Below are 134,203 nucleotides of genomic sequence, written 5' to 3'. Positions count from 1 at the left end.
ATTCTGTGTGCTATGATTCTAATAAGATAAAGTTCTCCAACACTCATGCAGACATGTAACAGTTAGTTAGTGCTAGTGGCTGATGGATTAAGGGTGGAGACATGATCTAAGTATGGCTTCTAGGAGGTGGGCCCAGTTGAGAAGTGTTTAGGTCATTGGGGGTATAGTTCTTGAGAAGACACTGGTTATATAAACCATATTTGGCCTAACTAATCCCTCTCCACCACCTGGCTTACCATGTGATTGCTCGTCCAATATCCTATAGCCTCACCACACACCTAAACAAATGAAATGCCCAGTTTTGAGCCATGAATCTCCAAAACTGAACCAAAATAAAACTCCTTCTTTCCTAGGTAACTCCTCTTAGATATTTTGATTGTGCTAACAAAACAACTGACTAAACACTGTGCTATCAGTAAGAAAAATGTTATTTAGATCTCTACCTATTCTTGCTTTTATTCTTCAATTTCTTCAGAATCTAGGATGGAATAGGAAAATTCCTTATTAGGAGCCTCCTGAGGGACCCCAATAGCTTTGATAAATCTGGGTGTCATGATTTGCTCCTAAACACAATAGACATTTCTTTGTTGATAAATATATACAGCTGTGTACAGCCCTCTGATAATAAAACCAACACTCTTCTAAACAGGTCTTTCTATGGACATGTGGAAAGTTTCTCTGGAGTATACACCAGAAGTGGGATGGTTGCATTATAGTTATGTGAATTTTAATTTCAATAAATACTGCCAAATTACCACCCAAACTGACTGCATCATCTGGCTACCACCAATGGTTGGTATAATGAATAACTGATCATCTGAGACTAATTTTTGCCAGTCTGATAAAGTATCTCTTGATTGTTTAAATCAGTAAAATTTGCTCATATAGTTATTAACCATTTATTCCTACTTCAGCATTTTTTGAATTATTCATACAGTTCATTCATGTTTTATTGGGTTTACAGACCTTGTTTATCTGACAGAAACAAGTATGAATATCTTCTTTCTTTTCTTTTTTTTTTTTAATTTTGTTTTGAACAGGCAGAGTGGACAGTGAGAGAGAGAGAGAGAGAGAGAGAGAGAGAAAGGTCTTCCTTTGCTGTTGGTTCACCCCCCAATGGCCACTGTGGCCGGCATGCTTCGGCCGGCGCACTGCGCTGATCCGAAGTCAGGAGCCAGGTGCCTCTCCTGCTCTCCCATGCGGGTGCAGGGCCCAAGCACTTGGGCCATCCTCCACTGCACTCCCGGGCCACAGCAGAGACCTGGCCTGGAAGAGGAGTGACTGGGACAGAATCCGGCGCCCCGACCGGGACTAGAACCCCGTGTGCCGGCGCCGCAAGGTGGAGGATTAGCCTAGTGAGCCGCAGCGCCAGCCTGAATATCTTCTTTAAATCTGTACCTACTTGTACTTTTCTTGTGTCCTCATTAAACTGAAGATTTATATTTGGATATTACCAAATACATCAAATTTTCCTCTTCTAATTTGTGCTTTTGGGATATTGTTGTGGATTCTACCCAATGGGATCACAAAGATAAAATCTTGTATTTCATTCCATGAAGGCTTGAGACTTTTGTCTTTCAAATTTAGGCCTTTAATCCAACTGAAATGAATTTTTTTATTACTCTTCTTTTTACATGATATGAAGTATGAATTTCAAATTTAGCTTTCTTCATATGATGGCATAATTTTTCTACTCCTTATATCAAGGATTCTGTCCTTTCTTTGCTGATTTATGTTATCATCTCAGTAATATATATATTTTAAATTAACCTTTTTATTTTTTATTTATTCCTTTTAAATTTTCTTTAAAAGTTATTTATTTGAGAGCAGACAGAGAGAAAGCAAGTGAGCAAGAGAGATCTCCCATTGGCTGATTCACTCCCCAAGTGCCTAAGGTTGGAACGGGCTGAAATTGGTAGCTGGGAACTCAATCCAGGTCTTCCACATGGGTGGCAGGGACCTAGGTACTTGAGCCATCACTTGCTGTCTCCCAAGGTACACATTAGTAGGAAGTAGAACCTGGAGCAGAGCTTTAACTCAAACTCAGGCACTCTGGTATGGGATGCAAGTTTCCTAAACAGAGTCTTAACAGCTGTGCCAAGTGCCTGCTCAATCACATATATTCTTTTCTCTATTTGTTGTACTGAATTTCATTCCATTATCTATATGTTCCCATATCAGTACTATGTTTTTAGCACTATTTTTGTAATATGTCATAATTTATGTTTGAACAAGTCTTCTCCTGACTTTTTAAAAAATTACTTTTAGGGGCCAGTGCTGTGACATAATGGGTAAAACTGCTGCCTGCAGTGCTGGCATCCCCTGTGGGTGCCAGTTCAAGTCTGGACTGCTCCACTTCCAATCCAGCTCTCTGCTGTGGCCTGGGAAAGCAGTGGAAGATCGTCCAAATCCTTGGGCCGCTGCACTCGCGTGGGAGACCTGGAAGAAGCTCCTAGCTTCAGATCAGCGCAGCTCCAGTCATTGTGAGCCATTTGAGGAGTGAACCAGCAGATGGAAGACCTCTCTCTCTCTCTCTCTCTCTCTGCCTCTGCCTCTCTCTGTAACTCTTTCAAATAAAAAATAAATAAATCTTAAAAATTATTTTAACTATTCATGGACCTTTAACTTCCTATACTAATTTTAGAATTAATTTTTACAGTTGCTCAAAAACCTTGCTTGGATTTTGATTGGATTCAGTGAAACTTATAAATTATGCTCTGAAATTTTAAATATATGCATACATTCAATACTAAAAATATCTTTTGATCTTTATACATTTTATTTTGGTATTTTTATGTTAATAGCTTATTAACTCATTTTAATTTACTGCTACATGTCAATAAAAATATTTCTGTCTCTCTCCTTCTATTACTTGTTATTTCTTTTCCCTTATCTTATTAGCTAGAAAACGTCTTGTCATCGAGTTTGAAAGTGGACACTCTTGTCTATAAATAGATGTGGGTCTGGAACTCCTCCACTAAGGCTAATACTTGCTGTAGGTTTTTGTCACATAGCTTTATCAAACCTGTTATTTCTTGTAAGTTGAAGTGGTGCAAATTATATGGTGACACTTTAAAAGCAAAAAAGTCTTCCACTTTCAAGTAGGCCATTACAAAAGAAGTGAATGAACTAATCTCAGAATGCAGGCAGTCGGGAAAGCTCAAGCCTCCAGTCACCTTGTTGACAGCACTTTTTTAGATAGGAATCCTCTATCTTATCAGTGACATTTCTATCTGTTACTTTCAGTTGCTTCTCACTTGAAATTATATATATAAGTTTCAGAACACAAAGGCATTTGCTGTCTTCTGATCCTACACCAAAAGAGCTAACACATCTCACCTCAGCTTGCTCTGATGTGGACTTTCTGATTCTAGTTTTCTACTTAGAGCACCAGGATTGACCTACTTATATACCAGTGTTCTCATGTTTGTTCCACCACCTTACAGCTTTCAAAACCATAACACTGTGTTCAAATCTCTATTCCTTAGCTCCTCTATCTTTATCACTTATCTTTACCTTTCCCAAAAGTTGGACATCTTCTCATAAATTTGGGTTTATATTTCATATATTCCCTTACCTTAGGGAGTATGTATACACCAAGTGATTTTATTCCTTTCTTTGAAGGCTCAGCTCCTTCCTTAATAATAAAGAAGTAAGGTGTACCACATTACCATGGATCTTCTAGATGGGAGAATGAAAAGACAGCATAAAAGTGCTATGAACAAGTAATTGTTGCATTTAAATGTGTCACATCAGGCAATGGTCTGTTGTGTTCTCTTTATCAGTTGGCATGGTTAGTTAATAAATACAAGAACAATTCAGAACAGCTCCATTTTCAATACACATGTAGGTTTTATGCTGAGAAATGTGTAGTTCAGTGATTCTTAAATATGAGCATGTATCAAAAACACCTGCAGGTTTATTAAAACTGATTTCTGAATTCCCTGCTTGATGTCTGATTCAGTGAGTCTGAGCAGGGCTCTAGAATCTGCATTTCCAAGAAGTTCCCAAATGATAATGATGTTGCTGGTCCCTGGAGATGCTTTGAGAACCATTGATATAGTAATTTTCATTTAATATTGATCTTCTCACAGGCAGTTTAGTTTTTTATTCCAGACTCAAGTTGCATGTTGTGGTTTGGGCCAATAAGCCTTTATAACTTAAGTGTATTTCAATATCTCAATGTATCTCATTGCTCTCTATCAATTTTTGAGCCCTAAAAGTACAATTTTGTATGGTTTGACCTCATGTTAAACTTTTTAAAATAATTTTTCAAAAATATTTATTTCAATTTAAGCACAAAGACTCATGATTATAACTCTCAGGTAAGTTTCAATAGTCCGTTTTTCATACTAAAGCATTTGATTGTCTTTCCAAGTTCAAGTTACATAGCTCTATAGAAAAAGGTAACAGAAGGAAAAGGTTTTTGGCTTAAAATGATGGTATTTAAGGCAGAACACAGTTCCTGAAATGTGTTTGAAATACAAAACTTTAGGGAGGCAAAACAGGAAAGCATTATACTAGAAAAAAAGTTTAAAATGTCCAGACTAATTTGCATGGCATATGAAGCTAATTAGAATTTTTTAGAAATTAACTCATTCCACAAATACATACTTTGGGTATCTGTCAAGCTTGTGATCTGGCTTGCCCATGCAGATTCAGATCAGAGTTCAGAGCTGCCTGTGGGAGCAATTCATAGGATGGGTCCCCAAGGCAACATAACTGCCAGGCTCTCCACTAGGCATTTTGCTAGAATCCACAAAATATGACTTTAGGGTAGATTCCTTGGCCTCTTTCCCCAAGGCCTGCACTCTATTACAACATCATGCTGTGAAAAAGAAGGCTGACTTTCACTCCTTGGCAGAGAAGAACTTTCTGGTATTTCATCAAATCCGGGATATCATATCTTGTAAAACACATCATTATTTTACATACCTCTAAGAAAGATTAAAAAGCTGCCAATTAAATTATGACACACTTTTTTTGCCTGTCAAAGGAAAGATACTAAAAGACACTATTTAGATTGATTTGGGATGGTCTATCACTCTTACTCATATAAAAAGGAAAACATAAGCAAAATGATTAGGTTAAAGAATTTGCAAATATTTCTGATTTAACTCTACTATGTCAGGTTATATATAAGAATTGTTGATGTTTACGTTTTCCCACACAACAGCTATATCAGTGGTATTGAGACCATTGGTAATATTGCATTTCTTACATGACAACTTTATTATTGTGTCCAGAATTTCCTCTAAGCCACCAATACTAATTCTGCAGGTTCTTATGTGAGAGCATAGCATCCACAAAGTGAATGCCACTTCACCTACAGCAATAGTCAAGCATTCAGCTTTGGATATATAAAAATATGAAAACATATTCGTGGCTAGAATTTGTGAAGTGTGGTACTTATTGCATAAGCTATACCATGTGAGGTAGAATTATTTTATTGCTTCCTTGAAGTTGAAACCAGTTTTAGAAGATAATTGAAACTTTGTTTAAGTTGATTGATCTTTTTGCTTTTTTTAAAGATTAATTTATTTATTTGAAAATCAGAGTTACAGAGAGAGGGAGAGACACAGAGAGAGGTATCTTCCATCCTCTGGTCCATTCCTCAAGTAGTTGCAATGGCCATGGCTGGGCCAGGCAGAAGTAAGGGGCCAGGAGATTCACCTGTCTCCCACATGTGAGGCAGGGCCCCACACACTTGAGCCATCCTCCGCTTCTTTTCTAGGCCATTAGAAGGAAGTTTGATAGGAAGTGGAGTAGCCAGGACAGGATCCCAATATAACACAAATGCCAGCCCCATCTTTCTGCTTTTTACCCTTCATTTTTCTTTCTGTAGAATTCTTGTTTTGTCCTTGACATCTCAAATTCCATGAAACAGAAACCTGAGCACAGTAGCCAAGCTAACAGATGTTTCTCTTATGACAAGGAAGCATTGAAATGGGAGAGCTACAGCAAGGATCATGGTGCCAGAATGCCATGAAAAATCCCTACCGCTGTCACTCTGCTGTAGCTTGAATGCCATCACACCCTGGCAGCCGCACTATGACCACCTCCTCCAGGAGGACATTGTCTCCACAACCATGGAACTCTACCTGGTTTTAATTAGGAGATGCTATATAGGCTACTCCACTGGCATCTGCTTTGTACTAATTCATGGGCTCATTCCCAGAAAAAGCAGGGAATGAACAAAAGGCATCACGGAAGAGCCAATCCTTTTGACAACAGATCTCTTCTTACATCTCTCTGGTAAACACTGTTATATAACCAACCACAAATGTTAAAGGAATCTAGGGAGAGTAACATTTTTTAAACTGGAAATAATGGGTTTTGACTATACTGGGATTCTCCAATAAAAAGCAAATAAGGAAAGGAAAAAGGAAAAGGGGAAGAAGGAGGGTGATGAGGAGGAGGAGGAAGAAAGCAGAAGGAACCAGCTCAACCTTCTCCCATTCTCTGGTCCCAACAGTTTAAAAATACAGGGGGGCCGGCGCCGCGGCTCACTAGGCTAATCCTCCGCCTAGCGGCGCCGGCACACGGGGTTCTAGTCCCGGTCGGGGCGCCGGATTCTGTCCCGGTTGCCCCTCTTCCAGGCCAGCCCTCTGCTGTGGCCAGGGAGTGCAGTGGAGGATGGCCCAGGTGCTTGGGCCCTGCACCCCATGGGAGACCAGGAAAAGCACCTGGCTCCTGGCTCCTGCCATCGGATCAGCGCGGTGCGCCGGCCGCAGCGCGCCAGCCGCGGCGGCCATTAGAGGGTGAACCAACGGCAAAGGAAGACCTTTCTCTCTGTCTCTCTCTCTCTCACTGTCCACTCTGCCTGTCAAAAAATAAAAAAAAAATAAATAAATAAAAATAAAAATAAAAATAAAAATACAGGGTAGTATGATTGCCACAGGCACATGGAAGACCACAATCTTTGTTTTATCTAATGCAATTGAATGAGACTTCAGTGTGAACTGTAGATCCTTGTCTTCATAAGAAAGTATGAACTTTATAGGAAAAATACTGAAAATACTTAAGACAAATTAAAGTAACCTAACATTATAGTGGTTTTCTAATTCCAAATAATGTTTTAGACATATGTAAACATGTAATGAATGTGTATAGAATCAATAAATATTTTCCTCGCTTTTCAAAAGCCTAATTTTGTTTTTTATTTGTTTTTGTTTTTGTCTTTGTATTCCAAGTTGGGAAGAAACCCCTTTATGCAAAGAATTTAATGAAATGTCTTACATGTGAATTACATGTACTTCCTGTCACATTCCAATTTTATCTTCCAAAGATTAAATTATAAATATATTTATTTGCATGTTAGTCATAGGTGGGTGTAAACATTCTACTTAGAAGAGCAAACAACATGCCCACCTATGCTAAGGTCAAACTCATGTGAAATGTTTGCTAATATTTGCTGCATTTTGTTCTGCCTACCAGTCCTCTCTTGATTCTTCCACATGGGTATGTGTTTGAAATCCTTACTACAGTACCATGATTCCTCACTCTTCCTTATACCTATAAGGATAAGCTAATAAAAACTCTTCCTCTGTAACAATAGGCAACTCACTGTTCCTCCTCTCATCAAATCCAATTGCTTTTTTTTTTTTTTCTGGATCCTGTTTCAGTAAGAGGTATTGACAAAATAGATTTTGCTATGATCCCTCTTACCTGCACCCTTTTCTGAGAGGATATTTTCTCAATAAATGTAAAACTCTACCTAGTTTTATTCAGGAGCTACATAGGCTGGCCCACTGGCATCTGTTTTATACTAATTCTTAGATATCATTCAGCCAGTTGCCAGTCATCATAATTCTCTAACTTTTAATCTCATAAATTTTGTTTCATAATTACTAACTGGGTTTAATAAAAATCAGTTTTGATCTTCTTATGATAAATTCTTGTGGTTTTATTTTTTAATTTTAATTTTTTTTTGCTATTTTGTAGTCTCTTAATGTCCTTTATTTTTACATTAACCAACACAAGCTATATTTCTTTTTGTCTCTACTATATACAAGGCTATTAGGAATGAGGATATGTCTAAATATTCATTTTATTCCTAAGAAATGCACAATTGTTCATTGGATGATTGAGTGATTCTTCTAATAAATCTTTCTATAGTTTTCCCTTCCTGTTTCCAAAACAAAAAGAAAAAAAAACATTCTGTTAAAGTCATGTACCCATTTCACTAGTCACTGGACATGAGCAGGCCAAGTCCAAGGAGCGTTCTTTTATTTGTTCATGTGTTTAGAGTTCTAAAGTAAACACACACATCAAACTTGAAAGACATCCAAGTTGATGTGCCTAGAATTTCCTTCTCCCTTAGCAAACAGTTTTAACTCTTTTCCTATCTACAATGTTGTTTCATTAGGTCATGGAGGTGGGCGTCATCAGAATGTTGGTTCAGTCCATTAGTGGAATTATGCTTAACCATCTTTAAAAAAAAAATTGGCAAAAAGAATCATTTGCTCAATGTTATTCTGTTTTCCAAAAGTTGGTTTGTTTACTTTTGTACATCCTATGTTTTCATTTCTCTGTTTTCTTTCACAGATTCTTCCCATCATAGTATATTCTAAGAATACTCACTGGCCCTAAATCAATTTATTCAACAAATGTTTGTTGAGACACTGCACTCTCTGCATTTTATCCCAACTTTTCTATGTCCCAAATTTGTCTGTATCTTGTACCTAAGCTTAACACACTTGACTTGTTAGAGCTAAGATTCACTAAAAAAAGAGAATGATCCCTTTGCTAATTGTTCAGAAATGATGTATAATCATTTATATAATCATAAGACTGAAAGTTACGACTTCAAAGGTAGAATTTAGACAGTGAATAATCTGGATTTCTTTCTCCTTCTGCAACTATATTCTCTTGAGCTTAGAATCCAGATATTCTTGAAAATATTAAAGAATTGTAGGAGAAAGATGGCCACTGCCATAATGAAATTAGAATGAGAGTTAAGCAAAATAACAAACATTAATTTTCCTGGTGATACTGAGAGCAAAATAAGCAGTCAGTAAGTTATTTTCTGAATAATAGTCCATATCTATTGCTATCCACATATATTTAAGGAAGTTTTATTAAAGGCTACTGCCTGACTTCAGTCACACTGTGTACTATGATTCAAAGACTCGAGTCTACTCTTTCAGACAGCATTAAGGAGAGCAGAATGCTGCCGGAGGCCAGAATGGAGACTGCAATCATGCTTAAGGGTGCGCTAAAGGAAAGGACCAGCGTCATAGACTATGCTGGTGTTGTACATGCCAGCAACCCCTCCATGCCCAAGACCATTCTCTCCTGTCAAACTTGCAGCTTAAATAGTTGCTTTCATTAACAGAGCCAGGGAATATCCTATAGAACATTTTGTGTGCTAATCGTTTTACTAGGATGCAGAGATTGAAAAATTAACAACTCTGTTGAGGAGGAAGTCACGTTCTAGGAGGGCATGCAGCCAAAGAAACAGCAATGATATTACTGTATAATCTGTGACAAGATAATGATATACACAAGATAAGAGGCTATCATTCATTGATACCTTCACGATGATGACAGATTTTATTTTGTCTTTCATTTTTAAGACGCTCCACTTTATTTTCTGCTGTTGTATTACAACAATCACAGAATTTTTAAACTTTAAATCCTGCCTTCTGTTACAAGATGCCTGTGTTTACAATGTAAGTACTCTCTGTGATTTGCTAGGGAGTTTTCAAAGCTGTAAGATTAAATGATTCATCTACCTAGAACTTTAGTTCCACTAGATATTTTGGGTAATGATTTTATTTTAATGTAAAAATACTCACTGAAAAAATTATGAAATAGAATGCAAAATTGTACCCAAGTTTGTGAATGTCACTAAAGAATTCAGAGACAATCTGTGCTTACAGCAGGGGTTTTGACAATATCTCCAGACCATCAGGAGTGTGAGATGCTTAGTAGAATATTTTGAGAAGACCTAATTAAAAATGATAACTGCTATCAGCCTACATACCACTTTCTCCTTTCTTAAAATTATGAAATATACACACATAACCAAGAATGCATACTTATATAAAACACAAGTAAGATATGAAAAATAATAATGAATAATAAATAATAATAAGTGAAATACCATGTTACTATTGACACTCTCATGTATGCAATGGCTGCCCCCACTCCATCATTCTGAATTCTGGTTTTTGCTTGATATTTTTATGACAGATATACGTACTCTAAGCAATGTGCTATGTTATCATGAGTTGAGGATTTGAATATTTTTCATAAAGGTATTCATACTATATTCTACTGAAATATGGTTTTTTACTTACATTGATATTAATACCTATTGTTAATTAAGCTGTCTAATTGGTATTGTATGAAAAGAATAAACAAAATGTTTTTCTTTTTTTATTTTTTATTTGACAGGTAGAGTTATAGACAGTGAGAGAGAGAGACAGAGAGAAAGGTCTTCCTTCCGTTGGTTCACTCCCCTAATGGCTGCTATGGCCGGCGCTGCAATGATCCAAAGCCAGGAGCTGGGTGCTTCCTCCCTGTCTCCCATGCGAATGCAGGGACTCAAGCACCTAGGCCATCCTCCGCTGCCCTCCCGGGCCACAGCAGAGAGCTGGACTGCAAGAAGAGCAACCAAGACTAGTACCTGGCACCCCAACCGGGACTAGAACCCAGGGTGCTGGCGCCGCAGGTGGAGGATTAGCCAAGTGAGCCACGGTGCCGGCCCAACAAAACGTTTTTCATTATTCTCACATCAATGAATGCTTTTTTACATACACTGCTGCTATGAACATGACTGTTCACGTTTCTTAGTATACACAGATAGAAATTAGAATATTTGTCTAGCATCAGTTTTCTGGGTTATAGTACAACCACATTTCAGTTCTATAAAATAATACCAACCCATTTCTCAAACTACATATAACAACTTATCTTTCCACCCAAAATACACATGTTATTATTTCATATCTTTGCAACATTCATTATTGTCTAGCTTTTTGATTTTTGCCAATATTTTGAGTAAAAATTGGTATCTTTTCCAATTTCCACTTGGATTTCCTTAATGCCTAAGCTGGTTGAACTTTTTGAATGTGTCTATTGGCCTCTGAGTTTTCCCTTTCTTAAAAAGCCTTAGTAATTTTCCCCCCATTTTTCTGTTGGGTTACTCATATTTTTCTTATTGATTTTCAGAAGGTTTGGGGTTTTTTTTTAATCTTCTTTTCTTTTCTTTTCTTTTCTTATTACAGACAGAGAGTGGACAGTGAGAGAGACAGAGAGAAAAGTCTTCCTTTTCCGTTGGTTCACCCTCCAATGGCCACTGCGGCCAGCGTACCACGCTGATCCGAAGCCAGGAGCCAGGTGCTTCTCCTGGTCTCCCATGTGGGTGCAGGACCCAAGCACTTGGGCCATTCTCCACTGCACTCCCAGGTCACAGCAGAGAGCTGGCCTGGAAGAGGGGCAACCGGGACAGAGTGCAGCGCCCCGACCGGGACTAGAACTCGGAGTGCTGGAGCCGCAGGCAGAGGATTAGCCTAGTGAGCCGCGGCGCCGGCCAGAAGGTTTGGATTTTTACAAAAGATATAGTCTGAATACTGAACCTGTTTTGGTAATATATGCTGCGTAACAATCAGTCTTTCATTGGCTTCTTATGCATTTTTGTCTTCTAATGAAATAGTTTGAACTTAAGCCATTCAATTCATTCAACTTTTATTGTGCTTTATACTTTCTAAGAACTCTTGTTTAGAAAGAAGTCCTTCTTGTCAGAATAAGCAACATTCCCCACTTTCTCTATAGAAAATTGGACCCTCAAGTTAAGAGTTTACTTCTCAGTGTGGTAGATTTCAAAAACAACCACAAGTTCCCCTCTTCCCTTTCTGTACTCTTGCAATGTGATATTGATGCATCTACCATCATGAAGCGGTTCCACTCCGTGAGTCTGAGGATGAGTTTGTGACAAGCCTTAACCAAGAGGAATTTAGAAAATATTTGCAAGCAGAGCCTGCAAAAGTGCTTATGCATTTGATGCTCATACTCCTGCTGCTTTATGGAGCTCTGAGATACCATGAAAAGAAGCCTGTGCTAGCAGTGTATTAGGAGGTGGGCAATTATGTGTAGCAAAAATGAGACATCTTAGTAGGAATTCGCAGATCATGCAGACCTGGGGAAGCCAGTCAGGCAAGAAGAACATCTCAACTAACTGCAGAATCAAGACACCGGAGTGTGTGTGGGTGTGTGTGTGCACGCGCACGCGTCTATATGTGTGTGTGTGTGTGAGAGAGAGACAGAGAGAGAGAGAGAGAGAGAGATGTGGTGTGATCTGAAATTTTCTTGGCTTTAAATGTCCACAGTTGCAGTACAGCCTGCCAGCCGTCTAGCAAAGTACATTCTCCACTTTCTTTTTTAAAAAAGATTTATTTATTTACTTGAAAGGCAGAGAGAGAGGGAGAGAGAGAGAAAGATTTTCTATCCACTGCTTCACTCTTCAAATGGTCACAAAGGCCAGGGCTGGACCAGTCTGAAGCTAGGAGACAGGAACTTCTGTGTCTCACAGGAGGGTTCAGGGCCCCAAGCACTTGCACCATCCTCTGCTGCTTTCCCAGGTGCCTTAGCAAGGAACTGGAGCAGCTGGGACCCAAACCAATGTCCGTATGAGATGCCCACGCTGCAGGCCAGTGTTTTAACCCTCTGCGTCACAGCATCTGCCCCATTCTCCACTTCTTTAGAACTCATTTCCCAATTTATTCCACATTTAGCTGGGGCCACATGACTAGATTCTAGCCAATGGCAATTACACAAATATGATTGATTTGTTCTATTTCCAGGCCCGGAGTATAAAACCTCAGGTGCTCTCTTGTCCTTTTTACTGCCTGAAACACTGATGATCAGATTATCTATTTGTGGCACAGATTGCAAATGATAGCATTGTCATCATCCCAGACTCCTGAAAGATTGCAAGAAGAGAGAGCCCCTCCACCTTGGCATTTTCAATGATTATAAAAGTTTAGCCTTCTTCAAACAGTACTTTATACTTTGTGTGTCTGTGTAGGTGCAAACTGTTGAAATCTGTACTTAGTATAAAGTTGGTCTTCTGTATATAAGGAGAATTAACAGTGAATCTTAATGAAAAATGGGATGGGAGAGGGAGTATGAGATGGGACGGGAGTGGGGCTGGGAGGGCAGGTATGGGGGGAAGAACCATTATAATCCAAAAGCTATACCTATTAAATTTATATTTATTAAATAAAAGTTTTCTTAAAAAACTTAGCTTACTACCAAATTCAGCTACCAACATCAACAGAACATGTGATTCAGGTAAGGAATGAGTTCCCAGAGCCTGTGTCTCAAAGTCCACCTCTGAGATCTTTTCATTTTCATTTCCTCACTTACATAATGCAAGGATTTTTCACTGTTTTTCTTTTTCCTGAAGCTCACTCTTTCCATATGCTTCTCTGAAGGAAAAAAAAATACCTTCTCTATTCTTTTCTTCTTCTTCTTTTTAAAGATTTGTTTATTTATTTGAAAGTCTGATACAGAGAGAGAGAGAGAGAGAGAGAGAGAGAGAGAGGTCTTCCATCCTCTGGTTCACTCCCCAGTTGGTGGCATTGGCCAGAGTTGGCCAATCCAAAGCCAGGATCCAGGAGCTTCCTCCAGGTCTCTCCATGTGAGTGCAAGGGCCCAAGGACTGGGGCCATCTTTGCTTCTGCAGGCGGCGGCTTTACCCTCTATGTCACAGCGCCACCCCTTTGTTTTTCTTCTTTTATTTTTTCCCTACTGTTACTGTTTCCTACTGTTCAGCTTTTCTTTTTAGCTTTTCTTTTAGCTTCCCCTCTGAGTAGGTATAAAAATATGGGTATGTAACCAAAATCATTATTATAGCCATATCCCCACAGTGTTTTTATTGCTCTTCCATTTTTGTTTGATTTTTGTTTTTATTTTATTTTCATGACTTATACCAATATCCTGGCCTTGTAGTCCTCAATATCAAAAGATATTTTTAAATCAGGGGACCTGGGAATGAAAGTTTTCCTGCCATGATGGGGATGAGGATCAGAGCAATGCTCGGGGGACCAAGGGGTACCAGGATTCATATGTTGACAATTATATATCTCTTCACCTTCCTTTTTTTCTCTCTCCCCTTTTGCCTGATTTCCTCACATATTACCTTGCATTGCTAGAAACTTTTCCCTGACAAATAATCAAAGCACAATGATATTGCTAAAAGTAGACTGCCCAGTGTAATTCTTTCTAAAAGATACCAGGCTTTCTTAATAGGGCCAATTGTCAGAACACTAATGGTAGTACTTGCTAGGGAACAGGCACTGTTCTAAATGCATATATGTAACTCTATCAGAAACAAATGACAAATGTATGAGGTTGATGCTATTTCTGTTCCATTAACAGAAGAAAAACTGCCATGCACGGTGTTAGGTCAGTTGCAGAAGGTCATACAACCAGTGAGATGGGTAGCTGAGATGGAAGTCCTGGCAGTTTGCCTCCAGTCTGACTCCAAAGCCCTCTTCAGTCACAACACTGCAGTAAGGTTTGGAGAAACAAGAGAAGTCGCACCACTCACTTGTAGAGGACCCAAGGATTGGTGAGTCACAGTACAAGGTTTCTTCCAATAAGCCAAATATTTTCTTTGTACATCCAACTGCCTTCTTATGTCCAGCACCCATGTCTTACAAAAACTTTCACACATACCTAATTGGAATCTTCCACAGAGGCTGCCCTCCTAAGACGCCCTCATTTTTGGCGAGCTGTTCCTACAAAACAAACATATTGAGCTTCCAGCCTGACATTTCAGTGTCCAAACTACAATAGTTCTAAATTCCTGAATATTTTTAAATATCTCATGTTTGATATTCTGCAGACACAATATCCAAATATTTGATGGTGTTTCAATTTTCCCCTGAAAATTAAGCTTCTGTGTAGATATGCTTAGATGATTTAATTTGGAAAAAACCTATATTGACTTCTACTTAATATTTAATATAGCTGGCTGTTTTCCTTTGTTTTGTTTTGTTTTTTCGTTTGGAGTATTGTGATGAAATTTGTAAAACATAGAGATGAAGATCTCCAAATCTTCCTATCACCTAGCAAATTCTTGGCTCCTCAGAGAAATGTAAACAGCTTAGTCCCTAAGGAAATGTTTTGAAAGTACTAGTCATCTTTTGTTTTAAAGTTCAGCACAAAATAGTATGTATCTGGATTATGGGGATTACATCACCCCCTTCTCAAATAGTGTATAACAAACAGTAAAAAGAGGGATAAGGTAACTCCATGGATGGAATTGGATGTTAGATCAATGATGTGCGAAAACTCACAAAGTGAATGATTTAATAATAAAATTTAGTCAGGGGGCCGGCGCTGTGGCTTAGCGGATAAAGCCACCGCCTGCCTTGCCGGCATCCCATATGGGTGTCAATTCAAGACCTGGCTGCTCCACTTCCAATCCAGCTCTCTGCTATGGCCTGGGAAAGCAGTAGAAGATGACCCAAGTCCTTGGGCCCCTGCACCTGCATGGAAGACCCAGAGGAAGCTTCTGGCTCCTGGCTTCAGATCAGAGCAGCTCCAGCTGTTGTGGCCATTTGGGGGGTGAACCAGCAAATAGAAGACCTCTCTCTCTCTCCTCTCTCTGTGTAACTATGACTTTCAAGTAAAATAAATAAATCTTTAAAAATATTAACCAGAATAATTCCCCTCACATTTCTCTAATACTCAAGTTATATATTTGTACACAAAATAGAACAAAAATGAGGTAATTATCAAAATAGTTTAAACCATGGACCATTTTCATTGATAATAATACACACAATTACCATCTCTATATGGCTTGGTCAGAATTATTCGGGCAGCTGCCTCACTTTTCACCTTCACTCTTCATCTACAGAGATAATCCACATCCACAGTGATAGGAAAAACCATAGCTGAAATTTTGAATGAACAGCTCTACGTTTTGTTCAAAACATGAAATTTCCTAGCCTGGAGAAGTCATCTCAAAGGAGAGATCATTCTATAATAACCAAAACCCATCCATTCACACCTCTGGTTATAAGAATGACTCAGTTGAATTCTAGTTAGCAATTACAATGCTGTGTTTTAATTTAACTTTCAAAAAATTTAGCAAAGAAGAATAATTATTCAACATCTTCTATGTCGGGACTATGGCTGTGTCTTTATTAAAGTTTATTTCACTTCATTTTCTTAAATCTTCAATGTGGCAGACAACATTCTATCTATTTTGAAGACAAAAGAAACAGGCAAAGCCAAGACTTAAAAAACAAATAAGAAATTTTCCCAACAGCATGCTTTTAATATTAGAACAATCAGAGCATTCCTCTGATATTAAGCCCAATAGTTTATTCACTATAGAAATAGAGATGATAGAAAATGCCAAACAGGAAACTGAAAAACAGAACCACTTGGTGACTTTACTGATTTTAGTGTAACATTATCTTAAAAAAATGGGAACTCTCACCTAAATTAGTAATATTAAAAACATTTGGAAATATTTTGTGTTAAGTTCTGCCCCTCAATATCTTTATAGTAAATTACAAGTCTTATTTACTTCTGAAAGAGAATTAGTTTGACTCAGCAGGATTGGTGGGTAAAAATAAAGGGTAATAAAAACATGTTTGAGAATACTTATATTCATAAAATCAATTTCACTCAATAGATTATATTTGTTGTTTTTCCCACTTTTCACTGTACACAATTAAATAACACCATCACATAATAGAATGAGCCTAGTTTAGTCACTTCATCTTCTTGGGTTATCAGATCATTTGTCATAGTTGTCTCAGGGTTTGTGTTCAACTAAGATGGTCAGTAGTGTGACACTACATCACAACAGCTACATCATGCAACTCAACTCACTTCATCTCATCACATAGACATTGTACCATCTGACATCATTACAGGAAGAATGAACACAATACGATAAGATGTTTAAAGAGAAAGAAACAGAATATTAATATAGCTTTTATTACAGTATGTTGTTATAATTACATATAATCATATATATTATATTTAATTATTGTTAATTTCTTACCATTATTAACTTATAAATTAGATTTTATCATATGTATACATGTACAGTATGTATATACAGGATGTAAAAAACAGTACTATCCACTGCTTCATGCATCCAATGGAAGTCTTAAAATGTATCCCGGTGGATAAGGACAGACCATTGTCCACTGCAATATATAATTGTCTAGACAGTTAAATTCAGCAAGATTGTAGTCAAAGTGAATTCCAACCAGCATGGAGATAAGACTCTAAAATGGTTCTGACATTTACAACTAGGAGTCAGTCTCTCACCAGAAGTTAATCGTATGATCTTTAATCGGAGAGGCAGACCAGGACAATTTGGGAAACTTGACTCAATTACATTAATCCTATAGTTCCAGTTCCTCATAGATAAGTCCCACACATACATATTTTGAAAATTTGCCATTCTTCTTCCATTTTGTTCACTATGATGACCAAGAAGTACTCCAAATAGTAATTAACCTTGATATTTGTATTACTACTAAAATTAAACCATTGTTTTGAGCAGCTAAACCCCAAAACTCTTTTGGTTCTGCCTATAGCCATGGAAGGCAAGATGTTCTCTGACAATGCAATGACAATTTTGTTACAGCAATAGAGACAATCATTGCCCACCATTCTTTGAGATTTTTATAGATAAACAGCATTGTAGTTCTGCTTTGCAGTGAAAACTTTGGGTTGTTGGACTTCCAGTTATTCACATCTTTGATGATGTTAGAACTGGGAGTTTGCTTTATTTTGTTTCATTGGAAAATGTTACCATACCCCACTAACTGTGTATTATTTCACCTATAGACAGAGGAAATGTGTCTTTAATTTTTACATTTCCACAAAAAGACATCAATCATATCCTGAACTCTGTTAGGCAGAACATTCAGACTGACCCTTACTCAACTACAGGGGATATCTGTACTTCTTATTGTTTCCAGAGTGTAACTTCAGATACCCTGCTCATTGATTGTTAATGAACAGCCTATTTAGAAATCATAGCAATAACATTTGCCTATGATTTCTTAAAGGACATGCAGTCCCACCACTGCATATTTATTGCAAATTTTATATTGGATGAAGTTGAACCTTCGGAGGTTGCATAGCTGCACTGCATGGCACCTTTGTAGGAATTCTCTGAGTTATATTAGCTACTTCTAACAATGACAAAAGACAGTAATTCTCAGGTTAGTTCCAGTATAAGCACAAACCTATGTCTTGCAGGAAGAATTGCAGAATTACCAATCAGAGCAGAGTCAGACTCCAGGAAAACCTGCTTTGTCATTCAGCAACTCCCACAGCTGGTGACCAGTTCTCTTAAACCCCAGCTCAGCAGTAGGGGCTCGGTGATTACACCAGTTCTGTCCCCAAGAAATCATCACCTCATCCTTGGCTCTGTGTCTCTTTTTCACTCCGTGCCTATTTATTGTCTCAGCTGCCTCTTGGCCTTTGTAACCTGACTTTTCTTTCTGTGCACTTCAGTTCCAAATAATTGCCTCCCTCTGTGTAACTCTTATCTTTAAAACTCCCAAAGAAAACATCCAATTGTTTCCTCAACTTCAGTCATCCTTCCTAAGCAAAGCTTTTGTGTCAGATGGCCTTATAGGCCACTAGCCAGTCTGTAAACATTAGTTACTCTTGAGTCAAGTGTCCCTCCTCTCCACAGGCCAATTAGCTGTGGCCATAGTGTTTGTTAATGGGAGAATTTGGGTTATCTGAGTGTGTGTGTGTGTGTTTGTGTGCAAAGCACAGCTCTCTATCGGTGAGCAAGTCAACCATGGCCACTCTCCTTTCCTTACAGGACATCTGTGCATTTTATAAGCGTTTTTAATTTTTACCTGTCCTGTTTCATGCAGAATAGGCACAAAATTATGAGACTTGATACTGCATGTATTTTAAGAATGATGCTGAGAATGTACTACTATGTAACTTTCTCATGGATTCATGAGAGAATTTCTCTTAGATCTAAAAACCAGTGAAATTTTGATTATTATCAACTTCTGGTTGGTGTTGCTGGTTTGGACACAATGGATTTTGTGAACAATCATCTTTAGGGTATATTAGAATTAAATTTGTGGTCTACCTCTGGCAACAACACAAGATTTTATGCTCTGTGTCTAGAGCTTGCCCTATCCCTGCTTCCTCCTATTTTCTTTTCCTGTTTTGGTTTTTCACCTACTTACCCTCATTTATTTTAATCATATATATATACACACACATACACATACACACACATATCTACAAAACCATCAAACCCTAATTTCTAAAGAGAAGAGAGGTTAAAAAATGACAAAAGCTGTAATTATTTATTGACATAATTATCCATTTGCTAAACCATGGATTTTTCAAGAAAAGTGTTCAAATCATTGTTTTATCTATAGGCTTCAACCTAGTTCTGGCTCAAAATAACTATTAAAAGCCTGTTGAATGGATGATTGGTTCTTTGATCTTTACTAAAATATTGGATGAGAACAAATTTTTCAGTAAATATTTAGTAAAATATGCATTTGAAAATAACATTATTTTGGGGAAACCAACAATTTTTTATATAATTTTGGTTCTAATATTCTCAGATCTCAAATTCTGATTCATCATAGCTACAATATCTCTTTTCTTTCCATCAAACAACAACTACAGCTAGTCACAAATAGCATGAAAGTGAAATTCATGTAAGTTCATAAAGTTTATGAGAAAAAAACATGAATTACATTTTATAATCCCTAATGAGAAGACCAAAGCCAAGGCTCTAAAAGCAAATTACAAATTCTTTTAGTAATCATTGTGGCATTACTATTCATCATTGTAACCTGACTCAGAATGAAGTTGTATTTTTATGTTAGTGTCCTTTGAAATATGTAATTCCATAAGCATTCCATTGTGATGAAAGCTCTTGTGTCTGTCCAAACAGAGAAAACACTGTATCACAAAGTTACTCATGGCAAATTTTTGGCAACTATTTAAAGGGGGCAAAAAAGAGGAGTTTAATATAATTCAATCAAAGACTGGGTAACACACATGAGAGAAAAACAGGGCTGGACAGAAAATTAGTAAAGTCAGCATTACTACTGAATGCAGCACTTTAGATCAGAACTGGCTAGAAGGAATGCATTGTGTTAGCATGATACAACAGCTAATTCATATGTTTAACTACTGAAAGTAAAAATATAGCTGTATTAAACATTAGGAAATTTGGCATGAAGATGTCACTTCATGTTTTTGAAAAGATAAACTGCCAACCAGAATTTCTTCGCATTAGTTGAGAAAGCCCAGAAATGCCATCAGTTGCCGACGTCTGCTTCCAGTCCCATACAATTTAAACATGGCACTGAGGATAACGTGTTGCACCACGTCAAAGCCTGCCTTTCTCATTGCAGTTCTTCTTGCCAACAGCTCTAAACACCTCCTTATACTCAAAGATAAAAGCCCTTGACCTCTTTACTTAAAACTGAAGTGTATCATCATCGGAACTGATAGTCTACGAAGTCCCCTAGATGGACTCCATTCCAGGGCCCTAATGGGAACAGAGATTTGACACAGCCTCTCGGTTTCAGATTCTTACTCACTGTCTTTTAAAGGGGAAGCATCATTGAGGGTGAAATTTGGACTCATAAAACTCTGCATTAATTATATACTGACTCTGCACTATTAAAACAAAGCCCTTTGAGGAACAGCGATCAGATACCTTTCAGAGGAGGGAGTCTTGGCTGTTATTCTTACAGCGCCCCTGAAAGAGCCCTGATCCTCTCCGGCTGCAGCTTTTGTTCCCAGCCCTTCTTTTTTCAATGGTTGTCATGGAATCAACTTATTAACATATGAAAAGCCATACACAACACTTTTCCCTTCACCCCTACCTCCTTCACAACCAAAAAAGCCTGTTGCTAAAGCCTCAGTCCTTAATATTCATGTAAAGGAGGGTGAGGTGTGAGAACAGAAATAAAATTGTAAGTGAAAAAACAAAGACGTTTTCAACTTGCATCCTCTGGGACAAAAATGGTTGATTTTTAAGGAATGTTCTCCATTTTTGTCTTTTAACTAAGTCTTCCCCAGATTATGCACCTGTGTCTCCTACCCTGTTACAACCAACCTTATTCAGCAGAATTGGCTTTAATTGCCTCATGAGTCAGAGGAGAGACATGCATGCTTCTCAGGGTATTATGTCAATAGCTTTTGCTTAATTTGGGGTTAATCTCAAAGATCAATTCTCACATTTCCTTAAAAATAATTTTTAACTGTCTTCACAATTTTTTCTTTAGTCCAGAAATAACAAAAATTTCTATTTTTAAAACGTGATCGGAATCATTATTTGGATTACAGCCCATGAAAACAATAGAATTCTGTTTGGGTTTTGGAGTTGTCTTATCATAAATCAATAAACTACCTCTTGGCTTTCACTGTGTAGTCAAAGTGGTATTATACTGTTTTTCTGTGTAAAAATAAATCTTGCTTACTATCCCCAAATACACCTGTGAAACTAATTTGAAAAGGCTCTGAGAAAGCCAACAGAGATGAGACTTTTTAAAACAATGAAAGGCATTATACACCAAAAACTACAGTCTTTTAGAATAGACCCAAAATACCACTGCAAAATATTGTTCTATGGTATATAGATTTACCACTTTCTGGCTCCAGGCAAGTTTTCAACTTAGTCTCCATATCAGTAACCTTTAATAGACACCTAGCAAGATGATGATGATATGATGATGATGATGATGATGATGATGATATAATGTTAGTATATTAGGCAAACAGTAACTGTCATGTGCTATGTGCTAAGGACTTTATATGACTTAGTTCAAAATCAAAACAATCATAGGAACAAAGTTTGACCACTTCTTCCATTGGCAGGCTTATCATACTCAATTGTGAATGTTCTTTTCCAGAGAGAAATTCACAATATTCACTTCCCAAATTGACCAAGTTGTTTTGGATAATCCACCTGGATTTTCCACCACCAGTGTTAACCAGAATTCTCTGACTGTTAGTTACAAATAACCAATTCAAGCAAATAAACAAAAAAAGCAAAAGGAGAGGCTAGTTATTTGACAAAGTTGAAAACTTCAAGGGAGTCATTGGCTTTACATGATGAAATCTGAGAGTCAATAAACATTTAATGTCTAACATCTTTACTGCCCCTTCTCCCCTACTTCCCTCCTTCTCTTCATCTCTTGGTCCTATTTTTGTAATGTAAGACCTAGATTCACACACACTCTGCTTAGTGACCCCACTCCAAAGAAGCCACTCCTTTCTCCTGGTTCCCATCAGAAGAGGTTCTGATATGACTAAATTTTAGTGGTGTCTATAGCCAAGGGAACATTTGGCCAATTCTTGTTACTGCTGTGACTGAAGGTGCAATGTCTGTTACACAATGAGAAAACCTCAAGAGTGTCAATGCAAACAGTAGCTATCTACAATCCACACAAGACTCTATCTTACAACCAATGCTCTTTGTGTTTGAAATAAAATGTAACTCAAGTTAAATCAGGATTTCTAAACCAGCTTCCTTAATTACCAAATAAAAGTAGTAGAGATGTGTCTAGTAGCATGAAAAGAAATAATATTAAAATGTCTTTTGGTTGAAATTTGATCTACCCAATATGAAGGCCTAGACAAATTGGAATTGTTCAGTGATGGAGAGACACAGTAGGATGTCTAATTTATTGAAATGAAGCTCTACAAAAATCAAAATCAATCAATCAAGATATATTAACTTAATTCCTACCATGTGATCCATATTGTGCTTTGTGTGTAAAAGAATAAAATGAGAGGCACTCTGGCTACTAGATGATAGAGGTGTCATATAAAAATTACTCAACACACAGTCTGGCAGATGGAGGGGAATGGCAAACAAAGAAATAAAATTGGTTCTTTTCTATCAGATCTATAAGAAAGTGACAAGGTAGTGAGTTAGACCAGGTCTAAGTAATGGAAGCCTGGAGTCTCAGGGGTGTCTGCCCTTCTACTACCTGCCAACATCCTTAAACTTCCCAATAATAGCAGAGATGAGATGTATTATTTGGGATAACTAAGATTAGCATAAGAAATATGCCTGCCTTTTACCATTCCACTAGGCTTGAGACAGATGCTCATGTGTTTTTTAAAACTATCAGGAATTTTCTGCAGCCTCCACGTTTTTGTGGTTTTCACCTATTAGGCATCTGGAAGAAATACGCTATGTAAGGGGAGTGCATTCCTGCTCCGTGATGTCTCATCATCCTCCTAGTTACCACATAAAGAATGGATGGGAATCATGGAAACAAAATTGTAAAATATCTTCCTTCATGAGTAAGCAAATAAGTGATTCTGTCATGCACAAAAATAGCCTATTAGACAGCTACAACTGCCATTTGTTGAAGCACCATTATTTGGAGAATTGTCATGATCTTAAGGCATATCTGTAATTTTTACTCACAGCAATCTCCTGTCTTTCATTCTAAATGAGCTATTGAAATATTTGGGGAGGTGACCTCTTGACAATCAGAAATCACTTCAAGTACTTTAGAACCACAGAATTGACTTTACAACTCTCCCCCAAAATAGTACATTCAATATGCATCAAGATTTCCTGTCTCCCATAATGACTCTGTCCTTTGTTCTAGACCCTGTCTAGCCCACCTGGGGCCTCATTCTTTTGTAATCATAGTCTCTACTCTAACATCAATGGCTCTACTCCTGACCTGTGTGTATTGATGGTCCTCTCCCCACTTTATGTTATATGAGTGTTCAGAATTTCTCTACAGACAAACCCCTCTACCTGCAAAAGATGAATGGCTTTTCTCCCAGCCTTTGTTGGAATCAGTTTCAAACCATGTCCATCAAAAAGTCTTCACAAGGGTCCAGAGACCCCCCTCATTTCCTCTCCTCTCTGAAATCCTCTCATTACCTGGTAATGATTATTGGTTGCTATTCTCACCCTGGCTTTTATACTACCGTGTCTGTTTAAGTGTTCACAGTAGGTGATAATGGAACAAACCAAAGCCTTCACCAAGCAGGAAGTCAACCAAACGATGCTACAGGGATATACTCAGCTTCCCACCTAGGAGACAGCTGCTTTAGACATCACCCCATGCCAGCAGAGAGTATCTCATCACCCCATGTCAGCAGGAAGTATGTCTAAAGACATATCATCCCTCCACCCCTCCTGGACTTTTGGGATGTAATCCCATACAACTCTTGCTTTATAAAAAACAAAAAGGAGTAATGTTAGTAAAATGGCATAGTCTTATTTGTGGCACCATCTATGCCTCGAATGCCATCGTAGGCCCTAGCCCTTTGGCCATGTTGCACAGTAGACGTTGATCCTAAGTCCCATGGCCCAACCACCGAAGTCAGCTCCATCTCTACCCTAATGGGATTCGCTGCTTCTACTTTCCTGCCTCCCCCTATATCCACCCTGCAAAGGTTTAACAGGACCTCTTCCAGAACACATGCTCTCCCTTGATCTCTCTCTCTTACACTCTCCTCCTCTCTATTACCCTCTTGCCCCCCAGCCCATCGGGCTTCCCCCACCTGACATTAAATCTTTCCCTGAAAAAAAAAGAGAGATTTCCTGTACTTAGTGAACTAAATTCCACTAGAGATATTCATCATAGTTTCAGATTTCTTTTAATAAATTAGAAAGCATCATTATCACCTAGCTCTAATTTTCTAACTTCTTTATGGAATCCCACAATTCCAATCAAATATTCTTTCTTTCCCTTTTCAGAAATTAATTTTAGGGCAGGCGCTGTGGCACAGCGGGTTAATGCCCTGGCCTGAAGTGCCGGCATCCCATATGGGCACCAGTTCTAGTCTCAGCTGCTCCTCTTCTGATCCATCTCTCTACTGTAGCCTGGGAAAGCAGTAGAAGATGGCCCAGGTCCTTGGGCTCCTGCATCAGTGGGAAGAAGCTCCTGGCTCCTGGCTTCAGATCAGCACAGCTCTGGCCATTGCAGCCAGTTGGGGAGTGAACCATCGAATGGAAGACCTCTCTCTCTCTCTCTCTCTCTCTGCCTCTCCTCTCTCTGTGTGTAATTCTGACTTTCAAATAAATAAATAAATCTTTAAAAAAAGAAATTGATTTTAAACACACCTCATTCAGAAACCTTTCCTTAATAAACCCACCCCACCTTGATTATATATTACTTTAATCATCATGGATATTTGTAAGAAACTGGCAAATAATCCACATATAATTATTGAACATCTATTGCATAGTTAACATTGCAAAAGTATTTTGAGAAAATAAAGACAAGTCCTTTTCCCTCAAGATTACAGCGTTGATCAAGAGACAATATTTATACATATAAAGCCTTTTTAAATAAGACTATGTATGATAAATTTGCTAAACTGCATGGTTCAGATATAAGTAGAGTAACTCTAGTCTTTGAATGAGCATTATACACCACCTGCTGTGTGCCAAGCGCTGTCAGTTTCTGGAAATATTAAGACTAAAATACAAAAGTGAACTTGCACGACTCAACATCCAATGGGGGATTCAAGCATGTGTACAGATGATCATAATCAATGTGTTGTCTGCAAATACAGAATCTGCATAAGTGGCTCTGGGAGTACAGGGGAAAGGTACCCCTCTCAGGCAAGAGCAAGTTTTCTCAACCCCAACATCACTAGCACTTGGAGCTAGTATTCCTGGGTGTTGTGCTGTGTACTGTACGATGTTCAGCAGCATGCTAGTTTCTGCCCACTAGGTGCTGGTAGCCACCCTACCCCTTCTCCAGTTGTACCAATCTAAACTGTCTCCAAGCATCAAAAAATGTCCACTGAGGGATAAACTCTCCCCAGTTGGAATTGTTGGCATAGAAGAATCCAGAAAAGTATTAAAGGTTAAATAGAGTTTGACCAGGACACAAATGCAGTTGGGGCAGGGAAGGTAAGAAACAACAGAAATGAGGAACAGGATGACAGGACAGTGTGTGTAAAATTAAGAGTATAAAGAACAGATTCTTTGAGTCCATTCAGCATGATGAGGCATGTAGACAGATAGACCAGCAAATAAATAATACCTTCACAAATTTGCCCAAGAGCTAAAGGAGATTTTTTTTTAGTGAGTCCTAGGCACGTTCAGGTCTGCTGGCATTTGTGAAATTTCTGAGGTAGGGCAGGAAAGCCAAGCTCCAACCAGGAAGTATGCTATACAAATAGGCCTACAAAGTTGCCGAAAGGGCCCTGAGAAGTAGGGGACCTGAATCTCCAAGTCTTCTAGAATTTATTGAGACCACTTTTCTTATTCTAAGAAAATATTCACCTGTGTACCTAAATGTATATTCTTTATATAAAAAGAACCCCTCTGATTACATAAAATTCCATTCTCAGAACCTGAATCTGCCCTACCCAGGGAGATCCTAAATGAATGACTTTGCCAAGTCAAGGTAGGCTTGGATCTGGACTTTGAACAGAGACTCCCCTGCTGAGGAGAGAAGGAAAACGTATTCCAGGTAGAGGAGGTTCCTCTCAGGCATACATGCAGAGTCACACGGACAGTCCTGGACTAGATTGTCCTGAAAGACCCCGTTCTGCCTTATGATTTTGTGATTTCAAGGGATCACAGTATACTTATATTTGCAGAACTTCACTGTGATGTGTTATTAATACTAATTACAGTTCTGAGTGTACATCCGAATTTGCGCATAAGTTTCAGAATTTAAGAACCACTTAGTGGAGCCTGCATTGGAGTGCAGCAGGTTTAGCCGCCACTTGCCACTCCAGCATCCTATATCAGAGTACCAGTTCAACTCCTAGCTGCTCTACTTCCTATCCAGTTTCTTCCTAAAGCACTTGTCACTCTGTCTTTCAAATAAACAAGTAAATATATATATATATTTTTTAAAAAAAAACGTATATTTACTAGTCCCAGAAACAAATGTTCATCCAATAGAAGCCCAAATTGTTGTTTCTCTGCTTGTGTTATATAGATTTTGAACTAGGTGTTCCATATTGTATGTGGTATTTTTCTATGAGCCTGATAATATATCTCCCTGCAAGTTTCCCTGCTTTGGCCAGTGTTATATATTAAACAATTCAGTTGATGCTAAATAGAATTGCTATCAAAACTGCCTGGTAGGGTTGGTAGAACTCAGGATTTAGTATCAGAAGACCTGTGTTTGAGCCCCAGACCTGCCACCTTCTTGCAATTCACCTGATAAATGTACACAGTAATGTCCACCCTAAAGGGTTTCTGGATGAAGTAACTATCTTAGAATGTCTGATAATGTGAAGCCAACCCTTATTCTACAGTTGGAGTTGGTTTAGATTGATTGCAGTAATGATTGTTAAGTGTTTACCCTGCATGGAGCACAGTGGAGGCGACAGTTAAAAGTCCTGCCTGCCACTGGCAGAAGCTATGCAGACAAATCTTACTGCTCCAAGTACAGATTAAGTTGTTAGCTACAATACAGGGGCACCATTATTCTGGAGATGAAGCTCCCCTGGATCATAATAGCTTTGAGTTCTTTGAATTCACACAAAGGTTAAAGCCCTGGTATATAGGAGGCAGAGTCATTAGGCTGGGCTGAGTGGTTCTTCATGCTGGCTGCACATACAATCACTTGGGGGCTTTACAGAAATAGTTATGCCTGGATCCCACCCTACACCAATTAAACCAAAACTTACATGTAAGGGGTCATGAGGAATTTTCCCTGAGTGATGTCACTTTTACATCCAGAATTGAGAATCATGACCATCAGATAGCCATTCTCATTTGGTTATGAAGCAAAGAGTGCACTGCTCTGGTGCACCTCCACATATAGAATCTAACAAGTGTCCACTTTCTAAGCAAAGCTTGCTTTTATAAAGGAACTATTTTATGTATACTATCCTTTCTATCCATAAATCCAAGCAAGAGAGGCCAGTGCTTCCATGTCCTGCATCTTACAAGGTGCAATGTGACCTTTAATGCTTCTCTTCATGGAAAAAAAGCCCAGGGAGCCAAAAGGCTACCCTTCCCCCACACCCAAACCACATCCCTTTAACCATGCTTTGGATTCTCAGGCCCCTGAAATTCCTTTCCCAACCAGATGAAGCCAGCTTCAAGCACTTGTGTGACATCTCTTTCTGGGTCTGTCCATCTCGGAGAAAATTGGGCACCACTGTGGGCAAAGGGGGGCCAGCGCAGGGAGGGCTGGCTACTAATGTATTAATTGGCTTGAATATGTGCCATAGAGTGTCCTACCTGAGTATGAGGCCACACACGTTGCAAGATGAAACCAGGGTTTGAAGAGAAGGGGGTGGGCCCCAGACGAAGAGCAGTGGGCTGGGCAGTGAGAGATCTGTCTGGCCATCAAATTCCAGAATAGAACTTCAAGGAAACAGAGAACTCTAACTTTGAACCCAGCCTCTAAATTATTAGTGAAAACACATTTGTCACGAAAGAAGGGTAGAACATACTTTGTATTATTTACGAGTTTTCAAACTTGCACCAGAAGTGTACAAATGGAGGCCCACATGCCATATACCTAAATACTTAAAAGTTACGATGCAATGTTAGGAGTGAGCCCAGAGGACACATCTCTGTCTTGCTTGCCTCCTGGATGTTTTCTCATTTGAAATCAGCAGCCGTGGAAGTTTTCCAAGGCTCTTTGAATGCAATGGGAATGTGGTCCATCAAAAATACTGTCTGGTTTTATTGCACATGAGAGGCTGTTAACTCTGGCAGCCCAGCCAGATTCCTCTCTGTTTCTCATTGCCCCTTCTTCCTTCCCAGCCAAATCCTAATGGGGTAATGAGTCTGTGCCTATGAGATTTGAGGGAGGGAAGAGTAATCAAGCAAAACACAAAATGTTCACCTTGAAGGCAGAAGGCTCCAGTGTACTTTTGACTTCTTTTTCAACCCCCTTAATTTCAGAGGTTTCTTCTTCCTCATCTTCTTCTTTTTCTTTTTCTCAAGCTTTATTTTATTTTATTTGGCAGTGGGAAAGAAAAGGAATGGTCTCTGTTTTTCCTCTTGCAAAACCTGGAACATGATAACTACCTTGTCTCATAGGAACACTGTAGGGAGGATCTCAGGGAACAGGGACTGTTTATAGCCTCCATATGAAAATGTATAAGAAGTAATCATTTTGCCCTATTTGTTAATCTTCCAGGATTTAGTTGAGGTTTTAGAAGGGAAATGTGGCTCTGTTTTAAGAGACATTTTAATAGGGAAATGGTGGAAATCAGGCAGAGAAAGCCCAGGACAAAACTGAGTTTACACTTTGTAAATCTGGCACCAGTGTCTGAACTGCTCATGAACTGACTGATATCAGGCACATGAGAAACTAATAGCAAACCCAGGGCTGTTCCCAAGCAGTCTGTTCTCTCAGACAATTTGCCAGGTAGCTTCAAGGGCATGCAGCTCTGGACACCAGGCAAAAAATTTGCCACAGAGACCAATAAAAGGTCTCTATACCTGCCAAGGTAGCTTACGTATCCTGCACATCAAAGGCATTGCTTACCTCGAAGAGAAAAGGAGGGTCCCCAAGGTCAAGCCTTTATGAAACATGGTGTCAACCCTAGGACAGCCAGGAGCTCATCCAGGGCTAAGGGACTAAGGTGGCCTGTGCTGTTGCTGGTATTTTGGCGAGAAAGCAGCTGTTGTGGGAAAAAGCCCTCATACAGGTGTCAACAGAAGAGACCTGCTTACTTGATGACTAGTATCAAGAAATGGAAGGCTCAGGTTTCATCTGCTTAGGAAGAATGGTGATTTTTATCCCTGTGCAGCCTTTGCTGTTGGCACAGAGAATGTGCTGTGCAAGTTGACTTCCCAGGTGTCACTCTCAGGCAGGTGCCATTCCAGATTCAGATTGGGTCATCGCTCTTAGTGCCAAGTGTGGGGACTTGAGGATTGCCTATCCGTCTGCATTTATATAATGAGTAAGGGGGCTAAATCCCAGCAGAGCTATCCTCAACCAGTCTATCCTGAGGGTACTGTGCTTACTGTAGCAGTGTCACTATGTAACAGTTGCCAGCATACTCTTCCCAGTGCTACCTAAGAGACGGAGGTGGGATGGGCCTAATTAGAGCTACTTAGAAAGCAGGGAAGGGACTGTCAGTATTCTCCTTTTTCTACAAACAGGCCTACCCACGGCCATAGCATCCAAATTGTGCACACTATGCAAATATTATCCCCTTTGTGCCTCAAAGCTTAGACTTGCTGGGTTATTGAATTATTTTACTATTTCCTTCAAAGAAGCTTGAACCAAGAGGCAGTGGATAGACTGAAAAGAAAATGGGCTTTGAACAAAAAGAGCCCTCGGATTGCATACTAGTTCTTCCACTTACTGGCTATGTGACTGTGGATAAGTTACGTAGGCATCTGCTTCTCAGTTTCCTAATAGATGAATTAGAAATGGTAGTAGGCATATCATTGAACTATCATGCAGATAAAATTAAGTAACTCATGATAGGGACTCAATATAAGGAAGCTACCAAAAACAGGGAATGTGTTTTTCCAAGGAACCTGTCTCACTCCTCACTCCTCATCCGAAATTCCTGGAGCTTATCAGGAACATCTGGGGTGGATTCTACTTCAGAGCTACAGTGCTGCCTCCTTCTTTCCCAGTGACTAAATCTAGTTGCTCCTACTGCAAATACTAGAACCTTGGGAAAACATTCATGCAAAATGATTTCAGAAAACAATCTGTGGGACTTTTTTCTCTCCCTTCTCATCCTACCTCCCCACCCATTTTTATAACAGCTACATAATGTGATAAGAAACTGAGTCAGGAAAGAAGTGTCTGGGGAAACGATGGGGAGATGCACCTGTTCTGGAAAGCAGTAAACAAGCAAAGGGAATTGAAGTCTGTGATCTTGAAAGGACATCAGAGACTATCTAGTGGAACGACTTCATTCCCTTCTGAAGTTGAATGGCTGAACCGTAGCACAGTGGCAGCTCTGAGACTCCTACTTTGACCAGAATGCCTGAAGACCAAGCTGGAAAAGAATACTTTTAACAGCAAAGACCCAAGTGTGAGTCCTGTATGCCTACTTTAAATTGCACATGTGGACTCTCCTTTATCTAATGGGTCCCAAAACTCTCCTCTCTCCATTGTGTTTTCAAATAATTTTCTGTCTGTCGCATATTATATCCCTGGTGCCGTGGAAGGCTTATTATTATCATTAGGCTCAATTATCACTAATATCATACAATAGTGTTTTTAAAAGGTCTTGATGCTGGAAGGATAATGATTAATACTATGTCTTGGCACCATGCTTCTGCCTGATCTCATCCAGAGTCTCTCGGGCACTACAGATAAGATACATGAATGCTACAAATTGCATGAATACTACAAATTGGTGGGTGATGTGCATACTGGCAGGTCCACAGACAAGGAGGTAGAAAAGAGTATATGTGGAGTTGCTGAGACAGAGCAGATTGCTTAGAACCAGAAATGGATGTTCTGACCTATGTGGGGAATTTTATCTGTTCTTTGTCTCATCTGGTTGGCAGAGCTGCCAGAAATTCCTGGAGGTAGACCAGAAACATGCCTTACCTTACCTTCCAGGACTGAGTTCACAGTTTTCCTACTCAGAACTTTGGTTTGCTATTGACAACAATTTGTGTTAATGACCTGATCCTAACAGATGTAAATTCACAAAACTCAGGAAGAGAAGGAAACGGAGCAGGCAGCACCCTGTGGTTCTTCTGGACCTTGTGAAAAGGTTATCATTCTACAGACTGAGACATTCTATTTTTCTTTTTTTTTCTTAGTTTGTTTTTTTTCTTTAACTTTTATTTAATAAATATAAATTTCCAAAGTACAGCTTTTAGATTACAGTGGCTTTCCTCCCATCTCCCGTTCCCTCTCCCATCCCGTTCACATCAAGATTTATTTTCAATTCTCTTTATATATAGAAGATCACTTTAGTATATATTAAGTAAAGATTTCAACAGTTTGCACCCACACAGAAACACAAAGTGTAAAGTACTGTTTGATTACTAGTTATACCATTGATTCACATAGTACAACACATTAAGGACAAAGATCCTACATGGGGAGTAAGTGCACAGTGACTCCTGTTGTTGATTTAACAATTGACATTCTTGTTTATGGTGCCAGTAATCACCCAAGGCTCTTGTCATGAGTTGCCAAGGCTATGGAAGCCTTTTGAGAATTAACCTAAATGCCCATCAACAGTAGACTGGATAAAGAAATTATGGGATATGTACTCTATAGAATACTAAACAGCAGTAAAAAAAAAAAATGAAATCCAGTCATTTGCAACAAAATGGAGGAATCTGGAAAACATCATGCTGAGTGAAATAAGCCCGTCCCAAAGGGACAAATATCATATGTTCTCCCTGATCAGTGACAACTAACTGAGCACCGAAAAGGAAAACCTGTTGAAGTGAAATGGACACTATGAGAAAAAATGACTTGATCAGTCCTTGTCCTGACTGTCAAGGAACAACTTAACACTTTATCCCATTTAGTATTTTTTTTTGTTCTACTTAATACTATTGGTTGAACTCTTTAATTAACACAGAATTATTCTTAGGTGTTTCAACTTAACTGAAAAGTGATCTCTGTTAAATGTAAGAGTGGGAATAAGAAAGGGAGGAGATGTACAATTTGGGACATGCTCAATTGGACTTGCCCCAAGTGGTAGAGTTAGAAACGTGCCAGGGGATTCCAATTCAATCCTATCAAGGTAGCAGGTACCAATGCCATCTCACTAGTCAAAGTGATCAGTTTCAGTTCACAATTAATCATAATAATAGGATTAAGAGTCAAAGGGATCACATAAACAAGACTAGTGTCTGCTAATAATTACTGATAGAATTAAAAAGGAGAGAATGATCCAATATGGGAAGCAGGATACACAGCAGACTCATAGAATGGCAGATGTCCTAAACAGCACTCTGGCCTCAGAATCAGCCCTTAAGGCATTCAGATATGGCTGAAGAGCCCATGAGAGTGTTTTAGGCATGGAAAGCCAAGACACTCTGGCAAAGAAAAAAAAAACCTAAATGAAAGATCTCTGTGAGTGAGATCCCAGTGGAAAGAACGGGCCATCAAAGAAGGAGGTACCTTTCTCTGAAGGGAGGAGAGAACTTCTACTTTGACTATGACCTTTTTTAAATAAGAGATATTCTATTTTTCTAAAGCCTTGGTTGGCAAGCACAAACATCATCTAACTCCTTACCGCAATTTCTAAAAAAAACTAGGACAGCCATAATCATCATTCAAAACAAACAGAAATCAAAACCAACAAACATGTATTAATACCTTAATTCTTGTGAGTATTGTGTTCTGCAAGGGGATAAAATAAGCAATGATTCACAGGAAAGGAAGAGACTTTTGCAGTAGTCTCAATGGTGTGTAAGACAAGAGATAGAGTAGATGTCTCCACAATTCTTCAAGTTGTCATTGACCACTCTATCCTAAGTCTCATCTAGCTTATCAAGTCTCTGTCATGGTCCTTGAGCAAATCTTATGTGGCAATATTGTGTACAACATAAATATAGGGTCCACAGTCCACTTTAATGGTAAGATCAACCAGTTTGGCAAATAATGGTCACTAATCTCAAAGGTTACCAAAATGTTATAAGAATCAATGTGCATTGATCCCATTCCTAGTGCCCTTGGAAAGGAAAAAAGAGAATTCTTCCCTAGGGCAAAGCCATTGCATTTGAGTATTTTTGGAAATAGTATGGCCATCAACTGAAAATCATGATCACAGATCACTGAATTCTGACAATGGTATAGTGCTCTTTATAGGAATGCTTTATTTTACTATCTGAAGTTTAAAATTTTACTGTATCTTAAATGAATCAAGGCTTTAGAAAATTTCAGAATAAAGCAGTAAAGAAAAGGAGAATCAGAGCAAAATAAGAAAAAATTGTCTTTCCAAAATTTTTCTTTCAACAGAGTGTTTTTATTGGGCACTGAAGGTGATTTGTAATAATATGGCTTGTACATAATATTTAATAATAACTCATTCATTAATCTGAATTCCCACCAATGTGAGTACTGGGATAATACTTTATATTTTAAATGAAAGAGCTACAAAGAGAGAAAAGGAGACAGAGAGAGAGAAAAAGAGAGAGAGAGAGAGAGAGAGAGATTGCCTATCCATTGGTTCACTCCCCAGATGGCTGCAATGAACAGAACTAAGCTAGGCTAAAGGCAAGAGCAGAAGTTTAATCAAGGTCTCCCACATGAGTACAAGAGCCCAAACACTTGGGCCATCTTCTGCTGCTTTCCCAGGCCATTAGCAGGCAGCTGGATTGGAAGTAGGGCAGCTGAGACTCGAACTAGCACCTATAAAAGATGCCGGCATCACCAGCAGTAGCTTTATCTGCCCAGCTACAATGCTAGCACCTGTGCTAATATTTTTTAAATATCAGTTTGAAAGAATATTAAATTACACATCATCTCAAGTTGCTCTTAGGTTTTAGTCAGACTTTGGTGGTATTCTCAAAAAAAAATTCTGGAATAAAGATCTATTGAAGTTATTCCTAGGTCAGATGTAGAAGAACCACTGTCCTAGAGACAGTCAAGTGGATGGTTATCCTGGGACATGCCCACTGATGGGAGACAATGTTCCAGTTTTCCTGGTGGTCTTAATTATGAAATCAGTTTAAGTGCATGATCAAATTGACTGTGGGTTAGTTTAAGTTGTTGGAGAAAAAAGCACATTGATCCTCTCACTGGGCAGTACTTCATATCAAATAAATGTGCTTTTTCTTTTTTTTTTTTTAATGAAAGAGCCAATTTCTTTTCTTTTCTTCTTCTTCTTCTTCTTTTTTTTTTTTTTTTTTTTTTTTTTTTTTTGACAGGCAGAGTTAGACAGTGAGACAGAGAAACAGAGAGAAAGGTCTTCCTTCCATTGGTTCACCCCCCAAATGGCTGCCACAGCCAGTGCACCAGGCCGAGCCGATCTGAAGCCAGGAGCCAGGTGCCCCCTCCTGGTCTCCCATGCCTGGGCAGGGCCCAAGGACTTGGGCCATCCTCCACTGCCTTCCTGGGCCACGGCTGAGAGGTGGACTGGAAGAGGAGCAACCTGGACAGAACCAGCGCCCCAACCGAGACTAGAACCCAGAGTACCAGTGCCGCAGGCAGAGGATTAACCTAGCCATAAACGCTGGCCATAAACGTGCTTTTTCTAAGCATCTCATGAAATCAGAAATATTATTGCTTCTTGATAAATTTTTCTGATTCAAAGTCTTAAAAGATGAATTTTGGGCATCTAAAGTACATTTCCCCATTAAAGCCTAAACCCATTTTCCCTTTATTCATGACCATTTTCAAAATATGATATCCTCCTTTCTGCTGTTTCTAGCCTTGAGTAATTACCCATCTCATTGGGAATACAATTTAAACTCCTTAACATTACCTAGAAGATTCATCCATGATCCTATTTCACACACACCCCCCCTTTACCTCTCTGATCATGTGTCCTCCCACCACTGTTCCAGGCACACCAATTTTATAGCTTTGGAAACACCAGACCTGTGCTGGCCCACCAGTCTTTGCATTTGCTTTTTCTTTTGCTTGAGCCCTTGTTTCCAGATGTCTTCTGAGAATGGTACCTCACATCACTAAATGTCCTCTGACCAAGAAGCTACCCATGAGATCTGCAAAGAAAACCTTTACTCTGGAATTCCACAAGTTCAGAACAGAACTTTTTCCCATTGCTTTCTTTTTTTCTTCTTAACATTCTTTCCTTTGAATAATTACATGTATATCATAGTCTCCAACTCTAGAATATAAGATTTTTGCTCATTGTTGTATCCCATACACCAATAATGAGTGAACATTTATTCATTCATAAGTATTAGTGAATATCTCTATGTGACAGACACTGAGACACAATGTGTCAAGACATCAATGGCATATCAGAAATAATAAACCAACATTTATACCAGTGTCCTTTTCTTTCTACTCTCAAGCAAAGCAAAGATAAAATATGTATTTTCTTCCAGTGCATTTCGATTTTTTTTAAATGTTCAGTTGTCCTGGAGCAGGAGCCGACGCTATGGTGTAGCAGGTAAAGTCGCCACCTGCAGAAGAGAGAGTGAATTTGTCATTCTTCCTTACTAAATGATGGCCTTTTGCTTTACTCAGTTCATCAGTTCAAATGCTATCTCTCCCAGAAACACCCTCACAGATACACATGTAGAAAAACCATTTTGCCATCTATCTGGGCATCCTTTGAATCTGTCAAGTTGATACATAAAATTAAACATCAGGTACCTTCTGAATCTAAATCATAGTCTAATTTTCTGATCCTTTACTTATACAGTTTTCATGAGACAGTTTGGACTAATGCTATTTATTTTAAAACTTGGGGACCAGTATGAACCCTTTTCTTCTTGTTTATGATCAGCAAAGAGGAAGAAAATAAATAGGGGCCAGTGCTATGGCATAGCTGGTAAAGCCTCTGCCAGCAGTGCCAGCATCCCATGAGTTCCGGTTCTAGTCCCAGGTGCTCCACTTCCGATCCAGCTCTCTGCTGTGATCTAGGAAAGCAGCAGAAGATGACCCGAGTGCTTGGGCCCCTGAACCCACATAGGAGACCCAGAAGAAGCTCCTGGCTCCTGGCTCCTGGCTCCTGGCTCCTGGTTTTGGATCAGCCCAGCTCCAGTCACTGTGGCCATTTGGGGAGTAAACCAGCGGATGGAAGATCTCTCCCTCTCTGTGTTGTCTCTGCCTCTGCCTCTCTGTAACTCTACCTTTCAAATAATAAATAAATCTTTTTAAAAAACAAACAAGCAAAATGGAGCAGCTGGAACTCAAACCAACACTCCCATATGGAACATTGGCATTGGAAGCAACGGCTTAACACACTGCTCCACAATGCCAGTCCCTAAGCAATTTTAGAGACTCAACTATAGCTAGGCTCAGGGAAAATATCAAAGTTGAGATATCTTTCAGACACTCATTTGTGCATTTGGGCAGGAGGCCCAATACAAAGATTAGCTGCATGCAGACAGCAGCAGGCCATCTTTTTCATCACTGTAGGAACTGCCCAGTGCCTCATACAGTAGCAGGGCGCTGTGAGTAGGCTGACAGCCTCAGAATTCTTGGGAAGCACTTCTGCCTTATCCCAGTATTCTTCAACAGTTTACTTTGTTCCATATTATACAGTGCCTTTATCGCCTATTCCCATAAAAAGATGCTATCTTTCCCCGTGGAAGCTGAACATGATATCTTCCCAATTAGGTCTTTTTCTGTAGGTAGCCCACATCTTATTTCTCAGTATTCCCATATCTTTTCCCACCAAAGTAAACACCTCTTGCAAGCTTTGAGACAGATAACAAAAGTGAACTCATTTTATTTATCTGTAGAAATGGTTTGGGCTTAGTTTGAGATTTTGACCAAGATTCAGGACAATTCCTGTGTTGTCAAACATAGTTAGCCGTCCCAAAGGGAAACCTTATTACACTGCTTTCTATACAACAGGGAGAGAGAGGGAGGTGGTGGCAAGTTATGGGAAATGGGAGAAAGGCCTTTCTCTTACCTCCAGGGAGTGTAGATGGTTGATATGGAAGATTACACTGGAACAAAGATTGCATTGCTGGCTTATGTCATTTATGCTCTACTTGTACCACATTATTATAGGCTAGTTCTATTGTCTCAGTGGACAATAGCGAGTTTTATTTCAACATTATGTACAGAATGGCTGTATAGTCTCTTTCTTCTTTCCTCCAGATGCAGGAAGATATTCAGTATCAGATTTCTGAAGGAGCCATGTTAAAATGAGGAGGCATAAACATTTCCTTTTGTTTCCTCCTTCTTTCCCTTGTCAGCTTTCAAAGTCTGGAAATTCTTCTGTTGTTTGTGATAGAAGAGTAAATCATGGTACATTACAAGGCAGCCTTCTTGGGCAACTCTATGCAAACAAATAAGAGTGAAAAAATTGGATCATAAAAGGATGATTTCCATTTCAAACAGTTGAAGAGTAAACCTCTAAAATATTTAAGAGAAAAATGGTGTAAGCATAAATTTCATCCAATTCTGCTTTTAAGCAAAGATTTCTTTTTCTTCTCTTGTTTATTTCTACCTCATCACACATATGAAAATTCCAAAATTCTGCACTCTCAACTAGACACATAAATAGTGCATAACGGGTGCACATCCTTAGTAACTGTTGTAATTAAATTATTGGTTACTAGTGTCATCTATTGGGTGCATATTCAGTAATATTGCCAAAACTGATATTAAGCTAAACTTTATGTTCTAGACAATGTCTTTTCTCTTCCCATCCATGAATCAGGGATTATTCTTAAGAAACAGAGGCACTTTCAGGCAACAATTACACTGGGATATACTCAACAGGAAATAAAGAGTAAACAAATCTTTTTTTTTTTAAAGTTTGACAAGAAAACAAAAATTTCCAGGTCATTCATGACACAATCCATTGTCATTGTTCTAAATTTCCTAAATTATTCATGCTGGCTTCAGCAATTAAGGACCATCCCTTATTAGCAAGAAATCTCTGTCCTCCACATATGCTCAGCCTTAATTATCTCCCATTAACCTGTTCATCTCAAGTTGGCCCTTCTTAAAGCATTTTGTTGTAAAGTAGCTGCCACCAAAAACCATGCTAACCTGCCTCTTGGGAAGGAAATTGGTATAATACAAATATTGCTTTTGTATCACCTTGTGTATTCAAACTTCTTGTGTTAACAATTTCCACATAATCTGATCAGGACTGCTTAGTCAGCCTCAGGGGACTGCTGAGAGTTGGACAGGTGATGTTTACCAGCCCCCTGCCCTTGCACAGTGTGGGCAGTGGAAAGGATGGAAAAGCAAACAGGAGATTTAAGATTATGATCTTCATTATCATCTGGTACATATCTTTCAAGTCATTAATCAAACCCATTTTATAACATCTTTAAGTACATCTTGGCCATGATTTGTGCAAAACAAGTTGATCCATTTTTGGAAAACATAATAGAAGCATGACTGACCTTATTGGTGTGTTAATGAAGGCAAACTCAACTCTCTGGGGAAATAAAATAACAATTTTCTGTTTTACAGCATCTCTCCCTTTTATTCATACTGTTTCCACCTTCTTCCAACTCTTATCACACCACACCTTGAGTGTGACAGTAACTTCCCAACTGACCCTCCTGCCTTCAGCGCCCTCCCCCCTCCTCTGGCTCATCCTGCACCTTGCCCTGTACCTTGGTTTTCTTCAAACACAGTGAAGTTAAGAGATGCTTACTCAAAATACTTGACTGTCTCTCCTCTGCCTGTAAGTCTAAATCAAACCCAATCTGGCAATCTGGCTTTCAACTACTCTTTCAGTCTCAACCCCTACAACTCCTGAGGGTTGAACCCCAAATGCAACTTATTCTGAATAACTATTTTCTTTTTCTTTTTTAAAGGTTTACTTATTTATTTGAAAGGCAGAGTTTATAGAGAGGCAGAGGCAGAGAGAGAGGTCTTCCATCTGCTGGTTCACTCCCCAAAATGCTCCGACGGCTGGAGTTTTACCGATCTGAGCCAGGAGCCAGGAGCTTCTTCTGAGGCTCCCATGCAGGTGCAGGGACTCAAGGACTTGGGCCATCTTCCACTGCTTTTCAAGGCCATAGCAGAGAGCTGAATAGGAAGTGGAGCAGCCAGGACTGGAACCAGTGCCTATATGGGATCCTGGCGCTGCAAGCAATGGCTTCACCCTCTGTGCCACAGCACTGGTCCCATATTTTAAACTATTTTCTGATCACAGACTGCTCTTGCAGGTTCCATCTTGACAGCCCAGCACTGTCCCAAAATCTTTGTCAAAATGAAGTCTACCTTCACCTCCAGACATTGTCATCCCCACTACAGCCAGATATGCTATAATTTTTATTTTTTTATTTTATTGATCTATTACCTTTTTCTGAGATAAGAGAAAGAGACAGAGAGAGAAAGCTTCTATCCAAGAGTTCATTCCCCTAAAGGCCCACAATAGCTAGTACTGAACAGGGCTGAAGTGGGGAGCTGAGAATTCAAACCAAGTTCTCCATGTAGGTGGCAGAAGCCCAATCATTAGTTGCTTGAGCCATGACTAGTTGCCCCATAGGATCTGCAATAAAAAGAAGCTGGGGTCAGCTCATTAGTAAATAAGCAAGCAGGGTGTTGAACTCAGGTAATCTGATATGGGATGCAGGTATCTTTTCTGCTAGGCCAAACACCCACCACTGCACTGCAATTTTGTTTCCATGTGTTCATAAAACTGGGCTGATTTCAATAACGTGAAGTTAATGCTGCTCTTCTCATTCTTCCCCTTAGAAAGTAAAGACTGTGTGAGTCCAAGACCCTCAGGGCCTCCATGGTCCCAGGATAGGGTCTGTCACCAGGAATAGACTGCATTGCAGGGAACAATCTTTTGGCCTCTGGTGACTTAGCTTTCTATAATTCAGAAATAGAAATATTCAGGAAGTTCTCAGATTTAATTTACTGAGCTAATTTAACAATAACAACAAAGTGGTGCTGAGAACGGTGTACGGATTTCAATACAAAGGCCTGCAAATGCTTTCAATTCCGAGCTATGGTTTTTGTCAGAAAAGCAGAGGTTGCATTTTAATGTGCTCACATGCACATACCAGGTCCTGATTTTTCTAAATTGCACTTACTAAATGAAATTCCTTTACCAAAGCACAGACCCATTTTTCCCCCAAGGGGCATACTATTCTAGTTCTCTAATGAAACTCAATTCTGTGCAGTTCAAGGTTGAGCCAAGGCTGTAATAAATCCACCTTTAAACACTTTTCATTATTTATCATGAGATTTTATGTTATTTGGTTCTATATATCTGTTTTTAAAACCCAGAATCTGAATATATGTGAGCATCTGTAGCATCGGCAGTTAATTCCTTAGCCTGTTGCCTGCCTATTCTCTGCTTATCAATTCACTTGGTTTGAAACATTACAATGCTGTTGGCTGAGTAAAATATAAAATAGACCGTTTTTCTGGGAACATGGAAAACGCTAACTAACTTTTTCACATTTGTCTTCTCCATCACTTCCCTGGCTGTCAAAGAATGTCAGCTTTGGTTTGGTCTCCTAAATGTGGTTTTCAAAAAACTCTGAGTAAACTTGATCTTGGAATCTTTAAAATGCCAACAGTGAGCGTGTCCTTGCACACAGCCTTTAGTAGAGCAGCCCAGGTTGTCATGGTGAAATGGGTCAGCGCTGTTTGCCAGGCAGCCCATGAAACTGCAAGCCGACTGCTGGCGTGGTGATGGCAGCACAGGCCAAAGCAGTGCACAATCTATAGCTGAATCTAGGTCACCAGAGTTCTTTGATGCTGCAGCTGTCCATGTGGGACTTCCGTCTCCAGCAGGGTTCACAAAACCCTCGTGCACATTGGGCATCCCCTGGAGCTGTAAACACTGCCATTCTACTAGATCCCCTCCTTCTGCTGGCCATGTGTTACTCTTCGCATTTAATTGAAGGCTCCCAGCCATGTGAGCTGGAAAGCATTTTGTGTATGAGTGTGCGTGTGTGCATGCGTGCAAGAACAGAGAGACAGAAATCTTGTTCTGTAGCCTGCATACTAAAATTTCTCCCATTTAAATGCATATTTCTGCAGAGTGAGTTAAATATTAATACCACATTCCTCTGTTAATACACATACCAGCAGCAAAATTTGGAGGCTAATAAAAAGAGAGGAAGAGCTTGGGCTTTTCCCCATATATAGCATGTGTAATTTTTCCCTGGTTCCATTTATGTGAAGACCATGCCTACAGCGTGTCTGAAATGACAGCACTTCAGTGACATTGGCATGTGACTGAGAGAGCGAAGAGCTCAAGCCCCTCTGCCCACTTGAATGGTAAGCACAGCACTTGTTGCTAGGAAAACTGAATTGTTCTCCATGTCAGAGCTCTATGCTACACATTTGTTTCCATTTATTTGACATGACTTAAAAATAAGCATTGGAAATTACCTTTTTTGGTTCTATTTAAAGGCAGTGATCCACATTTTGAATAGACAAACAGTGATTTGTGTGTGTGTGTGATTTTTTTCCATTGGTTTTTCCATTTGGAGTGCATTGTTTAATTAAGGAGCAAGTTTTTTTTTTTAATTTTTAAGATTTTTTATTTATTTGAAAGACAGAGAGGGAAAGGCAGACAGAGAGACCTCTTTCATCTACTGGACCATTCCCCAACCCTTGGCAAATGCTGGGCTTGTGAAAAACCAAAGTCAGAAGTTAAGAACCTAACCTAGATCTCCCACATGTGTGGCAGGGGTCCAAGTACTTGAGCCATCACCTGCTGCCTCCTAGGGAGTACATTAGCAGGAAGGTGGAACCAGAAGCTAAGCCAGGACTCACATCCAGTGTGTGGTGTGAGTTTCCCAAGTGGCTTAACCATCACACCAAATCCCATTCCCAAGACCAAGGATTTCTATAATTGTTTGTCCAAAAATAAGTTAGGATTTCCAGATTTCCAGGCTTCAAGTTATACGCACATACATGTACTTCTAATATATCATTTGCTGCTACCCAGCCTGCAATGTGTAACACCTTTAAAGCATCTAACTTAGAAGTGGGGGGAATAGTATACACATGAGGTAGGAAGGTTTATATTTTCAATTTCTCTCTTCAAAGAGAAATGTTTAAACAAGTAAACAGCAGAAGGTGGTATGATACAAAGTCCTAGAAATCAAGGCACTGGAAGAGGGAGGAGGAAGGCAATATTTGATAGAAAGAAGGACCAGCAGAAGAATTGACCTTGAAAGAGAAGAATAGCACTTTGAAAACAGAGACGGAAGCAAGGATAGTTACAAACCCAAATAACTCTAGAAGATGACAGACAGAAAGTCGAATGAATTGCTTTCCCTGGCTAGGTGTCCAAGACCATTAGCAATGAAAACAGTAGTTGTTTTGGTAAGTGTTAGTTATATGTCAACCAGTACAGTGAGTGCTCTCAGGCCCTGACTGCAAGACTAGGAGACCAATGTTCTCATTCCCTCATTTGACATGTGAGAAAATATGTACATATGTTTATATGCACATGTGTGCAGAGGATTAATAAATTGCCCAGGATGTCAAAGACAGTCGGTGGTGGTCAGTTGTGGTTTTATGTAGGCAGTGCTTAACCACCACAGCTGGTTCTCTGGCCACCATGCTGTTCCTACAGTTCTAACAAGAAACATATATTCCCACTTCCATTTCACAATTACTTCAAGACATATACTTTCATTCTTTCTTCACTGGATCCTACCTATCAATTTAAAAGCAAGGTAGGATTCTTGCATTCCTCATGTTCTAGGCATCCTCTGATTCCTGAATCATAACTTGCTTTTCATGCACTTTACACTGCATGCCCATGGCTGGGAATTATTATGAACAATCTACCCACAGATTTGTCCTGTCCCATATCTAAAGCAACAAGTGCCTCATGGACTTCCTCTCCAGCATCTGTTACTGGGCTAGCATGTAAATGCACTTAAGAAATACTATTTGCCTACAGCTTCCAAAAATAAATCTCAGTACAGACACTTGTAAGTAAAATCTGTGACGTGTGGTTTCAGCTGTCACCTGCCTTGCCCCTTGCTGGAGACTGTATATGTGTGGACCCAAGGGTGAGCATACAAGGAAAAGTGGAGAACAAATCTGATCATATGAATTCTGGCCTGCTTTACACCTCGTACTCAGATATCCCTGCATTTCCTTGGCAATTCTTTCCAATGTCTACCAGTTTCTCAAATAGACCATTTGTTTTGAGGACCATGCAAGGTTTCAAAGTCAGACACTTAATAATTGAGGCACCCTAAGCAAGTTACTTAAACTCTCTGAGTCTCAGTTTATTATTTGCAAAGTGATGATAATTCTTACCTCAGAATCCCTATCAGAGCCTCAGGGAATTGTGGTAAAGAATCAAAGAAGTAGTGGGGCTGACGCGGTGGTGCAGAGGGGTAAAGTTCTGGGCTGAAGCGCTGGCATCCAATACGGGCATGCATTTGAGTCCCGGCTGCTCCATTTCCAATCCAGCTCCCTGCTAATGTCCCCAGGAAAGCAGCAGAGGACGGCCCAAGTTCTTGGGCCCTTGTACCCACATGGGAGAACCGGAAGACGCTCCTGGCTTCTTGGGGAGTAAACCATCGGATGGAAGATTTCTCTCTGTCTCTCTCACTACCTTTCTCTCTAATTCTGTCTTTCAAATAAATAAATCTTGCAAATAAAATAAACCTTAAAAAAAAGAATAAAAGAAGTAGTATATGTGAGGTATATGTAAAGTGCCAGCATACAGCAGATATCTGCTGTACGTTTTTATTTTTTTTTTTTTGGAGTTTTTAAAAAGATTTAATTATTTGAAAGGACAGCGTTACAGAAAGGAAGAAGAAGAAGAAAGAGAGAGAAAGAGAGAGAGAGTCTTTCATCCGCTGGTTCACTCTAAAATGCCACGATGGCTAGAGCTGAGCCAATTGGAAGCCAGGAGCCAGGAGCCAGGATCTTCTTCTGGGTCTCTCAGGAGGATGCAGGGGCCCAAGTACTTGGGCCATCTTCTGCTGCTTTCCTAGGGACATTATTAGCAGGTTGCTGGTTCGGAAGTAGAGCACCCAGGACTTGAACCAGCACACGACATGTATAGGATGCCGGCACTGCATCGGTATATGTTAATGTTTCCTCTCATACTCCTTTCCATGCCAAAGTTAAAAAAAAATTAAGTGTCTATATTGATATTTAACATTTAATTAATGGTGTGTTGTCGACAAGGGATTTTCATGGGTCTTAACATTTGACCCTCGGAAAAATGCAAATTAAAACTACAATATGACATTACTTTATATCCACTAGAATGGCTAAAATTAAAGGCTGATAATAGCAAATACTGCCAAGAACATGAAGAACTGGAATTCTCATACATTGCTGGGCAGAGTATAAAATGGTGCAGACCCTTTGAGAACCATTCTGGCAATTTCTTGCAAAGTTACAAACATATTTACCATTGCACTCAACAATTCTATTCTTAGGTAGTTACTCAAGAGAAATGAAAACACGTGGACATATAAATGTTCATAGAAGTTTTATTTATAAAAGCTCAACCATGGAATAAACATATTGTCTATCAAGAAGTGAACAGATAAACTGTGGTATAATAGTATAATGTAATGTTCTACTCAATAATCAAAAGAATTATACATGCTGTCACAGGATGAATCACAAAGATATTATGTTGAGTGAAGGGAAACAACACAAAAAAAGCATACAATATACTATTTCCTTGCATGAAGTTATAGAATATGCAAAGTGATCTATAATAATAGAAATTGGTTCAGTTTTGTCCTAATGGGGGAAAGGGAGATAAATGACCACACATGGCAGAAGGAACTTTTTGGAAAAGTATCAATACTCTGTAGCATGCGAAGGGTAAAGTTTCACAGTGTCATGAATCTGTATACTTAAAATATATGCATTCTGTTTCATGTAAATTATACTTCAATGAAGTTGATTTTACAATTGAATTTAGTTAAATTTCCTTAAATACATCTTTTTCACTTCATGAAAGTATAGGAAAATCTTTCATTTCTAGAACAAAGAATGGTCTACATTTAGGGCTTGTACTTTACTGAGCTCTGCTGTTGATAATCCAAGTACTTTTTTCCTCACACCATCAGCTTCAATGTTCTTTAGATAGTCAGTCATAAAAGAGGATCGTATGTCTAAACTATTAATTAGACAATGGATATGCCTAGTTCCAAATGTTGTTTTTAAACATTTTATTATATAAAATTACAAGCATAAACAAGAAGAGAGAATATCATAATAAATTTATGTGTACCCATCAAGTAGTTCAAAAGCCACCGGGGCCAGCACTGTGGTGTAGCGGATAAAGCCATTGCCTGCACTGCCGGCATCCCATATGGGTGCCAGTTCAAGTCCCGGCTGCTCCACTTTCAATCCAGCTCTCTGCAATGGCCTGGGAAAGCAGCAGAAGATGGCCCAGGTCCTTGGGCCCTTGCACCCTGTGGGAGACCTGGAAGAAGCACCTGGCTCCTGGCTTCAGATTGGCGCAGCTCCAGCTATTGCAGCCAACTGGGGAGTGAACCACTGGATGGAGGACCTCTCTCTCTCTGCCTCTCCTTCTCTTTCTGTGTAACTCTGATTTTCAAATAAGTAAATAACTCTTTTAAAAAGAAAGTCATCAATGCATGGCCAATCTTGTTGATCTATACTCTCCTCCCACTGAGTTATTTCAAAGCAAATCCTGGTTATATTGTGTCATTTCATCTGTAAATACAAGGAGTTCTGAAACTGTGATTCATTACCCTCTGTGCTCTGCCTGAAATGCTTTCCTCTTCGTCTTTATGTGGCTGCTTGCTTTTCATCTTTCAGATGAGGTATTTTCAGAAAGATTTTCCTGATCTTCCTGTCTAAAATAGCTCAACTTCTACATCAGCCCAGTCACTTTCCATCATGGTAATCTGAACCCTCAATTTCCTTTTAATTTTTCACAATCTGTAGTTGTTGGTTTTCATCTGTCTTCTCAACTATACTTTTAAGTGCCACTGGGATAACATTAACTCGATGCCTGGATACTAAATAATAGATCACCATTGCTAATGAGTTGTCTGAGCAGATAATATGCTACAATTTTTCAGCAAGGAACATTTTTCCTACATACATGATGCTTCAGACAACCACCAAAGATGAGTTGGGTTTATCTTTGTTTTTTCAAAACTTCTCAGAGTCTTCTGCATAGATATCAAGTAGATATCATATAAGCCAATGGATGTGCTGCTTCTTTGTATGATTTTATAAGAATCATGGTGTGTTGTAAGGAGACGATGCTTTGACTTATAAAATGAAAAGGATCCTTAGATAACACTTCACTGAACAGGAAAAAAGATAAAAAAAATTAACAGCCTAAACACAAAGTTGCCGAATTCGTGAGTTACCAGGCAGGCATTGTGCCAGCAGGTCAAGCTGCCGTTTGGGAAGCCTGAATTTCATATCAAAATGACAGTTCAAGTCCCAGTTTCTTTACATCTGGCCCAGCTCCCTGCTCATGTGCCTGGAAGCAACAGATGATGCTTCAAGTATTTGGGTTCTCACCACCCACATGGCCTTGGCTGTAGTGGGCATTTGGAGAGTGAACCAGCAGATGGAAGATAGCTTTCTTTCTGCCATTCTACCTTTCAAATAATAGCTAAAATCTTTAAAAAAAAAAAAGAAGCTGTGATTTGTGAATGACTATAATCTGGAAACTATACAGAATAAACTAGTCCATTAAGTGGACTAGTCCATTAAGTCCACTGAGTGAGAATTTAGTTTCATAAAATATTTTTGAAAGACTCAATTTTATACAATCTATACATATTATACTTAGGTAAATCATTATACAACATTATGTACCAACAACTCTTCTAAATAGTTGTAGATATACCAATAAATATAACAACAAAACTTACATTTCAGCCTATGTGTCAATGTTGCAATAGTATAAAAGTACTTGAAAACTTCATGGAAAATAAATTTACTGCAAAAGAATTTTGAAATTGATGCACATATTTTCCACAATATAAATTTTATGTGAAATTTTTTAAAAATATTTTATTGAAATATAATATGCATACTATGAAATGCACATAGGCATACACATAAGTGAGATTTTGATCCTTTAACCACACTTCACACTCATAACCAACACTTAAATTAAAAACAAAACATTACTTATATCCAAAGGCTCCTATCTATTTATCCCCTCTCCATTTCTTTTTTTTTAATGTGGGTAAGAAGAGTATATTGTCACTTACGTGATATGTCCATTGAAGCAATATTTATAACTGTATATCAAATGACATGAATGACATCCACACAATTTTTAAACTTTTTTCAATTATATTATTACCACAAAGAAGAAAGAACATGTGATATTTATTTTTTTGGGTCTAGCTTATTGCACTTGGTAAAATGATATTCAGTTGCATCCATTTTGTGCAAGTGCCAGGATCTAAACCTTTGAAGACCCGTCATACATTCTCTTGAATTTACTATAGGACACGAATAAAGTAATGAATAAGAAAATGATTTCCAGGGCCAGCACTGTGGTATAGTGTGTTAAGCCATCACCTACGAAGCCAACATCCCATATGAGGGCCTGTTCAAATCTCAGCAGCTCCACTTCCAAGCCAGTTCCCTGCTGATGCCCCTGGGAAAGAAGATGATGACCCAAGTTCTTGGGCATCTGCCATTCATGTGGGAGACCTGGATGGAGTTTCAGACTCCTTGCTTTGGCCTAGTTCCATCTCAGCCATTGCAGCCACTTGGGAGGCAAACCAGTAAATGAAAGCTCTCTTTCTCTCTCTCTCTCTCTCAACTCAGTCTTTCCTTTAAATAAATATTTTTTTAAAAATGATTTCTGTTATTTTCTCAATAAATGTAAAATATCATGATTCTTTGTCAAGTGTATAACACCAAAATCCTAATGTCATTATTTAGCTTCTCCATTTCCTAAACTTTAACAAATTGGTCAATCCATATCACAAAATTGCGGTTATCTGGTAGCCGAAGATTGTGGAGAATATCTTATCCCAGGAGCTCCCACCATGATGACTCACTGATGTATAATACGACTGCAGAATCCTGACTTTTACAGCAACATTGAAATGGGAACAAACAGGATAGGTACCTCCTTGAAATCAGAAGTTCCCAACATACCTAATACCTCCTTGAATTTCACATGGCCAAAGACAGCAATTCAATTGAGTCTGGTTCCTATAGAAAGACATCAGCCATCCCATGTTTCCTAAGAAGCAATGGAAAATATGCTGTGTTCTTTCTTTATCCTTCATCCACTCTTGTCAGAGCACTAGTTCCAAGATGTAATTTGGGAAATGTGGGTGTCATACTGATACTTTCTCCTACATTGGGTGTAGGGTCAAAAATAACCTCAGTGGGGTAGAGGTAGCAGCAAAGCCAGTGGGCAGAAAAAGGAAAGGCACACTTCCCAGAAGTGGAGCAGGCGCAGCAGTCTCCCCGGTAATCTGAGGATGATGTCACTGTTCTGGTCTCTATCTCTCCCGAGTTCACTCCCATGGCCACTATAGACAAAGAGACTTTCCTCACTCCCTGATAAAATTCTTCCCATTCTCTGCATGTTTTCTAGATTTCCTTGTGGCATTCCTGGGAACTTTAGCTAGATTTTCTGTTCTACCTAGAAATCACCCGTCCATGAGGTGTTCATTCCGGGTGTCAACAATAAGAGCAAGAAATCAAGATTAATTGAGGATGGAATTTTGAAACAATGGGAAATAGAAACTACAGTAATTTTATTTTCACTTCTAGAAAATAAAATAGCATGCACTGCATTTTTAGAATTGTAAAATAATGCATATTTCTTATTTTAACAGTTCAGATCTCAGTTGCCAAGTAACAAAACCCACAAGTTCTCTGTATTTTCCATGAGCTTTCAGATTTGTTTCTGACATACTTCAGGGCAAGGAGGAACTTGTCACTAAATATATTTCACGTTCTTCCTACAAGAAATTTGGGGATTTCTCAGAACAACCTGGGGGTTTTGCGGGGTGATTGAAAAGTCACTGCTGGCTTTTCCTTTCTGAGCATTGGATTCTGTTGTTGATGAAAGACAAAGACTAATTGTTCTTCCTTAGGATGAATGTTGCTTTGAGAAGCCAGAGGCACTCTTGAAAAGATGCAGTATTACCCTATTGAATTCAGAAAGGGGGCATATTGGAGAAAAGATCAAGATTCTATCTTGCCTGAGTGTCCTTTTCTAACACTATTAACCCTGCAAAATTCTGGTCACTACAACATAGAGCTGGATACCAGCCCTGTGTCTCGTCTTTCTGCACAATAGTGTTGGTGAAAATCAATATCTCCCTCCTCTTAAACTCTTACAGACCTTGTTTTCTACATAAAATCTTAGTGTTCGTCCTATAAAATTCCTCCTGTTTCTGAAATTGTGCATTTGTTGTATTTGCTTAATTCTTTCACAGCTTCCAGGGGACAGATACAGTTTATTCTTCTCATATATCCTCTACAGACCTAGGAAAAATGCTCAATTCATAAGTTTTAAATGAATATGTAAATGTCTAAATATTCCATGTATGCCTAATCTGAAGGAACAAGAAGAAGTTTGCTCCAAGTTACTTGTTTCCTTTCCTACACCCTAAACAACTCTCCTCCCCCGCCCCATACACTTTTATAAATACTAAAAGGAAAGCTTAATATTTGTTTTTTCACTTTTCTTTCTTTATCTATTTATTCATTTATTTGAGAGAAAGGGAAGTGTGTGTTGGGGGAGAAAGAGAGAGAGAGAGAATTCCATCTACTGGTTCACTCTCCAAATGCTCCTAACAGCCAGCCAGGGCCAAACTAGGGCTGGAGTTGTAGCCAAAGCTGGGAGACATGAATTCAACCCAGGTCTCCCATGTGAGTGATGGAAATTAATTACTTGAACCATCTCCTGCTGCCTCCCAGTATCTTCATTACTAGGAAACTGGAGTCAGAGCCAGAGCCAGGTTTTGAATCAATGTACTCTAATATGGGATGCAGGCAACTTAACGTACTTCTTAACAGCTACAGTAAATTCCAGCCCTGGCAGCCTATTCTTCATTTCTATTAGCCCTAGGATTTTAGCTTGCCTCATAGTAAAATATATTAATAGGTAATCTTGTATTCAGTTTAATGTTGTTTTCAGTAGATTCAGTGTCAGTACTCCTTGGCTTTCTTCCTATGGCTTTCTTCCTATTTCTTTTCTTTTAGAGTCTCTTCTGTGAGTTCCTGCCTGTGGCCCATCCTTTGGTTGTTGGCACTCCTTGGCATTGTGCTCAGTGTTATTCCCTTAGCAATCACAGTAGGTAACATCATCAGTTATTATTCACACACTAGTGACTGCCAGTGTTCTATCTTCACACTAGCCCTCTCCTCTAATTATTAGACCCGTATAACCAATTTCTTACTAAATATCTGTGTGGTATTACACAGAGACCTCAAACTCTACATGACCCAAACCAGAATCATCATCTTCCTTCTTCAAACTTGTTCTTACGCCTGTGTGTCTGATCTCTGAAAATGAGATCATCAAGCCCATTACCTAAACCTGACAACAAGACCTTGGCCTGGCCCTCCACCAATCATCAGTGACTGTCAGCTCTATTTCTTCCATACATCTCTTCATCTCTAAGGTCACTAGGTTAGTTCAGGCACAAGCATCTCTCCCCCATTTTACTGAAGTCTTATTATAAATGGTATCACTATAGATACTTGATTATAGCCCCTACAAGTAACTATAGGCTGAAGGCAGAATAATTATTCTCATTCCTACACGGTCTCATCTTTCCCACCCCACGCCAACATTAACCTTCTTCTAGCCCATCTAAATATCTTTCTTATGCTCCCAATCAGATTTGAGTCTTGTCTCAGCCTATCATGCTGTTCTTTCTGCACCACTCTAACTTGCCCCTAACTCTTGGTTCTTCCTCTTCCAATAAGATTTTCCCACCCCACCCCCCAGGAACAAGTTGGCTGTTTTGCATTTCCTTTGTATTCTTGCTTTGGTACAAGTAGTCTCCTTTTGATAACATCGACCTTACCATGTTATCCTTAGTTATTTTTAGTTCTGAATCTTCCTTTAGCTACTTCCATAAAGATAGACATTCCATGTACTTTGTTCAAAGCTGAATCCTCAGCCCCTGGTACATGGTGATCACTCAGAAAATATTTACTGATGAGATTCTTAAATAACAAATCATATGATATCACTTTCCCAAGCTGAATGGAATACCCAAAGAGAAAAACATCTCTTACCTTGTATTTAAAGCCAAAATCAGATTTTCCCCTTTCCCAACCTTGTTGGTTGATTGAATTATTAAAAAAAAAATAAAAAAGGAAGAAGAATGGGGACAGTGCTGTGGTATAGCAGATAAAGCCACTGCCTACAGTGCCAGCATCCTATATAGGTGCCAGTTCAAGTTCCCACTGCTCCACTTCCAATACAGCTCTCTGCTATGGCCTGGGAAAACAGTAGAAGATGGTCCAAGTCCTTGGGTCCCTGCACCCATGTGGGAGATCCAGAAGAAGCTCCTGGCTCCTGGCTTCGGATCAGCCCAGCTCCAGCCATTGCAGTCATTTAGGGAGTGAATCGGCAGATGGAAGACCTCTCACTCTCTTTCTCTGCCTCTGCCTCTGCCTCTCTGTAACTCTGCCTTTCAAACAAATAAAATAAATCTTTAGGAAGGAAGGGAGGAAGGGAGGAAGATAAAAAGGAAAGGAAAGGAAAGGAAAGGAAAGGAAAGGAAAGGAAAGGAAAGGAAAGGAAAGGAAAGGAAAGGAAAGGAAAGGAAGAAAGAAAAAGGAAGGGAAAAGAAAGAAAAGGAGGGAAGGAAGGACAGTGTTCTGATTAAGTGGCATGTAGGCCAGAACTGTACAGCAGAGCTTCAGATGAATGATTTCAGTCCAGGGGAAGTAGATGTCCTGACATCAGCAGGGCCATATAGTGAAGGGGATCTAGAAATCCCTACATTATTCCTCTGGAACTGATTGATCTGAGACAGCACCAAAAATAACATGTATTCCAAAGTTAGGCACTCTGGAAGTGTGCAGAAATTTTTTCTATGCATATTAAACACATAATAATGGTCAATTCTGTGGGGAGCAACTCGGACTAGACTAAGTTACTGGAATTAAGACTTATTCTATGCATCTGCTCTCCCACAATATGGCGCTGGGAGAGGAGGCAACAGCTTCTACCCAGCTGCCTCTCACCAACTTGACAAGCTGCAGGAGCTGCTCCTGATTGGAGGAGAGCAGCGTACTCGGCGTGTGGGCAGCCGAGTTAGGATTGGCGGAGGAGGACTATAAAGGAGGAGAGAGACAGCATGCACCAGGAACATCTAAGGGGAACATCTATCTAAGGGGAACACCTGTGCAGCCCCCGAGAGAGCCGGCCGGTGGTGTGCCGCTCCCCCGCAGAAGTGGGGAATGTGGCAGGGGGAACCGCCCTTCCACGGAGGTGGAAGGGACAGTAGCCAACCCGGGAAGAACCAGCAGCAAACCCGGGAAGGGCCGAGCAGACGAAAGAACAGCTCAGGGTCCTGTGTCGTTCCTCCACGAAGACAGGGAGCGACAAATTCAGCCCTCACATGTGGCAGATTTTACATTAGAGGAAATTTATTATATATTTGGCTGCCTAAACCACCTGGGCTTCTTACTAAGTTCAGAAGAACCATGTATTTGACTCCTCTGCACATGGACACTGAGTAAGAAAGAAAGTAAGAAAGAAAGAAATCCTTCTAGGGTATATTTAATGATTCAATGATCACTAACCACCTTAACTGTATATCTGGAAATTAAAGGCCAAGGTACAAATAAATGTACCTTCTTGCTCAGAGTGGATTAAAGAAAATGTTTTCAAAGAGGTGATTAAAATGGAAGATCTTGACTGGCAATGGCTGTGGAAGATGCGCTTTTCTGAGAAAATCAACTGACTAAATTAAATAGCAAATACTAAAAGTCATTTGAAGGCCACTTGAAGCAAAATGTTCTTGTCAGGAACATGGGTCCCAATTAGTTATTATGTGTGGAGAACACTGGTTACCTTGCAAGAAGAAAAATCAAAAGACTTGAGCAAATAAAGTGATTGTTTGTGATATTTCTGGGTGCAGTGGATCCTAAATCCATCAAATGAACCCTAGAAGATCAAAGTGAAAGTCAGTCTTTCAGCATCAAGCCAACAACTGTAATCCTGAAACGTGAGCTCCCACCTCAGATCAAGCCCTACCTAGAGCATGTAGAGTTTGGGAGTTCTGATTCTAACAACAGCTAGATGCAGATATAGTACGATCACACAAATGCAAGACTCAAGTCAGGAGAACGCAAATTTAAATCGAAACTTTTACACGTTGCAGCTGTGTGAACTTGGACATGATACACAATGTTTCAAGGGTTAAGAATCATCATTTTTGATGGAATAAAGCAATCATATAATCCCAGGCTGCCATAACACTGACACAAGGTAATGAATCTCAAAGAGGCTGTTAAAGGGCCTGAGCAGGTGAGCACAGTAAATACCAGGAGTAAGAGATGAACTGTGTTCCTTTGGCCAACTCACCCCATTTTTCTGAATTCAGTTTCCTCATCTATAAAATGGGAAACAGTAACACCAACCCTCTAGACTCCACAGAGATACAGGGGCAGACGCCACGGCCAGGAAGACATCAGAAACAGACAGACCCCCAGCCCCAGCCTCGTGCTGCAATCACACACCCACCGCAGTCAGAGGCAGGTGTTCATCCACATGATCACACAGGTTTAAATGAAGTACTGTAGGGAAGGAACTTAGAGTGTTCCTAACACATTAGAAGCACCCTATAAAATGGTAACATCTTTTACTAATATATGCTGCTCCATAAATTTTAACTTAACAACAAATATATATGCTTCAGTCAACTACTTTTAAGCCCCAGATTCACAAATAATTGGTGCGTTGTAATAAGAAAAGAACTGTGATCATTGTTTAGAGAATCCAGCAATGTCACTGGAATTCCCCCAGACTAATTAGTCCTAAAACCAGCTCCCTCTGGAGTGTTAACCCTGGTATTTGCCCGAGCCCGGCTGAGAGGTGAAATGGACAGTGAGTATCGACAGCTGGAATTCCAGAGCCTCCACCTGACTCACACTCGGCTCCCCATCTAACCTGTAGAGAGCTGCAAGTAAATTCCTTTCCAGGGCTTTGGGAACTTCAGGGCACAACGCCGGGTCTAGAGCACGGGGCTGGTCAGGCTCACAGCCTCTCTGCTAGAAATATCTGCTGTTGTATTTCCAACTAGCAGACAGCCTCTTTGGCAAAGGGTTAATACCCACTTTACATCCTTCTGAGTAGCTTTTAATGGCAACCTGGAGAGCTCTTTCATGTATGCCCAATTACACCACAAAATGTCAAGCTTGTGAATTTAGAAACTTACTGTCAACACTTTTCTGCAAGTAGATATTAATTGATATTTAGTCACCATGGAATGCCTACAGAAATGCTCTAGATGCCAGAGGCTTTCTGAGGAAACACAAGCACAATGAAATAATTAGATATGAGTTCCCATTTCTTTACAAATGTTGGTACATACTTAATTGAACAGCACTTTGGTTCTCATTTTCATCATTATTAGCTTACTCATATTCATTTTTCTCCAGCTCTGTGTAAGTGAGTTTTAAGTCCTTCAAAAATCAAAGAACTTGGTATTAAGAATCAATTTACAAGGTTAATCATAATACTTTTCTCCAAACTAACTATTCAACTGAAATCTGCATCAACACCAATACTAAAGGAACACAAGACTCAAATATTTTTAAGAAAGAGGACAGGTATATCGGATTTAAGCATGGAGCTGTAACTATATAATTGAGGGTTGCATGTAAATAGTTTAAATACTTCTCCACCCTACAAAATTGGAGTCATGGAGGAGACATAAATGCTATTCGAGTATCTTTAACTTTTCTTCTTTGGGATCAGGGAATATCACATTCTGGCACCACCTTGAATTGAGATGTAGTCATGTGACTTCTTTTGGCCAATAGGATGTGAGTGTATCACTTGCAGAACAAAACATCCAGCTGCTAGTATGAGACGCTCCAGCTTCTCTTACCATGCTTTAGCTATCACAGCAGCATGTGCAGACACAATATTGAGTCATTACATAAAAGAAGCTGCCCTTGACAGTCACTCAGTGATTCAGCAGACTTGGCACAAATATGACAGAAACTCCATCACTATAAGATTTGGAGTTGTTTGTTAACACAGCATGGCCTATCCTTTCAAGCCAGTACAGAGACCATAACTACAGTATAATCCTATAGCACTCACAGTGCCCTAACACTGCAAGTTGCTTTGGCTCCCTAAGCCTATTCTCAGTAGTATCCTTTCTTTCCCCTAATTCACAACTGAATGGAGAATTACACATCTTTTTCAGGAGAACTAATAAGAAAATATTGGGAGCTAGCACCTGGAAAAGCTATTGATTGGATTAACCATATTTCCATGACCTACACAGACAAACGCACACATTAATATAGCAGATCACTTTTCAGAGACTGTGACGGTGGGAAGGTCCCGGCTGAGGACGTCGGATTTGAATCAACCCCAGCTCAGGTTCAAGTTCCCCCTCCCACCCCTTCAGACTTCTCAATAAAGTACTTTGACCTCAAAAAAAAAAAAAATATATATATATATACCAGATTAATGTCTCCTGGAATTTTCTGTGCTTCAGTCTAAGGGGTATATCAGTGCCCTGCTGCTGCTCTATCAGACAGCATGGAATGGCTTCTTACAGCTCTGGAGAGCAGAAATCTAAACCAAGTCTCAGCAGGGCTGTATTCCTTCTGGATACTTCAGATGGGAATTTGTGTCCTTGCCTTTTTTTAGCTTCTAGAAGTTGCCTGTGTTCCTTGGCTGGTAGCCTCAAGTTCAATATGCTTTACTCTATCTTCTGTTTTCTACTACTCGCTCTGATCTCCTGCCTACCTTCTATAAGGAACCTGATGATAATACATTTACCAGGAAAATCTTCCATGTCTCAGTATCCTTAACTCAATCACACCTGCAAGAACACTTTGTCCAAAAAAGCAACATTCTCAGCAGGTGTCTTTTCTTTAAGATTAATTTATTCATTTTGAAAGTCAGAGATAGAGAGTCATCTGCTTGTTTACTCCCCAGATGGCCATTATGGGCAGGGCTGAAGCCAGGAGCCAGGAGCTTCTTCTGGGTCTCCCACATGGATGGCAGGGGCCAAGATATTGGGCCATCTTCTGCTGCTTTTCTCAGGCCATTAACAGAGAGCTGGATCAGAAGTAGAGCAGCCAGGACACAAACCAGCTCCCATATGGGATGTGGGCATCACAGGAAGCAGCTTTACAAGCTATGCCTCAATGCTAGCCCCAGCAGGTGCCTTTTAATCATCCCCTTTATCTAGCACATCTCAAGGATACATTCTTACGGAATAAATGATTTTTTTAGTTTAAACATACATAATATAATAATATTTGCTTTATCAAGAGCCTAAACAACATGGCCAATAAAGCTACATAAAAACAAGCATACTCACAAAGGAAAAGGTAATGTCCCTCACAAAAACAAGAATCAAATCCATTTGATTTGGGCTTATCAGAAAAGGAAATATTTTTTATATCTGTACTCCTTAGAAACAAGAAAACAATGCTTCACTTGTGGCTATTTTTATAAACACCTATACTATGCTTACCAGCATCAGCAGCTGAAGTATACACATGGATTCAAATCACTAGCAGCTATCAGAATGAAAGCCATAGACTTCCTGCTGAAAGTTATCTGTGAGCTTTTATTTCTCCCATACAAGGCAATTTGCTTAAAGGTAATGAGTTTTTCATTCTTCTCTTAGGTTTGAACAGGATAATTCCTATTATTTTCATTCTCTTAGCATCTTTGTATTACTCAATTCAAATAGGCTCTGAGACAAGATAACAGAGCAAAACATCCTCTTTTGACATATGACCCACGAAATCTGCCAGACTTCTTGGTGACCCCAGAATAATGGTTTACACTACTTTATTTTGCTGACTCTTAAAATGTCACAAGATTGAGGACATTCTCTTTATTGGGCTGTTCAGTTGGCCCACTCTCCAGCAGCTGACCTACAGTTCCATCATTCTTCCAGAACTCCAAGCTTAAGAATCCTGGGATCCTCCCCTGGTGAGAACGGTTCCCAAATAGCCAATGCATGAATCCAGTAGTTGAACTGACAACAACAAAATTTTAGTTTGAGTGCAGATTCTGAAGCAGAAGTTTAAAAAGATTCAAGTATTATTTTAAGAGACTACTATTGAAAACAAGATAGTAAGTGTTCTTTTTGCATTAACAAGAAGCACTTGTAGAAGGTGGCAGCCACATAGTGGCCTAAGAGGACTTTTGAGGTGATGGCCCCCATAGCTGTGGCTGTGAACTAGGACCAGCTGAGCCACCACAATGAATCCCACAATGACCCTTGATACCCTAGACTAACATTTAGACTTTCTTCCCTTCTACTTCAGGTCAGCTCTCTTCTCCTTTCCAGCTTCTAAAACCTAGGTTTCCAGTTTACTTTATTCCTGCCTTAGCTTCACTTTCCTTAATTCATAAAATTATGTGAGAAGAATGAAATAATATGACATGTATCAATCACCTAACATAGTACCAGCTGGGTAGGTCACTGAAAAGCTTTATTTGGTCACTTATTCATTCACTTATTCATTAAATCATTGAGGGCTTAATATATACAAGGCTCTCTTCCAGGTATAGGGGATATCATGGCCAAAAAGTGCTCGTACTTGTCCTCAATTGCTTTAACTGTAGAGCAGTTTTTGAGCAGGAGTCCTTGGAACTCCAGTGCACTAATGTGTATCTTCAGAAGTTCTATGAACTCTTGAAGTTGTAAGCATAACAATGTTGACTTTCCAGGTGCTTTCCTTGAAACAGAAGTTCCATGACTTTCAATAGTCCTTGAAAGTATCTGTAGAGTAGTCAGTCTTGGTTTTCACCTGCCCGATATCCCTGTCTTGCTAGCATATTCCTTCCCTTTAGAGAAGTACTATTTTGCCATTGTCAACTCACAGAGTTTGAATGAGGGCTGAATCTATCACCTGGCTCCAGATGGGGAAGAAGCCAGCTGACCCAGTCAAAGCGAAAAGAGGCACACTTTCCATGGGGTTTCAAAACTTATAGAATCTATACCACAAGCTACACATAGTCTACTTTGCTACCCTGTCAGGAAGTTTGCCTAAAATAGTTGCCTACAAAGAAGGAATCTAAGTAAAAATTTGGAGAAAGACATAATCACGGTAACTTTTATTGGAAGACTTAACCCTAGCCAAAATGGAATCCATACATAGCCTGGGACTTTTTAGTTAGATAGCAATACATTTCAGTTTTTGTTTAAACCTATTAGAATTGTCTTTTTCTCCTTTTCATTGAGAATCAATTTGGCTAATTTCATTTAAATCCCTCCTCCCCAATCTCAACAACAAACCAAAAGAACAAATAAATTATCTCCCACAGATACTAAACTATCCAACCCACAAATATTGATTCAGCTCTGCTATATTACTCTTGGGGTCCATTATTTTATCTACCCTTTCCCAAATCCAAACTCAGCACCAATACTAGGCTGTGACTTACCGTATCCCTTCATTTTATTATCTCCACATCCATTTCTTCCCATGTGGAACATAATAGCAGAAATCTGATTTTTTTTCTGCTAATTGATTTGCAGCATCACAAAACCACATAAAATTTCCTTCCTATTTTTTTCTTCCATCTTCAACTCCAAGTGATGATATATCCTGTATCTCCATTCAAATTAGTAACACCCAATACTTTGTAAGCATAATACTTATTTGAGGAATGAATGAAATAAGGCATGCTGAATTGTTTCTCAGTCATTCTTAAATGAAAGAGGCACTGTCAATAATGGAGCTTGATTTAGCAACTTTATAGTAGTCTACAACCTAAGAAGTTGTTGGTTTCACTGTTACTTGGTCCATTATAGTTCAGACAGGACAGTCATATGAAATAAGAAAAGTGGGTGGACACACAGCAAAAAGAACAAAAAATGAGGCAATGTCTACTTTCATTTTTAAAACACAAATTTAAAACCCTACCCCAATGAAACCACAGCATATGAATAGTATGTGAATAAAAAATGAAAGTTAATATATGAAAGTAAAATCAGTTGCTATAATAAAAGCATGGGTTTGGAGCTATATTTTCTGTTTTTAAAAAAATCCTTTTATAGAAATAGTATTTAAAGTATTGAAGTTTCAAAACATTTAGTACAAATCTGTATCTTTTTAAAGTTTTGCAGGTTGTCCTCATGTGTTGCAATGTATCCTCCAGTGGGAAATTCCCTGGTGACAAAATATCTAGAAAGTAAGGCATTAAAGACACACACATATGTTATTTGGGTTAAAGGAGTGAGCCCATTTAATTACATGAACTCTATTTCATCCTGAGACGTATAGTATTTGAATTATAGAAAAAATGTTACAAAAATAACTAGAGCACTTTTTTCATTGCAACACCTGAGATAAGATGTTTATTTTTGCAAGTGCATTTTTAAAAAGAAGAAGTAAAAGAAGAACCATGTACTGGCAATTCCCCATCCCAGCGGGGAGGACCCAGGCCTGGGCCACTGAGCCGAGAGGGGGCTGCTTAGGAAATCCCTGTGAACTATAAAGGAAGTGTAGACACAGAGCGTGCAAAGCCCCAGTACTCCCATTTTAACCACAAGAGCCTCTAAATTTCCATTGGTTGGGGCGGAAGGTGGTGAGGAGAGACCACAGAGAAGGGAAAAGCAACAAAGGACTTCCGGGAGAAAACTAACGGGGCACAGAGGCAGGGGTGAAGGGAAAGACCCCAGGAGCACATGTGACCAGACCCTCAGCCTCCCCATGGCACCTTCGTATCCAAAGCGAAGTCCTTCATTTCTGCCCAGTTCATCCACAGGCCAAGGGGTTGCCTGCACAATCTGAAGGAGAAGTGGAAAACTCCAGAGGGGAAAAAAATACGTCTTCTGCAGGGGACTTCCCTTGCCAGGGAGGTTTCAGATCATGTTCTGCAACAATCTCCTTGCTTGTGACGGGCTTTCAGGGAAATGAGACAACTCAGATGCAAATCATGAAGGCAAAAAAGTCAGCAATGGTTTGAGAAAATTAACTGAACCATGCTAAGTCTGACAAAGCAGAGCTCTAAGACGGCCCAAAGGGTAGCTGGAGCTGCTTATGAAACGAAACCCCAAGAAAGCAAGGGCAAGTGTCATTTAGTTGTAAGCAAAAATTGAAGCTTCCGTTTACTGACAGCCTACTATGTGCCAGGAGCTTTGCCTTGGCTCTTGTTCTTACAGCACCTAATAAGAAGTGGATGTTACTATCTCCATTTTTGCCTATCAAGATGACAAAAATACACTCAGAGAAATTAATTAGCCAGCTTCACCCAGTTTCCGAGCCAAGATACAAGCTAAAGTCTATCTGATGCCAACTGCCATGCTTCTCTGATGACCCTGGCTCAGCAACCGACAGGACTCACCATGCCATCTCAAACGTTTTATGCCTAGATTTTCCCTTTATGACACAGTACAGGTAAGCTCGATGATAGATAAGATAGTAGCTGTTGTATCTTCTCGGGCTCCCAGTATCCTCATCTATGAAACGAGGCTGTGGTGGGGGACCTCCAGCTCCTGAGCTCTATGAGGCATCCCTGGTCCTCACATGTCAAAATAAGGAAATTGGCCGGCGCCGCGGCTCTCTAGGCTAATCCTTCGCCTGCGGCGTCGGTACTCCGGGTTCTAATCCCATTTAGGGAGCCGGTTCTGTCCCGGTTGCTCCTCTTCCAGTCCAGCTCTCTGCTGTGGCCCGGGAAGGCAGTGGAGGATAGCATAAGTGCTTGGGCCCTGCACCCGCATGGGAGACCAGGAGGAAGCACCTGGCTCCTGGCTTTGGATCGGTGCAGCGTGCCAGCCATAGCGACCATTTGGGGGTGAACCAATGGAAGGAAGACCTTTCTCTCTCTTTTTTTTTTTTTTTTTTTGACCTTTCTCTCTGTTTCTCTCTCTCACTGTCTAACTCTGCCTGTCAAAATAAATAAATAAATAAGGAAATGAATTCCAAAGTTGCCTTCCTTTTCTAACAAAGTGTGAGTTGGGATTATCCCAATCTAGTTGCCTATGAATTACTCACATTTAAAGGGCCCACACTTTGAAAATTAAAATGCTTTTAAACATCTTTAAGATGGCCTTCCAAATGGGGACAAAGTATTTCTAGCCAACTCTCTGTCAGCAGAAAGGCCACAGAGAGAAAAAAAAAAAGCAAATCAACATTCTCTGCCCCTCTCCCAGCATAAATCATCACTCATCGTGGGAAAATAATTACTTGCAGGAAGTAGGGTCCATGAATCATTACACTGTAGTGCTTGGCCTCTGAGTGAGAATTAGGGGGAAGTCTGAGAAGTTGGGGTGTGAACTCTGATTTGCCAATAGTCCTACTTGAGGCGTTATAAGACGGGGAAACCGAAAGCCAAGTAAGCAGCAGGGCTGTTGAGTCACAACACTGCTATGCTGCAAGGCCAGGTCCAAAGCAGAATGACACTGGCTCCTGCCTGTCTGATTCACTCCTTGGCTCTGAGTCTTTACAGCCTAAAGAGTCATTGATCAGCAAATGCAAATAAGGTTGCCCTTGGCCTTGTCCTAACAGGCAACCAGCTTGTTAACTAATGCCTGCATAATAGAAATTCTCCTTGCATGCATGGAAATATCAGCAAACGTCAACAGGTTAAATTTCTTATCAAAGCCTTCATTTTCCAGTATAGAGAATATGAAAAGAGATACCACCAACAAATTTTACCTTGTGGTCTCAGCAAATATTGTATGCTTGCTTCTCTTCTGTTGCTACAGCACATCTATGGCAAATATTTCTATAGTTTTCTACATGGCCTTTGATGTCTTTAGAAAATGTTTGGTTTTAAAAAGGAGATTTTTTTTAAATCAAAGGAATAGAAAGAATATTTTAAAGATATATGACAGAACTCTTACACAAAATCCTAGGAACTTGTAGTAGGAGATAAGAAAATTGTTCTAACTACTCCCAGTATTGTTCTCTATTTTCTTTAACATCTTAAAGGTAGTGAAAGTAATACCAGAGGTTATGATGGTGTAGGAAAAAGTAGTGTTTAAGATTCCCCAGTTCTAGAAGGGAATGTTGGGACTGGACATCATTATAATGCATTGACTGCAGGGGAATGGAGATTACAGCCATGGCGTCACCTACTCAGTAGGCTCCCTCTTTGTTTGATCCCAATTGCGTACTAATGTAAAAGAAAAAACTATATATCTATGCTGTTATGTATGAATTATGTAACTGTGCTACTTACATATTATGAATAATACAAAACATTCATAAAAGCATATTATTTAAAAATATGATATTTAAAGATATATTTATTTATTTCTAACATTCTGCATTCTGTGTCTCCAGGCATGAGGTATGTGCACTCTAATTTGGGACCACTGACTTTACCGTTTTCCCATCATGCTAGAATTCCTCTATTAAATGAGCTCAGGAAAGTTTTGAACTCTAATTTTGCTAAAATCTTAAACAACCTACTCATTTCAAAGTTAATCTTCAGGCAGCTGAATTCACAATAAATCACAACAGGATTCTAAGTCAATCTTTGGCTGGCTGGTAACAAGCTACATCTTTTTCCCCAAATGCTTTTGAATCACTACCCATTGGGTTTTGAGGGAACAACTAGACATCATCATCTCAGTGGGGCCATCCTCCCTCAAGTATCTCATCTTGCAAGAGCTGTTTTTCCGGAAAAGAACAAGGTTAAGTGAAGAGGGGAGAACATTTCTCCCTCCAGGGTAGTTATGCAACCCGGAGCATTTTGTAGGTCTCTGTCTACAGAAGAGATGGGCTAGACAGAGATACTAGCTCTCCTCATGGAAAGAGTAATTTCTTGAGCTCCTAGCACAATCTGTAAAAAAAAAAAAAAGAATGGGTCTGGGGCGTTGGATGCATGAGGGAAAACATTAAAGCTCTCACATTCATTCTCCACCTAAATACCCTCGTGCACAAAATTCCCCACCTTGGAGGGAAAACACCTCTCCCTCAATTTGCTTCCTATTTAAAAGTGCATGTGTTTGCTTTTTAAAAGACTCCTTGGCAAGGAAACTCACTAAACCACTATTAACATCTCAGGGTGACCTTCAGGAAGAGCCCGCAAGGACTCATAAAAGCGCTGGGAAGATCTCAAGTATTGGTGATGGGGATGCAGTAGAGCAGGAAGGACAACAGGAGAAAACCTGTTTGGAAGATCTGATGATCTGAAATGGGGAATGCTGGGGGTGTGAGGAAGCGCTGAAAATGCTCTCTGACAGGCAAATAGCATCACCCGTGCTTCTGTTTAGAAGTCATTCTAATGACAGGCACCGGAAATTTTGGTTCTTTGTTCTGCTAGCTCCACAAGCACTGAAATGAGGAAGTGAGCCCAGAGTTTTGTTAAACCTCGGAGTTGATAAGAAATTATGAAAATTCCCAGTGGGCTTACACTGGACTCTAATTCTTAAGCAAGGAAAACCAGGGAGATTCCATTGATGAATCATACCAAAGGGACAAGGGAGACTTAGAAGGTTTTCTCAGACAAAAGGAGTCTTTACAAACTCAGAGAGAACCCAAGAAGACTAACAAATCTGTGGCAATATGGGTGCATTTCTCACAGCACAGAGCACTAAAGCAGAAGGGCTTGGAAACAAAGATTGGGACAAGAAGAACACTTGATTAGAAGAGAGAAAAGTATGAGAAACGCTGATGGGAATGTTGGAGGAGGATCCTGGAACTGGATCAGCTGGATCCAAGCATACCCAGAGGTGCTTGAAGAGAGGCCAGGGCAAGTTCGAAGTCTGAGAGAGGAGGTATTTTCACTGCCATATGAATTTGAGTACCGGAGGCTGAGTAGGTTCTACAAACTAGAGGTTTCTTAAGTTCATAGTTATGGAGGTTGGGAAGCCCACAGCAACTGTAGCAGAGAGCTCACTTTTATAACAAAGCCACTCTCTTTGATAACCCTTTAAACTACTAGTCCACTAATGGATTAACCTATTCATCAAGACAGAGGCCTCAAGACCCATTGCATCCCAATATTCTCTCTTCCAAGTACCAGTAACATATGACTTTGGAGATTAAGTTGCCAGCACATGAATTCCAGGAGACAAAAACTCAAATCACAGCAGGAGGTGGCAAGTGAACCTGAGAACAGGGCCAGAATCTGTAAAACCAAGTTCCTTGTGGAACCAGCAAGATGGAGCCATGACCCAAGGACAGGAAAGATCCCTTACTACAGACAAGTTGATAGTAAATGCTTGAGGAGACAGAGATGAACAAAATTCAGGAAGAACATTGATGGAAAGAATGACTACTTTATGGATAAAAGTTCTTGTAAAGCTGTTCTTATTGAACACATCTGTTATAAAGACTCTGGCATCAAATTTCATATAATACAAAAATGTAAAAACTCTGAACTGAATATTAAATGTATGATGTCAGATCAAATGGGGATATAAATAACTTTGAACACCATAGGCTGTAATTTGTAAGATTCTAATCATACCCTGACAGCTAAAATATTAGAATCTATACGATGTCAAGTATCTGAATGAAACAAGAAAAACACAACAACAATTTTTGTTGTAAAGGTCAAACATCTGGATATCCTGGAAGACAAAGCATATGTTTCATAAAACCGTAATATATAAAGTTATTCTGTGATCTTCTGCTTGGATCTAATTACCTTTCACAGTTTCATGTAGACGTGGTATAATACTACTAATCCAGTAATAACAACATAATGATAACTAACATGTAGCAGTGATTCAAATACAGAAAAACCAGAGGATGTATGTATTTTTAGTGCCTTTTTTAGACATAATAGCTCCTTTACAAATAAAGCAATTTGATTATTCACAGAAGGGCAGCGTCAGGATTCAGAACTATATTTATCTGTTTTCAGAATCTTACTTCATCCTGCATCTGGCTGTTTACATCTTTTAAGTTGGATTCAAACAAGAATTTTTCTGAAATATTGGCATCATCTATCTCCATTATAACTTTGTATTTTGGGTACTTCTGCTTTATTATAATGAAAGTATCTGCTTCCTTAGTATCTCTCTAGCTACTCCAGAGTTCATTAGAGCTCCCATAAGGCCACCAGCTTCTGGCCATATCTGGAAAAAAACAACAGGTGCTCAACTATCTATGAAATCTATGAAACTAGATCTAAAACTGAAATTAAATTAAGAATTCTGCTAGGGCCGGCGCCGTGGCTCAATAGGCTAATCCTCCGCCTTGCGGCGCCAGCACACCAGGTTCTAGTCCCAGTCGGGGCACCGGATTCTGTCCCGGTTGTCCCTCTTCCAGGCCAGCTCTCTGCTGTGGCCAGGGAGTGCAGTGGAGGATGGCCCAAGTGCTTGGGCCCTGCACCTGGCTCCTGCCTTCGGATCAGCGCAATGCGCCAGCCGCAGTGGCCATTGGAGGGTGAACCAACGGCAAAAGGAAGACCTTTCTGTCTCTCTCTCACTGTTCACTCTGCTTGTCAAAAAAAAAAAAAAAAAAAAAGAATTCTGCTAGGGTTCAGAGAGTATGTTGGATCACTTGAATCTTAACTAATAGTACATTAATTTCCATATTTAAACAAACAAGTGTTCTCAATGATTTGTTCAATATGCACACAACTTCAATGCAGTTCCACTGTTTTAAATGTGTGTCATCCAGCTTGTCCCACGTGACTTTGCTCTTTGCTTTCCCTTTTGCTGATTCTGTGCCAGTTTTCGGCACTTCCTTCTCACCCCCTACCTGGTAACGGCCTCTGGACAAACTTATTTAGTCATTTGTTAGATTTAAGATAAAAGTTAGACACACAGGAAGAAAAAACAAACATGAACTTTGGGCATATACTTTTTTTTAGTTTCCAATTTAATGTGAAAGTAGCTTACAATTATTCTTTCTCTTTTCTATTTTAGCTTGTTGCTTACTTAGACAAACAGGCAACTACTGATTCTTACTGTCCAGCTACTGATTTTTGAATGTTTAAATACTGAAATAGGTTGTTAAGTATACTATTAAATATTCACTTGTTATTTGTAGTCTGTGTTTAGGAAGAGCCATTGATAAGCATAGAAGACAAATGTTGACACTCATGCTCATAATAATCAAAATCATTTTCCTATAGAATCAGGCTTAGGGTGGGGCTTGCTTCAGTCCTACCCAGGTGAAGTGCTAACTTGTGGGGAGCAGCCCGGACTGGACTGAGTTACTGGAATTAAGACTTATTCTATGCATCTGCTCTACCACAATATGGCGCTGGGAGAGAAGAAAACAGCTTTTACACAGCTGCCTCCAGTTCAACCAAGAAACTGTAGGACCTGCTCCTGATTGGAGGAGAGCAGCGTACTCGGCATGTGGGTAGCAGAGTTGGGGTTGGTGGAAGAGGACTATAAAGGAGGAGAGAGACGGCATGCACCAGGAACATCTAAGGGGAACATCTATCTGAAGGAACACCTGTGCAGCCCCAGAGAGCCGGCCGGCGGTGTGCCGCTCCCCTGCGGAAGTGGGGAATGTGGCCAGGGGGAACTGCCCTTCCACGGAGGTGGAAGGGATAGTAGCCAACCCGGGAAGAACCAGCAGCAAACCCGGGGAGGGCCGAGCAGACAGAAAGAACAGCGCAGGGTCCTGTGTCGTTCCTCCACGAAGAGGGGGAGCGACACTAACTTTAAATGCTCTTAATTCCTATGTAAGGACAGCCCATGGCTGTCCATCAACATGAATCTCTTGATGTACCCCTTCTCCTTGCTTTCTTTCAATGCAAACTCTTTTTAGACTTAAACTAATCAATTTCAGCTGCATGATAGAGATGAGATTTTAATAAGCCTTCCCCTCACACATCCTTGAACCATTAATCAAATGTCAGTTCTGACATATTCTCTTCTAAAAGGGCACACCTTAGTCCTAACTTCTAGAACACACCAAAAATGTCTTATGCCATTTGAAATTTCCTTTTACCTTCCCAAAAGAGTCAAAAGCTCACTAATTTTTAAGAAAGAAGGCAACCTAGAAGACCTGAATGAGATTACATACTAAAAAACTGTGACTTTGTGTACTTTTTTTATTATTTGAATTTTATTTGAAAGACAGAAAGATACAGAAGGAGGAAAATTCTTTATTTATGGGTTCACTCTCCAAATGCCCACAGCAACAGGGATGGCAAGGCTGAAGACAGAGCCATGGAATTCAATCTGGGTCTCCCACATAAGTGGGCTGGTACCCAAGTACTTGAGCCATCATCTGCTGCCTCCTATTAATGTATATTAGCAGGACACTGAATCAGAAGCAGAGTGGCAGGTATTCAAACCAGGCACTCTGATATGGGATGTGTACATCCCAAACATCAACTTAAATTGTTGTGCCAAATACCTGAGACAAGCTACATTATTAAATGACAAAAAAAAAATTGACTACATATGCAGAGTTCTTCTTTAAACACTAATAAGTGAGCCAGATTAAAAAATAGAAAGTATTTTTGTATTTTGTTCAACAGTATGGTCTAGGCAGGACCCAGTGATTTCCCAATGAAAACACTTTTAATGTGGCATTTCCTTTGCCTTACACTCAATCAGTAGCTAAACTTAAAAAGAATGTAAACAACTTTCCAATACAAGTAGACACAGAGGTATCAAGAACGCCACCTCTCACATAAATTTAGTATACAGACTTCAGATTTCTTATCTTAAGAATTTAGGACCAGGGAGGGCTTTGTGGCATAGCAGGTTAAGCCTCTGCATGCAGTGCCAACATCCCACACTAATGCCAGTTTGAGACCTGGCTGTTCCACTTCCAATCCAGCTCCCTGCTAAAGCACCTGGGAAAGCAGCTGAAGATGGCCCAAGTGCTTGGGCCCCTGCACCCATGTAGGAGACCAGTCAGAAGCTCCTCCCGGCTCCTGACCTCGATTTGGCCCAGCTCTGGTTATTGCAGCCATTTGGGAAGTGAACCAGAGGAAGGAAGATTCCTCTCTCTCTCTCCCTCTCTCTCTCTTTCTCTCTGTTTATGTCTTCTCCTCCCTTTGTAGCTCTGCCTTTCAAGTAGAATAAAAAATAAATCTTTAAAAAAAAAGGAATAAAGAAATTTAGGACCACATAGACAATTACTTCTTTTCAAATGGAACTTTTTTTTATTTTTTTAAGATTTATCTTTTATTGATTTGAAAAGCAGAACTACAGAGAGAGAAGAGATAAACAGAGACAGCTCTTCCATCCTCTGGTTCACTCCCAAATGGCTGCAGTGGTCAGGGCTGTGCCAGGCTGAAGCCAGGAGCCAGGAGCTTCTGCCAGGTCTTCCACATCAGTGCAGGGACCAAGCTCTTGTGCCATCTTCTGTTGCTTTCCCAGGCCAGTAGCAGGAACCAGGGTTGGAAGTGGAGCATCCAGGTCTCCAGTGGGCATCCATATGAGATGCCAGTGTCACATGCGGTGACTTAACCTGCTATGCCACACGGCTGGCCCCAAACATAATTTATTCTTAAGAATTTAAAGATCATAAGAGTCTTAAAAATGACAAATGATGAAAAACAGCACTGGTGGGGGCCGGTGCCGTGGCTCACTTGGTTAATCCTCCACCTGCGGTGCCGGCATCCCATATGGGTGCCGGGTTCTAGTCCCGGTTGCTTTTTTCCAGTTCAGCTCTCTGCTGTGGCCCAGGAGGGCAGTGGAGGATGGCCCAACTGCTTGGGCCCCAGCACCTGCTCCTGGCTTCGGACCGGCACAGCACTGGTCTCTCTGTCTCTCTCTCTCTCTCACTGTCTATAACTCTACCTGTTAAATAAATTTAAAAATAAAAAAAAAGAAAAACAGCACTGGGGCAACTTAATACATTTGTTCCATCGAGTAAACAACAGGTGTCCAGTCCCTATTTATGGTCTAGGTTGAATGAGAGATATTTTAGGTCCAAGGACAATTAATTTTGGCTACTCAAAAAAATATATTTTCTTCTGATAATTTTTTTCATTCAGTTACTTAATACATACTAGGTATCATACTGCAGGGAGCTGATATTGTATAAACAATTACAATAATATGGTAAATACTGTAATGGACAAGTGTAAAAATTGCTTGGGAAAATACAATTACAGAAAAGGAAATGTCAAACTATTGAATACTTACAGAAAGAAGTCACACTGGGTGTTTGACAAGCAATATCCCAAGCAGGCATTACTGGGTGGCCTGCCCAATCTCCTATTTGAACAAGCAGCACTTGATGCCTTAGCAAGATCACTCCAGCTTCCCTGGAAATGCAGTTCTGCAACTATTTCTGTGGGCAGCAGGGCCATAACAATAGATACTGAGCTATTATTCAGTTCGATGTGCTCATGACCGTTATACATAATACATATTACATCTATGCTATGTATATATTTATATATATTTATATATATAAAATACATGTATAAAGGATCTTACTATTCCTTGCATTCATATCAGTGTATTTCCACAGCTTGAAATTAATAAGAATAGTAAGAATGAGAAGTAATGGGAGGAGGAAATGGAGTCTTGTGGGATATGTATTCATTCAGTCCTTGAGCGTCTTTAACGAGCAGTTTGAATATATTTCCAGGGTCTTTCTTAATTTTTCTTAACAAAATTAATTATTGAAAATTTCCTTTAAAAGCAGATATAGAATATTTTACTGGGTAAAATATCCTTGAAAGCAATAAGAACTGAGGATCACATAGAACTGATAAAGACATTTCAGTATCTATGTACACAGAAATATTATATGTAATCTTTATAAAAACTTCTTAAATAAGACCTATCTGAAGCTGTGTCAATAATTCAAATAGCATATTTCCCTGTGCTTGTTATTAACTTCTATATTTCAATAAGTCCTTTATACTTCTAACTCAGCCATGGGTGTCCACAGTTTTAGTCTGAAGTATTGATTAGCTGAATCTATTAGAACTCTCCGTCTTATCCCTCAGTTTTCTACCCAGTGAGAATCTACACTTGCAGACATTCTTCAACACCCAAGCATGCACTAGACTTGACAAGTTCTGCCCAAGTCCTTGACCTCACCTTTTCTGTACTACAAGCATCATACTGCTTAAATGAAATTTGCTTCTTTTAAGTGTATTTCATTCAGATTTTTTTAGGGCTTTGCTTTTCATTTTCATTGATATTTTGCCAAGTTTTTCCTCTTTTATCTTCTTGCTCCACCTCTTACCTTACCAATGCTTATGACAAAACTATTTCCAGATTTAAACATCCTCATGGGTATAAACTATTGAGCTTTTGCCTACACAGACAAAGCGGAAAGCTAGGAGAGCTGTCCTGAGGAGCCCCTAGCAAGAAATCAGAGCTTCCTGATCCACAGGAAAGCAGGTGGAACTTTTAAAGAACTGAGTCTCTCCAAACGAATACAAACTGATATTAGATAATTTCTCTTTTTTAAAGATTTATTTTATTATTTATTTGAAAGGCAGAGTTCTAAAGAGAGAAGGACAGAAAGAGGGAGAGATCTTTCATCTGCTGGTTCACTTCCCCAAATGACAATTGCCAGAGCTGGGCCAGGCAGAAGCCAGAAGCCAGGAGCTTCTTCCAGACCTCCCACATGGGTAAAGGGGCCCAAACAGTTGTGCCATCTTCTGCTGTTTTCCCAGGCACATTAGCAGAGAGCTAGATCACAAGTGGAGCATCTGGGACTAGAACCAGCGCCCATGTGTGATGCCAGCACTGCACACAGTGGCTTAACCCATTGCACCACAATGCCAGTCCCTCAATAATTTCTAAATCTTCCAATTCACTGTCAAAAAGCATATATATTTATATTTCACTAACCAACATACTAAGTGCATGCACACAGTACTAGGGTGAAGGAGAATCAAAGAAATGCAAGAAAGGAAGCAATGTGCTGAGGAACCAGATCTGAGCTGTAGGCTTTATGTAGTCTATATCATTTAAAGGCTGGGGTAAAACTGAAGTGGGTATGATTTTGTGAGATGAGAAACAGAGGCTCACAAGAGTTAATTAGCTTTCCAACATTTCCTCAAGTAGTAACTGAAAGAGCCAGGATGATTCCACAGTCCATGCCCTTTCTGCTTCTAGCAATGGGTCTTCACACACCACACCCCTTCCCCTGAAAAGGTTTCAAATCTACAGAGAGAGAGGCAAAATTTACACTTTATACCTTTGTCAAACCAATGGTTAAGGAAGTTATACTACTATAGTTTTAATGATGTGTGATTGCTTTAAAATTTACTGAATATGGCTGAAATGGTCATTTTTCCATTCAATTATTGTTTATAATGTTCCCTATATTCTCATAAACTAGAGACTTTTTCCTTTTTCCTTGTTAAACTTCTTATTTGGTGAAGTGTTAAGCCTTTTTACTGTAATGTAAGTTTAAAATACATTATCTCAAAAACTAAAAAAAAAAAAAGAAAAAGAGAGTGTGGAAGGTGGGAGAGATGGGGAGAGTGAGAGAGGAAGAGAATATCATATTCTTAGAATTGTCTCAATGAATTATACTGAGTATGTTAAAAATTAATTTAAAATATTAAAAAATAAAAAATATTTAAAAATATCAACACAAGATAAAACTCAATAAAATGCAACAAGGAAGGTGGTCAAGAATCATAATGCATAAGCACAGAAAAACTGGAAGAGGAACAGCCTGTGTGCAGTGGACATGAGCATTGACTTGATAATTGCCTTTCCTGTGCTGATAGGGAATTTGGATTCAGTTGATGATTGCTTCATCCTTTGACCTTGTTTTTGAATGTGACTGCAGTGCCCTGGGATCCATATGTTTTGTTGGCATTTTTCATTCCCTAACCTTCTCTATATACCTACCTTAAGCAAAGACTCTCCCAAAATGCCAGCCAAGCTTGTATTCCTTGAAAAACAACAAGAAAGTAGACTTTATAATTATTTTGATGATGTCTGTGCATATAGCCTTAAATTCTATAGATCTTATCATCCTAAGGGTTGCAGTGTTTATAGTAAAAATGGCCAAACCAAATATTTGCATGTGGGGCCTCACCTGTTGGAACAGCAGCGAAGAGTTCAAAGTACAGGATCAAGGCACCCTCTGAGGGCCACCAGTGAGCTTTATGAGTGTTTTCCCTGCAAGTCAGTAGGAGCTTATTCTCTTGGCTTGTTATGGGCACCTTTGAAATGGGGATATCAGCTCTCCCCATTCACTTATCAAAAATATGCACATTGCCAGGCCAGATAAAATTGTTTGAGTACTCATTTAAAGTCCTTAGCAGTCATTCCTGCTTTGGACCAGGAGGACAGCCATTTGAAGTTACAACTTGATAAAAGAAGACAAATACTTGGGCAACTTTATCCATACCTTCAACACCCCAGGTTTCCTTCCTGGAGTAAGAGAACTAAAAACTGTGGTATGAGGCAGTGGCTGGGAAATACCAGGACTTTCTACCGGGAACTCCCAACACATCTCCCTTCTGTTTCTCAGATCATTATAAATCGAGCTTAAAAAGGAGTGCTCTCTTACTGGTTTTGGTAGATTGAAATGAATTCAGGCCATCAGATAAAAGAAAGAAAAGGAATGGAAATGTACTCATCCTACACTACCCAAGCCTGGAACATTGCTCCTGCAAAAGGTCCATTTTTGGTTTAATTTAGCATAAATAATTATTGTAAGACCTGAACTCACATTTCCTTACAATAAAGAATATTCTACCTAATGAGTTCTAAGTACAATGGAGCCTCATGTCTTGTGGGAAAAGGAGAGTAAGCACCAGACACTTATTGGAGAACTTTTTGGTACAGAAATAAAGAAGCATGCAGAAAACAAGCAACTGGCACTCCAGAATTTTGTGGGAATTCCTAAGGTACATTTCTTGATCCATCCTCAGGTACATATGTTTTGAGACAAGCCTTTGGGCTAGTGGTTAAGGCACTGGTTAAGATGCCCATGTCTTACATTGGAGTACACAGATTCAATACCTGACTGTAGCTCGTGACTTTAACTCTCTGCTAATGCTGACCTGGGAGGCAGCAAGCAATGGCTCAACTGAGTTCCTGTCACCCCCATGGGAGACCTGAATGGAGTTTCCAGCTCTAAGCTTCAGCTCAGCCCAGAAGCCCTAGCCATTGTGAACATTTGGGAAGTAAACCAGTAGATAAGAGTTTCTCTCTCTCTCCCTCTCTCTCTCTCTCTCTCTCTCTCTATATATATATATATATATCCCTCTCAAATAAATAAATGAATACTATCTTTTAAAAAAACTTATCTATAGATCTATAAAGTATGTCAGTGCCCATTGTTAAATATCTAGCAAAGCAAAGAGGTTGACCATATTTAAAACATCTGCTTAGGGGCAGGCATTTTGTCAAGTGGTTAAAAGGCTGGTTGAGAAACCCATGTCCCATACTGAAGACCTTCAGTTCAATTTTAGGCTCCAACTCCTCATTTCAACCTCCTGCCCCTGTAGATCATGGAAGGCAGCAGGTAACGGCTCTCATAGTTGTGTCCTGGCGACCTGGATTTTATTCTTGTCTCCTTGCCTTGAAGCTGCCGGGCCCTCTCCTTTCTGGGCATCTGGGAGTGAATCAATGGATGGGAGTTCTTGCTAGCTCTCTGTGTGTCTCTGTAACTAACTAAAAAATTAAAAATCTCTGCTTAAAATATTTATAGCTGTTCATTAGTTAGAGAATAGATACATTTTGAGCTCAGTTTTGAGGATTAATAATAGGAAACATTATTTAAAATCTGACTTGATCTCTTGATTAATAATAAATGGATATTTTGGCTTTGGAAACCATCTTGTCAATTACTCAGGCCTTCCATAACTATGTCATAGAGTAATAGCGAAAAACTGGAATCTGGGGCTGGGCATTGTGGTAGAGCAGATTAAGCCATCACTTGAGATGCCTCTTGGGATGCTTACTTCCTTTATTCAAGTGCCAAACCCCAGCCACTCTGCTTCTAATCCAGCTTCCTACTAATGAACCTGGAGGGCAGCAGAAAATGGCTCAAGTGCCTGGGCCCCTGCCACGCACATGGCAGACTGCAATGCAGTTGCAGGCTCCTGGCTAGGGCCTGGCCCAGCCCTGGCTATTAGAATTTGGGAAATGCACCAGTGAATGAAAGATTCTCATTCTCTTTCTTTGTCTCTCCCCCCCCCCCCCACCTTCCTGTCACTATGTCTTTTGAGTAGATGAAAACAAAGAACGGGCCATCAAAGAAGGAGGTACCTTTCTCTGAAGGGAGGAGAGAACTTCCACTTTGACTATGACCTTGTCTGAATAAGATCAGAGTTGGCAAACTCAAAAGGCTTCCATAGCCTTGGCAACTCATGACAAGAGCCTAGGGTGATTACTGATGCCATAAACAAGAGTGTCAAATTGTTAAGTCAACAACAGGAGTTACTGTGCACTTACTCCCCATATAGGATCTCTGTCCTTAATGTGTTGTACTATGTGAATTAATGGTATAACTAGTACTCAAACAGCACTTTACACTTTGTGTTTCCGTGTGGGTGCAAAATGTTGAAATCTTTACTTAATATATATTAAATTGATCTTCTGTATATAACGATAATTGAAAATGAATCTTGATGTGAATGGGATGGGAGAGGGAGCGGGAGATGGGAGGGTTGCAGGGGGAGGGAAGTTATGGGGAGGTGGGGAAGCCACTGTAAACCAAAAGCTGTACTTTGGAAATTTATATTTATTAAATAAAAGTTAAAAAATAAATAAACATAACAGTTTGCTATTCAAAAAATAAATTAATAAAAATAAAAATCCCAAGATGAAAATTAAAAAAAAAAAAGCTTAAGTATGTCCCAATACTTGGATGTTTTCTTTGTTATTCAAAAATAAACAAACAAGGTCTCTTTTGTAGCCCCAACAGTATTCCTGCAATCAGTTTCAACTTTACTAATAGCTTTTGCTTGAAAGCCTCAAACAGGGGCTCGACCCCTGAATCAAAAAGGCTGTCTATTCAACAAACTGAGGCATGTAAGAATAGAATGAAACTGTGTTAAGTCATTACCCAAATTCCTAAGTTACCTTTTCCAAATGCCTCAAGCATAATAAATGCAACCCTACAAAGCCCCATAGGTACCACCATCATCATCCCTCAGTAGGAACTCTGGGAGACACCACAAAATATGCACATTTGTGGGATCTTCTCTCATGGAATTGTGGTGGGTGTGTGTTGTGGTTTGAGTCTCCTTATGACTAAATGTAATGGCTCGCCTGTTTACCATCTCATTTCTTCTTAGGGTCTGAGTGGCTATGAAACATTGCTCTGAGGATCACTTGGTGGGTTTTGGTTTTTGGTGTTAACCAGTGTACCAGTTTTTTCAGAAATGTAGCAGCCAAAGAGGAAAAAAAGAAAAAGAAAGAAAGAAAGAAAAGCTGCAGGGGGAAAAGCTTGAGAAAAAATGCAAGAAGTCTAACCTGAGATCCTACCTCTCAGCCCTGGAGGGCAAATCATTTCCCCGTAATAAAAGTAGGGTGGAGATTTAAAAAAAAAAAAAAAAAAGTAGGGTGGAGCCTGGATTCTTTACTTAATCCTAGTTCCTTCCAAGAGTAGTGAAATGGGGGTCAAGGCCTGAAGCTGCTTCGGCACGTCCACTTCCACCCCTGGACTCCGAAAGACGCAGCCACTGTGGCCCTGGGGAGCAGCGGATGCCAAGGTGTGTCAGGCCAGCCAGCTGACCATAAGCTGTGCTTGTAACACTAATGGTTGCTTGTCTTCATGCTGAAAATATGCACCTCCTGGGACCTCATCTCTCTGGGTCAGATGTGTGTGATGCGATTTACATTATGGAATGCAGGAGGCGTGTGCGTGCAAGCATTCTGATCCAGGAATGAGGTTTCTATTATGCACATGATCTGCACTGCCTTTTGAGGTGACCTTCATATGTTGTTTTTTTTCCTTTTTAATTTTGGACTTATTTTAGGGCAATTCATTTCCTATCAAGCTGTAAGTTCAGAATGTCTGCATGAAAGATAACTGTGCTACAGTTACCAAAATGTTCCGGAGCCCAATTTCAAAGGCCCCCTTTTTCCTTTGGTCCAGGAGCCCTTGGCCTTGGAACCCAGGAAGGACTATTGTGTGAGTTACAGTGAGGAAGGGATGCATCCGCCTTGGCACCCACCCTCTGGTCAGTCACGTCCTGTTCAGTGGTGTGTGGGTGCATGTGTATCATGTGTATGGATTCCAAGGTTCCCAAAGAGATGAGCCAGGACTCAGGGATCATCAGTGATGTATCTGCCAGAACTAACTACTTGTACATTTTTTACTTCCTCCTGAGGCTGTGTTTAGTACTCGTTTAAGCTTTCTTCACAGGAAGATGGAGCAAGGAACAAGCTAAATTCCTGAGAGGCAGGAAGTCCAATTAGCTTACTTTTCAAGCCTTCACTCCACCACTAACCCCCCTCATAAACTTTGGTGACTTATTTAAACTTTTTGGTCTTGATTTGGGAAAAATTGGTTGATTAAGAAAAGTCTCATAGTTTCTGAGGGGTGTTTGCTTATTATTGGTTGTTGGATCTCTCAGAGAATGTAGTAGGCCCTTTGCTGCCATGACTATTGAATGCTTGTTCCCCCAAATGCTATTATTATATCTTGGACTTATTACATGTATTCTATTTATTGAAAAACACCCTATAGCTTGAAAAACACCCTTCTAGAAGCAAATGCTTTCTCTCGCATGCAGTCCCATGAATTTATAAAAGTGATACAGAATTACACATGTTTAAAGGAGATTTAAAAAGAGCCCCTGTAGGGGTTGGCACTGTGGTATAGTATGCTAAGCCTCTGCCTGAGGCACCAGCATCCCATATGGGTGCTGGTTCGTGTCCCAGCTGTTTCTCTTCCAGTCTAGCTCTCTGCTTAAGTCCAGGGAAGGCAGTGGAGGATGGGTGAGGTGCTTGGGTCCCTGCACCTATGTGGGAAATCTAGAGGAAGCTCCTGGCTCCTGGCTTCTGATCAGCTCAGCTCCAGAAGTTGGGGCCATTTGAGGAGTGAATCAGGGGATGGAAGATCTTTCCTCTATCTCTCCCACTCTGTTTGTAACTCTGCCTCTCATAGAAATAAATCGGTTTATTTTATTTTATTTTAATTTGAAAGTCAGAGTTACACAGAGAGAGGAGTAGCAGAGAGAGAGAGAGAAAGGAGAGGCAAAGAGAGAGAGAGGTCTCCCATCTGATGCTTCACTCCCCAATTGGCCGCAATGGCTGGAGCTGCGCCAATCCGAAGCCAGGAGCCGGGAGCTTCTTTCAGGTCTCCCATGCAGGTGCAGGAGCCCAAGTACTTGGGCCATCTTCTATTGCTTTCCCAGGCCATGGCAGAGAGTTGGATCGGAAGTGGAGCAACCAGGTCTCGAACCAGTGCCCATATGGGATGCTGGCACTTCAGGCCAGGGCTTTAACCTGTTGTGCCACAGCACCGGCCCCATCATATAAATAAATCTTAAAAAAAAAAAATAAAAATAAAGTTCCCAGTTAGAGATCCGGTTATACCATAAAGGCTTTATATTACAGATAAAAATATTAACTACAAAGATTTTGAGAGGAAAGATATTTATTATAATCAGTAGCTAATCCCATGTCTTTGAGGACCAAAAAACCAGTGTTGAAGATATCGAGTAAAATTCAGAAAAAATGCTCAACCCCATCAGGTGTTGTAGCAAAAACACCTCTGTTGTTGCAGCCAACTGCTTGACTCATAGACACAAAAATGAGCTGCCCTGCACCATCAACACCACTGTGTTTGCTGAAAGGTACTTTCCCTACGTGGGAGCACTACTCACTTGGCTCACTTCCACTTCCAAACAGCACATTGTGGTAGGCAGCATTCTGAGATAGTCCTTAAGATTCCTGCTTCCTGTTGTGTACACCCTGTGCAATACCCACTCCTTGATTGTGAATAAGATATGCAGAGAGGATGGGATATCACTTCCAAGATTATACTCCAGTTTATAACAAAAAGGGATTTTGTAAATGTCATTAAGATCCCAGCAGGACCTGACCATGTAAAACAAGCCACAGGGGCTGGCGCTATGGTGCAGTGGGTTAATGCCCTGGCCTGAAGCACTGGCATCCCATATGGGCACCTGCTCCGGCTGCTCCACTTCCAATCCAGCTCTCTACTATGGCCTGGGAAAGAAGTAGAAGATGACCCAAGTCCTTGGGCCTCTGCACCCACGTGGGAGACCTGGAAGAAGCTCCTGGCTCCTGGCTTTGGTCGTTGTGGCCAAATGGGGAATGAACCATAAGATGGAAGACCTCTCTCTCTCTGCCTCTCCTCTCTCTGTATAATTCTGACTTTCAAATAAATAAAAAAATGAATATTTTTTAAAAATAAAAAAGCCTCAGATTCCAGCTTCTTGCTAATACGCACTCCAAAGGGAGCAGGTGATGGCTCAAGTAGTTGGGTCCCCTCCACCCACGTGGGAGACTGGATTGAGATCTGAGCTCCTGGCTTCAGTCTGGGCAATCCCTGGCTGCTCCAAGCATAGGGAGAGTGAACCAACAGATGAAAGATCTCTCTCTTCCTCTCTCTCTCTCCCTCCCCCCCTCTTTATTTTTCAAATAGCTAAAAATTCTTAAACAAAATTTCTTCATAGAATAAACATTTTTTAGGAGATTATTGCTACTCCAGGAAAGGTCTCTATAAAGGGGTTTCTTGATAATAGGGGCTTGTGGCCTATGGTTCTACCACTGTTGAACATATTGATGATATTCTCAGTGGTTTGCTCATTAAGAATTGAAGTCCTGGGGCTGACACTGTGGCATAGTCTGCTAAGCCTCCATCTGTGGAGCTGGCATCCCATATGGGCGCTGGTTCTAATCCTGGATTCTCTTTTTCTCATCCAGCTCTCTGCTATGGCCTGGGAAAGCAGTAGAAGATGGCCCAAAGTGATGGGGCCCCTGCACCCACATGGGAGACCTGGAAGAAGATCCTGGCTCCTAGTTTCCAATCGGCTCAGCTCTGGCCGTTGAAGCCATTTTGGGGAGTGAACCAGTGGATGGAAGATCTTTCTCTCTGTTACTCCCCCTCTCCGTAACTCTACCTCTCAAACAAATAAATAAAATTTTTAAAAAAGACTAAAACTCTCAATAAAATAGAGCTAATAAGAGATGGATTTTGAAAAAATTCTTCCAGAAGGGAAGTTCTGTTAAAACAAATTTTGTGTGTTTGATAATATACTACTATTTCTAGGTACTGTAAGAGGAGAGAGATCTCATTGTGTCCCAGGAAAACAAGAACATTTTCTGATTAAATCTCAGTTTCCATTCCTACAGCTATGCCATCTGCCTGGACCATGTACAGCACACCGTCCTCCCCACACTAAAGTTATTCAAGTAACTTTGAACCACCTCCCTTGCCTTACGAATACTCCCTGACCCATCTTCCTCTCATCTCAGAGCCACCAGTGGTGCAGAGCAGTAAACAGTGAGGATAACATTTAAGAAATTGTGGTCTCCAAAAATAAAACAAAAAGCCCCATTTGCTTTACCTCACGTTGTAATTCCCCGCACTTGTTCATCTTGGTCAATCTTGAGCCAAGCATTTTTCTCTTTGGGAGGCTAAGCAACATCTTTACGAAACAATACTTTGTGGGTTTTCCCAGGTGCCTGTTATTTCTTGCACAGTACCTTGTAGCAGTTCCTTAATTTTTGTAGTGTTGAAAGTGAGCGAAGTGACTTCAGAAAGCGTTGTCTGTTTTTGTTTGATTCTCGCAGGAACCCACGGGGGGGAGCAGTGGAAGTGATGTCATTTCCAGTTTATACAGAACAGAAACTTTCATTTTCAGAGTTTCATAACTGGCCTACACCATGGTAAACTGTGATGCTGAGATTAGAATCCAGGTCTTCCAACTGTAAGTTACTCGCCAATTGCGTCCCCAGACTCCTGTCCTTGCAGAGACACAGCAGTGAAAAGATGGGAGTAAACAGGCAAGAGGTAATTGCTTCCTACTGTTCTCTGCTCTTGCCCAAACCAATCTCTTCCACACTCATAAAATGTGCACAACCGTGGTTGACACGGCAAGTGCAATTTCCCAAGCATAAATCAGGAAACTGCCTACCTCCTAAGGATTACCCTTTATCCTCCAGTCCTCCGGGAACCTCCCATTTCATATAGTCTGTTTGTCATTCCTCATTGCTTCTGCCTAGACTTGCCACTGTCTGTCTAATTTTTTTTCTTTTTTTTGTCTGAGTAGTTGCATTTGGCCCTGGAGACTCTGTCAGATTTTGCAGGCCAGTCAAGATACACCATTTCTGTAACCAGTCTGTTCTGCTCCATATCCCATTATTTACATTTCTGCTAATATGTGTATAACCCTCTGTAGGGTGTCGGCCTGTTGAGGTATCTCATTTATTGCATGGCCTTTGTATTTAATTCATTGCTGAGAAATGTTTGGGGCACTGGGATTTTTTAAAAAGGGATGGTACTATTGGCTAGGAGATAAAAATAAACAAAGGTGAGCCTTGGGAGATGTAACCTCCAGATCCAAACTTGCTCTGTTGGGATTAGGACTCTAGGAACAGAATGGAAAAGAGTCCCCTCCTTTTACCCTTTGCTATAAGTTGGTCTGAAGATGGGAGTGGAGCAGGCAGAGGGGATCATGTCCACAATCTTTCAGAAGTCCTGCTGAGGGTCTTGAGATATAGGTACTCCACTAAATCACACTTCCAAAGGATCTACTCCAAGTCCCATGCCTTTGCGTCCATTGTGGCATTCAAGCCAGCATTCCCCCTGGCTGCCCCATACTATAACACAGCACAGGCGACAATAGGATTAAGACACTGCTCCCTGACACACAACTCCTCTCACAGAACATGTCGACTCCTGGGGCTCAGGGATCACCAATGGCTTGCATGAGACTTTGTCAGAAGTGCTCTGTGGTCTAAGGCTCCTTCCAGATCTATCTTTCCTTACTGCTTTCCTTTCACAGACTTGCATCAAAGTCTGGAGGCAGTCCCTGCCTACTCACGTCCCTCAAGTTCTGTGAATACACAATCTCTAGTTCCTTAAAAATACAGCATCCTGTGGTGGCACTGAGGCATAGTAGGTTACACTACTACTTGGGACACCCACATCCTGTGTCAGAATGCCTGGTTTTGAACCCTCTCTCCACTTTCAATCCAGCTTCCTGCCGATGTCACACTGGGAGACAACACTTGATGGTTCAAGTGATTGAGTCCCTGCCACCATATGGGAGACCCAGGTAGAGTTCTGTGCTCTTAGCTGTTGAGGGTATCTAGAGAGTGAACTAGTAGATGAAAGATCTCTCTCTGTCTCTGCCACTCTGCCCTTCAAATAAATAAATAATATTTCTAGGGGCCGGCACTATGGCGTAGCTGGTAAATCCTCCACCTGTAGTGCAGACATCCCATATGGGTGCTGGTTTGAGTCTCGGCTGCTCCACTTCCAATCCAGCTCTCTGCTGTAGCCTGGGAGAGCAGTGGAAGATGGCCCAAGTCCTTGGGCCCCTGTACCTGTGTTGGAGACCCGGGAGATCCTGGCTCCTGGCTTCAGATAGGCACAGCTCTGGACATTGCAGCCGAATCACCCAAACATGCTAGGCAGTTTCAGTTTTCTCACACAATCTTTGGAGCCACAACTGAACTAATCTATCAACCTGTCCTCTACCACGTGGCAAGTCAATGAAGTAACAATACTTCTGCATCTCAGCACCATAAGCTGTCTCCAAATTTAAACGATGCCCTACTTATTCTAAAGCTAAGTAACAGCATAAAATCAGACTCACATTCTAGCTGGTACCCTTATCTTCCTTGCTTGAGGGAACTCCACAAAATTCACAGAAAGCAGAATTAACATTTTAGCTTATTTTGACTCCAAAACTTTGCGAAATCCATGCTTTCATCATTCCTTCATAATAAGCATTTTAATAACATTTTAAAGACCACTCATGTATGCATTTCAAAATATTCTTACATGAAAAATCTTTTAATTCCATCTTCCATGAACTTTTGAAAATCCCCTCACGTTTCTGAACTTAGTATTAATATAATCCATGATCTTTCCTTCCTTTAGAATAAAATACATGAAAATTCTTGAATTCTTCCAACATAGCTGTAGAAAAACAGGTTGATACGAACCCTGACAAAACACCAGGCAATAGGAGATGCTCGGGATCAGCACAGTGTCTCTCACTCTTATATAACTCATTGAAAAACATTAAAGAGAATAAATTATGGCCCCTACCTCAGATTTTTATGTAACCCTTGGGAAGGTTTGTGCTCCAGCTTCTGAGACACCAAGGGACCAATCCAGGTCTGTCCTTTCTCAAGTTTCATACTATAGCAAGAGCATATTTCTTTTTTCTATCCTAGCTATAAAAATATGTAATTGTGTTGAATACAGTCTTTTTAAAAACATTTATTTTATTTATTTGAAAGACAGATTGACAAAAAAAAAAAAGGAGAGACAGACAAAGAGATCTTCCATCCACTGGTTCAATCCCCAAATGGCCGAAACATCCAGGGCTGGGCCAGGTCAAAGCCAGGAGCCAGGAACCCCATCCAGGTCTCCCACATGGGAGACAAGAGGCCAAGTGCTTGTGCCACCTTCTGTGCTTTCCCAAGCACATTAGCAGGGAGCTGGATTAGAAATGGAGCAGGTGGGACTCAAACTGGTGCTTCTATATGGGATGCTGGCATCACAAATAGCAGCTTAACATGCTGTACCAAATGCCGGCCTTGAATAAGTTTCTACAAACCACAAACACGCTAGTGAAGATTTTAATATATTCTACCCCATCACTAAATATCATGTAGGTCTCCCCAACATTAGATGGGAATTATTGGTCTGATGCAGCACCTTCAATTTAAAGGTGAAAAAATTAAGGCAATTAATTAAATAATCTTCCCAAGTTCGTAGAATTAATAAACACTGAAATTGATTGTTATATAAATTAATATTAATTAATTTAAAAAATAGACTCCAATATTTTTGATAAGCTATGAATATAATAATCAAAACAATAACTTCTGGGGCTGCATTTTAGTGCAGTGGGTTAAGCCACCATGTTGGACATTGGAGTCCCAGATGAGCACCAATTCAAGTCTTAGTTGCTCAACTTCCAATCCAGCTCCCTGCTAATGTGCTCAGGAAAGCAACAGAAGATGCCAAGTACTTGAGCGCCTGCATCCACATGGGAGACCAGTCTGGAATTCCTGGCTCCTGGCTTCAGCCTGGCCCAGCCTTGGCCATTGTCATCATTTGGGGAAGTGAATGGAAAATCTTTTTCTCTCTCTCTCCCCCTCTTTCTGTTATTTACCCTTTCAAACAAATAAGTAAATCTTCAAAATAATAACTTTTGGGGGCCAGTGCTGTGACGAAGAGGGTAAACCTGCAGTGCCGGTATCTCATATGGGGGCTGATTGGAGTCCCAGCTCCTCCACTTCTGATCTAGCTCCCTACTAATTTGCCTGGGAAGGCAGCAGAAGATGACCCAAGTGTTTAGGCTCTTCCACCCATGTGAGAGATCTGGAAAAAGTCCCTGGCTCCTGGCTTGAGACTGGTCCACCTCTGGCCACTGTGGCCATTTGGGGAATGAACCAATGGATAGAAGATCCCTCTCTCTTTCTCTCTCTCTGTCTCTCCCTCTCTATCTGTAACTCTGCCTTTCAAATAAATAAGTAAACCTTTAATAATAATAACTTCTACTTCAAAATGGTAAAATTTGATATTATGTTTCTTATTATATAATTTCATTCTGTCTATTAAGTTCCTATGGACTGTCTTCTACACAGACTCCCACAATGAGCACAGCAGAGAACAAGACATAATTCCTGACCTTAAGGAGTTTCCAAGATTATGGATACCCCAGACAAATAAACAGAGAGAGGACTCCAATTTACAAGCAGATTCAGTGATGGGGAAAAACAAAAAACAGAGTGACGCTGAAGCACAGAAGAGAATGAACAAATCAAGCTAATTAGTCATGAAAGCTTCCTGAACAGCCTTCTTACTGCTGAAAAGCCAGGATGCTCCCGAGACAGATCCTGTAACTAGAGAGCCTAGTGGCTCCACAGAATACACTGTTAGGGGCTGGCTCCACGGCTCACAATCCTCTGCCTGCTGCGCCAGCATCCCATATGGTGCCGGGTTCTAGTCCCGGCTGTTCCTCTTCCAGTCCAGCTCTCTGCTGTGGCTCAGGAAGGCAGTGGAGGATGGCCCAAGTGCTTGGGTGCCTGCACCCGCATGGGAGACCAGGAGGAGGCACCTGACTCCTGGCTTCGGATTGGCATAGTTCCGGCCATAGCGGCCATTTGGGGAGTGAACCAACGGAAAAGGAAGACCTTTCTCTCTGTCTCTCTCTCTCACTGTCTGTAACTCTACCTGTCAAATAAATAAATAAAATCTTAAAAAAAAAAAAAGAATACACTGTTATACCTGGTTTATTGGTTAATTCAAAATTTTTCTTTAATTTTAATTTTAATTTATTTAAGGATCAGAGAGAGACAGACCAACACACAGACCATACACACAGACAGAGAGCTCCCATCTGTTAGTTCACTCTTGAAATGCTTGCAGCAGCATAGACTGGGCTGACCTGAAAGACAGGAACTCAACCTAGGTATCTTGTCTGAGTGGCAGGAACCCATGTGCTGGAGCCATCACTGCTGCTTCCTAGACTCTGTATGAACAGGAAGGTGGAGTCAGGAGTCAGAGCCAGGGTCAAATCCAAATACTGAGAAGTGGGACACAGGCTTTCTACCCAAGGTCTTAACCACTATGCCAACCACCAGCCTCCACCCTTAACAAATATTGCTTGCACTTTTACATAACAGTTTTCTTACAAAATACTATAGTCAAATCATTTTTAGAACTTTGTAAACATCTACATGATTGCACTCAATGATATTCTTTGCTTTCAGTTTTCTTTATACTTGATTTTTATTATACTTGATTTTTATTAAACCATATGACACCAAAGAGAGAGAGAAGAAAAGAGGAGGGAAGGGAAGGGAAGGGAAAAGAAAGGGAAAGGGAGAAGGAAACTATTTTTGTTTTAATTCAAAAAGCAATTTTTTCTTTATCATCTGGTCTGCTTCAACTTATGAGAATTTGCTTTCTGGAATGCTTTATATAAATCAAAACAAAACCAGAATTCTGTGGTCTTAGAATAAATAAAGTAAACTCGTTAGTTAAATATCTTCAAATCGGATGTATGGCACGGATTATTTTACTCATAATACAGTGCAAGAATGAAGGTTTTACGACCATCTTGTTACAAGTTCTATAATTTGATCACCCTCCATTGCTTTGACTCCAACTTCCTTACCTCCTCCCCTTCCCATTGGCTTCAGTGCTGGCCTGGACAAGCAGTGTGCCAACATTGCCTTTTCTCAGAATACAAGAATTGTGCCACCCACAGTCCTATGGCTGGAGGCCAGGGCACTGCCAGCAACACAGGCATGAGTCAGGCTGTGGCTTGTGTGCAAATTTCTGGTCTAGGCTCTTTCCTGATAATGCACTTGGAATTGCCATCAGCAGCAGAATGACAGCAAGATGAATGCCACAGGAAAGGAAAACCTGGTGCAACAATTCAGAAAACTCAACTCCCAGTCTGATTATTTTCTAGAGAGATGACTATTAGCATTTCTCCTAATCTGTTCTGTCTACACTGTGGAGTTATCGTAAGACACAGAGTAAGACAAGGAAAACTTCTCTAGGGAGGGAGAAGAGACATTTTCATGTGTCATTAATCACAGCAGAGATTGCAGGACTTTCTGGAGAGTGGTTTAGCAGTAATCATCAAACTTAAAAGTGCTCAGATCTGTGGCCTAGTTATTTCTCTTGTGGAAAGTTAGCCTCAGGAAACAATAAAGAAGATGTAGAAAGGCATACATGAAAGGATACTTACTAGTAAGTTGTTTGTCATAACAAAATATAAGAAATAACCCATGTTTCATAATAGAGAATGGTTAAATGCATTGGGAACCACTGTGTAGCTTAAAACAATTAGCTATGGGTACAAAGTGCAAGTCACAAATGTGTGCCTTGGATGATAACACAGACTCATGTGGAGAAAAGGGAGGGGGTGGAACTATACTCACCAAGGTGTCCACAGGATTTAGCTTAGGAATGCTGCTTGTTTTCCTTCTATTTATGTGTTTGTGACTTAGAATTTTTCTATAAAATGCCTGTATATCTATTGTAAAAAGCAAAAATAACTTGGGGGAGGCATTTAAAAAGTAGGGTCAAGTATATAAAACATATTTTAGCAATTATTTACAAATACAAGGTATCATTAGGTCCTGATGCTCTTAAGACTCTACTCTCAATGGCATACCCAGAATGTTATAAACACCTGAATTAAAAAATGGTCTCAACTTTGTCATCTAAATGATGTATTTGTCCCTATAACTTTATGATTGAAAAATGAGAAAAGTTTCTTTTTTCTCATGGCTAGAAAGTGAAAAATACTTAAAATGCTGAAATATTTTGTGAAGTTTCACTAAAATGGACATTCTTTTAATAAACTGAATTGATGTTGATGGGGAAAATGATAGTATCCATGCAGACAGGGATGGTAATATTGTAAAAGGGAAGAAAATCTGACCCATTCATCTTTGTAAAGCTAGTTTAACAGCTATTACTCACAAAATATTTGTCATATTGTGTTCTAAAACAGTTCCTTCATTTGCAAATAGGAAACTCCAGTGCTATTGCTGGTTTCGGCAAAAACTTTTTGCAGAGCCCAGACATGTAAAGCTTGTCTGTGCTTGATTTAATTTGTCTATGAAATGAACATCATGTTGGCAAAGTCTTTAAATGAAGTTTAGCCTATGAACATAAATCTCTTATAAGCCTAAAAATGGAGGAGGAGAATTTGGAAAAGGAAGAAAAGAAAACTTTGATGATTCATTGTACAGAATTTCATAGTTATTTCTCGATGAGATGCTAGAAAATTTCCTTAATGAGCCAACTCCAGTCTTTTTAACTCTGACAAATTATAGTCCTGCTGTTGAAAACTGAACTATTGACATTCAGACCCAACTTATAAATACCACTACTTTCTATTTAGATCAAATCAGCTGAAGAATATTTTCATTCACTTTACATACAATTTTTCTAAATAGTACACCAACTTTTAATTTAAAACTATCTAAATTATATGCCATTCATCTTTCAAAATAAAGCCAAATACTAAACTATGTTTTATTGAATTATCAACACCTAGACATATGCAGAAACACAACTAATAAGAAATAAGTCTTAACCCATAACAATTGTATCACATAGCCCTTCTTTTTTTTTATTTTTTAAATTTTTTTGACAGGCAGAGTGGACAGTGAGAGAGAGAGACAGAGAGAAAGGTCTTCCTTTTGCCGTTGGTTCACCCTCCAATGGCCGCTGTGGCCGATGCATCATGCTGGTCTGAAGGCAGGAACCAGGTGCTTCTCCTGGTCTCCCATGCAGGTGCAGGGCCCAGGAACTTGGGCCATCCTCCACTGCACTCCCGAGCCATAACAGAGAGCTGGCCTGGAAGAGGGGCAACCGGAACAGAATCCGGTGCCCTGACCGGGACTAGAACCCGGTGTGCTGGCGCCGCAGACGGAGGATTAAGCCTGTTGAGCCGAGGTGCCGGCTCACATAGCCCTTCTTAACAAATGAAATAGTAACTCCCCAAATGCCCACAACAGTCAGGGCTGGGCCAAGCGGAAGTCAGGAGCAGGTGACAGGGACCCACAAGTACTTGAGTTATCACCTGCTGCCTCCCAGGATACACATTAGGAGGAAGCTGGATTGGAAGCAAAGCAGTGAGAACTTGAATCAGGCACTCCCGTATAGGCTGTGAGGATCTCAAGTGGCAACTGAATACCAATCCCTCCAAGCTAAAATGCACATCTATCTAATTCCTCCCATCTCCCCAGTAAACCTCTAATCCAAGCCACCATCGTCTTTTCTTCAGTTACTTTATGATGATTGCTGAATTCACCATGTCTATAAAAGAACTTTTCTAGACTTTACAAGCCATATAGTCTTTGTTATACTATTCATCTCTAGCTTTACAGCACGAAAGTGATTGTAGACAATAGATAAACAAAGAAGTATATGCATATGTATGTGTTCCATTAAAATTTTGGTTAGGAACACTGAATTAATTTTGAATTTCATATCATTTTAAATGTTCACAAAATACATATCATTCTTTAATTTTTTTCAAAAAACTATCTAAAAATGTAAAAATCTATTCTTAGCTCACAAGCTGTACAAAAACAGGCAGTTGGCCAGATAGGCCCTTAAGCTATAGTTTGCCAATTCCTGATCTAGAAAGTTTATTGTAACACATAGGAAGATTGCAATAAAGATTCTTTAAATGAATGCAGGAAGGAAGAAATGAACAAGGAAATGGATTTCCCTTGTAAACATTCATAGACACGCCCTAGGCCAAGAGTTAATATAATTATCCATTCTAGTGTTTTAGTCTCAAGATGCATTTGCTTTATGTGCTTAGTTACTGTTTATGGGACTGCTTAATATGTAGCCTACCTCACCAGAATCACTATAAGATATGGAAATCCTGTAACATAAGAAAAATTGCTTGTACCTTTTATTTACTAGGTTGGGTCAAGTTTCCTGTTGAAGAACAAAACTTAACATATGTGAATTCTGAAGCTTAAATATTATGATAAAAATATCAATAATATATTAATCTTAAAATATAATCCAGGGGTTGGTGCTGTGGCATAGTGGGTAAAGCCAGCGCCTGCAGTGCCAGCATCCCATGTGGGCGCCGGTTCGAGTCTCAGCTACTCCACTTCCTATCCAGCTCTCTTCTATGGCTGGGGAAAGCAGTAGAAGATGGTCCAAGTCCTTGGGCCCCCGGCATCCACATGGGAGACCCGAAAGAAGTTCCTGGCTTCAGATCAGCGCAGCACCAGCCATTGCACCCATTTGGGGAGTGAACCAGCAAATGGCAGACTTCTCTCTCTCTCTGCCTTTGCATCTCTCTAACTCTGTCTTTCAAATAAATAAATAAATCTTTCAAAAATATATAATCCTGTAAGTTGTAAGTGAAATAAGGAAACTCTCAAAGGTAATTGTTTTTTAATTTTTCATTTGTTTATCTCATTTATTTGTACAGTAAAGGACAGATAGACAGAGATAGCCCATCCACTGGTTCACCCCCCAAATGCCTGTGACAGCCAAGGGTATTCTTGGGGGTGGGGTGGGGGTCTCCCAGATGAGTGGCAGGGACACAAGTGCTTGAGCCATCAGCTATTGCTTCTTAGAGTCGATATTGACAGTCAGCTGGAACCTGGGGCAGAGCTGGGACTTACACTTGAGCACTCTGATATGGCATCTCAAGTTGGATCTTTTTAATATAAATTTGTATTTATTTTATTTGAGAAGTAGAGAAGCAGAGACTTAACCCTTGTGCCAAATGCTCAAAGATAATTTTTTAAAATATCTTTATATTTCTCTCCAACTCCATACTTCATAGAACTCAAAAAGTCTTTGTAACAAACAGTAAAATTTTAGTAATTTTAAATGAGGGATCTGAGTTGAGTCAAGTCATTTCTGTTACCATCAGGATTCTTCTTGTGTGTGGCCATGTGAAATTCTTCCCCTTCACTACAGTTCCCTCACCCCAAATGGCATGAATACAAGAGATCCACTCATAAATTAAGAAAAAATGTTAAAATTAAAGCCATCAAAGAGAAATAAAAATAAAGTTAAAATTCTTTAAATTTAAAAGCAAGTTAAAGTTACAAAGCATAACTGTTAAGAAGCTAAATCCTGGACAATGAAATGACTTCCCCTTAATAAATCAGATCAAATTATCTACAAGGGGAAAACATGTAATGTCTTAGAGAAAGCTTTGGTCAAACTTTCTGCTCCTGGCCCCAGAAACTTGCCTGAAAAGTTGAGAAAGCAGTGACAGTCTAAGTTGGTACAAGTGTCCGACTGAGAGGGAACACGAAAGCCTCCTTGCAAGCAATGACTGAATTGGGCACAGTCTTTACCTATGATGAGCAGAACTGCCTGCTAAACTGTCACTTCTAAAAGCGAAAGAAATTTTGAGTGATTTTGTTTCTAAGATATATTTTAAACGTCATAGTTCCATTCCTATTAATAAAGATTTCTGAAAATGTCAACAGATTTATATTAATACTTATAGCATATAGGAAAGAAGGAAGAAAGGGCATATTCTTTTCTTTGGGATCAGTTTCAATTTGGAGAGTGACGGGAAGCTTTCTGAATCCACGTCCTTTGCCTGAGTGTGCATTTCACAACTTTCTGATGAGAGCTTCCTCAAAGCTTGCTTAATATGAGCCTGGAACTTGTGCTATCTATATAAAAGCCAAGTTGTGAGCAAACCTCAGGCTATTTACAGTTTCAGGTTAAGAATCATGTGCTCCTCAAGACTAAACTTGGCATGTTGCCTGGATTGTGTATTTGATGCTGCTTGAAGTATGAGGCACATCAGGAGTCAGGAGTCAGGTTTCCAGGCAGCCCCACTGCTAGATACTGAAGCCAAAGCAATGGAACCCAGCCCCCCACCCCAACCCCAGCACATCATGGATACTCAATAGATGCTTACTGATCCATGTAGAAATACAAATAACTACAAGGCAGGAAATACTTCCCTCCTCTCCCAAACTCATCATCAGGTAGTAATTCACTCTTGCTTCGAGAAACTGCATGAACTCTGTCACAGAGGTATGTGGGCGTGTTTACACCTTTCCTTTACTGCACTGCTGCCAATGCCACACCCAAACTGATAAAGACAAAGAGAGCTAAGAATTCCTGAGACTAAGGTCAAAAAGCCTAAAGGGATGGGCCTAGAAACTAGGCTATCTGTCGCATACAATAAAAATTGTGTAGTTCTCCATTTAAGACGATAGCAGAGGAGCAGGCCCTGTGGCTCAGCGGATTAAGCAGCCACCCGCAATACCCTCAGTGCTAGCATACCATATGGGTGCCGATTCTGGTCCCGGCTGCTCCACTTTCAAACCAGCTGCCTGTTAATGTGCCTGGGAAAGCATAGAAGATGTCCCAAGTGCTTGGGCCTCTGCCACCCACATGGGAGACCCGGAAGAAGAAGCTCCTAGCTCCTAGCATTGGCTTGGCCCAGCTTTGGCCAGTGTGGCCATCTGGGGACTGAACCAGAGGAGGGAAGATATCTCTCTCCTCTCTTTCTGTAACACATCTTTTCAAATAAATTTTTTTTAAAAAATACAATAGCAGAGCTTTTAAAAAATCTGAAAATATGAAGGTTATCAGTATATTAACTATTAGTAATCTTTAGGCCACTTAGTGAAAATGAGACAGTAGAAAAACATAAGTTTTTATATCAAGTCCCTTCTGAACTAATATGTATTCATTTCCCAATCTAAGTATCCATTGCTGACTTCAACCAAGCAGGAGCAGGGAATATCCAGATCTTAACCCTACTGCCCTGTTAAGGAGTTGCCCACCTAGCACACTTGCCCAGAACAGCTCGGTGTGACTGATCCGCAACCTTCCTGGGATGGCGGTAGTGAGTGGCACTGCCATTTGGGGCATATTGTGTGCAAAAAACGCCAACAACATCTGCACAGGGCACTGGGCTGTGGGAACAAGCGGAACTCCAGGCCATGTGCCAATCCAAGTGCCAGGCACTGAGGAGGAACTGCCATGCCTTTCCAGCCATAAAGTCAAATGTTCAGTCTTCCTGGGGAGCCAGTCAGTGGAGTCAGCAGAATGTCTTCTCACAGTGTTGTCTCTCCTGTGTTAATGCACAAGCCCTATTAAGCCTTCTTGGATTTTCACATGGGCCTCTTGTCAATTTCTATTTACAAGTGAGCCAAAGAACCTGGGGTCAGGAACAGAAGTATAGAAGCTAATGAAGATGTGCAGGTCTAAAAGAAGAAAAGAAGTTCAAGTGGAGGCCAAGAACTTCTTTGAGTACTATGGAGAAAGGTTATCAGAGATTTGCATAGAGAACAATTCCTCGATAAGAAAGCGCTCAGTGGTAATCCCAGTCAATTCAAATCTGTTTTCCTAAGATTAGAAGTTGACATTTTGATTGCTGCATAATTCAAATTGTCTGTAACTCTTTGCAAGTTGAATATAGGAAAACACAAAACTAAGTCATTGGGAAAGGGAAGGGAGAAACAATGGAGAATCAGTCCAGAGAAAGTAGAGTTTGTCAAATGAGGAAATTGAGTCCAAAACAATTTAAGTGACACAGAAGTTCACACAACAAATTAGTATCTGAGGATCAGGCCCTAGTCACTACTGAAAGGAATTTCTACCCAAAGTGATATGAAGCCTAGCAGAGACATTTCAGGCAGGCAGAAATTCCAATGTCCTTCAAAACATGCCATGTGTATACTTACAGTTGTTCTTAGAACATGCACAGTGGGGCCCATGCTATGGCATAGTGAGTAAAGCCACCACCTGCAGTGCCGGCATCCCAAATGGGTGCTGGGTCAGGTCCTGGCTGCTCGTCTTCTGATCTACTCTCTGTTGTGGACTGGAAAAGAAGTAGAAGATGGCCCAAGTCCTTGGGCCCCTGCACCCATGTGGGAGACCCAGAAGAAGCTCCTGGCTCCTGGCTTCAGATCAGCCCAGCCTTGACCATTGTAGCCATCTGAGGAACGAACCAGCAGATGAAGGATCTCTTTCTGTCTCTCTCTCTCTCCCTGTCTCTCCTTCTCTTTTTCTGTACCTTTCAAGTAAACAAATAAATCTAAAAAATACATAGAGATTAAATAACAAAACATGTTAAGAGGAATATCTCTATTAATAAAAGAACACACACAGTATAGAAATATACCTTAAAATTCAAAGTTCATAAAGCCACCCTTAAATGCTATTGTGAACATAACATGGCAAAGGATAATGTTCTGGTTTATGGCATTCCTTTGATTTGCTAAGGTTTATGTGGTATGTAGACAAGCTGCCTTCACAAAATAAAGGTAATTAAATGAAAATATCTTATTTATAATTCAAAAGAAAGCTGGTCCACACTATCCAAACATAGTAATCATCTCTATTCACTATTACATACAATGATACTTTGAAAAATTTCTGGAAAATGGAATTAAAATATGCTTATTTTGGTGCAAAAATTTTGAAATGCATGCAATTGAGAAGACCCTAACAGAAACAGAGACTCTCCCTTTATGGGTTAACCTTTGAATAAAGCTGGAATATTACTTACCAGAATAAGCTTCTTCCAATATATACCATTCACCACCACAAATCAAAATGCCCCTCCCATGAAGATGGTGGTAAATCCAGAGTTTGGAGAGAGTCCCAAAGGGAGAGGGTGAAGATGTAGAGGTGAAACACAGTTGATAGTATCGAGATAAAAACTGTGTATGATTATCAGTTCAAGTTTGACTTGCTTTGGAAAGTAATAAGGAGATTATTTGCTTAGACTACTTGGTGAAGTTTAGGTGGCTTTTATAAAAAATATTTATTTATTTTATTTGAAAGTCAAAGTTACACAGAGAGAGAAGCAGAGAGAGAGAAAGAGAGGTCTTCCATCCGCTGGTTCACTCCTCAATTGGCTCAATGGCTGGAGCTGTGCCAATGCAAAGCCAGGAGCCAGGAGCTTCTTCCAGGTCTCCCATGCGGGTGCGGGGGCCCAAGGACTTGGGCCATCTTCTACTGCTTTCCCAGGCCACAGCGGAGAGCTGGATTGGAAATAGAGCAGCCGGGTCTCGAACCGGCGTTAACATGCTGCACCACAGCGCCGGCCCCTAGGTGGCTCTTCTGACCTCTCTGCTTTTTTGGTCATTTGAGTAAGTAGATCTTTATCATTTCTTCAAAGTGGAAAAACTATTGCAACAGTACAATTTATTTTGATTCCCATCAAAGTTTCTTATTCAAATTCCTTGTCTAAAATGTGGAATTAACTCCAGGGAAGGAAAAAAACTATCCCACATGATTGAACTCAGTTTGAGCTGATGCATTATTGATGAATCTAACTAGAATTTTTAGGCAGGGGAATGGTATAATTTTTTGATATTTAGCTCAAATTGATTCCTTTAAATAATTTCTGACTCTTTTTTCTCAATTCATCCATGTTTACATACACTGGTGTTTTGGCTTTTTGAAGTCACAAGTGCCTTTCCAGGAAAGCCATATACTACCCTCTCCAAGAGGGTATCTGTAGTTATGATCAGAAATAATCATTGTGTTGTCTTCTCTGTGTAGAATACCACTATAAATATGTAAGAACCTAAAGAGAAAGACAACTATAAAATGTGTCCTATTCCTCTGTTTAATTGAGAAAGTAAGGCATGTACATTTAAAATAAAAATGCAAGAATAGAAATAACAAAGCACAAGGTAACCAACCTCAAAGTAAGTGCTACAGGCTGTAAAAGCCATAAGTGTTCATAAAATGAAGAAGCCAGAAGTAACTGAGGAACCCTTTACTTACTTAGTTTGAAACAGGGAAGTCCTGAAAATGCTTTTTGATGTTTGTTCCAGCCTCTACAACATCTAATTCCCATCACTTCAGTGACTCAATTCAGGAGGAAAAAAGGGTTGGAGGGAAAACTGTTTCCTAAGAAGCATAAATGTAAGAAGTGATCATGGTTTATTCCTGAATGACATCTTAAACTTACAAGGTTATTTATATTATTTTTATTATTTATTATTATTTTTAATATGAGTGACAGAGCCATCATCTGCTGGTTTACTACCCAATGACAACAACCAAAGCTGAGCTAGGCTGAAGCCAGGAGCCAAGAACTCAGCTTGAATCTTTCTATAGCTGAGTTCCAACTGCTTTGAGCCATCACACTGCCTCCAGGGTGTGCATTAGCAGGAAACTGGAATCAGGAGCAGAGCTGGGACTCAAATCCCTGCAGTCCAAGAAGGAATGAAGGCATCTCAAACTCTATCTTAACTGCTAGGCCTGCCTTGCTCTTTCTTCCTTTCTTGACCTTAATTTTCAGCATCCTTGTAGATGAATCTAACACAGGAAAATGCAAAAGCCACACTGGCTGGGACCACACTAGGGACGAACAGTTGGATATTTGTCCTCTAGTAGGTCTCATGCATGGCTAGACTCAGGAGTTAGACTTTCCTCAGATGGATTTATACATGTGAAAACACTCAAAAGCAACAGACACTGATGAGGTTCTCAGAAATAGTTCCCAGACTCTCATAATACAGGACATAACTACATGAATCTACATGTCTATATGAAAAATGAAAAGAAAGATATTTCAGTCATCGAGTGTTTATAAACATTTGTATAACTGTAATTTTCAATTTTCAACTAAATATGGGGTTAGAGTTCCAAATAGTTACCCAGCAAGTTAATAAAATTAGATACTGCCTGGCTTCAAACTGATAGCAACAATTACTCATTAGAAACAGTACAGGTGCTACATAATCAGATTAAAAAATCAGATTTATAAAAAAAAACATAATTAGTACCTAACTTTGATAATGAGGCAGAGTGATTTGTAGGAAGAAAGTCTTCCTGTCAAGGAGTACTTGGTGGATCAATCCAAACTATCTGCTTCAAATTGCAAGCATCCAAACAAATTTAAGTTCTAAACATAAGAAATAATGAATGGCAATCCAGTCCCCACTCGCTGTGTCACTCAGCCTTGTCTCCTGTTTACTATGTGTAGAATGTAAAGAATAGTATCATATCTGCTCTATCTTTCAAGATTATTCTGGGGATCAATTTATTAAGACTCCAAAAATGCTTCAAAAATGGTAAAAAGCACTTTGCGAATACTAGAGTTAAGATAAAAAATAAATAGCGTGGCATAATTAGCCATCTAACTTTAAAATGTAAAAACAAGTTCAGTATCATTGATAAATTGCAGCTTACCTATAATACTAGCTTTATTTTGTACCAAAGAATTAAATAGTAAGTAAGGATATTGACTTTTCTATTTTGTACTCCTAAAATCTATATCCACCCACAAAAGTGAATAAGGTAACTGCATTCCCACATTTATGATTGCTACTTATTTTATAATATAAACTCATAAGCTACTTTTTAATCTTACTTCCTTAGACTCTTGAAAATAAAACTTTCTTTTAGCTATCTTCTAAGAACTTATCTTTTAAGAAAGTTAAACTAGTGGCATTTTCCTTAGTGGATACTAATTAAAATCTTTGGTGAATTCCATGTAAGATGTGAGACAACTCAATTTTACCTATTAATGAGGTAAATATACTTATTTTATTCCTTATTCTTAAAGTTACTTTTTCATGTTTGCTCTCATTTTTGAAATGCCAGTAAAAATGAAAAGAATACTATCAGGTTATTGAGTTTTTAATATATGCTCGGCTGTGACCTTCACATGTTTACATTTCATAATTCAGCCACGTTATACAAGTATATGCATCCTCATGGCATTTAGGAAAAGGAGATCAGGGAGGCTAAGCAATGTGCCCAGTGTCACACAGCTAGGATTAGAAAGAGGTTGATCCATGGCACAAAACAGCCTCTAGTCTCATTCTCAATCTTTTCAACTCAAGGCAGCTAAAGTCTTCTTCATTCCATCTTTATTAGAGGTAGTTGAACTTCTTCCCTAGTCTGTTCAGCTGAGCAGGTCCTAGAGTTCAAGCACTCCTGAAATTCACCCAGAAGTCCCTTTCACCATGGCAGTGGGCCTGTTCTTGCCAAACCATGGGTCTAGCCACAGACGTAAGAATCCCTGGACGGTGCCCCCCATTTCTGCTTGTCTTTGCATGGAGACTCCTACTTCAGAACCCTGAGGACACTCTGCTGCCTCAAGAGGCCTTGAGGCTTGGTTTGGCACCTATTGTCTTCTGAAATGTTTGACACTGAAATAGAACAAATCCATAAAACATAATCTGAGCAATTAAATACTCTTTTCTTCCTTAATTTCCTGTTTTTAAATCCTATGGGTAACATAAGCCAGGTAGCATTGAAAGAGTACAGGTTGTTGAATGAGTGGCAATTATTCTGCCATGAGATAAGATAAAGTCTGGGCATCTAGGAAGACCTCAATGAAAATAAATAAAAGAGGGGTTAGGTATTTAGCCCAGTAGTTAAGCTACCGCTTGGGATGCAGCATCCCATATCCAAATACCTGGTTTAGGTCACGTCTCTTCCACTTCCAATTCTCTCTTCCTGCTTCCTACTTATGTGTACTCTGGGAGGCATCAGATGTTGGCTCAAATACTCAGGTCCCTGCCACCCAGTGCAAGAACTTGATTGAGTTTTGGGCTCCAGGCTTCAGTCTGGCCCAGTCCTGGCTACTGCAGGCATTTCAGGAGTGAAACAACAGATGATGAAAACTCTTTGTCTGTCTCTATCTCACTGCCTTTCAAATAAGATAAAAATTAATAAATAAAATTATTTTAAGAAAATAAACACAGGTCCCCTGAAGGTAGCCCTTTAAAGGGTGAAATGAGTATCAATTGTGGAGGAGAGTCCCCCATTCTGTTCTGGAAAGATCCGTCCCCACTCGCTCTGGTCACAGTTCACCTTAAACTTGTCACAGCTGTGTTTCTTGGCGTCACTCAGGTGTTAACCAGCTTCATTTTACCAAGATTTTCAAGCATACGAACTTTCAGTTTTCACCTTTCAATCCTCTTGGGACTAATCTGAGCTGTGCAGGGATGAGTATCAGGAAGCATGCTAACATTTCATCCCAAAGCTTTGACAGCTTCGGAAGCTGGTGTGTTTACTTTAGCACATCCAAACAATGCTGGATTTCATAGGTGAAGAAGCAATGTGTGAGACTTTGACATATTTTGGAAAATGAAAATTTTCCCCTATCCTGCCTTCTGCAGTTCGGGTCAGACAGTCTTGGTATCAAACTACCAATCTCTGCCTTTCCTAGATTTACCCAGTGAGAGAACCACATGTCCACAAACTCCAACAGGCCTGCAAGCTACAACCCCAACTTCTGTGTGCCTCTCAGCCTTTCCCCTATTCCTAAAGTAAACATGAGTGGGTGGAGTTGCAAATTCCCAGGAGGCAAAGCCACCAGTTAGAATTTCAAGAATCAGCCACAGGTCTCTACCACTTCCCTGCTCTGCCAGCCGCCAGCCCTAGGGGAAGATTGCAAAGGGCTCTGCTTACCAGACAAACCACACAGACAAACACCAACTGCTCTCCCCTCAGTCCAGCCACAACTGCAGGACAGCAGCTGGGCTCTGAGAGCCCAGAACAAGAAACTCCAGTAATACAGACAGGCCCAGCTACCGAGAGATACTCTTCTAGAAAGATGTCTGAATTTCCGTATGGAGTGACCCGTGTCTGCGTCATATTCAATACAGTGACACTGAGAATGATCAGCTAGTACTTAACCACTCACTATATATATGTCAGGCACCCATCAAAGCAGGTTACCTGTTAGAAGTCATTTAATCTCCTAACAACTCTATTAGATTAAGAATAGCTTTTATTCCCATTCAATAGAAAATGAAACTGAGACCCCTCAGAATGTTCAGAAAGTACTTGGCACAGAAGAGTCTTGGGAGAAATACTCAAACATGCTAACTAAATTAGTAAAAGTAAGAAAGTCCTACTCCACGTAAATAATATCACAAATGGGGGAGAACTTCCAAGATCAACCCACAAAACTGATGTAATCCACTTGTATCTTCTTCTATTATTTTAACATTATGAGGATATTTTGAAGAGTTTGTGGGAAAATTGAATTGAAAGATAGATTTATTTTGATACAAAAAATTTTGATAGATGTTAAGTTTTTTCATAATATGCATTTCCCATGAAATTTATGAAGACCCTTCATATACAGGGACTTCAACATTTTTCACATTGAAATAAACTTCACAATATGCATTTTTAAAGCACCCTTAGATTTCATGTAAACTTAATAATGCTAATAACATTGCTTTTACAGGTAAAGTTGTCCAAATTCCTGCCTGGGCCACCATTCAATAGCTTACTGAGCAGCTACTTTATTTATCTGAAAGGCAAAGAGACAGAAAGAGAGAGAGGGAGAGACAGAGAAAGAGAGAGAAAGAAGAAATAGAGACAACTCCCATTTGTAGGTTCACTCTTCAAATGTTCCCAGCAGCTAAGGTTGGGCCAGAGCTGAAGCCAGTAGCTGGGATTGCAATCCTGTTCTCCCAAGTGGATAGCAGGAATTCAATCACTTGACCCATTTCCATTGCCTACAACCTGGAATTGAGCCCAGACCCTCCAATATGGGACACCAACCACTAGGATAAGCGTCTACTGAGCAACTACTTTCTGAACCAATGATAGTACCAAGGAGGTTTAAAGCTAAGGGGGCGGGGGACTGGCACTGTGGCGCAGTGGATTAACACCCTGGCCGGCAGTGCCAGCATCCCATATGGGCACTGGTTCGAGATCCAGCTGCTCCACTTCCAATCCAGCTCTCTGCTATGGCCTGGGAAAGCAGTAGAAGATGGCCCAAATTCTTGGGCCCCTACACCTGCATGGGAGACCTGGAAGAAGCTCCTGGCTCCTGGCTTTGAATTGGCGCAGCTCCAGCCGTTGCGGCCAATTGGGGAGTGAACCATCAGATGGAAGACCTCTCTCTCTGCCTCTCCTCTCTCTGACTTTTAAATAAATCTTAAAAAAAAAAAAAAAGCTAAGGAGGCATCTTTCCTTCCATTTGGGAACTTATAAACATGCCCACCCCTCAGCCCCTCAGAAGGAGAGGATATACTTCCTGGAGGGGCTTCCTGGCTGGGGCTGGAATGACAATAAATCTCTCTGGTCACCAACGCTCACTATCTCTGCAACTCAGATGCTTCCACACCTTCTAGTAGAGCCCAGGAATTCTCTGAGCTGCCACAGAAATCGAGGGATTAGCACTGCTTCCCAAATCAATTTTTAAATTATATTAATGGATAGAAGTTTCTCAAGTCTTCATTTCTCTTAAACATTTGGCACCTGTTACTGCTTGTCTGGTGACAAGTGGTAGCAGATGACAAAATGAATTAACGAGTATGTATTAACATTAACAGAAAAATGGAGAAACAGTCCTGCTTAGCTCAACAGCTTGGAGTTATTTCTGTGGTGTTGGTGTTCTCGGTTATGATTCTACAGTATATACATATTTAAGTAGTTATACTTTCTGTGTGCAAGATCAAGTCTAGTTTTTGTGAAAAAGTAATATATATAATTGTTCCACTGTATTCCTCAGTGGCATCAATACCGTGTACCACCTCAACAGGTCTGAAGATTTCCAAACTCTCTTGCTTGAACCCCCACACACACTTCCATCCCACCAACATATACCAGAGGACTCTTCCCACTCTCTAAGAGCTGGGGCTGTCTTGTTTGTCACTGTACATGGGTACTTCACAAGGTTCTTGGAAAATTTCCATGAAGTTTTTGACGTTTTCACATATCTCCAGAGACACCAAGAGTCACATAAGTATATCATAAGCTTTACTGAATTTGAGCAGAGCCTGCTTGTGAGCCACTTCTTTAATCTTAACAATAGCAATAAAAGTTCAAGATCTTCTGGCTTAAAGAATTATTTTTTTTCATGAGAATATGTTTGTACATTACATCTAAAAATGTCTTAAGACAGCTTACTTCCTATGTATTGGTGTTTCTAAATATAGGTAGGTTCTCATTAGGGAAACCTGTCAAATTTCAACCCAACAAGCAAAAGTTCCCAAACAAAACAATGTTCTGCTCTGTGAATGCGTAAGTAAAATATAACTTGAAAAAAAATAAAACTGAGAGTTTAATTCCAATATTCTAGTAAATAATTGTTAATGTATTCTTTTAAGATCAGCACAAAATCAACCTAATCTTTCATCAGTATCTAGTGGATATAAATGTGCTGCAGAATCTTTAACCACCAAGAAAGATTTGATTATATCCAGTGCTCACTAATTTTTAAAACTCAGTTTTAAGCATTTCAGGATTTTCAACAAAAACCAGAAATTTTTTCTCAGTTAAGCCTTTATCAATCAAAAGGTAGAAAGAGAGAGAGAATGTTGTAAGAACCAACAAAAGGGGGGCCAGCGCTGTGACACTGTAGGTTAATCCTCTGTCTGTGGCACCAGCATCCCATGTAGGTATTAGTCAAGTCCTGGCTGCGCCTCCTCCGATCCAGCTCTTTGCTTATGGCCTGGGAAAGCAGTGGAGGAAGGCCCAAGTGCTTGAGCCCTACACCCACGTGGGAGACCTGGAAGAAGCTCCTGGCTCTGGATTCAGATCGGCTCAGCTCCAGCCATTGTGGCCATTTGGAGAGTGAACCAGCAGATGGAAGACCTCTCTCTGTCTCTCCCTCTCACTGTCTGTAACTCTACCTCTCGAATAAATAAACCTTTAAAAAAAAAAAAAGAATCCACAAATGACCTGAACATTCTGCTTAACTGAAATTTATTTCATATGGAAATCTGTTTTAGTAAGAAGTAAATAACAAAATAATTATATTCTGAACATTCTGTTTAACTGAGGCTTTATTTCATATGGAAATCTTTTTTAGTAAGAAGTAAATAATGAAATAATTATATTCTTGGCAAAGATCACCCAGGAAATTCCTTTCAAATGGCAATTTTTCTGCTTGAATTTAAAATGCAATTTGGCTTACAAAGTATGATTTTCAGACTCTGTCTAGTCTATTGAATGGAGTGCACCCAGCTGGTTTACTTCCTGTGCCTGGGGACCCTGCTGTGCTCTTCCAAAGGGACATTTTAGCCAAAGAATAACTTAGATCCTGGGAAATTCTGCCTCAATAATGTTTTCTGGAGGTAAGGAGGTAACATACTTTTCCCCTGCATTTGGATTCAGGATATACCTCATTTTAAACAGCCTGTTCCCAAAGGCACTAGAATAGAGCAAGGCTGAGGAGGTTGGGGAGGGGGATACCATCAGCCAACTGAAACAAAGGTTTACTCTGGAGTGGAGGTCGGGGAGCATGGGGCTTCTTGCCACACCTCCCCACCCCAGTACTGGCAACACTTGTCATGGTTTCTGTAGAGTGGCAGGACTGACCAGCTACAGCTTACTGCAGTGAGCTTTGAAAGCTACAGATTGTGTTTGTGGATAAGTAAATCCATTATTGCTATCAAACGGCATCTTTTTTCAATGTACCAAATATTCCCATATGGTGTACAAAATCACGTGTGGTATACAAACTTCTGCATTAGAAATATCCCCAAACAGCTTTGAACAGGAATTCCCAGTGAGCTGATTTCCTCATTGTTCTATTCAATTATCCATCCATTCACTTTGACCTTGCTTAGAATTAATGATGATTATCTCATTCTTGGTCCAGCAAAGGCAAAAATCCATGGATCTTGTTTAAGATTAAATCCCAGGTTCAAAGGTAAAACTCGGAATGAGTGATATTTGTCTTCTAACTCCTAACTCGGTGATTTTCAAATTACCTTGTATTAAAATCTCCAGACAGGTTTGTTAAAACACAGAGTTCAGCTCCACTCCTAGAGTTTCTAATTTGGTTGGTCTGATTTTTGTCTCAGGAAATTTAGCCCAAGTGCTGGGCTGAGTACAAAAACTCACCATGTGTACACATATAAAACCAACTTTAACACATAAATTCAGTTCCTCTTAAACTCAGACGTGGAGAAAAATGACAGGACATTCCCTTCCCAGGAAAGAGAAAGGAATGATCGCTCCCACCACTCCAGGTAAGATGGAGATTCCAGTGGAAGAAGGAGCTAGGTGGGGCTCCAGGGCATTGGGTATGACACAAGCTGAAGAGAACCCTGGGAAACTTCTTTTAATGGTAAAGAAGAGTAAAGATCTGGCTTCTTAGGCATGAGTAATGGAGCAGTTTCCTCATGTTATATTACTACAAGTGCATCATAATCTTATGTTTCACACATTTGCACATAAATTCAACCTTCTGTATCATAACTAAATCACATCATCTTGTTCATATCTTAAGATCTACAGATTCTAGTCTGTTACTCAGCAGGACAAAATCTAATTATAAATGGTATTTGCATAATTTGCTAAACTCTAATAGAGAGTTGTTAGGGGGCTCCCTGCAATACTGGAAGAAAAGATTGTCAACCTCAAAGACTACTATGTATATAACATATGATTTGTAGGTTTACATTACTATTCACATAGAAGCCAATCTGAGAACAGATGCTCACTGTCTTTCACATCTCTAGTATTCATATGTCAACTTCAGAGCCATGTAATCATTTATTAAGATAATCCTGGGCTAAGCAACATGAACAGAGCCCTGGCTCCTAGCCCAATTCATGTGTTCTTCAATTCATTATGCCTGGACTAATGCAAAATTCTCTTCATTGATATTAATGGGTCAAGACAGTCCCTAGTTTTAAAACTTCCTGTAATTCCTTGGCTGCATGATATGGCTTCCGTATACATTTCCAATGTCATCTCCCTCTGTACCCAAGAATGTTAAATCCAGCATTATAGCAACCCTACCTAATACCCAAGGTTAATATTCTTAAAGCAATACTTATTGCATCATATCAAGAACTATCTTCCTCAAAATCCTGCATTGATTGCTTACTGCCATAGAACTAAGGTCAAACTTCTTAACTTCTATTCAATAGAAAGCTCACTGTTTTACCTGACTCACCTCATGTCAATTATTCCCTAAATGAGATTTGATTCCAAGTCATCAGTTTAACTCATATGTCACACACATGAAATTCCTGGATGGGAATCCATACTCAGTGTTCCACTAGGAATGCCTGCACTACTCTCCTCCAGGATCTACAGGGTCAAGACAACACATGGCAATTACTTGGTCTATCTGATCTCCTAGAGCAGTGCTAACCAAAGAGTAGTCTTCAGAAGAGTGCCAGGACATACATTTTTAAGGTCCACAGCAAATTCAGTACAGAAATTGAGTAAGTGTTTTAAAAACTTTTATAACAATTTATGAAGAAAATACATGCCTCTGAATCTAATAATAAAAATAGTGACTTGAATTTTGTGTACTTGAATTATAATTGTCCAGAGAAACAGAACCAATAGGATATATGTGTGTGTGTGCATGTAAGCAACCATGGATCACTCAACAATGGTGATGTGTTCTGAGAAACACTGTTAGAAAATATCATTGTGTGAACATCCTGGAGTGCACTTACATAAACCTAGATCATGTAGTTCAATCACTTGACATGCTGTCTTGATGCAATCAAGAGACACCATAAACACCAGATGTATGAGGCTGCTGCCAGCATAACACACACACTGTTCCTTTTAGTACATTTTTATAAGCAGAAGTAATGCACTCTAAAATCATTACAAATATAATATAGTAAATACATAAACCAATAGCAGTCATTTAATGTGTTATACATAATTGTATGTGCTCTACTTCTATATGATTGGCAGTGGGATAGATTTGTTTACATCAGCATCACCACAAAAGTGTGAATAATGCATGATAATATGATGTTATAATGGTTATGATGTCATTGAGAAATAGGAAATTTTCAGCTCTATTATATTTTTACAGTACCGCTATCATAAATATGGTCCATGGTCCATCATTGACATGGCGTTACTGTGTGTATGTGTGTGTGTGTGTGTGTGTGTGTGTGATTTATTATGAAGAACTGGCTTACACGATTATAGAGGTTGACAAATCCAAAACATGCAGTGTGGGATAACAGGATCAAGACCCAGGAAAGCTGTTGATGTAGATAAAGTGCAAAGGCAACCTGCAGGAGATTTTCTCTTGCTCAAGGAGGCCAATGTCTTTGCCCCATCCATCCTTCAGTTGATTGAATAAAGCTCACCCACATCATGTAGGGCAATCTGCTTGACTCTGGGTTCACTGATTTAAATATTAATCTCATCCATAAACATTTTCCAAGTTGACACATAAAATTAATTATCACAATGCCTTTGGGTTTTTAATTTGATTTTTCTAGTAATTGATTTTCATTGGCCTTTACACAAATTATTGGTGGTAGAATGGTGTGGCAGAAAACTACTCTTCTACAAATGGTTACAGAAAGAGTCTGGAGAGGGAGCCAACACACTTAGCCTTCTAGCCAAAATTGAGCCATGGCTTATTTTCACTTGGACAACAAACTAAGAATGGATTTAATATTTTTTAAATGTTGTACAAGAAAAAAAAGGAGATACAGAAGAATATGTAACAGGGACTGTATGTAGCTTATACAAGATCAAATGTATCTTATGTGGCTTTTACTTTTACAGCAAAGCTTTGTTGACCTTTATTTTAGGATGCCATTTCACCATCCCATCATACATGCTGCTAAGGTTTGGATAGGATATGGCTCCTGAACTCACGCAGATGTGTAATCCCCTAAATCATAAAGGTAAAGAAGGTAGGCCTAGTGGGAAGTCCTTAGGTAATTGAGGACATGACTTTAAAGGGTAATTCTTGTGAACCAGAATTGGACTTAACCATACTCTCTCTACTTCCCTGGCCAAGTACATGATGCCTCCTCCATGCACGTTGTACCTTCAACATCCTCTGGCCTTATGAGACAGCTCCAATAATGTGGCCCATTGAATCTGTGAACCTTCAAAACCATGAGCAAAATAAACCTCTTCCCTTGATAAATAGCTTCTCCTGGGATTTGTCATAGTGATGAAAAGTTGACAAATACATACGCTTTATAATAATATAATTTCATACTGTTATTCCACTTTCTACATATTTTACATCCTTAATTAGACAATGCATGTTTTGTATGAGGAGAAATCAACAGAAGCCTTTAAATAAAGCAGAGCCTACTCTAGACCTAGTCATTTTTAACAAAAATGGATTTTTTAATTGAACTAATTGATTTCTCTTCTATGTTCTCCAAAGCAAATTTTTCAGAAATTGGGTGTCTTACATGCACCTCCAATTGTTTACTTTTTTCTGCTTAATCCAAACACAATCTGTTCTGCTTTATAATTACTAACAGCAATCTTTGAATCTTACCAACTTACTAGGTTGTTAATTGGATAAACCTAACTGTCTGTGTTTGGTGACCATGACAAAGAAAATCCAATCAGGTGGGTTTCTGTGTAGGGTTTGTGGTAGGCAGTCTCCAAGATAGCTCCCAACAGTCCCTTCTGATATTCAGTCCTGTGCGATCTCTCCCCTTGAATGCGGGTTGGACCTAGTGACTAATTTCTAGTGAATATGACAAAAGTAATAAGGTGTCACTTCTGGGATTGGCTTTTAAAGTATCAGTTCTACCTCAATGGCTCTCCTTTCCTCTCCCATGAATTGCCTACTCTGGGGGAAGCCAGCTGCCCTTTGTAAATCAGGCTGCTCAGAAGCCTATGTATATGAGCTTGGAAGAAAATCTCCTAAGGCCTATCACAGCCCCAGGAGTGATCTTAAGGAGATCCTCCTCCCAGCTGAGCCTTGAGATAGCTATAGCTCTGGCTGATATTTCACTTGTAGTCTTTAAGACTCTATGAGCCAGAATTACCCAGGTCAAATGCTCCTGGATTGTTGGCACAGAAATTTGAAACAAAAATGTTCAATGTTTTATGCATCTAAATTTTAAAGTATAATTACATTATATAGTAGTATATAACTCATACATGACTATAATTTGTGATTCAGACTAAAGACGGTATATTTTCATATATTTTCTGCTAAAAACTGTTAAATCCCAATTTCTAGGGTCCCAGGGCTGTGGAATACTAGGTTAAAGCTCTGCCTGGCATGCCAGCATCCCATATGGACTCCAGTTCAAGTCCCAGATGCTCCATTTCTGATCTAGCTCTCTGCTAATGTGCCTGGGAAAGCAGTGGAAGATGGCCAAAGTCCCTGGGCCCCTTCACCCACATGGGAGACCTGGAAGAAGCTCCTGGCTCCTGGCTTCAGACTGGTCCAGCCCTGGTAGTTGCGGCTATTTGTGGAGTGAACCAGAGGATGGAAGACCTCTCTCTCCATCTCTTCCTCTCTCTGTCTGTAACCCTGACTCTCTAAAAAATAAATAAATCTTTTTTAAAAATCCCAATTTCTATGGGAACCTACCGGAAAATAATAGCTCTGGACCCTAGATTCCTTTCTCCCAGAATCAACAGTTAAGTGAGGTCACATACAATCTCATATCCAAATGTAATAACCATAAAGGAGATTCAGGTTTGTAAGGATGGCCTGGACATGCCTAGCATTCTGTCCTTTAAAATAATTGTGGAGTGGTAGGCGCTGTGGTGTAATGGGTTAAGCCAAAGCCTGCAGCACCAACATCCCATATGAGCACTGCTGCACTTCCAATCCAGCCCCCTGCTAATGTGCCTGGGAAAGCAACAGAATATAACCCAGGTGCTTGGAACCCTGCACACATGTGGAATACCAGGATGAAGCTTCTGGCCCCTGGCTTTAGTCTGGCCCAGCCCTGGCCATTGCGGCCATTTGGGGAGTGGACCAGTGAATGAAAGATCTCTCTCTCTCTCTCTCCCTCTCTCTCTGGATCTGCCTCTGCCTCTCTAACCCTGCCTTTCAAATAAATAAACAATTATTTTTTAAAAATTATGCAAGAATAACCTTTCTGCAGCTACCTGGCTTTAGGAGAATACAACAACTTCTTAAAAGTTGTCTGCCTTCTCCTGTTGCTGTCCAGAAAAGCTTGGCAATAAAATTCTCAACCCAGGAGGAAATTAATACTTCCCTAGGAAACAATTTCCCTGAATACCACAGTGGTTGGTATCTCTCTCTCTCTCTCTCTCTCTCTCTCTCTCTCTCTCACACACACACACACACACACACACTTACATATAGAGGCAATTTTTCTCCCATACACTCTCCAGCTTGCATGCTTAGCACCTAACCAGAAACAAACCTCTGTTGGCTTCTAGGATCCGAGCATGCCCAGGAAGCCTTGGTCCATGCAATTCCTGTGTTCATTAGCCTCTCTTGTTAGGAGCTACTTTCTCAAACAGTGGAGTCTGTGTTCAGACTTGGGCTCAACATAGCATTGCACCCAAGAATGTCACTACCAAATTATACCAAAGTCTCAAGCAATATCATTTTCATCTAATACCCCTCCCAGAGAGGGAAGGTTCAGCAGACTCTCTGGACTTCGTGCCTTTGAATCTTTATATTCTTACACTGGTGCCTGCTACAATGGCTCAACCTAGAAATGAGTCCAGACGAAACCAGTAGAGCTGGAAGTGAACTGGAAGAACATGGGCTTTGCAGCCAGACAGAGCTGTGGTAAGGATTAAGGAATACAATGTGCTAAGTATCAGTGACCAAGGAACCAAACAACAAAAATGTGCTAAGCTGGTGTTGCTTGCATCACCATTCCCTTCAAGGAAGAGGCCTCCTCCTCCACCCTTTCTTTCCTTTCTCTCCTTCCATCACTAAAGACCCAGCTCCTGCCCACTTGCATTTGACCTCCTATTTCTAGAGAAATATACTCTTGTACTTTGCCAAAACTCAATTGATTACCTAACAGCTTAAAGTCTGGTTTTCACAAGGATTTTTTTGCATTAACAAGTATTAATCAGATACTTTGTCCCAGACACTGGAAGCCATTTATGTGTCCTGATGCCATCTGCAGTCTCTGGAGTCAGACTGCTTCTGCTCAAATTCTGTCTCTTTCACTTAACTCCAGTGTGACTGAGTGAAGTTCTTAGCACCTTTACATTTACTGTTTCTTCAACTGTAAAATAAAACCACCCCTCCAGCATTGTGGCAAAGATAAATGAGAAAATCCAAGCAATATTCTTAGCAAAGCTCTAGAAACTGAAATGCAAGGTTTGCGAACAGAGAGACTGTCTACCAGGCTTATGGCTATGCCTTAAAACCTGGAACAGAGCCCGATACAAAGTAGAAGCTCCTATACTTGTTGAATGAGTGGATGTACACATAATATGCATACAGGTATTAAGACAACAAATAAGGAAAAAGATTATCTACTTGTCTTTTTTCAAATTAAAAAAAATTATGAAAACACCTAAACATATAAAGCAAATGTTAGTAAAACTGAAGGAAGAAATAGCCAGAATTACAGTAATAGTAAGGGACCTCAATATCCATTTTCAACAAAGAATAAATGATTCAGACAAAAAAGAAAAGAGAAGATTTGAACAACACCAAACACACCTAATAGGCATGTACAGAACACTCCATCCAATAATAGCAGAATGCACTCTTTTCAAGATCATATGGAACATTCTCCAGGTTAAATTATATATTAGGCCACAAACAAGTCTTAAAATATTAAAGAAGATTGAAATAATATCAAGTACCTATTCTAACCACTATAAATCAATAGCAGAGGGAAAACTGGAATATCCAGGACTATTTGAAAATTAAGCAACACTTCTGAACAAGCAATTAGCCAAAGAAGAAATCAAAAAGGAAAGCAAAAAATATTTTTGACACAAATGAAAATCTAAACACAACATACCACACTTATTGGATATAGAAAAAGTAGTTCTAAGAAGGTAGTTTATGGTGCTCCAGGCTAACATTAAGAAAATAGGGGCTGGAATTTGGGGGCAGTGAACTAAGCCATAGCCTGCAATTCCAGCATCTCATATCAGAGTGATGGTTTGAGTCCAGCTACTTCACTTCTGATGCAGATCCTTATTAATGTGCCTGAGAAGACAGCTGAGAATGACCCAAGTACTTATTACCCATGTGAGAGCCCTGGATAGAGCTCTGGGCTCCTGGATTCCACAACCATTACAGTCATTTGGAGAGTGAATCAGCAGATGGAAGATCTCTCTTTCTCTGTCTCTCTGTCTCTCTCTCCTTCTCTTTCTCTTTCTCTTTGCCTCTCTTCCTCTCTCCTTCTTTTTTTCTCTCTCTCTTTCTCTCTCTCTCTCTCCCCTCCCTGCTTCATTCTCTCCTCCAAGTAAATAAAAGCTTGAAAGCAAAAAGAAAGAAAATGAAAGATTTCAAATGAACGACCTGACTTAAGAATCCAAGGAATTAGAAAAAGAACAAACTAATCTCAAAATGAGCAGAAGGAAGAAAATAATAAATATTAGCATAAAAAACCCTGACTAGAAAAATATAGAACTAATCAATTAAACTAAAGTCTATTTTATTAAAAAATAAAAATTGACACTTTCATAACTAGACTTAATAAGATAAAAGAAAACTCAAGTAAATCAAATGAAAGAGCAGACATTACAACTGACACCATAGAAATACAAAGGATCATAAGTGACTACTATGAACAACAACACACTAACAGATTGAATAACCAAGAAGAGATGAATAAATTCCTAGAAACATGCACGCTACCAAGGCTAAATCTTGAAGAACCAGAAAATCTGAACAAAGAGATTGAGTCAGTAATCAAAATAGCCCTAACAAAGAAAATGCCAGGACCTGATGGTTTTACTGGTAAATTCTACCAAATATTTAAGAAGCATTCAGGTTGGGGCCAGCGCCATGGCATTATAAGCTAAGCTTCTGCTTGTGGTGCCAGGATCCAGTATGGGTGCCAGCACCCCATATGCATGCCAGTCAAGTCCCAGCTGTTCCTCTCTCAATCCAGCTCTCTTAAAACTCTTCCAAAAAAGTAAAGAATTGCAGGCTGTTGGATAAAGCCACCACCTGCAATGCCGGCATCCCATGTGGGTGACAGTTTGTATCCCTCTGCTCCACTTCCAATCCAGCTGCTGATGGCCTGGATAAAACAGCAGAAGATGGCTAAAGTGTTTGAACCCTTGCCACTCATTCGGGAGACCCGGATGAAGCTCTTGGTTTCAGCCCAGCCCAACACTGGCTGTAGCAGCCATCTGGGGAGTGAACCAGTGGATGGAAGATCTCTCTGTTTCTCCATCTCTCTTGGTAACTCTAACTTTCAAATAAATATCTACATCATTTAAAAAAAAAAAAAGTGAGCCGGCACTGCGGCTCACTAGGCTAATCCTCTGCCTTGCGGCGCTGGCACACCGGGTTCTATCCCGGTCAGGGCGCCGGATTCTGTCCCGGTTGCCCCTCTTCCAGGCCAGCTCTCTGCTGTGGCCAGGGAGTACAGTGGAGGATGGCCCAAGTGTTTGGGCCCTGCATCCCATGGGAGACCAGGATAAGTACCTGGCTCTTGCCATCGGATCAGTGCTGTGCGCCAGCCGCAGCGCGCCAGCTGCGGCGGCCATTGGAGGGTGAACCAAGGGAAAAGGAAGACCTTTCTCTCTGTCTCTCTCTCTCACTGTCCACTCTGCCTGTCAAAAAAATAAAAAAAAAAAAAATAGTAAAGAGACAAGAACATTACCAAACTCAGTTTTGAGATTGGCATCACCCTGATACCTGACAAGAAGACTTTAAAAAGTAAAATTACAGACAGATTTATTCCTGTTGAACATAGATGTAAATACTAGGAAACAAAATTCAGCAACACATTAAAAGGATTATATACCACATTCAAGTGGGATTTATCTCTTTATCATGTAAATAGATCAACATACACAAATCAATAAATCTGATGCATCACACTAGGAGAATGAAGGACAAAACCAATCATCTCAGTAGAGGCAGAAAAAGCACTTGAAAAAATTCAGCACTCTTTCATGATGAAAGACTCTAAACAAATTAGGTATAGAAAGAATGTCACCCTACATAATAAAGTTAAAAACCTCAGCTAACATCATCCTCAAGGGTGAAAACCTTCAAGTTTTTCCTCCTCAGATCAGGAAAAACAAAGTTCTTACCTTACCACTGTTATTCAATACATTACTAGAAGTCCTAGCCAGAGCAACTAGGCAAGAAAAACAAATAAAAGCCATCCAAATTGGAAAGGAAGTAAAATTGTCTCCTTGCAAATACCATGATCTTATATAGACAAACTCTTAAAGACCTAGCAAAAAAGCTATTAGAACTAATAATTGAATTAAGTTCAGAATACAAAATCAATATACAAAACATCAGGAATATTTTCATACACTTATAATTAACTGTCTGAAACAAAATAATTGATTTTACATTAGCCTAAAAAATAAAATGAACTACTTAAGAATAAATTTAATCCAGGAGATAGACACTCTGTACACTGAAAACTGTAAAACATTAGCAAAAGCAATTGAAGAAAACACAAAGTGGGACGATACCTTGTGTTTATGGTTTAGAATAATTAATATTGCTAAAATACCCACACAACTCAATTATCTACCAATTAAATACAATTCCTATTAAAACTCCAAAAATATTTTTCACAAAAATGAAAGAAAATAATCCTAAAAAAAAAGAAAGAAAATAATCCTTAAACTAATACAGAATCTCAAAGGACCCTAGATAGCCATAGTAGTCAGCAAGTACACAGTGAGAAGTATAACAGTACCTGATTTCAAATTACAACTCAAAACTATAGTAATCAATCTAGGATGGTATTGGCATAAAAAGAGACCTATACATTTGCAACAATATGTATGCAATTGAAGATCATTATGCTAAGTGAAATAAGTCAGACCCAGAAGGTTAGATATCACATGTTTTCTTTTATTTGTGGAAGTTTCTCCATACAGAGGGCATAAAAATTGCGTGGATGTCACATCATTTGGTATTTAGCTATAAATATTGCTCCACTGAATCACACCATGTAAATGATAATATACTTTTCTTCCCCTTGCTTAAAAAAGAAATGGGGAGGTGGAAAAAGTGAGGACTCTTGGGATATTAGTAATGTTTTGTTCTTAATTAGGTGTTGGTTATGAATATGCTCAGAAGGCAAAAAAACTCATTTATCTGTACACTTGTGTGTATTTCTTGATATGTATACTGTATTTCAATAAAATGTTTTTACAGTGTTATTTTTAAAAGCAGATATATAGAACAATCAACAGAATAGAGTCCAGAAATAAATCTCTGCATTTATTGACAATTGATCTTTGACAAAGGTGCCAAGAATTCATAATGAAGAAACCATTTATCTTTAGTACTGAATTTCTACATACAGAAGAATGAAATTAGTTTCTATTTCACATCTTCAACAAAACTCAAAAGGATTAAAGTTGTAAATGTTAAGACCTGACATTGTAAACATATTAGAGGAAAACAAGGGAAAATCTTCATGACATTTGTCTGGGTAATGATTTTTTTTTATATAGCCCCAAAAACACATACAATAAAAAGCAAAACTAAACAAATGGGATTGAGTCAAGCTAAAAGCTTCTCACAGCAAAGGAAATAATCACACAGTTAGGAAACAGCCTATGGAATAAGAGAATTTACACAGCATACGTCTCAGAAGAAATTAACATCCCAAATATATAAGGAATTCAAGCAACTCAATAACAAGAAACAAATAATATGATTTAAAAATGAGCAAAGGGCCTGAAAAGAAATTTCTGAAAAGAAGACATACAAATGATAAATGAGCATATAGAGAAATGCTCAGAACCACACTAATCATCAGGGAAATTCAAACCAAAATCATAATGAAATAATACTTTACTCCAGCTACAACAGTTATTATCAGAAAGACAAAAGATAGCAAGTTTTGGCCAATATGCAGAGAAAGGGGAACACTTATTCATTCTGGGTTGGAATGTAAATTGGAGCTGTCATTATACAAAACTGTACAGAGGTTACTGAAAAACTTCAAGATAGAACTACTGTATGAGACAACAATCTCTCTTCTGTTTAAATATCAAAAGGGGAGTGAACGAGTAGATGAAAGATTGATCTCTCTCGGGGCCGGTGCCGTGATGTAGTTAAGTTGTTCCTCCACCTGTGGCTCCAACATCTCATATGGGCACCGGGTTCTAGTCTCGGCTGCTTCTCTTCCAGGCCAGCTCTCTGCTGTGGCCTGGGAAGGCAGTAGAAGATGGCCCAAGTCCTTGGGCCCCTGTACCCACATGGGAGACCCATAGGAAGTACCTGGCTCCTGGCTTCGGATCGGCGCAGCTCCGGACGTTGTGGCCATTGGGGAGTGAACCAGCGGATGGAAGACCTCTTTCTCTCTGTCTGTCCCTCTCACTATCTGTAACTCTACCTCTCAAATAAATAAATAAATACATAAAATCTTTTTTTTTTTTAAAAAAAGATTGATCTCTCTCTTTCTCTCTCTCCCCCACTCTGATGTATCTTCCTTTTGCATAAATGAAAGTAAATAAACATTAAAATAGACTTATATTTTAATTTTAGGTATATTTAACAAGTTCAACCTAAGACAGGTGACAAAATATAAAAGACAATCCTTCCTTCCATTTTCTTCTACACCTTTCCCCTAAAGAGATTCACTATGTTTCTCATATTTCCTGCCAAATAAATAAAAATTCTTCATACATATGTTATAATAACCATTGAGATAAAAAGACGAAGAACTTAAGTCCTGATTTAAAATTTCAGGAGCCAGAAAGGAAAAGGCAGAAGCAAAGGAAAGTTTGGGAGGTGAAGATTTTTGAGGTTTTCTACCGTCCTCGAGATCAGATTCTGCTGATTACTTTGTACAAACATGCAGTCCTCTAGTGGTATTTGGAGGCACCTATTGATCCCAAAGATGTGCTTTTTTTTTCCCCCGGAAGACATTAGAACCAAGATGATGTCAGTTTATTCACCACATTGGTTTTTTCAAGCACAAAGTCCCTGCAGGACTCAGTGCTCACCATAGATTGATTAGCAATGTCTGTCGTGAGCACAAGAATGATTTGACATTCCTGATCCAGCATCAGAGTCAACTTCCTGAAACGAATAAGGTGTAATCTGATGCCTGATTCACTTTGGAGTCTTTGTGATACAACCAGAATGCCTCCATAATTCTTTGTCCTTGCAATCATCATATAGGACCTAACTCAGCTGCAACTGAGAGAAATGCAACTCAAGGAGACATAAGCAGGGAAAGGCAATTTTTAGTGCTAGTAACCCAGAAATTCAGGGAACAGTCATGACTGGATCCTTGTTCTCTGATAATCTGATAATCAGGAATGGGCCTGCATCCTCAGCTCTCATTGACTTGGGGCTTTATATCATAGCTATTTCACCTTTGTGCCAGTAAGACTGTCCTCAACAATTTTAGGCATTTGTTCTCCTGGCTTATCAGCCAGCAAACAGAATTTCCCTTTCCTAACTGGTGTAAATGACTTGGAGCAGACATACCTAGAATCACATGACCATACCTGGAACAGTTACTACAGCCAAGCAGATGAGCAACACAGGATGACCATATCTGAGCCAAAGGCCCACCTCTGACACAGGGAGTAAGATCAGCTCTAGCTGAAAAGCCTGGTCTAGGACAAGAGTGAATCCCCAAGGAATGATCAGGGTATGGCTGCCAGAAAAAACGGATAATGTATACAGGGCAAGGAGACCAGGGTCCTACTTAGCACATGAGAAGACAGCAGCAGTAGGACATGTTTTTCAGCCCCAGTCTGCTTAGGTGCTTGTTTAGATTGGCTTACCCGGTGTTGGAAGCAAAAAATCAGAACAGTGGGAAATCAATAGAACTAGCAATAGAAGGTTTTGGGAAAATGTCGATTCCCTTGTTTTTGTTTGTTTTGTTTTTCTTTTATTATTTAAGAGGGAGAGAGACTGTTAGAGAGAGATCCTGTAAGGTCCTGGGTTTCGGCACCAATGTAAGGCCACCACAAAACACACCAGACACTGGAGAAAGGGAAAGGGTTTATTGGGAAAACCCAGCAAACCGGAGGGAAGGGGCGAAGAAGGGGAAAAAAAGTGCATGTCCGGGAAGCCAGTCTAATATCCCTTTTCCAAGGGGCGAGCAGGGAAGTAGGAATAGCGAATCCCGTTAGGTTGGGAGTGGAGCTTGACAATGGTGGTTGGGCAATGTGGCCACCTGGCTTTCAGCAATGGCTGTGGGGGCTAGGGCCTAGGATATAGATCAGGGTGTAGATTGTGCCATAGATAAGACTGTGCCATTTTCCTAACAATTCCTAACTGCTGGTTCACTTCCTAAATGCCTGCAACAGTTGAGTCTAAGGGAGACCATAGCTGGAAAATAGGAACTCAGTCCAGGTCTCCCTTATAGGCAGTAGGGATCCAGCTACTTGAGCCGTCACCTGCTGCTTCCCAGGCTTTGTATTAGCAAGAAACTGGAGTCAGAAGACACAGCTGGGAACCCAAATATTCTGATACAGGACTTGGAAGTCCTTCCCAGTGTCTTAACCACTAAGTCAAATGTCCACTCCCACTCCTTTGCATTACAAAACTTGTTGCCTTCCAAGTGCCCAGAAATTGAATACATTTGTATCTAAGTATACACTGTATTTATTAAAGCTTATCACAAATGGAAAGAAAGAAAAGATACACAAACCTCAATCTTGTACTGAAAAGAACACAGCACAGCCATTAAGACACCACTTTGGAAGCTCACATCCCATATTGGTGTATGAGTCTCAGCTCCTCGGCTTCTGATCTTCCTTTGATTTGCACACTGGAAGGCAGCAGTTGATGGCTCAGCAACCAAGGTGTCTGCCACATGGAAGATTTGGACTGGGTTTCTAGACTCCTAGCTTCAGCCTGACCTAGCCCTGGCTATTGTGGACATTTGGGAATGAACCGGTAGATGGAAGAGCTTTCTCTGTCTCTCTGTCTCTACCTCCCTCCCTTTATCTCTCTGCTTTTCAAATTAAAAAAAAATGAAAATAGTGGCCATCATTGTGGCATAGTGGGTAAAGCCGCTATCTGCGACACTGGCATCCCATGGGTACCAGTTTGAGTCCTGGCGGCTCCAGTTCTGATCCAGCTTCCTGAAAATGTGTCTGGGAAAGCAATGGAGGACAGCCCAAGTCCTTGGGCCCCTGCACCCAGATGGAGACACAGAAGAAGCTCCCGGCTCCTGGATACAGCCTGGCTCAGCTCCAGCTGTTGTGGCCATTTGTGGAATGAACCAAGGAATGGAAGACTTCTCTCTCTCTAACTCTGCCTCCAAATAAATAAAAAATAATACTTTAATAAAAATAAATAAAAATTTATTTAAAAATAAGAGACACAATTTGATTTAATAATTATATTGAAGTAAAAACACATAATGGCATCAGAAATTTATTCAAAGTAAATAAATGTATTCAAATCTTTTAGACCTGAAGATTGCTTTGGATTAAATCATATATTCACTTCTATATTGCCTTATTTTCTCTTTTGCTCTAGCTGGAAAATATAACATTTTGAACTAATCAAGACTTCCTAACTTAAAGAGTCCCCAGGTTGGGGCTGATGCTGTGGCATAATTGGTAAAGCTGTTACCTGCAGTGCCAGCATCCCATATGGGCACCAATTCAAGTCCTAGCTGCTCCACTTCCAATCTAGCTCTCTGCTAGAGCCTGGGAAAGCAGTAGAAGATGGCCCAAGTCCTTGGGCACACTGCACCAAGTGGAACAAGTTTCTGGTTCCTGGCTTTGGATCAGCACAGCTCCAGCCTTTGCAGCCATTTGGAAAGTGAACCACCAGATGGAAGACTTCTCTCTCTCTCTTTCCCTCTCCCTCTGACTCTCCCTCTCTATAACTCTTTCAAATAGAATAAATAAATATTAAAAAAAAAAAAAAAAACAGCTCCCAGGTTGTGGTGGAATGAGAAGGCTGTGTCAAGATGGTGCTGGTGAGTGAGCATCAGTTACTAAGAAAATGGCAGTGGAACCCACCTGGCAAAGGAGCCTGCCTAGCAACAGTCAGTGATTGGTTACAGCATAAACCACCCCTTGACCGGATTGGCTGCCTCGGCTATATAAGCTGCTGCACCAACTGAAATAAATGAGTCTGCAAGCTGCTTGCCTCTGGACCGCTTTCATCCAGCTCCTGGTGTCTGTGTGCTGACTCCATGCCTCTTGTCCCCACCACACTTCTCTCAAAACGAATCCACAGCAACACCAGGTCAATTTCAAGTTTAAACATCTGCTACAGAGTTTACAGAGGTTGACAAAGCCAAAAGGAGATAATCTCTACCACTACTCTAACCTCCAGTCTCACATGGGAAACTAGGGTAAATCTTGCACTTGGCACTTCGGTCCATGTGTCAGTACCTATGAATCAGGAAGAGTGAGCAGAAAGCATCAGTCTTTTAGCTGTGTGTTATTTTCTTTTTATTTTCTTGCTATCTCTAAAGCTTTATACTAATAGGAAGGTATCTTTATATCTGAAGTACTCCACCAGCTCTCAAGGTGGTACACGAGGAAAATGGTGGTACCCACCAAAAGTGACCACCAAAAAGTTCCCCAAAAATAAAATATTGAGGAGTCAACTGGCCACTTGCCCAAATCCAGAATTGGCCTTGTTTCAATAATCATTATTGGGTAAAGCACAAGTTCTACCTTAAAAGAATTTTGAAATAAGCAGGTAGTGTAAGATTTTCTTAAGTATTCCATTCCAATACTTAACTATCTTTTTTTTTTAAGATTTATTTATTTATTTGAAAGTCTGTTACACAGAGAAAGGAGAGGCAGAGGTCTTCCATCAGCTGGTTCACGCCCCAGTTGGCAGCAATGGGGAGTGACTGGACAAACTGAAGCCAGGAGCCAGGAGCTTCTTCTGGGTCTCCCATGTGGGTGCAGGGTCCAAAGGACTTGGGCCATCTTCTACTGTTTTCCCAGGCCGTAACACAGAGCTGGATTGGAAGTGGAGCAACCAGGTCTCGAACCAGCGCCCATATGGGATGCTGGAACTGCAGTCGGTGGCTTTACACTACGCCACAGCACCGGCCCCTGTCTTTTTTCTTAAAGGAAAAAAAAAAACTATTTGATATTTGTGTATCTGTTAATCATTATCCCAGATTTCTTATTCACTTTTCAGACATGATTTTGAAAGAGTCCTATAATGGGAGAGATTTTACTGCAAGAATATTTCCCCAAAACAAGTATGTTAGGTGCTTGGTGCTATTTTAATAATAATCCCAGGCATCTGATGATTCTCTTCATTCCACTACTGTTTTCTACCTTGAATTTTAGCTTCCAGCAATCCAGTTTCTCCTAGTGTCCCTGAGGCTGGGATGTTTTCAGTCTGTCTGGAAGGTAGCTTCAGTGTGGTGTTTATGCAAGTACAGAGAGTTCTTGGACTCCTTTCTTAAGTGTCCTTTGTTTAGTCAATATTTACAAATCACCTTCTTTGTTTTGCCTCTGTAAGTAGAACAATAGAGACAGTGAAATAATGAAAGTGGTGAGAAGGTTTCCGTGTTTGAAATTTAGCTACAGTTTTCTGACACAAACTAGATAGGAAATTAACTTGTAATTTTAGGTACAACCATATCACAATAGAGCAGAATGTGCCTTTTTTTGTAACTATGTAGACCCGAAGGTTCCTTATTGTTAGCAAATACCGCATGGATCACAAAGGATCTGTTTGAATTTTTCCATGCATCACTTGCTTTTCAAGCTTGTCGTAAGTGAAGTACTATGGGCTATTAATATAGATTATGGGAATTTTTCTACTGTCATTCATAACCTGGATTCTATTTAGAATTGTATATAATGTGCTAGAAATTCAAGAGCAAAGACAAGTTAGCAATCCAAAGATTCAAAAGAGGAATCAAGGAAAAGAATTTGCTTAAACTTTGCTTATGATTAGAGACAAAAAAACAAACAAACAAACAAACAAAAACTGGGATAGCCTTGTGGTGCAGCTGGTGAAGTCATTGTTTGGGACACCCATCCTATATCAGAATTTCTGAGACCAAGTCCCACCTCCACTTCTGATCCAGCTTCCTGCTAATGTATCTGACAGGCAGCAGATGACAGCCCAAGTGCTTTGGTTCTGCCACTCTGTGGGAGACCCAGATGACATTTTGGGCTCCTGCCTTCATCCTGTCCCAGCCCTGGCTGCTGCAAGCATTCAGAGAGTGAATCAGCAGATCAGCAGATGGGAGACCTCTCTCTCTCTGTCTCTCCCCAAGTGTCTATCTGTAACTCTGCCTTTCAAACAAATAAAATCAATCTTTTTGAAAAAATATAAAAAGCCAAAGTGTTCACATAAATTTATGTGTTTGTTACAAGAACAGTTTCAGCATGAAAGTTAAGTCTCCAAAGAACTATATAACTGAATCCTTATTATTCTGTATTACATCCACACAAAGTATTTAAATGAATCCTATCCTTATTGCTCCCTGGTTATACCATCAAAATGAAGTCACACAGGAGACTTAGAAAGAAAGAAGCTTGACACTAACCTACAATTGAGTACATTCTGAAAGGAGTTTCCTAAGTCATCAAATATTAAAACAAACTGTGAGGGTGGCACTTCAGTGAAGATTAAAATAGGTAAATGGAGACAATGGCAAATGATAAGAAAGCACCATCTTATAATGGATTGAGTCACTATAGTTTACCATTCTGAACTTACTATGGGCAAGGACAACACCTTGTTTTATTGTTTGACTTGTAGAAGCAGAATATACTGGGGCTGGCATTGTGATGCCAGTATCCTACATTGGCACTGGTTCAACACCTAACTGCTCTACTTCTGATCCATCTCCCTGCTACTTCACCCGGGAAAGTAGTTAAAGATGGCCCCTGCCACCCACAAGGGAAACAGGGAAGCTCCTAGCTCCTGGATTCAACCCAGCCCAGCACCGCCATAGTGGCCATTTGGGGAGTGAACCAGCAGATGGAAGATCTCTCTCTCTCTTTCTCTCTCTCCTTGTCTCTGTAACTCTGACTTTCAAATAAATAAATAAATCTTAAGAAAAAAAAAAAAGAAGCAGCATATTTTTCCAAATGCTTTATTCATGTTGCTTAAGTATGAGCTAATACTCTAATTGATTCAACTGGGATCTGTCTATATTCAGATTAGTAACAGACATGGTAAGTTTCTGCTATGATAGTTTCTTAATTAAACATCACATATGTCTTTAAACTTTCAATTAGCCTGTTTCCCTTTTTATGGAAGCTGGAATCATTTTAGATTATTCATATTTTTCAAAAATTTGTTTGGTCATAAATGACTTTCCTTTGGCTATATAATTTTTGTTAATGGCCTGGGAAAGCAGCAGAAATGGCCCAAGTGCTTGGACCCTTGTACCCACGTGGGACACCCAGAAGAAACTCCTGGCTCCTGGCTTCAGCCTGGCACAGCCCCAGGTGTTGCAGTCATTTGGGGAGTAAGCTACTGGATGGAGGACCTCTCTCTCTGTCTCTCCCTCTTTCTGTCTGTAACTGCCTCTCAAATAAATAAATAAATTTTTTTAAAAAAATGATATATACAAGAGGCACAGCAATAGTTCAGAGGTTAAGATAGATATGACTTGATATCTTTGGGAAGTCTACAGAGACAGGGGAACATGATGATGTAGAATTCTCATAGGTGGAATAAGAAAGGAGTGAGAAGCAGGAATGGGACAGGGATGGAAGTGATCATGGTAGATGTGCAAAGAGATGCTGAGCAAGAGAGAAAATCATTCACAGCCTTTATCTGAGGATTTGAAGGATGTGTTAGGAACTGGCTGTCCACTCTCCTGGTTCATAATCATCAGAATTTACTGTGAAATCTGACGTTCACAAGCGAACTTGTCCTTTCTCCCAGAGTGCCTCTGTCTCTGAACTGGAACTATCACCGGATTGGCAAGAATTCTTAGCAGAAGAAAGAGTATGAATGAAAATAATGGAAAGATTTCTTCTGACAGAAGGTTTCTTATTAATAAATGTCTTAGGTGTGATATTGTATGGTTATTTGGAGAAATGTTCTTACACTTGAAAGATACATAACAAAGTGCTTGAGACTACAGAGTTATGTCTTCAACTTGCTTTTAGATAGTTTGAAAAAGAGAATATTATACTATATGTTATTGGTAATGATTAATAATTGATTAATATTAACAATTAATGATGGGGCCGGCACTGTGGCACAGTAGGTTAATCCTCCGCCTGCAGCGCTGGCATCCCATATGGGCGTCGGTTCTAGTCCTGGCTGCTCCACTTCTGATTCAGCTCTCTGCTGTGGCCTGGGAAAGCAGTGGAAGATGGCTCAAGTCCTTGGGCCCTTGCACCCATGTGGGAGACCAGAGGAAGCTCTTGGTTCCTGGCTTCCGATAGGCACAGCTCCGGCTGTTGCAGCCATTTGGGGAGTGAACCAGCGGATGGAAGACCTTTCTGTCTCTCCCTCTCACTGTCTGTAACTCTCTCTCTCAAATAAATAAATAAATCAAAAAAAAAAAACAATTAATGAACCTAAGGAAAGTGTATATCAATGTTTATTGTACTATCACTTCAATTTTTATACATATGTGGAAATTCTTGAATTAAAAAGCTCAGGTGTGATCCCCATGTCTTATTAAAGAGGAAACACAGTAGGCAAGCTTTGGAAATCAGACATAAAGCGTATGCAGATATATGACTTATATATAGATAGATATAAATGAAAATAAGTAGAATGTGCTTGTTTACATTTTTTAAGGATTTATTTGTTTATTTATTTAAAGGCAGAGTTACAGAGAGAGGAGGAGATATAGAGTGAGAGAGAGAGAGAGCTTTCATCCACTAGTTCACTCCCTAAGTGGCCACAATGTCTGGGGCTGGACCAGGCTGAAGCCAGGATCCCAGAGCTTCTTCTAGATCTCCTGTGTGGGTGGCAGGGACCCAAAGACTTGGGCCATCTTCTGATAGTTTCCCAGGTACACCAGCAGGGAGCTAGATTGGAAGCGGAGCAGCTGGGACTGGAACTGGTGCCCATATGGGATGCCAGCACTACAGACAGCAGACTAAACTGCTGTACCTCATTGCCTGCCCACTTGTTTACATTTTATACAATGAGAATATTTAATGTCTTCCTTGAGTAATGAGAATATTTAATGTCTTCCCTGAGTAATGAGAGTTTTAAGAGGAAATGAAGACTATATTTAGAATATGAGCTGCCATTACTGCATTCCTAGTGTGTCCTAGGCATTTTCTATGTATTAACATAATCGCTGTCCCCAATTGTCTTGTAAGACAGGCAGCAGCATTACCCCTCATCTGCAGAAAAGGAGACTAAGGATCAAAAAGTTAAAAATAACTTACCCAAATTCATAGAGTTCATTGGGCAGAATTGGAATTCAGACCAAGGTTTCAGTGACTCCCAAGTCCATGTTCCTTCCACTTTGGACACCTGCCTCCCAGATTCTAAAAGCGTTGCAAAAGCATTATTTGGCTTGTTGGGTTTCTGTGTTTATACAGCAATTGGCCTGAAGTGAGAGTTTAAGTGGAAAGAGCCTGGAAGGATGAAGATTCTTCAGAAGGACACATGTCAACGAAGACTTTGATTAAAGTGATCACAGGAACATGTAGAAGAGAAAAATTCAACAGTTAATGTGAGAAAACCCATTAAATTTGGCTTAAAATAATATCCGAATCTAGCACAAGATGTGCAGTGTATAATTTTCTCTTAGCAATTGTTATAGTAAGTAAACTTAAGCTAAAGTTAATTATACAGTATGACAACTGAACACAGAAAAATAATTCCAGGCACAGAAAAGAAGATGAAAGAAAATCAACAATTCACAGAATATCTGAGTAACCTATAAACAAAACCAAAAGTCAACACAATAGGGAAAATAATTTTGCTGCTGGATAAGCTAAAAAGTATTAAGTAAAGGCTATTGTCTAGAAGTCATTGAGAAGCAAAGCCAGTTGGGTGCATAGACAAACCCAGCCTACAGATCGCAGAGGTATACCTGCTCTGTCTTTCCCATAGTGTGCCCTTTGCAGTTCTTTTCTCTATCCTCATCCAGCGGAACACAGGAGACCTCATGCTATGCGGGAGCAGCTCATGTTACACAGACTATTTCCTCCTGCTTGCCTCAGGACTCCCAAACCAACTCCTGGTTGTTTACTACAAATAGAACTCCTTTATGCAGCTGACTTACATGAGCGTTCATCCTGTTTAACCATTGTGCTGGTGTCCAGGCAGGCTATGTAATTTTCTAGGCCTAGTACAAAATGAAAATGTAGATGGCACTCTTTCCCAGGTCCTGTCTGGAGAGGTGCCCATCCATCCTTACAGATGTCCCTGCCCTAATAAACTTTGCTATTTTACCTCCCACTTAAAAAAAATGAAAATGTAAGGCCCTCTCACTCAAAATTATTTAGAATTTCAGAATGATTATGACAGACCATTAAGCCAAATGCAGGGCCCTTCTGAATGCAGTACTACATGTGACTATACAGATCGAATGTTCGTGAAGCTGGTCCTGCATAGACTCTGTCCTCAAAGATCACACGACCTGCTCTTTGTAGTTTGCATGGTCTCATAGACCTTGTCTGAAAGTCATAGGCAGGCTCCCCAGCATGGGTTTGTGGGAGGCCCTTAGATTCCACACCCAGAGATCTCTCAGATTCCTCTGCTTCTCTCAGCCCACATTGCTGCTCCCCTAGTCTCCACCACCACACTCTACCTAAACATCTAGAACAACTTCTCTTTAGTCTCTCTCTCCAATCTACTGTCTGTATTATCTGCTAGAAAAATTTTTAAATGGTCAAACCTGCTTTTATCACTGTCCTGCTTAAACTCTTACAAGGGCTCACCATTCGTCATACAATGAACTGCAAACCCTTTAGTATGGCTTTTGGGGTCCTGTGTGATCTGACCAGATGACTTCTCCAGGAGTAATTTTTGTTCCACAAACCCCCATGCCTCTAGGTGGACTAACCCTACTATTGATCTTTCATGCAATCTTTTCCCTCCATTTTTCTGTTTTGACATTATCTCCTATGGAAAGTCTATTTTGATCCAATCTATTAGCTTAATCTCTATAAGGTGAACTCTGTCTGTTCCCATGGTCCCTGTCACAAAAGCTGTAAATGATTGTTTATTTGTCTTTATCACCAACTTACAATAAGAATCACATGGACAGGGAGGTTGCCTTTCTTAGTCATCTTTGACCTTGAACATGTAGCCAATTCTTGATTTATGAAGCACTTAAATATTATTGAATTAATGAAGATTCACATATCAAAATATTTGCATTTAATGTACAATAACATTTCTTTTAAAAAAAAGATTTATTTATTTATTTGAAAGGCAGAATTACAGAGAGAGATCTTTCATTTGCTGATTCACTCCCCAAATGGCCACAACAGCCAAAGCTGGGCCAGGCCAAAGCCAGGAGCCAGGAGCTTCTTCCAAGTCTCCCACATAGGTAAAGGGGTCCAAGGACTTGTGCCATCCTCCACTGCTTTCCCAGGTGCATTAGCAGGGTACCAGGTCAGAATTAAAGCAACCAGGAGTTCAACTGGTGCCCATAGGGGATGCTGCCACTGCAGATGGTGGATTAACCTGCTGTGCCACAGCACTGAACCCAAAACTACATTTCTTAAACATTTGTAAAAGTAACAACTTCCATGAGTTCATGTCTCCTCACAACTCCACCTATGGGCCATTGTGCCATCTGAATGCACTGAGTTTCACTTCCACGTCCCCTCAGCATGCCCACAATGGAGCCACCAAATCAGTAGTACAGCAGCACCCCTCTATCTGAGGGGATCTGTGGGTGTCTGAAACCACGGATATGAACAATGCTGGCAATATAAACATGCTTTCTGTTCGTATCTTTCACTCTCAAATTTAATGCCTTTTCCATCTTGACTAAGTGCTTATCATGCACTGTGGACAAAATTTTGCAGTTTGAGGCACAAAACTAAAGCAAACTAGCATAAATTTGTAATTTTTCATAATTGCCCAATAGAAGATCCAGTCTTACTATAGATCTTAGCAAGCTCTATCACTTAAGAGAAGAATTTTCACCTTTTCACTTAAAGGAAGCAATTTACAGATTTTCTTTGGCATAACTGAATTGTCCTCAGTACTCCTTTTGTGCCTTAGGACCATTATTAAGTAAAACAGTGGTTGATCTGGTAGCCAAGATAGCTACTAAGTGACACATGACCAGATAGTATATTCACACTGATTCCCATCCCATCTGGGTCAGAGCAGAAAGGTACAAGATTTCATTGCTCAGAATGGCAGGCAATTTTAAACTTATGAACTATTTAGCAATTTTCCATCTAGTACTTTTAGACATAGAGTAACTCAAACCTTAGAAATCAAGGCCATAGATAAGAAGGGACTATAGTACAAGTATATTTTCTTTTCTTAATGATCTGAGTATTTATATAATCACAGATTATATACCCCAACATTTTTTTCAGGGTGAGCATTTGGGGCAGTGGTTAAGTCACGGCTTGGATGCGTACATTCCGTATCAGAGTGGCTGATTCAAGTTCTGGCTACCCTGCTTCCTATCCAGCCTCCTGATAATGCAGAAAAGGCATTTGATGATCTGAAAGGCATCAGACGATGGTTCAAGTGCTTGGGTCCCTGCCACCTAAACAAGAGACCTAGGCTGAGTTCTGGGCTCCTGGCTTTAACCTGACCCAATCATGATTGCTATGAACATTTGAGAAGTGAACCAGCAAATACAAGATCTCTCTCTCTCTCTTTTAAATAAAATAAAATTTTTTTTAAGTTTTAAAAAAACAGATTTAAAAGATAAGGTTATTTTATAAAATTTCTTTCCTCCCAAGTTAATTGTTAATTTTCCAGAGAAACATAGCTCCAAAGAAATTTCCAAATGCTCCTTTGAAAAAATCACTCAATACTTTAGTTCACTCATTCATTTCTTCAACAAATGTTAATTAGGCATGTTTTATGTGACCAGTTATATGCCAGAAGCTCAGAATGTAGTAACAGACACAACAGATACTTTCATTGTAGGAGAATGAAAAGTTTTAAGTAAGAGCTGCTAAAAAATAGTGAAATAAGCATTATTATCATGATTTTCAACTTTTACAAGGCACTGAGGAGGTGATGTTCATGATAGAATTATGACATTGAGAAACCTGGCTTTTCAAACGAAGCAGCTGAGGCTGAAGGCATGGCAGTTGTCAGAATATCTTAACTCAAGATTACGAAAGAACTAATACAGGCTATATCCAGAGTCACTGCAAAATGTCTAGATAAGGAAAGTTTTATGTTTGCTTTCCAACCCTTTTGTACATTCTCTCCTCATTGAATCCTCACAGAAAGCCTGAGGGGTATACAGAGAAAATATATTATAATACCTACTTTATAGATTAAGAAATTAAGGCACATGGAGTTCAGTGACTTGCTGTTTTCACTTTATAAATTAGCGGCTGAAAAAGTATTGGAATGCATACTTCTAGCCCATTGTTCTGGACCTCAGGCCAACATAGAAACAAATGTGGTTAGGTGACCTCTACACAGCGTGGTTTAAGAACACACAGTTTTCTCATATGCCGTGACCCTGATTTGTACATCTTTCACAAAACTAGAAAATGCAGCTGGGCAAGTGTTGCTAGCGTGTTTATCTACAATAAATGATCTCTTCCAGTTCTTTGGTATTTTTAATAAATTCTAATTACTGCTGCTCAAGGGTGTGCTTTTATTCTGGAAAGAGTTTTTACAAAGTTTACCGAAGTACTTACAGTACAACATCTGTGGTCTCTCTGGGATTATTTACTATTCCAAGTATTATGCATGGTTCTTTCTCTGTGAATGCTTGTCTAGGTTTCTATGTCATTAGCAAAGCCTGATGACCTCTCTGCTCACTGACTTCTTGATAAAGGATGGCTAAACATATAGGACACATTAGATCATTTTACTTCCTTTAGAAGCAGAGCATGCTGGCAACATGGTCTGCACTCACTCATGTTGAAATCTGTTGGAATCAGTTGGAGGCACAGTGTCAGGGTTTGTGAGAAACAAGGAAGTTCAATCTTGGTCCCAAACGAGTTCACAGATGGGCAAGGAAGTCGTTATACAAACTTGAGTACCTGGGAGAACACCAATAACTCCTTTAACACTCGTCCGGGAGGTCTACTGTGTGCCTGCTCATTGCTAAGTGCTGGTATTACACAGAACATTGAGACACTCTCTCTCTGCCCTAGCATTTAAAAACCTAAAAACCTTTACACTTGAAATGTGGAGCAGTTCTGCTTCCATAATCTCAGTTTTCATTATCACAGGGAAGTTTCATTATCCCACTTCATGGATGTGAAGCCGAAGGCTCAGAGAGAATAACTCAGTTTCTCGAGATCTCAAAATGAGGGGAAAACACTCAGAAATCTTCAGACCCAGTCTTAGATTTGTCCCATAATTGGGTTAAAGAGGTTTATTCTAATCATTATGCCTCAATGATGTTTTATTTATTTAAGTAAATCCTTTTGGTTGAAAACAGATGGTTGATTTAAAAGAGTTATCTCATGCCAGAAAGAGAATAAAAAGCAGAGAGACATTCAGAGTTCAAGTATGTGAACTTAGAGCAGAAATGCAAGGGAGTCAGGGTACAAAGAAGCCAAAACCAGTTTGTTGAGGGAAATAGTAAAGAAAGCACATTTAAAACACATGTTCCCTTAATTCACTATCTTGCCTCCTAGAGAAATCAATGGAAAAGAATAAATTAAAAGCATTAAGCTAAATTTTGATCATTAACTGTTCTCATTTTATTGTTTCTCTCAACAATAAATTCCTCAATAAGTTGCCTGGCAAGTAGGTTTAGAAATACATACAAGAAACCAGCAAACATTTGTTTCTCAATGATCAAAATCATTTCTTATTTATCAATATACATTTCCTCTTTCTATATTTAGTCATTGATATTTACAAGAGTTAAAATGGATGATTAATGACCAAACAGTAAGACAATTATCTAATACTGCTTTATGAAAACATATATATATGTATAGTACATACATATGCATTTTTAATCAGTTTTCCTTTGCTTTTCTCAGTGTGCACCTAGCTAAGCACCAAAGTCAGTAAAAAAATCAAGTACTTCCATCAAATGTTCTTAATTAGGTTGAAGCAAAATTAATTTATCCCCAAGAAAGGATTTAGCACCATCAAATAAAATCAGTAGCAACTAAATTTCATTCCAATTATCATCCATGTGTTATTCTATATTTGTCCAAGTGCTCAAATGCATCCTCAATGTATGTTGCATATGCTTTGATTAAATATTCATGACTAAGTGTCACAATCATCCTGAAAATAGATCGAATCAGGGGCTGGTGCTGTGGCTTAGTGGGTAAAGCCGCCTCCTGTAGTTTTGGCATCAGTATGGGCCCCGGTTTGAGTCCTGACTGCTCCACTTCTGGTCTAACTCTCTGCTATGGCCTGGGAAAACAGTGGAAGATGGCCCAAGTGCTTGGGCCCCTGTACCTACATTGAAGACCAGTAAGAAGCTCCTGGCTCCTGGCTCCTGGCTTTGGATCAGCCCAGTTCTGGCTATTGTGGCCATTTCAGGAATGAATCAGTGGATGGATGACCTCTCTTTCCCTCGCTCTCTGCCTCTGCCTCTCTGTAACTCTGCCTTTCAAATAAAATAAATAAATCTTAAAAAAAAAAGAAAAGAAAGAAAATAGAATCAGAGCAAAGCAAACTGCATGGTTTCGTCAAAACACTGTAGACCAACAAGGGTCATTCACTCCATTAGGAAAGTGGGCACCAGATCTCCGAGAATTAAGAGTAGGAATATCCTGGAGCAATTTTTTTCTCTAGAATCCCCATATATGCCATTCTTCTAACACACCTGAAAGCCAGGAAATGGATCAGTACAGAAATGAGCAGGAGCCAGTAAGACCAACCCAGCAGTTAGTGGTCCATGACAAATGCAAATTCTAAACTTCTGGGCTTATGTTAACAAACATCAACAATACTCCTTCTGATTTTCCTTCCTTTGTTTTTTAAAACAAGCCTGACCAAAGAAATGACTGGACACTGATAAAGGGAAAGGTTTGCTTTCCCCTTGTAATCTCTGTTGGGTTTACAACTTAAGGGTTCCCTCCCCTCCTGCAGCCAAGGCTGAGAAGTAAGTACCAGGAGAGTGTAGGATGGTTTAGGTATACCTTCTTCCTCCATCATCCCACATTTTACAGGTGAACCCAATGGAGCTCAAAGGCGTGAGACAGCTGATTCCAAGTCATACAAGCTGGTCTCAAGACCTTTGCCCTTTCTGCTATTCCAAGCCTGCTGTGATTTTGCCCCAGGGATTTGAAAAATCTTTCCATATACACTATTCAGTCCTTTTTTAACCTTAGTTTATAGCCCTGCTTTTTTCAGTTTTTGTGTTACCTCAAGTAGAGTTCTGCTCCTAGGCCCAATGCCTTTGAGTTGATGTTCATATTATCATAGGTTTCCATACCACTTTTACCTCTACATACTATACCTTAGATCCTCCTGGGCTTCAAGCCTATTCCCAATTCAAGCCCATAGGATGCAAGGAAAATCCAACATCCAGAGCAGAGTTGCATATGGAAATGCAGTCATTCATTGACTGGCTTGTCCTCAACTTCAAATATTATAGTGAGGGGCCTGTGTTTGGCGTAGTAGTTAAGACGTCACTTGCATTGCCCACATCCCATATCAGCATGCCTGGGTTGGAGCCTGGCTCTGTTCCTTTCTAGTACACTCCCTGGGAGACAGGAGGTAGTGGCTCAGGGCATTGAGTCCTGGACATCCACAGGGGAGACCCAGGTTAAGTTCCCAGCTGCTGGATTCAGTCCTGGGTTTTGCCGACAACTGGGGAGTGAACCAGCAGATAGGAACTCTGTCTCTTTCTCTATAAACCAACAAATACCCAAATGTTATAATAAAAATCTTGCAATAGGAAGGAGACAAAGAGAACAGTGGGTGAAAATGGGAAAATATATTGACAAAGCCTGCATTTAAAATGTCAATTATATTCTTACTTTAAATGGGCCCCATGAGGCTCAGTGTCAGGGAGGCTGAGGTCAGTTCCCAGCATCTGCAATCACATACACCAGGGGAAATGGGAGAACAAACAAAACATTCAGACCAAAATCACGTGGTCCCACACTAAAGCAGGGCTTTAGAAACACATGGCCTACTAATAATGGAGAATGTCTACTTATGGCTGAATACGTGCAGAAAGTTTCATTGACATATTCTAATTTGTAAAATAACTATATGGAAGGCAAAATTATACTCATTTTACAGATAATAAAACTGAAGTGAGCAGCTTGATATTATAAGCCTAGAAAACACTGTAAATAGGATTTGAGTACAGGAGGATTGACTTCAAGGTCACATTTCTAGCCACTGTGCCATTCCACACCTCCAACCTATGCTACAAAGTGAACCCATTTCAATCAGAAGGCTCATCTCAGCTTTAAAAAAATTGCATTCAATACACTTCAGGTAAGAACAAAGAGTCTTAGTCATTTTTCTTAATGTTACCTAATTGATCTGCTAAGGATATTATCATCTGAGTCAATGATTACAAATATTACATCATCTCAGACTGAGCACAGATCTTCGTATTTATTCAATATTTACTCAGCAAACATTTGAGTAACTTCTACGTGCTAGGCTTAACTTGAGCTTGGCTCTGAGAATCTGCTTGTGAAATAATCACAATCTCTTTCTCCTGGGAAGCTCACAAGTGGGTGAAAAAGACCGATAGTCAAAGAGACAGCTCTTATTTAGGGGTGTGGCACCCTGTACGTGCTATCCCCAAAAAGAAAAAAGCAATTCCCTCTGCATGGCCAGAGAAGGAAAGGTTTTCTAGAGGTATTGGGGTCTGAAAGGTAAAGAGGAGTTCACACAGCAGAGAAAGAGGAGAGGCCTCCGCAGGCCCAAAGGTGTGGATGTGAGAAAGAGGGTGTATGTTTAGGGAACCCTATCATCCACTTTCTAGTGCTTTAGCCTCTGTTATCTACAACAACAATAAATACAGCCGTGGCTACATGAGGCAAGTGTTTCCAACTGCACTGTGTTCTTTGGCTCAAAATATTGTTCCCATCTGTTTTATTTGTCTAGAATACGCAAAGGACATGAAAGATAAGGTGGGAACTTATCCGGGTGAGGCCATTAACTACCCAAAGAAGGTCTTTGTCTAGAAGCCTCCTTTAAATATGGTAGAAAAGGGGATTTGAAGCAAAGATTTAATGAAAGAAAAAAATGAAAGAAAATAATTTCTCAGCTAAGACCTAAAGTGAATTCAAGTGAAGCCATTAATTTAATCTCAATATATCTTTGTTTTTCTTCTATTGTCACAATTCTTAAACACAACAGTTCAGAGCTAATAAAATATACTTTATTGATTTTGTAGATATAATAGTCTACAAACCAATAAAATATGATAAAATTTGCAATCTATTTTCTTTCTCCTCATTAATCATATTCAAGAAGGAAGGGGTTCATATTGGTCTCCCATTTTTAATTTTTTAAAATTGTCTCATGAAACCTGCATGTGCAAGTAAAGGATCAGAAAATCCAGAAGGTACATGATGTTTAATTTTATGCATCAACTTGACAGAGTCAAAAGATGCCCAGCTAGATGGCAAAATGGTTTTCTATGTGTGCATCTCTGTCGGTGTTTCTGGGAGAGATAGCATTTGAACTGATGAATGAGTAAAGCAAAGTGGCATCATCTAAGGAAGAATGGCAAATTCACTCTCTCTTCTTCAGCTGGGACATCCATCTTCTCCTGCTCTTGGACGTTGGTACTCTGTGTACCTGAGCCTTTGGGCCTGGACTAGAATTGCAACTGCTGATCTTCCTGGCCTTCTTGCAAGTGGAAGATCACTGGACTGCTCAGCCTATATAATCACATGGGCCAATCTCTCATAATATTTTTTTAAAAGATTTTATTTATTTGTTTGAGAGGTGGAGTTATAGACAGAGAGAGGGAGAGACAAAGAGGTCTTCCATCTGCTGGTTCACTCCCCAATTGGCTGCAGTGGCTGGAGCTGCGCCAATCAGAAGCCAGGAATCAGGAGCTTCCTTCGGGTCTTCCAGTCGGGTGCAGGGGCCCAAGGACTTGGGTCATCCTCCACTGCTTTCCCAGGTCACAGCAGAGAGCTGAATCAGAAGTAGAGCAGCCAGGACTCAAACTGGTGCCCATATGGGATGCTGGCACTGCAGGGTTGCAGCTTTACCCACTATGCCAGAGCACAAGCCCCTGCACGGATTTTGAAAAAAATGTCTTTACTAAAATAAATTTGTCTTTTCATTCCATTTTTTCCACAAATTTTTTGAAGTTTTCTCGTACAGGTATTGAACCATAATATTTACAAAGCATGTTTTATATCCAAAAGTCATAACATGCTCGTAATGGACTTCTGGTCTACCATGGAAGCGAGATAATTAATGTGATGAGAAAAAATACATATATAATCCATGCTGTGGCTAAAATACACAGGCTGTGACAAGAAGAACAGAGGCAGAAAGAGCATTAAAGCAGACTGGCTCACCAGGAAGCCTGAGGTGACTTTGAAGGAGGCCAAGATGTTAACCACATGAACCATGTGGTTAACATGAAGGAGATGGAAAGAGAATTTAAGGAACGGCCTGCACTGTCAGTGGCAGATTAACCCATTATGCCACAGTGCCAGCATCCCCTATGGGAGCTGATTCGAATCCTAGTTGCTCCACTTCTGATCCAGCTCCCTGCTAATGCACCTGCGCGAGCAGTGGAAGATGGTCCAAGTGCTTGGGCCCCTATGCTCAACTGGGAGACCTGGGCTCCTGGTTTTGGTCACTGCAGCCATTTGGGAAGCGAACTAGCAGATGGAAAGCTTCTCCCTCTCTGGCCCTGCCTCCCCTTCCTTGTAACTCTGCTTTTCAAATAAATCTTTTAAAAGAGAGAGAGAGAGTTTAAAGAGTGATAAACACACGTGGAAAGTGATAAAGACATGGAGAGGAAGAGATTTTCCAGAAAATCCAGGTATGATTTGTGCTGGGGAGGAGCAGGACTTGGATCTGAAGATACAGTGCAGAACCTGGCCAGAAAGCACCCTTCCTACCATGCTCTGGAGTTGGACTTGATATGAAGTTTGCAGGAAGCCACAGAAGGATTTAAATTGGGCTCAGTCAAGATCAGATTTGCATTTTTAAAACAATTTTATTTCTACTGTGAGAGCTGATTTAACTTGATCAGGGAAATTGCGGCAACGATCTAGTCAATAAATGAGGCCATGAAAAT

At 39.9% G+C, this 134,203-nt stretch overlaps 3 long non-coding RNA genes across 3 annotated transcripts; 2 read left to right on the top strand and 1 right to left on the bottom strand.

Annotated features, from left to right (window-relative positions):
- Nucleotides 1-35,726: 35,726 nt before the first annotated feature.
- Nucleotides 35,727-80,226, bottom strand: LOC127492987 (uncharacterized). Its single transcript, XR_007922864.3, has 3 exons — nucleotides 80,002-80,226; nucleotides 37,465-37,836; nucleotides 35,727-36,004 (listed from the first exon to the last, which is right to left on the bottom strand). It is a non-coding gene; the product is annotated as an uncharacterized LOC127492987 (long non-coding RNA).
- LOC138849611 (uncharacterized) lies at nucleotides 76,067-79,606 on the top strand. Its single transcript, XR_011388576.2, has 2 exons — nucleotides 76,067-76,170; nucleotides 79,358-79,606. It is a non-coding gene; the product is annotated as an uncharacterized LOC138849611 (long non-coding RNA).
- Nucleotides 80,227-80,275: 49 nt separating the features above from the next.
- Nucleotides 80,276-101,870, top strand: LOC149126511 (uncharacterized). Its single transcript, XR_016233789.1, has 2 exons — nucleotides 80,276-80,447; nucleotides 101,492-101,870. It is a non-coding gene; the product is annotated as an uncharacterized LOC149126511 (long non-coding RNA).
- The last annotated feature ends 32,333 nt before the right edge of the window (nucleotides 101,871-134,203 follow it).

The sequence above is a fragment of the Oryctolagus cuniculus genome, chromosome 5 (assembly GCF_051225735.1).
Source record: "Oryctolagus cuniculus isolate XC-2025 breed Fujian yellow rabbit chromosome 5, ASM5122573v1, whole genome shotgun sequence".
Classification (NCBI taxonomy): Eukaryota; Metazoa; Chordata; class Mammalia; order Lagomorpha; family Leporidae; genus Oryctolagus; species Oryctolagus cuniculus.
The sequence above is the reverse complement of the archived record's forward strand: the minus strand, read 5'-3'. Positions and strand labels throughout refer to the sequence as shown.